Source organism: Tiliqua scincoides, chromosome 1 (genome assembly GCF_035046505.1).
Source record: "Tiliqua scincoides isolate rTilSci1 chromosome 1, rTilSci1.hap2, whole genome shotgun sequence".
Taxonomy (NCBI): Eukaryota; Metazoa; Chordata; class Lepidosauria; order Squamata; family Scincidae; genus Tiliqua; species Tiliqua scincoides.
This window is the reverse complement of record NC_089821.1, coordinates 233,354,423-233,498,601: the sequence shown is the minus strand read 5'-3', so window position 1 is coordinate 233,498,601 and position 144,179 is coordinate 233,354,423. Positions and strand designations below refer to the sequence as shown.

The 144,179-nt window shown below is 43.9% G+C and overlaps 2 protein-coding genes across 7 annotated transcripts; one reads left to right on the top strand and one right to left on the bottom strand.

Annotated features, from left to right (window-relative positions):
* Window positions 1-53,861: 53,861 nt before the first annotated feature.
* ADSS2 (adenylosuccinate synthase 2) lies at window positions 53,862-117,758 on the top strand. Of its 6 annotated transcripts, XM_066617603.1 has the most exons (15): window positions 70,197-70,288; window positions 70,389-70,583; window positions 73,499-73,675; window positions 85,245-85,347; window positions 88,259-88,327; window positions 89,846-89,896; window positions 93,212-93,278; window positions 98,203-98,310; window positions 98,528-98,609; window positions 99,931-100,057; window positions 104,740-104,894; window positions 105,571-105,695; window positions 108,399-108,496; window positions 109,549-109,698; window positions 111,006-117,758. In XM_066617603.1, the coding sequence occupies exons 3-15, from the start codon at window positions 73,622-73,624 to the stop codon at window positions 111,056-111,058; spliced, it is 1,242 nt and encodes a 413-aa protein (XP_066473700.1). In that variant the 5' UTR covers window positions 70,197-70,288; window positions 70,389-70,583; window positions 73,499-73,621; the 3' UTR covers window positions 111,059-117,758. The 6 variants fall into 6 exon arrangements, with proteins under 6 accessions (XP_066473725.1, XP_066473708.1, XP_066473700.1 ...); XM_066617611.1 differs by lacking the exons at window positions 70,197-70,288; window positions 70,389-70,583 and adding an exon at window positions 54,110-54,147; XM_066617595.1 differs by lacking the exon at window positions 70,389-70,583.
* On the bottom strand, window positions 115,056-121,645 carry SPMIP3 (sperm microtubule inner protein 3). Its single transcript, XM_066617646.1, has 4 exons — window positions 121,578-121,645; window positions 119,904-119,996; window positions 117,253-117,428; window positions 115,056-115,168 (listed from the first exon to the last, which is right to left on the bottom strand). Exons 1-4 carry the CDS (start codon window positions 121,643-121,645, stop codon window positions 115,056-115,058), a joined length of 450 nt encoding a protein of 149 aa, XP_066473743.1.
* Window positions 121,646-144,179: the final 22,534 nt, after the last annotated feature.

The following is a 144,179-nucleotide window of genomic DNA, read 5'->3' as shown; positions in this document are numbered from 1 at the left end:
GAAAAGAAAGATGGACAGGACCGAAAGCCAGTAGAGTGGATGCTGGTGTGCTACCTTCTGCTAACTGGTGGCAGATTGCTAACTACTAGCATTATGCTTATCCAAGAAGGCCAGATTGGTAGAGTACTGAAGAGGCAAGAATCTGGCAGTAGAAAGTGGCAGGGGGCAAGTGAGGCAGCACAAACAGTGAGATCAGCAAAGCCCAGGTGGCCCAGCCAGTGGAGATACTATACTCAGGAAAATAATCCACAAAGAGATCCCTGCTAAGATTATTTTTGAAAATGAGAAGGTGGACAGGCAGAGGGGGGGCTGGGCTGTGCAGAAGGGCAATGAACACACCTTATATGACCTTGGAACAAGTCCTGCTGGGTCAGACAAAAGGTCTATGCAGGCAACCTTTGGGCCTCATCAGCAGTCAGCCATTACATTGGCATCCTTCAGTCTCGAAAGACTATGGTATCATGTTCTGAAAAGGGGTTCTGGAACAGCGTCAAGTGTGGCTGAAAAGGTCAATTTGGGCATGACAATCCCTTCCACACTGCGAGCAAATGTAGTCTGTCCCTGGTGTGTCTCCCTGGCTATGGGCCTTCGTTCTTTGCCTCTTTGCCTCAGCCTGTTGGGCAAGTGTCTCTTCAAACTGGGAGAGGCCATGCTGCACAGCCTGCCTCCAAGCAGGATGCTCAGAGGCCAAGGTTTCCCACTTGTTGAGGTCCATTCCTAAGGCCTTCAGATCCCTCTTGCAGATGTCCTTGTATCACAGCTGTGGTCTACCTGTAGGGCGCTTTCCCTGCACGAGTTCTCCATAAAGGAGATCCTTTAGGATCCGGCCTTTGTCCATTCTCATGACATGACCAAGCCAACGCAGGCGTCTCTGTTTCAGCAGTGCATACATGCTAGGGATTCCAGCTAGTTCCAGGACTGTGTTGTTTGGAACTTTGTCCTGCCAGGTGATACCGAGGATGCATTGGAGGCAGCTCATGTGGAAAATGTTCAGTTTCCTCTCCTGTTGTGAGCGAAGAGTCCATGACTCGCTGCAGTACAGAAGCGTAGTCAAGATGCAAGCTCTGTAGTCCTGGATCTTGATATGTTTTGTCAGCTTCTTGTTGGACCAGACTCTCTTCGTGAGTCTGGAAAATGTGGTAGCTGCTTTACTGATGCGTTTGTTTAGCTTGGTATTGAGAGAAAGGTGAGCCAAGGTACACAAAGTCATGGACAACCTCCAGTTCATGCGCAGAGATTGTAATGCAGGGAGGTGAGTCCACATCCTGAACCATGACCTATGTTTTCTTCAGGCTGATTGTCAGTCCAAAGTCTTGGCAGGCCTTGCTAAAATGATTCATGAGCTGCTGAAGATCTTTGGCAGAGTGGGCGGTGACAGTTGCATTGTCAGCAAAGAGGAAATCATGCAGACATTTTAGCTGGACTTTGGACTTTGCTCTCAGTCTGGAGAGGTTGAAGGGCTTTCTGTCTGATCTGGTCCGGAGATAAACGCCTTCTGTTGCAGTTCCAAAGGCATGCTTCAGCAGGGCAGCGAAGAAAATTCCAAACAAGGTTGGCGTAAGAACACAGCCCTGCTTAACTCCGCTTTGGATTTTGCCTTACTGCCTTGTGCTGGCAGCTAGGGCTTCAGATATGGTGCTGTCGAGCTGGTGCAGACCTTCCCACTGGTACCCATTCCTCCCAAGTCAGAATAAAAGCACTTTACGGAGTTTTTATGATGGCTTATGCTGGTTGTAGCAACTGCTGTGCCAGCACAATGCTTGCTTTAGATTGCCCTGTGAGATGTATAAAGTTATGAATGGGATTGATAGAGTGGATTGACGGGTGTTCTTTTCCCTTTCATACAACACCATAACTAGGGGACACACACTAGATTTGCATGTCAGGACAGTTAGAACAGACAAAACGGGGAGATTTGAGATTATCTGTGAATTCTCCTTCTTGGTGGTCTCCACAACAGGGTCAGTCCTTGACATCTGGGAAGCTCCTCCCTCTCAGGCAGGCAGGTCAGGTTACAAAGTCTTCCTGAGGGGCGGGGCTCCCTTGATTCTCCAGACTACAAAAGCCTTGATGGCCCCTCCCCAGATCAGTTCTGTCTTGGACTTGCTCAGGTAGATATCCATCCTTGAAGTCCAATGAGTCCAAAGGCCATCCAGATGAACTCCGATGATGTTGTAGTGTCGGCTGCACCGCAGCTTCAGAGACTCAAGTTCGGGCAGATACTCCTGGTAAATAATGAGGCGCAGACATGGCAGTGCTCCACCACCAGATGTCCTTTACTTGAAGATACATATATACAATATGTACAGTGGAAAGGCAGCTCAGCAAGCAAACAGCAAAGATAGCCCTTTTTGCAACTCTCAGATCACCGACTCCACCGATGTAGCTTCCTGCAGACACTCCACATCTGAGAGTGGAGAGACACATCTGAGAGACATAACATCTCTCACGCAGCAGCTTGCACAAGCTGCAATATATATTGGCACTGGCCAATGAGAGGTGGGCTACGATCTGGTGACTGCATGACTCATTGTCTGGTGACAGGGTATTGCAGGGTGTTGCATCATCCCTGCTGTGCCCTGTTGCATCAGCCAATCCCATGATGCACTTGAGCTACACTACATGTATGTAGGCCAAGACATCAGGGCCTAGCCTTGCTCTATCCAGCCTGTAAATTGACTATAGGCCAGGGACAAACATCATAACAGATGACCTAAATCTAACCATTCTGAACCAAGAAAGACTAGGACCATACTGTACCAACAGTTTAGGGATGTTTTGTCCTTATCTTCTACCACCCCATTGCTTTGTGTTCGCTGTCTTTTTTTTTTCTTCATATGCTTCAGGCTGTGAGGGTTGGCGAACTGACCCTGCCATGGAGACCACTGAGAAGGGGAATTCACAGGTAAGCTCAAATATCCCCATTCTCCAGTGGAGTCTCCATGGCAGGGTCATTCCTTGACATCTGGGAAATGCCCAAGCCATGCCTCCTCAAGGGTGGGAGCTGCCTAAAGCATCTGAAACTATGCTCTGCTGCATGCGCCTGGCAAAGGCTGTGTCGCCTGAAGCATAGGCATAAGAACATAAGAACAGCCCCACTGGATCAGGCCATAGGCCCATCTAGTCCAGCTTCCTGTATCTCACAGCGGCCCACCAAATGCCCCAGGGAGCACACCAGATAACAAGAGACCTCATCCTGGTGCCCTCCCTTGCATCTGGCATTCTGACATAACCCATTTCTAAAATCGGGAGGTTGCGCATACACATCATGGCTTGTACCCCATAATGGATTTTTCCTCCAGAAACTTGTCCAATCCCCTTTTAAAGGCATCTAGGCTAGAAGCCAGCACCACATCCTGTGGCAAGGAGTTCCACAGACCGACCACACGCTGAGTAAAGAAATATTTTCTTTTGTCTGTCCTAACCCGCCCAACACTCAATTTTAGTGGATATCCCCTGGTTCTGGTATTATGTGAGAGTGTAAAGAGCATCTCCCTATCCACTCTGTCCATCCCCTGCATAATTATGTATGTCTCAATCATATCCCCCCTTAGGCGTCTCTTTTCTAGGCTGAAGAGGCCCAAACACCGTAGCCTTCCCTCATAAGGAAAGTGCCCCAGCCCCGTAATCATATTAGTCGCTCTCTTTTGCACCTTTTCCATTCCCACTATGTCTTTTTTGAGATGCAGCGACCAGAACTGGACACAATACTCCAGGTGTGGCCTTACCATAGATTTGTACAACGACATTATAATATTAGCCGTTTTGTTCTCAATACCCTTCCTAATGATCCCAAGCATAGAATTGGCCTTCTTCACTGCCGCCGCACATTGGGTCGACACTTTCATCGACCTGTCCACCACCACCCCAAGATCTCTCTCCTGATCTGTCACAGACAGCTCAGAACCCATCAGCCTATATCTAAAGTTTTGATTTTTTGCCCCAATGTGCATGACTTTACACTTACTGACATTGAAGCGCATCTGCCATTTTGCTGCCCATTCTGCCAGTCTGGAGAGATCCTTCTGGAGCTCCTCACAATCACTTCTGGTCTTCACCACGCGGAAAAGTTTCTGCCTGGTAGTGGTTTCTGCCAAGCATCTGCCTGGTAGTGGTTTATGAACATATAGGGGGTGCTGCAGGTGGCTGCTCTACAAACCATCTCCAAGGACAAAAACAGCCTGAATGCTAGAGGTATCAGCACCCCTTAGTGAATGAGTAACTATGCCTTGAGTCAGCTCCATTCCATGAGCCCTGTAGGCCTCCACTATCACATCCCTTACCCATTTGGAGATGGTGGATGGTGAAACCTTAAGTCCCTGTCTATTTGCCTTGCGCAGCACAAACAGCTTTCATGTGTCTGAAGGAAGAGTTTCTGGAGATATACTCTCTGCCCAGCACACATCCAAAAGGAACCACCCTGTTCTTCTGAAACAGACACAATTCCTAGCTACAGAAAAATCTGTCAATTCAGACACCTGTCCAGGTGATGTTATTCCCATAAAAAGGCAGTTTTCTAGGAAAAGAAAATATGTAAAGGACAAGTAGCCATAGGCCTGAAAGGAGGCTGTATTAATGCCTTGAGAACTAGACCTCACAAAGGAGCCCTGGTTACTGGAGGGGGACTGACCAAGGCCACTCCGCTAATTTTCCAACATGACGGTAGGAAGACAGGAGCCAAACCTCAGGATACCCCAAAATAGATGAAATTGCGAATACTTTTCAGGGTGGCCGCACTCAGACCTTTATCCAGACCTGACTAAAGGAACTCTAAGAGCTTGCTCACTTAAATTTTCTCTAGTTGGATCTGATTTTGGAAATACCAGCCCACCAACCCTCTCTGGGTAGAATGATAAACCCTGTAGATTGCCCACCTATCAGCAAGCAGGGTCTTGAGAACTAGCTCTCAATATCTTAATTTAGGACAGTGTTTGTCGCTGCAGCATCGCTGTCTTAGGATGGATGCTGGGCCCTGAGATAGCAGGTTCAGCCTCACTGGAAGGTGAAAAGGCTGGTATACTCAGGGAACCTTGAGGTTGGAAACCCCTTCCAACGTTATTTTTAGTAACACCCTTAGAACACCTCTGATAGGAAGGAAAGCATACAGAACACCTCAGGGCCAAGGGAGATGAAGGGCATTCATCCCCATCAAGTCTTGGCATCTCCCCCTGGAAAAGAATCTCATCAGCTGGCTTACAAAACAGATCTAGCGCCAGTGGCCTGAACCTCCTGTTCAGCAATGAGAACTCCTGGTTGTGAATTTATGATTCAGCCTGGTCTATCTTCTGGCAACTCAGCCAGTCTGCTTTGCTTTTATAGGGAGTAACACATTCCCTTTCTGTCACCAGCCCAAACAGCTGAGGGACAGGAAAGACTTGAAGTGCCTCCTGATGTGCTGGAAAAAACTGCGAAAACACCCCATTTATAAGACGACTCACCCCATAAGACGACTCATAAGACTCATAAGACACCCCATAAGACGACTCACATATTCTCCCATCTGTATAAGAAGACCTGTGATAGGGTCCTACTAACCTACTCAGGATGATTCAGGCAAGCCTGGCATCAGGTGTTGCATTATTTGTTAGACTTGATGCTCTGGCTGGAGGATGCAGAGTTCGGAGACCTGCCCAAGAGATGATGGGTCTTAAATTTGGACCACTGAAATCTAAACTTGGATTGACCGTTGGAACGAAAGGATAGCTTGTGACCATGAAAAGACTGATGTTATTTATATTTGGAATAGTCTTTTCGAAGAGTGGGCAAAACCTCTCTCTGACCACTTTTCTCAACTAGATTGGGATATTGTGCTCCCCGAAAACTTTATTCCCCTCATTTGAAAAAGATATAGAAAAATAGAGGTTATTGGGGTACGAAGCGGGGAATTGGCATACTCAAATCCTAACAGTTTACAATAAGTATCCAAAAGGAAAGGTTAGATTGGGGTAAGGTGCTTGTTGAGGTTAAAAAAATACTACATGCACTATATTGACTTTTTCCGGGAGGAAAAAGCACTACAGGTGCAACCTATTTATCCACCAATTTTTTATCTGCAGATTTGTCTCAGTGGGGTGGGGGGAACTGAAAGTCACACACACCTTTGCCTCCTTTGCCCTTCACTGGCCTCTGCTCTGTTTCCAGGCAGCCCAAAACACTGCAAAAAGCTCTGCTTCGCCCAGGCAGGGAAATAGCCTTGGAGCCATGGAAGAGGTTCCCCTTTCGAAGGAACAGTAACACTCTTAGAGCCCCTGAGCCAGCAAAGAGGCTGAAGAAGGGAAGGGGGGAGGGCAGAAAACCTCTGTAGCCAGAGCATGTGCAGCAAGGTGGAGCTCTCTCTCTCTCTCTCTCTCTCTCTCTCTCTCACACACACACACACACACACACACACACACAGGGGCAGGTGCAGTAGCAACAGAGGGATTGCTTTAAAAAACCCAGGGAGTGTTTGCCAATTCCCCCCCCCCCTTGAGATGGTGCAGGCTCTCCTGCTCCAGCCTACACAAACAAAACAGCCCAGCAAGCAAGCCTTCCCAGCAAGCAAAGCATGAGATTTAGGCTACAATCCAATCCACACTTTCCTGGGAGTAAGCCCCATTGACTACAATGGGGCTTACTTCTGAGTAGAAATGCATAGGACTGGCCTCTTAAAAGCTCAGCATCCCAATGAGGAGTTGGAGCCAACAGTGGATGAACAGACATGTCTCCAGGGGCTCCTGAGAGACAGGCTGTTTCCCCCAAAAAACTGCAGGTCTGAAGAGGATCTGAAAATCTTCATCAGAAGAGAAAAGAAAGCCCGCCCTGGGGGGGGGGCTTTCTTCTGGGAAACCTAATTGTCAGGGACAGTACTGGGGGAGGTACTGTGTCTGCAATCAAGTTGCTGGCTCCATGCTAAGATACCATATGGAAGAAAAGAAAAAGCATGAAGTGTAAAGTTTAAGTTGGAAATTTAAGATAAGTATGTGTTAATATTGTCCCCAGCTTTGACTGTCTGATTTGTCTAAAAGCCCTGGATACACTGAAGGCGTTAATGAGAAACTTTTTAAGGATGTTGATAGTGCTCTTTATCATTGTAGTGGAATAAATCAGTCGTGGATTATAACTATAAATATAATTTGGTGTGTGGACTAAAATTCAGAGTTGCTTGTGGACATAATTTTCATTAGACTTGAAAGAGTTTTGTCTTCTTGAGACAGTTTCTTTCATTTTGTTTTCTCCATCAACCACAGTTATCTGTAAGAAAAATTTGAAGAATGCCTGACTGAAAAAACGTGGTGGAAGTAAGGAGAATAATACGCTGTGGGCATCTTGTGGATTAGAGAGAAATTGCAAGATGGAGCCTGTTCCAGATATTTGCTCCTCAAATGATCCTTAAAAATTTGGAAAAATTGCTCACAATGAGAAGACAGCAGTTGAGTTGGTCCTTGCAGATTCAGGCCAGTTTAAAGACTCTCTCTCAACAGATAGATATGTGCAAGGAGCAATTGGAAGATGTGAAGAAACAAGTAGAAGATACACAGAAGGAGAAATGGGAAAAGATGATGGTGAGGGATGAAATCATCATCAGTAGAGTGGATACAGAAATTAGAAGAGTGGAAAATCAACAGGATCTAGAGAAAACGCTGATGGAGATTGAAATAGAGAAGAGTAACATGGGTGCACAAAATACAAAATTTGTTGAAACAAGAAGAAGAAAACATATCCCAGTTAATTGGAAGAATGAACATACCTTATACAAGAAAGTGAGTTTATTGGATTCTGTTATGGAGATAAATTATGAAAGATATTACAGGAGAAAAAATGGGAAGAAAGAAAAAGAAACCTGAGGGTTAACCTGAGGGTTAAAAAAAATTGGAGGATTTTATTTACTTAATAACTGGTTTAAATTTACTTAAAAAACAAATACATATGAAATTGATATATATATATATATATATGAATTAGAATGAATTAGAAAAAAAATAGCTGGAAATGTTAGCGTGTAGATGAATTGTTTTATAGGTGGTTATGTTAAATGATAAAAAGTGAATATTTAGAAAATATAGGGAATTAGGAAGTCTATTATATTTGATATAAGAAATATATAAATGAGTAGAAGAGCTAGAAGTAGATGGAAGAATTGTTTTATATGTTGTTATATTTTGGTAATTAGATTATTTTGTTTTAATATCAATGAGTAATTGAAGTAAGTTTATGTTTGATAGAAAGTGAAAATTTAGAAAATATAGTACAGGGCATTAGAGAAAATTTAGTATATATTATATAAATAAATGGAAAAACTAATGAGAGGCAGAAGTAGATGAGTAGTAGATTAGGAGATATAGTATGATTAATGAGTAATGGTATATGGTATTTAGCACACCTAAATGTATGTTATATGTTTGTGTGTGTCAATTAAAAATAAATACATAAATAAATAAAAAAGCTCAGCAACCCACCTGTGAAAGAAGTAGGGACAGCTTGCAACAGGGAGGGTTGAGCACAGAGCTGAGGAGAAGGAGCTGAGGGGAGGGGATTGATAACAGCTGCCTTAGTTTCCTTCCATCCAGAAGTGTTAGGCTGCAGCGTATTTGCTTAACTCTATGGAATTTAGCACAACATGTTTTTTTTAAATCGAACTGGGTCATGAAACGAAACTCACGCATATAAATAGGCTCCACCTGTAAAAGATCATCTGGCAAAGCCTCTTTAAGAGGTCTTACTATATTAAGAAAAATCCCCTAGGACAAAGATGATGGAGTCTTAAGCAGTACCAGATAAGTTGTAAAAGCAACTAAGTAGAGATAATTCACTAGACCTACAGTGCAATCCTATCTTGTGCGGGAACAGGCAGGCCAGGAGGCAGTAAACAGCGTAAGATAAGGGCCCAAAGTGGCTAGGTTAGAGGTAAGGGGAAACTCTTTCCCTTACCCCCAGGTAAGCCACTGCAGCCCCAATGGGTTTCCTTGGACTTGAACCACCTCAGGAGGTGGCATAAGTCCGAGGAGAGTGGAATGGCTTGCAGCCACTCCATACTGCTCGGGAATGGGAGCTAGGATCCAGCATATCTGCCAGGCCCCAGCCCTGCCTCCCGCTTCCAACCTGTCCACCCCTGGGATCACCCTCCCCTGCCCTGAGCTCGGCCAACGCAAGCCTCCCTGATCATGTTGGCATGGAGGTTTCATTCAACTTTCATGGGCCAGCACACATCCCTGCTGATTCTCAAGGAGGCGCAAATGTGCTTTACGGCATGTTTGCAACTCTCCTGGGTCGGTTCGGATTGCGCCCCTAATCACAGTATATAAAATAAAATTCTGCTCTGTTAGGAACTCTGGCATCTGTTCGAATTGGTGAATAAAGGAGTAACACGTTTTATCAGGGGTGGGTCCTTGTCAGAAAGAAGTAGATGCCAGTCTTAGGAGGAAACCCTAACTGATGAATAATACTGGAAAACCTAAGACTTCCAACAAAACATTCAAGCAAAGTAGTTGAGAACTATAAAACGTTCAAGTAAACCTTCATCCTCCATCTGATTGCTGGTGGAAATACAAAAAGTTATTTTACGCTATACAAGTCAGACCTTGTCATCCGCAGATTTGACTCAACATGGGCATTGAGGCCCAATCTGCACCGTCCAAACACAAGGCCTGCCCGAAGCCTCTAAGACGCACTTCCAGTTTTTTTGAAAAACGGAAATTGCTTCTAAGAGGCCTTGGGCAGACACTTGGAGATGCAAGGAAACTCCTTGTGTCCCTGAGGGTCTACTGGAGGCTTCTAGGATACACTTCTGATTTTTCAAAAACTGGACCTCTCTGCATGCGACCTCCCTGCACATCAGGACACCCTAAGGACATGAATGGAGCATAGCAAACAAACAGGTACAGAATCTTAACTGAGGGCCAAATGAGATGCATACTGTTGAAACACACTTCCAACATAAAGTGCCTCTTTTTTATAGTCAAACAACATGAGGGCAGTTCACTTTTTGCTCACACACTGTTTTATTAAATGAGATGCAGACAGTCCCAAAGTCACAAGTCAAGATGAACTCCTACAATATGTTATCAAAGCAACCTCAGTGGAAAGATCAAGTCACCACATAACAAGCCCTTACTATTAGTTTTAGGGAGGAATTCTCAGTGCTGATGGCACCTTGTTCAAAAGGACAAGGTTAATTGAACACTATAGGAAAACATATTATAAGAAAAACACATTATGGAGAATATATAAAGAGACTTGGGGATAGAAAAACACAAAATAGAAGGCAAGGAATAGTCTGCACTGGCCAACATGAACATTGTCATAGAGAGGACTATAAAAAGACTATTACACACAGGCAATGCTTTCACTGAGCTATCCATCATGATCGCAAGATCTCTTGCCTAGTTTGTCACCAGCAGCTCAGACTCCATCACTGTATGTGTGCAATTTGGAAATTTGATCTTATTAATATCAAACAACATTTGCTATTTGGTTGCCCATTTACTTTTTGTCAGGAAAGATCCTTTGGGGGCCCTTCAGCCACAAGTGAAGAAAGATGCAACAACACTGTACATGCATTCTGCACCTGAAGGGGACAATATACCCCTGCTAACTGGGTAAGAGGCACTTTTTAAGTGGGTGCTCTTCTTTTATTTAGAGGGGGGGAGTAACTAGCCCTCCTCACCCCAGTACTGTCTTTTCTAATGGCTGTCTGCTGGTGTTCTTTTGCATCCTTTTAGATTGTGAGCCCTTTTGGGACAGGGAGCCATTAGTTGTTTGTTTGACTTTCTCTGTAAACCGCTTTGTGAACTTTCCATTAAAAAGCGGTATATAAATACTGTTAATAATAATAATAAAAATAATATAGCAAGTGAGCTAGTCAGATGGGATGTGAGAGTTATTTTTCCAGGAAAGCTCTCTATGGGATGCAAATTGCTTATCTCAGGTGAACCTTCCTCCTCCAAGTTCCCTTCAGCTAGAAGGCATGTAGAACCTCCCTCTCTCCACCTATACCTGCAAGATCTCAAAAATAAAATACTCATTTTTAATGACCACATGCCTTGAAGTAATCTTTGCAAAGTCTCCCAAACAGTGGCATCACTAGGGGGGTGCTGACTGTACCAGATGACACCCTTGGGGGTGCGTGACACCACTAGTGGCCAACACTTCACAAATTTGTTTCACACGTTTATTGCACATTATGTGAAAAAAATTTTCTCTTTATCCTAGGGACCATGAATGCTTCCCTTGGAAAAAAAAATTTAAATACTTACATCAATTGGGTATGAAGATGCACACCAGGTTCTTGCCTGGATTCCAACTACTTCGTTTTCTGGAATTCCCATATCTCCAAGAATGTACACTTCTTGAACAGATATCCTATACACCAAACTCTCTATTAAGATTAAAATGTCCCTATTAACTATAGCCAAATCTTTTATCTTGTCAGACATTGTCATATTTAGTATATCTGCTGGAATTGTGATTTCAGATGAAGTTAGGAATCCATCTGTTGTGAAGAAAACACCAAGATCAGTTGCTAAAACTGCAGCTGTTGGAACACAGGCAGACCATGTCACCTTGGAATCACTACCAGCTGGAAGAGAAACCGAAATGCCTCTTTTGTCAGCAAAAGTTTTTGTTCCAAGTTGGGCAACTACAATAGGAGTATCAAGAACAAAACAATCCTGAAAAGTAATTGCACTTCCAAAGATGTGTGCAATGACATCATTCGATATAGTAGGCACAACAATTGTCCAGGACCTGGAAAAGAAGAGAAAATTCAATGACGACATTTTAAATGATGTGTAAAATTAAAAAGTGTTTTGACTGATTTCCACAGCCAACTTACTAAGCTATTCTATCCTATTTATTTTTTATCTATGTATGTTTATGAGGTTTTAAGCACTCTTCCCCACTGAATTAAATCTGGAATGTGTTTTGACAAAATTAGGGCCTAATTCTAACCAACTAATCAGTGCTGGTGCAGCCATAATGCAGTCCTGAGTTAAGGGAACAAATGTTTCCTTTCCTTGAAGAGGTCTCTGTGACTGCCCCCCCCCCCAATTGTAGGATGCACACCTCATTGGCATGGCTATATCATCTCTGGAAATGAGATTAGGTTTAGGTTTAGGCCCTAAGTCTATGAAAGGATTCTATGAAGGGAAAAAAAAATACCCAAAGCAAATGTTTTAAGTAAATATTTCTTTTTTTAGTTATTTATATATTCAATTTTTTTTAAAAAAATTATCTCTAGTCATATATAAATGCACAGGATATTCCAGTGTATAATGATTGAATCCAATCAGTTGTTACTATAACTGCTCATGGTACAGGGTGTGTGTTTTTACCCACACACATACACTCTAAAACAAGTATACTAAGGGAGTGCACAGCTTCTAACCTGGTAGTGGAGAAAAAGACTCTAAAACTAAATTGAACAAGTACAAGGTTATTGAGGGAATTAATTCCAATTATCACAGAGTAGGTGAGAAAAGCATGTAAAGTAACACAGTCACAACTGAAATCAACCAGTATACTAGTGCCACTTGGTGAATAAAGGGGGAGTCACATCATCAGGAGGGGAATTAGCGAGAGATGCTGCCAAGGTAATAAAGTACCTATGCCAATTGCTGGTTTTCCTGAGAAGCAGAATTTCTTACCGGATAATTCCAGTTCTTGGGAAAAGAAGGTGGCATTCCTAGATACTTCAGGATTAGCTCCTCTCACAACCAGGAGGCAGGGCCAATGAAATTGTAGTCTCACAGGGAGAGCTTCTCACTTGCCCCAGACAGGAACTGGAGAGCTGAAAATGCTTAATACCCACTGGAACTTCCACATCACTAACACTGTTTCCATGAGCGGTACTTGAATCTGACAAGTGAACTGCAACAAATGTAGATTTGAACAACAGAGACAAAGAGACTGCTGCAGCCCAAGACTGCATGTCTCCTAAAGGACCAGGAAAAATATAAGGGCCTACCTACCTCCTCACATGTAGCCTATCAATCAAGAGAGTGAAACACTGTGGCTGGTGAAGAGGTGTGCAGAATGCCACTTTCCTCTTCCAAGAACTGGAATTATCAAGTAAGAAATTCTGTCTTCTCTAGTAGATGAAGGTGGTATTCTGAGACCCTCTGGGATAAAACAGAGCTGTGAATACCCAGGAAGGGCCAGCCAAGGTGAAGACGCACAGGTTTTAGTACCTTCTGTAGCACCTGCCTGCCAAAAGAGGCATCAGCTGAAGCTCCCAGGTCTATTTTATAAAGCTTGGCAAAGGTAGTGACTGATGCCTACATGGCTGCTCTGCAAATGTCACCTGTAGACTTGTAACCCTTGAAGGTCACCAAAATGGCTGCTCCCCTCAGGGAATGGGCTGTGATTTCTGATGGAAGTTCTTTCCCCATGGACTGATAAGCTAGGGCAGTGGTTCCCCATGTTTTTTCACTTGTGTACCCCTTGGCAGCCCATTTCCATAAATTGTACCTCTTATATCAGCAAAATATTTGTGATTAATATAGTTGATGATGTTTCAAATTTATGTTTTCAACTACTATCATATCTGATAATACATGAATTGATTACCAAAAACTAGCAGTTGGTGGGGCTTTTGCAGCCAGCTAGTTGCCATCCTTCCTGCCTTGCCAGTCTCTGCAAGACATCCTAATACAGACCTGCGTTTTTCCACAAATATTCAATACCCCTAAAGGTTCCTGCAAATACCCCTGGGAGTACACATACCCCAGGTGGGGAACCACTGAGCTAGGGCAATGAGGATCTAAGTCACTGAGGGCACAATCCTAACCAGGTTGACTCAGAAGTAAGTAATATTTGTTCAATGGGGCTTACTCTCAGGAAAGTGTGGTTAGGATTGCAGTCTGAGCCAATGAGCTGGCTGAGGCTTTAAGATTACAAAAAGAATGTCAGTCTTACTAAGATCTTTTGTTCTGTCCTTGTAAAAACTACATGCCCATCTGACATCTAATGTATGCTAAGCCCTCCCGTTGGGATGAGAGAGATTTGGGAAAAAGAAGGAAGGCCCAATGGAAAGGGTATTCACCCTTGGCATGAAGGTGAGGTCTAGCCTAATCACCATCTGTCCCTGATGGAAAAGGCAGAACTCAGGATTAAAGGAAAGCACCCCCAGCTGTGAGACTCTGCAAGTTGAAGTTATAGCCACCAGAAAAAGCCCCTTGAATGTAAAGCTCCCTCAGAGGGACTGTTGCTAATGGCTCAAAGGGAGACCGCATGAGTGCAGACAGTACTAGATTGGAATCCCATGTAGGAAATCTATGATCTGTGGTAGATTTAGTAAGGCTACCCCCTTTAAAAACCACCTAATGGGGGTGTGCTAACAAGAACTCTCTGGATTCCGTTAAGGGTAGGTTGCTGTCTATACAACATGCTGGTGCTTAAACCCTTGTCCAGACCATCCTGAAGGAATTTCAGGATGTGCCTGACCTTGGATCTATCAGCTTTAACTCCTTTGAGATTACATCAAGCCCAAAATGTTTTCCATGTCCGAGCTTAAGTGTGCTTGGTGGACTGGCACCTGGATGCTAGTAAGATGTCTAGAACTTTACTGGAAAAGTTGCAGGCCCTCAGTGAGCTCCACTCAACCTCCAGGCAGTCAGGTGGAATAGCCAAGATTGACAGTAAAGTAGAAGGCCCCGCAACAGCAGATCCTCCCTGTCTGGCAGATTGCCAGTGGTCCCAAACAGATAGATGGAGCAGTTCCAGGAACCAAGGCCTCCTAGGCTATTTGGGTGCAATCAAGATGACCTGAGCCCAAAGCCACCTTATCCCCTCGAGCACAAGTGGAAGTAATCCCACCAGTGGAAAGGCATAAAGCAGGCTCCTTGGCCGAGTGGTCTACAGAGCAGTGACTCCTTTTGCTCCTGGTACCTGAGAAAAAACTACAGCAAGAGAACATTCCCCATGGATGAGAACAGATCTAGGACAGGAAGGTCAAACCTTCTGGTCACTTGGTGAAAATCTTTGAGAATGTAGGCACCACTTCGACTCCCTGAGCTGGCTGCAGCTCAATCAGTTAGCAGAGATATTGTTCACCCTTTTGTCCCTTCTCTTGGCAGGTAAACAGGGCTTGACTTAGATGAAGCCTTGACTCTGCATTTTGCACTTAGACTAAATACTAGAAATGAAACAGTTTGTGAAGACTGGGATTCTGAGGTAGGTGTCTGGCCTGCAATGCTTAGTATTCACCCTATGGGATTGTCACCCCTCTAAGGGAGCAGGGAGACCTAAGGCAGAGAAGTTTGCCTTTACCTTTTCTGCCACAAATTTCCAAATCTATTTTGACACTTGAGGCGAACCTGTATTTCAGCTGATTCAGCAGGGGATTTCTCCTCATTACCTGAGTGGCTTGTGAGCACCCTTCTTGATCTCCTGAGAACATGTCTGCCCAGCAACTATAGTAACTGACTACTAGAGACAGATGCCCAACTCAGTGCCCATTGCCCCCCACAAAATAATGTGCTCTAACGAGCATTCAATCACTCCTAGAAGACTTTCACTGGTAAAACGAGCAGTGGGCTCTGGAACTTACTGAGGCGATAGGAGGCAGCGGAGCATCCCAAAGTGGCCTGCTTACCTGCTCCACGGAGGTCACCTGACTGCTCTTCTTCTAGGCATCCACTGCCCGGAGCAAGCCCAAGGGTCCTCCTCAGGTTGAAACTTGTGTCTTACTGGGCAACAGTGCTCCAAGGAGGCCTGCTCGTCCCAGTGCCACTGTTGATGATGCCACACAAAATGGCGGCCGAGTGCCTGTGTTCTCAGAAGCACTCTTGCATAAAAACTTGTTGGTGGAGCACAGTGGCTGTAACGGGAGATGGCATGCTGAGGAAACCTTTGACGGACCCTTGGATGAAAACTCATGTGGGTTACCTTACTCATGTGCAGAAGTAGGAGAAAATGGTGAAAGCAAAATAAAAGCACTTAACACTGTTTTCTGCACTTCTCATTTTTATAAAAAACAAACAAAACCCAAATATGTGAAAAAATAAAAGCGTTTTGTTTTTACTTATTACTTAATAGGAGTGTGTGCATGGGTAATGACTATGGCTGCATCTGCTGACATTATACCACCTATATCACGTACCTTGTACAGTTTTAAAGCAATTATAATTTATATATGATCCCACAAAATACAATTATAATTTATAATTATAATGTAAAATTTTGGGGAAAACACATACAAATAACACTGCTTTATGCACTTCTAACTGGAAAACACTGAAATCCATGAAAAAATAAAACTGTTTTCTCCCACCTCTACCCATGTGTTATTCAGGAGTTTTTCCCCCATGGAATAATCAAGTCCATTTTTCACTTTTTAATAGTATATGAGTTAGGAATCTCCCATATGAGTTTTGAACATCTGGTTTGAAAACTTAAGTGGTTGTCTGATATCCATATGTTTTGAGTCCTCAGAGGATATGGGATGGTACCCTAGACTGACTCCAGGAGAGGGTTTCCAGGACCAAGAAATTTATTGCTTCAGAAGGGCAAACCCTCAGGGGGAAACTCCTGCCTCTTTCAGCAAGCTACTGTTGGGATATACACAGACACACAGAAAGGCAGGTGAAGCATGACTGACAGTCCTAGAGGAGGGACTAGCAAGTTTTTCCCCACAAATAAACTGTTGGATTGGAGTGACTGTGTGGTTGCAGATCCCATGTGGGTTGAAATCCCATTTGTGTGGTTGCAAATCCCATGTGGGTGCATTCCCACAGATGTAATTTCCCCACAAAATAACTGCATTTCTGGGGCCAGGCTTAGAGTGAGATCACACCCAGACAGAGCTGGTGGGGTGGAAAATCTAAAGAGAGACTACAGGACCACCTGCACATGGACTGCATGCTATAATGGGAGATAGAAGAGAGGTGAAAGTAGATCTGTTTTACATCTACTTTCAGGAACACCATGCTAAGGCTTCCAGGCAAAGAATGTTGGCAAGCTCTAGGCACTGAGGCCAAGTACTTGTGAAGGCTCAGCAAGCAAGCCAAAAGAGAAATCAAAGGGTGACCTGGGCTCCAGTGCAGGTGAGCATTAAAAGAAGGAGGCAAAGAGAGATATACACCACATGAGCACAGAGAGGCTTTACTGTAAGTTAGTAGTGCAGGTGAACATCAGGGAGTGCAGGGAGGTTCAAAGAAAGCTTCAGTATGGCTGTGCATAAGGTTAACAATATCGGTCCAAATCCTAACCACTTTCCAGCACTGCCATAGCTGTGCCAATGGGACATGTGCTGTATCCTGCAGTTGGGGGGCACTCACGGAGGCCTCCTCAAAGTAAGGGAATGTTTGTTTCCTTACCTAGGAGCTGTGTTGCCCTTATGTCAGTGCTGGAAAGTGGGTTAGGATTGTGCCCGTCTTCTATCATCATAATCAGTAATAATAATAATATTTATACACCGCTGATAATAATAACACATATTGTTAATAATAATACTAACATACTGCTTTTCAACAAGTGTAGTTCACAAAGCAGTTTACGCAGTAAAATAAATCAGTAAATGGTTTCCTGTCTCCAAAGCATTCACAATCTAATATTGTGAGGCAGCCCAGAGCAACTGAGCAGGGGTACCTTAACACTGCACTTTGGCTGGGAAAGCTGGGTATAACTAGAGGGCTCCTGAGGCCTGAAAAAGTGAATTGTGATAGGTCAGGCTAGATAAAAGGTGGGAAGACAACGAAAGGTTTTTGAACATTGCTAAGAACAGCCAGAAACAGCTGCTGTAGCACCAATGGGTTGCCTTGAAACCCATTTTACCTGTTAGCAAAAGAGTCAATCAAAACACAGGACAGGATTGAATGTGAAGGTTGGCATATAAACATAAGCAAAAAAGAGGTCTAGAAAGATACTGCATAGAGATGATTCTGCAAGATTGATTGGATTATCTAAAGTAGTAATATGCCAGACTGCATCTGGGCAAGAATGCTCTGGCAGATTCTCCCATTTATGGGGGTGATGCAAGGGTGATACATAAGGTTCCCAGAGGCTTGCACTATGTGGCTAATGTTCCTAAGGCAGGGATTTTTGAGTGCAAATGAGGACCTTTTGTCATTTAGTTTACACATCTTTGAAACTGAGCCAGTCTGGCCTTGGGTAATGCAATGGCATTACTATAATTTTTTGAGAATTCTGTCAGTTATTTTGTTGAACATGTCTTGTTTTCTAATTCATTTGTGTGGCCTTGCTTTCTTAATTCAGAATGTGACTAATATGCAAATATTATGCCATATTGGCATTAATTAATACATTTTATCACCAAACAGCGCAATCCTATCTTGCCTTGGAACAGGCAGGCCAGGGTACCCAGAAGGCTGAACTGGAGGGCCTTCTTGTTTGCCTTAACCACAGCAATTCAGGCAGCCATTGGTATCTGTGGGTTCGGTAACTGCAGATTTGAATATCCATGGGTTGGGCCATCTGTTGCCCTCCAGACCAGGCCAAAAACCAGAAGTTGTGCTTTTTGTGCAGCCACACACAGCCTTCTAAAGCCTTGGGAAGGCTGAAAAACACAACTCTGGTTGAGTTTGGAGGCCTGAAATCTGCTGATTTAATCATATGTGAATTTCTGTATCCATGGGGGTTCTGGGATTGGAACCCCACGGATATTGAGGGCTGCCCTGTACTGGCATCCATAGACACACTGTTGTCTTCCATTTTAGAGATCTGCTGTTCTGCCTTTCCCACCTTAGTAATAACTTGTGCAATGAAGGCTTTAATGGACTTCACTTCTGCAGCTACTGTTTTAAACAGTCATATCTCCATTTGCAGCTGAAACAGGGGATGGGGGATGAAGCATGAGGAGCCTGTCCTCAAGAGAGAGCTAGTGGTAGTTCCTGACATTACCATTCTGATTTTCTCCCCCTTGCTTTACCGAAAACAAGTCAGTAGATCAGTGTTTATCAATAGATCAGTGTTTCTCAAACTGTGGGTTGGGACCCACTAGGTGGGTCACAAGCCAATTTCAGGTGGGTCCCCATTCATTCCAATATTTTATTTTTAATATATTAGACGATGCTGCCATGGTATGTGACTGCATTTGGGGAAATGTTACAGATCTGTACTTTTAACAAGCTACTATGTATATTCTTTTAACAATTATTGTCAATGGAACTTACTCCTGGGTAAGTGTGGATAGAATTGTAGACTAGGATTGTTAAAAATGTTCCTGTTTAATGATGTCACTTCTGGTCACGACATCACTTCCGGTGGGTCCTGACAGATTTTCATTCTAAAAAGTGGGTCCCGGTGCTAAACGTATGAGAACTACTGCAATAGATTAAGGGGGAGAAGGGATGCTTTCCCATTTTAATTAAACTTCAAAAAGCCACCACTTCAAAAGCCACTGTAATGGAGTTTAGAATTTTCACTGCTACCAGACACTCCTCAACAAGCCTTCTGACATGTCATCTTAACAGGAAGTCTTCCCTAGCTTCTGTCCTTGAGAGGGGAGAACCCATGCAACCTTTTTGAGGTTGCAAAGGTTTGAGAACCTTTTTTTTGAGGAAAAAAAGAATGCCTCAGTTCCTTGAAACATCATATGTACATGTAAGTATCTGTTAAAGGCCTGCAGTGCAGGAGGACGATAGGTCGTGTATCTGCACAAATTATGATTTGAAGAATATTGAGTTACAAGTAAGCAACCTTACTGTTAAGGAAGATACTTATTATTGCATACACAGATGCGCGCCCCTTAGCGACATTCTGACTAATGCCAGGGTCACATATCCGACAACCACGTGTGGTCATGCGGTCATTGGGGTCGCACAGCCCCACCCTCCAGACGGTTGTGTGAGCCTCCCAGAGACAGCACACATCCGCGCACTTCCTCTGCAAGGCTCAGACTGAGGAAAATTCTCCATGAAACCGGAAGTCACACAAAAGAGGTGATTTCTCTCAGACTGAGCCTTGCAGAGGCAGCGCTCAGACATGCGATGCCTCTGGGAGGTTCAGACGACCCTCCAGAGGGGAGGGGAGGGGAGGGGAGCATCCCCTTCCCTGCGGAGAGTCCGAATTGCATAAAGTGCTGCTTAACAACCCAATCCTCATCATTAAGTCACACACAACTGTATTATTGCATATATTACTGCATCTTTTGTAAGTAAAATATTTACTTTATAAATACATCTATTTACTCACAAATCATCTAACCAACCACTCTCTGGTACGTATACAGTCATCTTAGAAAAGAGAAAATTATGTTAAAAAATGCAAATGAACAAAAACAGTACCCCTCTTGACGTGCTTTCCCTCGGTATGTCTTTTTTTGGAGAACTGTCACAATAGAAGGTCTCTGCCCCAAAAGCCAGAACCGCTTGCTAAGTGACTTTGAATACTGTTTGTGGGAAATAAACTTAATTAGTTCAATATTGTCCTTTAAAATATATGTTCCAAATGTTTTTCTTATATTTAACTTCTGAAAATAACTTTCAGTCTTTTAAAACACTTCTTAGTAGACACAGAACACAGTATTAACTTTGTAAACAAAGCTGTCAGATAGAGACATCAAATGCCCTGCTACCTTTGAACCTTTATTGTATGTTTCTACAACATTCTTAAAGCCAAACTTGGCAACATGTAAACAATTTGTGATAGTATTTCTGCTCTCTGAACATTTTTGTAAGCAGCAGCTGGGGTGGTTGGCAGGATTGGATCAGGACTGTAGTGCTATAGGCCAGCGATCTCCAAACTGCAGGACCACTGCTTCAAGAAAATGCATTCCCCATTTGGCTCTGCAGATGCTAATCTTTCTAGCTGATCACCCCAGAAACTCGCACCAGGTGACTGCTTCCACTGCCAGTTGCCCCTGCAGGCTATGCCCCTGTCAGGATTTCCAGACAGAAGCAGCTGCCCGGCATGAGTTTCTGGAGTGAACGGCTGGAAAGATAAGCAGCTGTGGTGCAGAACAGTAAGCACCACGATTCCTTGGATGCTGGATCCAGCCCGCAGGTCCGTGTTTGGTGCCTGCTGCTTTAGGGAGTAAGACCTTACTTTTCCCCCATTTTTTTCCTACTGAACATCTCCCCAACTTCAGTTTGTCCCACTAAAGAAAACGTTGTTTGGGAGAGGGAGTGATTTTCAGCAGGAAAGAAGTTGAAACCTTGTTTCCAAAGAGCTGCAGTTCATTTATCCCCATACCTAAGGTTGCTTTTTCTGAAGAAAAGAAATTAGAGAGCTCTGAACAGATTTCTAATGTCTAGTTTGGTCTTTAGTGCAGGTAGCGCTGGCTTTAGTTTTCCAGCACAATAAAGTTCCTGGCATTTAACCGAAGAATGATGACCCAGTCCTATTTGTACACCATGTCAACAGTGCATGAATGCCAGCACAATACCTGTCATATCCTAAGCCCACCTCAGTATCTCCACAATGTTGGCACACCAGTAGCCAAATGCCAAGCCTGTCCTGGCAAAGCAATGCTGGCACAGCCTGTCCCACTTAACACCACCTGCATCCATGGAAAACTGCCACAGTCTGTTATCCATGGCGCGTTGTCCTGAGGTCAAGGCATCAGTGAATGTAACATCAGTGTGTCATCATCATGACATCAGTGTATCTAGGATTGGGCTTCTAGTCAGTCATACAGTAGTACTTTTCTGATTCATCCACATACTTGTTCTCAAATTAGATGCTCCGGTAGCAAAAGAGAGGTGGGAGATTATGCTGCCTTCATCTTTTACAGCAAATTCTTCATTCAAATCCTACCCAGCTTTCTAAGTAACAGATTCCCTGGCTGATTCATCCTATGGAAATGAGTCTGGAGCCAGGTCAAAAGTGGAGTAGGACTGCATTAGACAACAGAAGAGTTACAAAGTGCCAAATGAATGAAGGACCAGGGCCTGGAACGTCTCATCCCTATAGTAGGAGTTCAGAGTTCCTCATCCATACACTAGAACTATCATTTTTAAATACTAATAATATCCTTTACTTGGAAACCACAAAAACTTCCTGCCATCTCCAGAAGTAATCTAGAATGTGTTTTAAATATTGTTGTTATTTTATAACCATACAAATTAGATACTGGCTGCCCAATCCTATTTGGATGCTGTAGTGAGGATGCACTGACGCTGGTGCAATGACTGTCATATCCTAAGCCTGTTCAGCAAGGGGGAAGGCAGAGAAACATCAGAGGCCAGGCAATGCTACACTGGTGCAGGCTCTCTTAGTAATGCTGCCTGTGTCTTTAGCAACCATGTTGCAGCCTGTTGTCCATAGAGCGGTGGGCTGATACCTGTCTGATGTCAATGTCTGTCTCACTACCAAAGAGCCAATCACCGCAGCCATCTAGCCCCCCCCCCCCCCCCCGTGCCAGAGGCCACAAAAGTACTCCCAGGGCAAACCAAGCAGGGGACAGGGTTAGGCACAGAACCAATGAGAAGTCTGCCCTCCCCACTAGAACCTAGAAACAAACAGAACAGCAATGGTCACTCCACCATTCATGGGGAAATGCCCCAAGGAACAATACTGACACACACATGCCATAGAAACTCTTGCACCTACAGGAGGTATTGTGGTATCAGTCATTGTACTGGCATACATGTTGATATGGTGGGTTACCTGGGGTTAAGGATTGGGCTATCAGTCTCATTGAATACAGTAGACTTTCTTCTGAGTAAACATGTATATGATTGCACTGTAAATACGTTAAGTTATTTATATGCTATCAAATGTTGGAACTGCAAGACAACAGTCCAATCCACCATAACTCCCCATATGGAGATGCAGTTGTGTCAACATGGTGCCTTCTGCATCTCACGGGGAAGTTTTGGCCTCTAGAAGTCTCCCCAGGGCAAAGATACATTTGTCCTTTTACCTGGGGTAAGCCCCTGCCAGCTCATCAGGTCTACTCAGACTTGCACCAGTGATATGGCTGGTGGACGTAGATCTGGGAAGGTGGATTGAGGCCAGGGTTAGGTTTCGGTGTGCACAACTGCTGCTAAAGCTGCCCCCTTTCTGGTCCCAATGGGCCTTCCTCCCAACCTCCATTGCCAGCCCATTCTGCCCACCCCCTATGCAGATTTTCCTGGGCCACTGAGTGTCTGAAGTCCACTGCTGTGTGGAGCCAATCACTTGCAGCAGAGCCATGCCTCACACTCTGGTGTATTACCTTTTACAGCAGCTGGAGAGTGCCTATTGCTGCCAGAACAATTGTTCCAGAGGCAATAGGTGCCTTTAAGATTGCTCCCAAATGTGGGTACCTTTTTCATTTAAGTTGAGTATGTGATAAAAATCAGAGAGGTCATAAAAAAACAATATAAAGTATGTTGGATCCTCTTTTGATTCTGTTACCCTATAGAAATAATTTTCTGAAAATTTATTTGCAGTTAACATCTTATATATTAGCGGTGGTACACCAAATATTGGAAATTGAGAGAGACTCCAGCTGAGAATGAATGGGAGATGTTGCCAATATTGTTCACATGCACACGAACACATATCCATCACACATGTGTACAAACATAATCTTTGGCTTGGGTATTCCTGGCCCAGAATTAATCCAAACTGGAGGAATTTATATTAAAGAAGTCAAAATGCAGTGAATGATTGTTTTGGGACTGCAGAGTGAACAACCTCAAAGTGCCTCCAGATAAGCTAACAGTAACCACAGAACAGAATTTTTCAAAAGTGTATAACATATACAATCAAAAGAATATGGAGAGATACAAGGAGAAGGCAAGGCTTACTTGTAAGATCAGTTGCACAGGGATTTAAGTGGTTGTGGATGAAAGAATATTTGTAAGCAGCTGGGCAGGTACAGGTTAAGTGAAGGAGGGAAAGAAAGAGCTGGACCACCAACTGGGCTGAGTTTCCTCCTCCAGAGATGACCCAATGGGAAAAAAGGAAAAAATTAGGAGGAGGTGTAAAACAAGCACTGGGGTATGGAGGATTTTAGGAGAGGAGGAATTGTTACAAGGATTAAAAGGAAAGAGAAGACAAATTTCCTATTCTTAATCTGCTGGGTAGATTGGTGTAAAGTGAGGTTAGGCTGCACAGCTCAGGATCCCAAATTTACTTGTCATTTTATTTACATCTCTTTTGTAATAAAAACTCTATCAATAAAGTAAAAATTTTATTAATAGGAGCTTCAGCACTTAAATTGGGGCAAACCATAATTGGCCTTCAGTGCATGATCAAATATGGTTCAGGATCCTTGTTTGAGGGCGGATTATGGTTTGCACAAACCATAGTTTGCTACAATTGGGTAAAATGGTAATGTGTTGTTTGCTACCAATTAGAAATGAAAGCTTCTAATGTCCATCCCTTACATATGGAGAAAGGGGAGGAGTGAGAGCACAAACCTAAGGTAACAATGGCTTGTTCTTAAGGTAACAAACTGTTCTAGCAGTTTCATTAGCTAGATTTTAAGATTGTTCCCCCACTTGCCAACAGAGCTGTGCATCATGAATTGCATTTTCTTAAATACTGGTCCAACCTCAAAGAAGCAAATATGAATAGGAAATATGAATAGGAAATAGTGAACAACAATACCGCAATGCTGAGTGATAAACCAAAGGTAAGGAACCTTATCAAAAGCATGTTGCAGCAGGTGTGTTCATGCTGCCAGATGTTTGCCAGTACAGGATGCAATCCTAACCCCTTATGTCAGTGCTTTCCAGCACTGACATAAGGGCACTGCAGCTCTGAGGTAAGGGAACAAACATTCCCTTACTTTGAGGAGGCCCAAACTGCAGGATGCAGCACATGTCCCATTGGCACTACTATGCCAGTGCTGGAAAGCACTGACATAAGGGGTTAGGATTGTGCCCACAGTGTGTTTACTATCTGTGGTATAAAGGTATTTTATGACAAGAAACAAAAATTCCATACCAGTGGTGGTGAAACTGCAGTGTGGTTCAGTTCAGACTCATGTGCATTTTCTGGATCAAATATCCATGCTGTTATAGCCTGACCAAAAAGCAAAACCAAAAATATTAGTATGGCTCTAGAAGAGGTGTTCAGTTGAAAATACTTTCTAAAGAACCTGTGCAGACTTTTTAAAAATAATTGCTGAATGTTTATCAGCTGATAAACACTCAGCAGTGTTCGGCCTAATCCTTGATGTGGGCAGGGTTTTTATGTGGTTTTTTCCATGCTTTTTCCTAGTGAAGAGCAGTACAATTGTCTGGAAAGCCCAAGTCATTTTGTGACATGGAAGATCTAGGAGATTGTTTCCACACTGTCCAATGAACACTCGAGACAACAGATATGGAAGAAAGGGCCACTTTATTGTACATTAAACAAGAGGAGCAGAGGCTGAGACCTGCAGTATCTGAGGCAGCGAAAGCCCCTGTGGTGCGGGGAGGGACCTCTGGGCGGTACCAGAAACCTCTGCCCCCAGGCGGGCATGCACCCGACTCCGAGTCGCGCCTCGCTGCTGGGTCGGCGCGTCTCATCCATGTCTATCCCTTAAGGGGAAGGCAGCTGGACCGCAGCCTGCGCCACCTTGAGCCGCTGAGCCTCTGAGGTGGGCCCTGTGATCCCGGCCAGGGCCCCGTCTAAGTCCTCGTGCCGCCAAGCCCCTGAGGACTGAAATAGGGTTCTGCCCTGCCTATGCCGCCTGAAGGTGCATGCCAGAGTCCCATTCACGCCTCCTAACCCGCACCACCTGCCACAAGGAGGGGTCAGCCTAGCGCTTGACCCCCCCGCTCCCAAACAGGGGCAGAAGCGACTTAAGGCCGTCCTGCAGGTCCTTAAGAAAGATGTCTGCGCCTCCCTCCGACAAATGAACACCATTGCCCCTATACATGCCAGGTAGCGAGAACACAATCGCAGGATGCATGACCACCCTGCCACCAGCGCGAGACACCAAGTTGCCAATGCTCCTGGTAACTTTCTTGCGCATCCTCTCAACCTTAGCGCAGCAGAAAGCCCCCCGCCACACACGACGCTGCAAGAAATCCGACCAAACCAAAGTGGTCTCCGGTAGCCAACCCATAAGGGTGGTGATGTCCTCATGAGCTCTGTTCATCAGAGCCAGACTGGACATCCTGCTAAGGTCATTTTCGCCCAGGTGGAGCACCAAAATGTTCACATTCAGGAACTCCATCAACGCGGGCAGCAGCTGGCCCCATCTCATGGCCCTCTTGGCTAACCAAGCCACCTGCACTGCCGGGCTGAGGCCCAGATTTGCTCCGAGGGGAGTAGCAGCCGCCCTCTTGCGGGCCCAAAAGATAATGGAGTGGCCGCAGATTAACACACGTATGGGGCTATCATTGCGTCCTGCAAGATGAAAACACAGATGTTATTGCAAGGTATCCACATTTACGCTGCTCCCCCCACAGATGGGGTATGCCCGGACGCTATACGCGTCATTTGCGCACGTAGCGCCTGTAGGTTGACGAACGCCAACGACCGATCCTTTGTATGTCTTCCCCTGACAGCCCTAATGCAGCCGCTGCAGAGGCTGCGCCAACGCGGAGGGAGTGTAGGCCAAACTCTCTAGGCTGCAACCCTAAAGCCCCCAGTGCTCGTGAGAAAATTGCCCGAAACTGGAACAGCGTGAGGGGAGAACCATCCCCATGCTGGAACAGAGCCCCTGAGCGCTCCCCTGAGAGTGCAAAATACTCCCTTAACGCCGCAACTGGGCACAATGGCATTCCTACCACCTCCTTAAGGGTCACCGAGCAACCGATGCCCCTTTGGTCTGTCTTAGACCATCTGAGGTTAATTGAGACTCCTATGGGCACCCAGGTTAGGTCCGCCCTCCGGAGGGCCCGCGCAGATTGATCAGTCTTGTTTTTTGCCAGGAACTCGCTGGGACGAAAAGTGCCAAAGAAGGCTGTAAGCAATGCGGCCCTGAAAAGTTGAACCTCACATGGCGACGAACAAAGGGTCGAGAAGGTCCCTGCGATACCCCCGAGCAATTCTGGCATGATGGGGCGCCTGTGGTCCTGGACAGGGAGTGTTTGCCTAGCGAAGCACTCTAACATCCTCCATACTCTGAAGTCCTGAGTGAAATCGGGGTAGCCCCCTGCTTTTGAAACAAAAGCTATGGCAGACATGAAGCCCGGGAGGGAGCTAACTGCCCTTCCAGACCGCTGCAGGTGGAGAAGGAAAAGCAGCAAGTGCTCAACCGGCGCTGGCCACTGGCTGGGCAAGCCGGCTGCCCGTCTAAAATCAGCAAACTCCGTTACCTTCCGTGAATAGCCCCTCTGCGTGCTGGGCGCCAGTGAGGCGCATATGACCTCATTTACTTCTGTAAGCCAAGGTCCCAGAGCCAAGGAGGCATGTGGTCCGGGGATGGTGCCGCCCCAGGGGCGAGTTCCCGAAATCGGTCCTCCTGAAATCGAGACAAAGCATCCGCGATGCAATTCTCAACCCCTGGAACGTGCTGAGCTACAAAAAGAGCATTGATGCAAAGGCATTGCAGAACGAACTGCCGCACAAGCCTCATGACCCTGGGGGATTTAGAAGACATCGAGTTCACTACGGCCACCACTGCCTGGTTGTCGCACCAGAAACGCACCGAGGCGTTCTGGAACTCACCAGCCCAGATGTGCACTGCCACCACTATCGGGAAAAGCTCCAGGAAAGTAAGGTCGGCCGTGATGCCGCCCTGCGCCCAGCTCTGCGGCCACGGTGCAGCGCACCATCGGCCACGGAAAAAGATGCCAAAACCAAAACCTCCCGCTGCGTTTGAGTGCACCTGCAAGTCAGCCTTGAGCAGCTGCTCAGAACGCCAGAATGAAACCCCGTTGAATTCCTCCAAGAAACGAAGCCAGACCACCATGTCTTCCCGCATGGCCACTGTGACCCGCACCCTGTGGTGCGGCGAGCGCAACCCTGCCATGGCCTCGCACAATCTCCGCAGGAAGGCCCTCCCTGGCGCGACCACCCTGCAAGCAAAATTCAGGTGCCCTACCAGCGCCTGTAACTCCCGCAGCGTAACCTTCTTTGCTTGTATAACCGCCTGCAATCTGGACACCAGCGCTGTCAACTTGTCACTCGGGAGCCTGCTTGCCGCCACCACCTAGTCAAGCTCGATGCCCAGAAAGGTCATGCGGGAAGAGTGGCACTCCGTCTTGCCCTGAGCCAGTGGGACCCCTAAATCGCGTGTCAGGGCCTCAAAATTGGTGAGCAGTCTCTGGCACTGACCTGTGCCCGCTGGTCCCATAAATATAAAGTCATCGAGATAATGCGCGGTAGTTCGCGCTCCGCACCGCTTCCGTAGGGCCCACTCCAGCATTGTACTAAAGCGTTCGAAAGTGGCACAACTCAGCGAACACCCCATTGGGAGTGACCGATCCAGATAAAACTGGCCCTGGAAGGCAAAGCCCAGCAGGCAGAAATCTGCAGGATGCACCGGAAGCAGGCGGAAAGCGGACTCGATATCGCATTTAGCCATAAGCACGCCTGGGCCGCAGCGCCTCAAAATGCGCACTGCTTGGTCAATAGATGTGTAGTAGACCGTGCAGTACTGGTCGGGGATTCCGTCATTCACCGATGTCCCTTTGGGGTAGGACAAATGGTGAATGAGGCGGTATTCCCCTGGGGCCTTCTTAGGCACCACTCCCAGTGGAGAAACCTTAAGGTCAGGCAAAGGGGGAGTAGGAAAAGGGCCCAAAACTCGCCCTAAACCCACTTCCTTGGCAATCTTCCTCTGGACTATGTCCTCCATGCCCATGACTGACTTCAGGTTTCGAGCTAAGCTCACACCCTTGGGATGTGGTGAGTGTATACGGAAACCCTGATTGAAACCCTCCCACAGGAATTTTGCTGTAGCGCGATCAGGGTATTCGCGCAGCAGCTCGGCCAACACCGGCAGCCTAATCGGACTTGGCCCCTTTGGCAGTGGAAGCGTCACCTGCCCCGCCTCCCTTCTTCTGCCCTGAGCCCCGGCGCCTAGATCTCCTGTCACGGTAACCCCTCGGGCATGAAGTGATCGGGTGGCCTGCCCCGCACAGTCCACAGTTGTGCAGGTAGGTACAACTTGCTCTGGAACAGTAACCTAACGATGCATATTCATAACAAGCACGCGGGGGTTGAACCCGTCGGCCCGGCGTTCCCGCCTGCGGCGGCCCCGCCAGGCGTGAATTGCTGCTCCTGGCAATCAGGTGGCCGCTGTCCGAACGCTCTCCCACAGCAGCACCTCCCGCCATCACAAGTTGCATCCACAACTCAGAGTTCTTCCTTTCCCACGACAGCGGTGGATTATTACCCATGCGCATGCAGAATTGCTCGTCATACGCCAACCAACCAGAGCCCGAGTATCCCCGAAAGGCCCTGTGAATCAAGTCCAGCTCCTTTGCCAGTGTCGGGCCTTTGGATAGGTCTCTCTGCAATACCACCCCCATGTAGATGGTAAACCCTGCTAGCCAATTAGTCCAATTCCGATCGATTTTTGGCTTACGCACTATCTGATGTTCCCTATTGCACTCCCCTGGCCTGATCTTGGGCTCTGGCTCCCTGTGGAGAAGGCTGAAGAGGTCCACATGCTCACCCTTCCATATCCTGTCTTTAACTGCCGGAGTTAAATGATCCCCAAGTGGAAGAGCCTCTTCCCCATATGGCATAGGGGGAAGGGGGGGAGCCCCTTGAACCACTGCCTTGGAAGCCGGTGATGACAGCGGCCATGCACCTGCTGCCGGCCCAGCCCCGCTCTGCACAGGCAGCCCAGCATGCCAGGCTTGGGCTGTATTGGCAAGCTGTGGCATTGAGTAAGCCTCGCCTTGCACTTGAGGGAGCTCGCCTGGCACTGCAATCCCCACAGCCAGCTGCGCCCTCACCCCTAGGGCGCCGTCCTGCGCCTGAGAGGGGCCCGAATGCAACACTGCCCCTGCCTGTCGGGGAAGAACAACCGGCGCCGCACCACCATGCTGATATGCAGCCTGCTGGGTGGTCCCTCCCTGTGGGGAGGCCGGCTGTCCGCCCTCCAACAGCTGCGTAGATGCTGACAAGCAGCAGGGCTGCGCAGTCTCCGCCATGGCCAGGACGGGTGAAGGCTGAGGCAATCCTGGTTGCCCTTCTGGGCCATCCACTACAGACCCTGGACGCCCAAACTGGTTGTGCGGGACAGCGCAACCTCCCCAGACTTCCGCAATTCCCGTCAAGCCTCTCCCCTCATACTCACCCACGTTGGCCCGGGCCCCTGTATTGGGGCTGGGCACTGCCACAGACACGGATGGAGCCACTGCTGCATCGCTGCCTGCAGAGGCCGCTGAAGCTTCCATCGACGGAGTCAAAGCTGGGCCTATGGCAGGCCTCTCACCCTCCGCTGGCGTCGCCACTGCCACCGGCCTGCAGCCTTCCAAAGCTGTAAGCCTGTCCAAAATCCCTTGCAGGATATCGGACAGGGAGTAGCACGCCAGCTTCTCAGGCGGGGCATTGCCCCCCACTCGGGGAGTACCTGATGAAGTCACCATATCCCCTTGTAATGCCATGACCTGTGCAGCTATGCTATCCAGGCCTGGCGTGGGGACCACCTGTCCCGCTGTAGAAGCCCCCGCGCTCCCAGCAGACAATGCGGCAGTGGGCGCCTTGCGGTTTGCTCTACGCTGGGACCTGCGCATGCTGAAGAGAGATTTGAGCAAAGAAACAAGGCTAACCTCTCAAGCCAAAAGTCTGCTGGAAAGCCCCAACTGTTGCTATTCACAGGTATGCCGAGAAACACCACTGATGCTATTCCCACGGTGCCCATGTGCACAAGGAGGAAGAGGGCTGGGTCTCATCCCCTTTTTAAAGGACCACCGTAGCTGCCCGACCCAGCCCCCTACACCTCTCCCTTGGGGAGGGACTCTCGTGTCCTGGTCAGGCAAAACAAACTTCGACCACCTCCTTAAAGGGGGGCGATCGGGAGAACCAGAACAGCACTGAGAGGAAAAAAAAAGTTTTACTATCCATATGAAAAGGCCCTAAATCTACATTTTTGTTTGGTATTAGGTACTGCAAGGCAGGAGGAGTCACACTCCACACTTCTGTGATCAGTTGTTGTTTTTTTTTTTTAAATACAGATCTTGGAGATTCACCAGCTGGAGCAAGACCCAAAGTTGTGACCCAGGGAGTAGAACCAATTACAGTCAATTCTCACTATCTGCTAAGGTTAGGTTCCTGGAAACTACAGTGGATAGTGAATTTGCACATAATGAGCTGTTGATCCTATTGGATCAATGTGATTTGGTGCATGAGGTGCATGCAGTTCCCAAACTCTCTGCTTCTCAAACTCTGGGAGAGTTTGGGAAGCCATGGGGGGGGGGGGATAGGTGGATGGTGGTGACATGATGGCCATGATTTTTTTTTCCATTTACCTAAGCCAGTGTTAGCATTGGGAGGGGGTGCAGAAAGCTTGGTGGACCATCTGTAGAGCTCCCTGCACCTCAGGGAAGCTAAAAATAGTGATTGTGACCCACTGCCAGTTTGCAATTGTAAAACTGGAAGTGGGTCATGATCGCTATATTTAGCTTTCCTGAGGCATGGGGAGCCCTGCAGGGGGGTTTGCAGGGCTTCTCATACCCCCAGAGGTTGACACTGGCTTAGATAAGTGGGGGAAAAAAATCTTCTGTACCCACCAGTATTCTCTGCCCCACTCCTTAAGGGGGCAAAGACAGGGCTTCCCAGGCTGGGGCATTGCTATTTGGTGCCCTTATATGCTCCATGATTATATTTCCTTGAGATCCAGGATGGTGTAGTGTTTCAGGAAGATCAAGGTTCAAATTTCCACTTAGCCATAAAGCATCCTTGGTGACCTTCAGTCAGTCACTCTCTCTCAATCGAACCTACCTCACAGGGTTGTTGTGAGGACAAAAGGATGGAGGAACTATGTACACCACCCTGAGCTCCTCAGAGGAAGGGTGGAATAAAAATGTGAAAAATAAATTGATTTGTTCTCTCTTCCATAAATCAATAAACCTTTTGATGAGTTTCAGTTACAATTCTGTGTCTGTGATCTATTCTACTGGTTCAGCCCACTCAGTTGTAAAAAGAACCCAGCTTTTCAAAGGGTTCCTGAATTAAGCATTGGGAGCATTTGACTGAGTGTTGGCCTCATGACATTAGATGGCAATCCCATTCTGAAAGCAATGGAGACACCACTCTACATGCAGATGACACTGAAATTTCTCAGTGAGACTGGCCTCTTCTTGAAAGAGGCCTGGAACCACTCTCAAGTATATGCATATACACAGTGCAGTCCAGTGAAGATGGAGGCCTCACATTACACAGGCTTACTAAATTGAGGGTCAGAAAAGTTTTCCCCAAATTTTATGGTGGTTTGATATGAATTTGGGGTGCTGATTCAAAAAATGGCATCCGTTTTGCCCTATCACGTCTAGTTTTGGAGATATAGTATAGCCTCATTAGTGAATGGTTCAAACAGCTTCCTCATGAGGAAGCCATGATGTAGGCTTCCTCATGAGGAAGCTGCTTGAACCATTCACTAAAAAGGCTATACCGTGTCTCCAAAACTAGACATGATAGGGCAAAACAGATGCCATTTTTGGAATCAGCACCCCAAATATACCCAGGAATTGGTGTAACGTTTAAGGAAGCAAAATGTGTGTTGGCCTGTGTTATCAGGACACTTTTCCAAGGATGAAAATATTGATCACGCAGGCTGTTCATCCATTTCTGAAATACTGAGTGATCATGACACCGTTCAAATACTTTTCCACAGGGAGCCCCCAGTCTCCAATGAGCCTCTATTCTAGCCTGTTGGAGATTGCTGGAGCCCATGCTGGCCGGTGACTACCAATCGTGACCACCAGATGCAAGCTATGGGACAAATTGGAACAAGACCTATTATATTCTCAACATGTTTTCTGCTTTTCCCTGGGCATTATTTTAACCCCCACCCCCCATAACAACTTATGTCTCCATAAGTTTGCTTGGTCTGTATGTTTTCACTGTTCTAGAGGTGTGTGGCAAACAGTTCATAGTTCTCATGCTGTTCTACATGCCTGTATTATAGTTCTCGTGTGTATTATAAATAAGCTCAGTAAAATTCATTCATTCATTTAAGTTCCATCTCTAATGTATTCATTTATGTAAAGTTATGTAAATTTATTCAAATTTGAAATGTAAATTAATTTTTCCCCAGCTCCAGAGCCCTGACACAGTGTCAGAGAGATGATATGGCCCTCCTGCCAAAATGTTTGCCCACCTCTATATCAAAATCACCTGAAAAGTGTACCATTGTTATCTAGCATCAGAGTTATCATGCCAAAAGGCTATTTGTCATTCTCAAATCCAGTTCCTTCTCCCATTTGGGAAGCTCAATGTTTCCGCACAAGTGAAAAGTAAAGAGATTGGTTTGCCATCCCTAATTACTCCCTCTGGTCATCTCAGCACCCTGGCTCACTACCGTCTTCCCTGTCACTTCCTACCAACATCTGCCTTCTGTTTTCTCAGATGTTCCTCTCTCTGGCCAGTTCTCCTTCTTACTTCCAATCTTCCTTTAGGTCTTCTCCCCCTCCTTTCTGCTTTCCTTTCCAGTTCTCTCTCCTTTCTTCCTGATTTCTCTACAGTTCCTCTCTTTCCATCACTTGTCCTTAGCAGCCCTAACAGCCCCACCTGTACTCAGACTGCTGACTGCTATCAACCACTTCATTCCTCAGATTGGTGTTGTCAATCGCCACTTGTGTTGTTGACCCGCATTCCAGTGGATCAGCAGTGCTTTACCTTCCTGCCAGCTGGGCAAGGTAGGCAGCCAACTGATACTGTCATGCCTATAGCGCATGGTAATTTACCACCAAAGTTCAAGGCAAAGTACAATTTGCTTTGTCATGAAACATAAAATAAAGACATATAATGAAACAGAGCTGGCATTAAATCTGGTGTTAATTAACTCCAAGTTAATGGGCTGAATGTCATACACTAATTTCACATGCAAATATGTCAACAATGTGTGTTGGATTTCTACCGTGCACTTGACATTGCATCACAAAATGAGCAATACAGCATACTGCTATGAATACATTTCTCAGTATTTTATGATTACCTATGGCCCAATCATATAGGCTTGCTGCACTGCCAGAACTCGCATTATGGAGGTGCAGCATGTACAGCTGGGTGGCTGCCACAAGCAGCTCTTCCAATATCCTGTCCCCTTTCCCAGATTCAATACACCTTCCTGGGTCCATTCAGACTTGCACCAGCTAAGTTGCTGGTGCAGGTCTGAGTAGAGTAGACCCATTGTGACAGTGGACACTTAACCTTGGGCAAGGGAACAGATGTTCCTTTGGCTGAAGGAGACCTCTAGGACTACCCCACCATAGGATACAGCACTCTGGTGGCACAGCTACATTGGCAGGGGGATTTAGACAGGGTTGGGCTGTCAGTCTATTCTTCTTCTGGGATAATGGGTTTTTTACATGGTTGGAGTTATTTTAAATTGATCAAACACGTTTGATTCCTATGATGGAAGCGTTGATGCAGTTATAATTTTGCAGCATCAGATAGGTTAGTTCTTTAGAGAAGTGAAGACACTGCAAGTGACTTATGAAAGTGAAGTTACTTTGGAACCACAGCAACAGAACCAGAAATTAATGGTACACATTAAACTGATGTCTCTCTGCAGAATACTAAGCCTAGCTGAAGTGACATAATGCATGAAATGGGATGCATTTTGGATAGTGACAGATGGTGGAAAATATTTGGACATTTTTGATAAAATTAGGTACATGAGGGCACTACTCAAAGAAAGAAATTCTTTACAATCACATTGTGATTTGGTTCTTTTCCTAATCAGTGAACTGAAACATGATTTCCAAAGGTTGTTAAAGATTTATTTTTTAAAAACCCACAAATCAGTTGTGGAATCAGTTTCTTGAACTTGTTAAATGTTTGAAGGACCTTACTGCTTCAGAGAGGTAAGCTCACTTTCAGGCAGTATAAAGTAATCTCCCAGTCTTCTGCTAATGAGACATCTAGTTATCTATTATACATATCATGTTATGCTAAAATGAGGTAACTTGAAACTCATCAGATAGTTATGAAGTTTAAGAACATAAGAACATGAGAAGAGCCAAGCTGGTTCAGGCTAAGGCTCCATCTAGTCTAGTTTCCTGTATCTCTCAGTGGCTCACCAGATGCCTCTGCAAGCACTCAAGGCAACAAGAAACCAGTATCCTGTTGCAATTCCCTTGCATCTTGCATTCAGAGATCAATGCAATTGATCTGCAATGATCTGCAATGATCTGCAATTGAATGCAATGCATCTTGCATTCAGAGATCAATGGCAGGCAATGCCATGAAGGATTTCATCTGGAAGTGAAGCATTTTACGAGTGTTCATAGAACAATTATTGTAAAAACTCATTTGAAATAAAGATGAGTTTAGTATAGCCCACTCTGAGGAGTTGACACCAGTCATTGAGGAAAAGAGGAGAGCTCAAGCAGCATACAAGGCCTGTCCCAGTGAGCGCAACCTGCAGGTCCTCCGAACTGCTTGCAGCAAAGTCCAACAGACTGCCAGGAGATGTGCTAACGACTACTGGCTCCAGCTCTGTTCCGAGATACAGATAGCAGCTGACACGGGCAACATCAAGGGGATGTATGATGGTATCAAGCAGGCCCTAGGTCCAACACAGAGGAAAATTGCCCCTCTGAAGTCTGCCACAGGCGAGGTCATCCAGGATCGGGCGCAGCAGATGGAACGCTGGGTGCAGCACTACTCTGAGCTATATTCCAGAGAAAATGTAGTCACCGAAGAAGCACTGAACAACATTGAGTGCCTGCCTGTGCTGGAAGAGCTTGACAGTGAACCAACCCTAGAAGAACTTCACGTGGCCCTGGACTCCCTTGCCTTTGGCAAGGCACCTGGAAAAGACAGCATCCCTGCTGAAGTCCTAAAATGCTGCAAAGAGATCATCGTCACTGAGCTGCATGAAATCCTCTGTCTCTGCTGGAGAGAAGGTGGAGTACCTCAAGACATGAGGGATGCAAACATCATCACGCTGTACAAGAACAAAGGTGACAGGGGTAACTGCAACAACTACTGCGGCATCTCTCTCCTTAGCGTTGTAGGAAAGCTGTTTGCCCGAGTTGTACTAAAGAGGCTCCAGGTACTTGCAGAGAGCGTCTATCCAGAATCGCAGTGTGGATTCCGAGCCAACAGGTCCACCACTGATATGGTATTCTCCCTTAGACAACTGCAGGAGAAATGCAGGGAACAACGACAGCCACTCTTTATAGCCTTCATAGATCTCACAAAGGCTTTCGACCTGGTCAGCAGAGACGGCCTCTTCAAGATTCTCCCCAAGATTGGATGTCCACCCAGGCTCCTCAGCATCATCAGATCTTTCCACAAGGACATGAAGGGCACTGTTGTCTTCGATGGCTCCACATCAGGCCCTTTTGACATCCGAAGCGGAGTGAAGCAGGGCTGTGTTCTTGCACCAACCTTGTTTGGGATTTTCTTCGCTGTCCTGCTGAAGCAGGCCTTTGGAACTGCAACAGAAGGCATCTATCTCCGGACCAGATCAGACGGAAAGCTCTTCAACCTCTCCAGACTGAGAGCAAAATCCAAAGTCCAGCTGAAATGTCTGCGTGACTTCCTCTTTGCCGGCGATGCAGCTGTCACTACCCACTCTGCCAAAGATCTCCAGCAGCTCATGGATCGTTTTAGCAAGGCCTGCCAAGATTTTGGACTGACAATCAGCCTGAAGAAAACACAGGTCATGGTTCAGGATGTGGACTCACCTCCCTGCATTACAATCTCTGAGCATGAACTGGAGGTTGTCCATGACTTTGTGTACCTTGGCTCAACGATCTCCGACACTCATTCTCTCGATACCGAGCTAAACAAGCGCATCGGTAAAGCAGCTACCACGTTTTCCAGACTCACAAAGAGAGTCTGGTCCAACAAGAAGCTGACGGAACATACCAAGATCCAGGTCTACAGAGCTTGCGTCCTGAGTACACTTCTGTACTGCAGCGAGTCATGGACTCTTCGCTCACAACAGGAGAGGAAACTGAGCGCTTTCCACATGCGCTGCCTCCGACGCATCCTCGGCATCACCTGGCAGGACAAAGTTCCAAACAACACAGTCCTGGAACGTGCTGGAATCCCTAGCATGTATTCACTGCTGAAACAGAGACGCCTGCGTTGGCTTGGTCATGTCGTGAGAATGGATGATGGCCGGATCCCAAAGGATCTCCTCTATGGAGAACTCGTGCAAGGAAAGCGCCCTACAGGTAGACCACAGCTGCGATACAAGGACATCTGCAAGAGGGATCTGAAGGCCTTAGGGATGGACCTCAACAAGTGGGAAACCCTGGCCTCTGAGCGGCCCGCTTGGAGGCAGGCTGTGCAGCATGGCCTTTCCCAGTTTGAAGAGACACTTTGCCAACAGTCTGAGGCTAAGAGGCAAAGAAGGAAGGCCCATAGCCAGGGAGACAGACCAGGGACAGACTGCACTTGCTCCCGGTGTGGAAGGGATTGTCACTCCTGGATTGGCCTTTTCAGCCACACTAGACGCTGTGCCAGAACCACCTTTCAGAGCGCGATACCATAGTCTTTCGAGACTGAAGGTTGCCAATACATATAGCCTGCCTATGTGAACCGCCTTGAGTCTGTAAGACTCTCACAATGTGCTGTGACAGTGAGAAAGGCAGTATACAAATGCTGTAATTTTAAATTGATTATTAATTAAAAGGCATCTAGGTTGGGTGCCTTCACAACACCAGTGGCAAAATGTTCCACAGATTGATTATATATAATCAATTGAGATTATACATTGATTATACATTATACATTACACATTACATTACACATCACACATTATACATTACATTACACATTATACATTATTCATTACATTAATTGATTATACATTATACATTGCACATTGAGAGAAGAAATATTTCCTTCTGTCCATTCTAACTCCCCTGCCAATCAATTTTAGTGGATGCCCCCTGGTTCTGGGCCTGTGCAAGAGGGAGAAGAATTTTCCTCTATCCACCCCATGCATAATTTTATATATCCCAATAATGTCTTCCTATATGAGATCTGGGGAAAATGACTGTTATTGATTAGAGATGATGGCCATTTCATAGATTTTATACTTTTCCATTATAGCAAGTAGAGAAAAAATTATCTATTTAAGTAGCAATCATAGGACATAGACCAATCTCATTTCTCCCAGGACACTTAAAAATAAGATCCTCTTTCTTCTCCTTCCTCACATCTGCCATTTATATACCCAAAGTATCTTAGTAATTTCTATTTACTACCTCCTCATTGGAAGAGAAGGGGCCAGGGTCTGGTCCGACAATTGCCACTTCTCCTCAGTTTCCCCCTCGGAAACTGTTGTTCAGTCCACTTCATACCCACTCACCCATGCTGGTCTCACCCCCACTGCCAGGCAGTTCATTATATTTCACTTCACAATTTAATCCCACCACCCCAAACTTGGGCTCTCCAAAGTGTGCAGCCAGTTTACAGTAGCAACCCCAGCAACAGGATGTATGTTCAAAGCCACTGCCTCCAGTGATGGCTTTGCAGCCAATTTACAGCCCATTCCTACCCAGCTTTCCAGTACCAATGCAGCCACAATGCAACCACAAGGCAAGGGAACAAAAATTCCCTTACTTTGAGGAGGCCTCCATTACTGACCCCCAATGCAGGATGGAGCCTGTGAATTAAGAATTCTCTGAAAAATTAATAAATATTTTATCACATTATTTTTATGCACCTTTAATCTAAACAGACTTACAGAGAAAGGCATCACACTGATGGCTATAGGATTTATATACAAGAAGTTTGGTTAGGCTCTTTGCTTCAGGACCCAAACTGCTGTGCTGCCACTCAGTGAGACTTGACTGCTACCGCATGCAACAAGCAGCTGCACACCAGTGGGCTACCAAAGAGCCCCAGCTCCAGGGGCAGGAAGGAGGTGGGGGTAGGTGGACGGAACAGAGCAGGGAAGAGGAGGAAAGGAGCAGAAACCTGAGCGGAAAGAAAGACATATCAAGGCTGAGAAGTGGGCAGTATCAGCAGCAACAGTACCACCAAAATCCTATCCCCTTTCCCGGGTCCACTTGGAAAGCAATTGGACCTCTTTCCCGGGTCCAATTGCTGATGCAGGTCTGAGTAGACACATTTGGGCTGTGGAAGCTTACCCCCAGGCAAAGGTACAAAGACCTCTAGGGCTGTCTCCCCCCTAGGATGCAGTGTGCACTCTAGTGGCAGGGCTGCATCGGTGGAAGGGATTAGTTAGGATTGGGCTAACTAGTTAAAATTAGTTTGTAAAGAAATATGCATTTTATAAGTAAAATGCTTACCTGTGTGTCAAGGAAGGCCCCTTCAATCAAGCTTAAAAGTAAACATAAAATATTCATTTTAGTAAAAGTTTAAAAATTGCCAAAAATTCCACTATTTTTAAAGCATAGTTATCAGTTTGAATTAAGGTAAATGGATAGTATGGCTCTATTGTCAAAACAGTGCATTTAGTACATATGTGCTTAGGTTCTTAAGCAAAAAATGCCACCATATTTAAATTTACAGTGCATCAGCTGAATGCATTCAGGGCTGATAAAGGTGTGTGCTTCGATGTCCACATTTTATAGACATAATCTAGCGGTACTAACCTCTGCTCTTGTAATTGTTAAATCTGTTTAAGAAAGCACTTAGAAACCACTGGGGGAGGTCATTTGGGATTTAGATGCTGTTAGTAGATATGCAACTTGCTCTGGAACAGGGTAGCACGTCTTCTGACAAAATAGGTACTTAGCCTGGGAGTCCTCCTGGATCCACAGCTGTCCCTGGATTGTCAGGTGGCAGCTCTGGCCAGAGGGGGGTGGCCCTTTGCCCAGCTTCAGCTGGTGCATCAGCTCTGACTGTACTTGAATTACTATAGCCTAAAAAAAAGTTGTGGTTCAATGCACTGTATACTTCAGGATATATAACCAGGGATGATCAGATTAGATCGCTTACCTTATTTCTTGGTGAACATACCACATGAAACAATTCACATCAGAAATTACCGATAAGAAGCGTTCATAATCTCCAAATGTCTAGATGGGATGAAACATGCTCATTATTTAAATTTGTCTGCATCAACTGAAACATATAGTTATTATTAATTTTTAATACTTTTCACAAACTTTTACTTTACACGAACTTTTATGACATGGAAAATGACCCATAGCTGCTAGGACAAGGAAATACTCTTTCAACACATGGGCAGCCCAATCCTATTCAGCACTGGTGCAACAGAGCCACTGGGCCACAATGTATCTGCTGCTGAAATTGAGCAGTCCAGAGGGGTTCTCAGGGTAAGGGTTCTCAGGGTAAGGGAACCCTTACCCTTTGTAGAGGGCCAGCCTGCTCAATGGGGCTATTCAGTGCTGGCCCAGCCAAAACACTGAGTAGCCCCATGTGAGGTTTTCAGCAGAACCAAACAGCCCAATGCAGAACTGAGTAGCCCCATGTGGGGCTTTCAGACCCAGGACGGGAGTTAGGAGACAGTGGAGGCCTACTCCACCATCCCCACCCTCCTCCCTCGCCCGAATCCCCCCCTCCCTGCCTTCTCCTGCCCCCAAACACCCCCCACCTACGTTCAATCCTCCCCCAACCCTCCACTGCCCAGCACTGTACTTACCTGCCTGGGCGGCCATTGGGTTGAATGTGGCTTCTATAGGATGCAAGCCTTTTCACCAACAGGACACTAGCCTCCCCCCTAGTGTTGCTTCCTCTCCAAGTGTCAAAAGCACTTTACGGCTCTTTTATGACACACAGTGCTGGTGTAGTGGCTACTGTGCCACCACTCATCATCAATAGGACTGAGTTGTCATATAATGTTACGACTCTTGTAGACACAAAATTATCATTAAATCAGTAATTTTAACTCATTTTTCTCTGCAAATTCTTACAAATCCTTTTGTAATTGGTTAGTCAATAACTCTGAATCAACCTAATCATGGCATAATTGACCCCAATTCTACTTCACTGCTTATGTATTTGTATTCTATTTGGTTTAAACATGGACCATCTTTGAGAAATAACTTATCTCTTTAACAGCCCAATCCTAAACTGTGCTGGAACACGGAGGCTGGCTGGCCTGCCCCATATCCAGAGCAGGATTGGGGCCAGTTGTGGCTCAGCTTGGGGCAAGGGGAATGCCATCCACTAAACTTGGGTAAAGCTGCAGAAGCCAGCCAGGGAACCCTTTGTACATAAGACCTCAATTTATACAGGTTTCTACATTACCCGGACGGTGATAAATTCAAATCACAAATCTTTCTTAGACTGGTAATCAACATTTTCTATCTTTGGGCGCAATCCAAACCTGAGCTGGAGCAGGCAAGCCAGGAGGCTTGCGCTACATCCAACACAGGTTCGTTGGCTTCAGCGGCTCAGCCAGAGGCAAGGGGAAACTCTTACTTTTACTCCTGGGTAAGGACTGCGCGCCCCAATGGGTCTCCTCGGACCTGTGCCACCTCTGGAACGCCTGAAGCTGCTCCGTTCTCCCTGGGGATGGGGGTTGGGATCCGACATAACTGCTGGGTCCCAGCCCCGCCCCCGGCTCCCCACGCACCCACCCCCAGGGCCGCCATTGCCTGCCCTCCCCCCTACCAGAAACGCCTCCTCCACGCCTACCTTCACTTCTTGTGTTGGCACGGGTGCACTGGCACAAGTGGCGGGGAGGAAGCCGCTGCAGAGGCTTCTGCTGCTTTATGCTTTATGGCACGTTTATGCTACTTTATGGCATGTTTGCGACCCTCCCGGGGCTCCTATGCCAGCATAAGTGCCGGTTAGGATTGCGCCCTTAGTTATTCATAACTATGAAAGTGTTTGCCTGACATGTAAAATCTGAGTCTGGTAGAAATCTAGTATTTAAAATCAAAGCCTGGTTTCTAGAGTATAATAATATACAGGGTGACCCAAAAAAAACAGAACCCACAAATCTTTGAATAAAACTGTTAATTTTAATTTTTCTTTGGAAAGAATATGACTTTTATGCAAAGCGACCAAGATAACTGAAACTTTGGGGAATAACTGTACACAGATTGAAGTCTGAGTTCAGTAAGTTTCTTGAAATTTACTGGACCTTCGTAGCATTTAATAAAAAAATTTTGGGTTCTGTTTTTTTGGGGTCACCCTGTATTTTTCTGATATTTTAATATTGAAATCAACGGTTGACAACTTACCGGATTCGTAACAACTGGAAAAATCTTGTGAGTTCCAGGAATTGTACAATGCATTGTTGTTTTTGTTAAGCTACAACAATTAAAATGTCTACATTCAGATAATGGCAATAATTAATTATAAAAATAAATATTTCTTATGTGTTTATTGAGAGAATTAAAATGTCTACATTCAGATAATGGCAATAATTAATTATAAAAATAAATATTTCTTATGTGTTTATTGAACCTTATGTGTTTATTAACCTTGATCAGTACATCTTCTTACCAACCTTCATTCGTACAATCTCTAAGGGCACAATCCTACCCTGCGCTGCAACAGGCAAGCCAGGAGGCTTGCACTGTATCCAGTGCAAGATAGGGGCCAAAAGTGGCTCAGCCAGAGGCAAGGGGAAACTTTTCCCCTTACCTCTGGGAAAGGTGCCTTTCCCCTATGGGTCTCCTTGGGCTTGCGCCACCTCAAGAGGTGGTGCAAGTCCAAGGAGAGCAGAGTGGCTTCAAGTTGCTCCATTCTCCCTGGGAAGAGGGATGGGATCTGGGATAACTGTCGGATGCCAGCCCGGCCCCCTGCTCCCTGCATGCCCGCCCCCAGGGCTGCCCACCCTCCCCCACCAAGGAATGCCTCCCTCCCCGCCTGCTCTTTGCCGCCTCCCTGCCTACCTCAAAGGCTTGCGTTGGGCCATTGGCATGGAGGCTTCTTCCAGCCTCTGCAGGCCGGCGTGCCTTTGAGCACCAGCCTAGCTGACTCCTGAGGAGGCGCAAACGTGCCTTACGGCATGTTTGCAATCCTCCTGGGCCGGCACAAGTCCCTTGCGCAGGCCCAAGTCAAGGGCTGGGCTGCTGTCAGGACTCACACAAAAAACTCTTTGTCTCAAGCAACCAAGAACTTGTGCAGGTTATAGTGCAGCTTCTCCATAAGCTTTCCTCACAATTTCCAAAGTTTCGGATGCACTTTTACCTAATTTCACACAAAATTTTATTGCATACCACTGTTCCAAACCTCTTAATATGAGGTACTTGAACAGGGTGTCACAAAAAAGAATGTCTTGATTCTGACAGGGTTGGAATGCAACTGATTAGTGTTCTAACGTATATCTGGCACCCCACCCCAAGTGATGTTGGCCAGCTTCTCCCTTCACAGAGCCCTTCTGAAGTGCAGGAACTTCTTTCTCATTACTTTCTGGACACACCTTGTATATTATTACTTTCTATATAATAATAATAATAATAATAATAATAATAATAATAATAATAATAATAATATTTATATACCGCCTTTCTGGTCATCTGATTACTCCTCTGACTTTATTCAAGGCGGTTCACAAAAGCAGGCTATCGCTAAATCCCTGAGGAGATTTTTACAATAACAGAAAGGTTCTATCTTTCAAGAACCGCACAGCATTTCAGATGGATCTTTCACGGTCTGGTATCACTTCTGGCCCCCAGTTGCCTCCCACACTTATCAGCTCCTTCATCTCTCACTTGAAAGAGAGCAAAGAAGCTTCTTTGCTCACACCAAAGAGCAGGTGGAATAATTCAGCTCAGCTTGTCAGCTGCTTCAAGGTCTCACCATTCACGGAGCTACTGGTGGCCTTGAACTGGCAACCTTCAGATGTTATCTTTGGGCTAATGGAGACTCTACCCTCTAGATCAGACCTCCTGCCTTTAAGAAGGTAACACTACTTTATATATATGTACTAGGCCTCCCTCCAAACCCTGCACTGGCTTACCTGCAGTGTTGGGTGTCTTTGCGCAGACTAGGCCACTCGCCACTTGAGGCAGTGACCAGGCCCTGTGCACTGGCCTAATTGAGTTTGCAACGGCCATAAAGTTGTTTACACCTGAGAAACGCACGTTCAGCCAGTGTAAACAATGGAAAGGATTTGACCGTAAATCCAAAAAGGTGTGAAGCTACCTACTACTTTTATAAACCCTTTCCTTTGCAACTTGGTGCTGGTGTAACAATTCCATCTCGGAGCTGTCACTTGTCCCTGTTTCTAAACTTCAGCCTCCTACTTCCTGACTTGCTACAGGCTATAGTCCTTGGTCTCAGGTTCTAAGCTCTATCTCATTTTGTCACCCTGCCCTGCAAGCTATCTCAAACATAGCATGCCAGTAATACAAAAACAAACAGGTAACAAACCCTCCTTTGTTCTGAGCAGGCACAGATGACTCTCACACTGCTGTGCCACCCACAATCAATAAAGCATTACTGAGTTGCTCCTTTCCCTGTCCAAAATGAATAGTAACACATAAGTTATAACACTGTACTTATTTTCAGTGGGTAGCATCTTGACTACTGCTTTCATCAAGAGTTCTCTTCATAAACATAAGCTATCACTATGAAGGAGCATTCTGCTCACACAAGCTCACATAAGTTCCTCCTTAGGCAAGAGGAACACTCCTTCAGTTTCCAGAGGTAGCTCCTAACAGCAGAAACACTAGTCAAGGTGCTACCCACTGGGAACAGTCAGTTCTAAAGTATCAAACACTAACTGATGTTCTTCCCTTGCCATCCTTGTTTCTCTTATGCATGTGATTTTGCATATGCATCCTGACCTTTTATCTCTAGCTATACAGAATGAACCAGTATCCCATTCTTGAAATGAAGTTCCTTCATATTCTAAATGTATCTAGATAAAGAAAATGTAGAATACAAAATTTAATGCACAATTGTAAACATCTAAATCCGTATTAGACGTAAATTATAATTTTGCACCTACAGCAACCAGCAGTAAAGTCATTATGTAATAAATTATAAAATAGTATTTTATTTATATAATGTTTTTGTTCCTGGATAACTCTTTAAAGTTGAACACCAGTAATTTCAACTTTGCCCAGAAGCTAACTGGCAGGAATAACAGCTGACAAGAAAATAATAGAAAGAATATGCTGTCACAAGGAGGCAGGTTCCTTCATTCTGTACCAGTTGCAGCTTCCAATCAATTTTCAAAGGCAGTTCCATATAGAGTTAATTACAGTAATGATTTTTGAGACTGCCACATTTCTGTTACTTGATAATGCTGCAGTTGGCAGAGCAAGTATCATGAGACTTCAGAAGTAGAAACATGTTCAGAAGTACAGTCCCAAGATTGCATTTCTTATCTTTTAACATTTCTTCACACTACCCAGCTAGATGGCAGGAAACCCAGCTATTATTTTTATTTTGTCTAGATAGTTTCACTGTTAGTTTTCATCTATTTGACAATGTCATTCAACCACAGGTTCAAAGTAAAACTATATCCAGACAAGAAGGAAATGGAGGTAGTTGGGGTCCCAGTGATCTGGGGTGGGGAGCTAATAACACAGGCCTACGCACATTTTGTTGATGAAAAAGTTAGACCTATTCTTGAGTATATTTGGGATGCTGAATCCAAAAATGGCATCAGTTTTGCCTGACTGGCTCTAGTTTGGGGGATACGGCATAGCCACCTTATATGTTGATTCAAGTGGCTTCCTTATGAAGAGTCACGGTGTCAGCTTCCTCATGAGGAAACTTCTTGAATCAGTATATGGTGGCTATACCATACCCCAAATTAGAGCCAATTGGGCAAAACCGATACCATTTTTTGATTCAGCACTCAAAAATATCCTAAATTCGTTCAAATATCATTGGCAACTTAAAAAAGGGTTTTTTGGTTGTTGCTGTTGTTGTTTTTGCGCAAGCCTGTGTAATAGATTAGATTTGGTTCTCTTAAAAGATAATAAATGTTTCTGGATGGGTGCAAAAAGGAGACAGAGCAAGTTGCCGCCAGCATAACAATGGCCACAATCCTAACCAATTTTCCAGCACTGACATAAGGGCAATGTAACTCCTAATTAAGGGAACAAACATTGCCTTACCTTGAGGAGTCCTCCATGACTTCCCCCCCAACTGCAGGATGCAGCACATGCCCCACCTGGCACAGCTATGCCAATGCTGGAAAGTTGGTTAGGATTGTACTCAGTGCCACCTACAGTCCAATCAAATAGCAGATCTTGGTATCTGTTGCTGCCTTAAATCCACTTATGACAGTGTAAAAAGGTGTGCTGACACAGAGGACACCCGGGGCCCATAAATTTTTGTCACTCCATATGTCTTAATTAACTAATTAATAATTAATAATTATTGTTTAATTAATTAATTCACTTTTTATACCATTCTTCCTCTAAGCAGCTCAGGGTGGTGTACATGGTTCCTCCCCTTATTTTATCCTCACAACAACCCTGTGAGGTAAGTGAGACAGAGATAGTAATAGTCATGACATGGAATGAATAATAATAATGGCCAGAAATATAAATGCAGTGAATATTTCCCCACAAACAAAAGATTAAATTCTGAAACAAATAGTATATAACATGATGGTATTATTCCTAAAAGCCACAATTTCCAGAATTTTGCTCACTAGTTTGCCCCCCCCCCCCGATGTCTCATTGGCCTGTTTTGAGTTAAGGCAGTGGTTCTCAAACTTTTAACACTGGGACCTACTTTTCAGAATGACAATCTGTCCAGGAACCACCAGAAGTGATATCATGGCTGGAAGTGACATCATCAAGCAAAATAAAATAATTATAAATAATTAAAGAAAAACAGATAAATATGGGGAAGCCAGCCCTGTTTCACCAAGTGAATTTTCTCTGTAGCCTGCCTGCAATAACACCTCCCCCCCACATACAGATAAAGCAGTGAGATTTTCAGCCCTCCTCAGTGCCCAATTTACCATCTCAAGCCTCCATTTTATTCTTTGGGGGGGGGTTGCTGCCTGCAATAACACCCCCCCCCCCACAAATAAAGCAATGAGATTTCAGCCCTCCCCAGTGCCCACCTTACCAGCTCAAGCCTCTGGTTTATTCTTTGGGGGAGGCTGCCTTCTGGTGCATTTGTTGAGCTCCACTTTCATTAGATGGAGACCATGCAGCTAGCCTTGCATTCCTCTTTGCCTGACTTGACCAGGAGCCGAGGCACATTTGCTTACTCGCGAGTAAACTGTGTGGCTTACTTTCGCTTTCCATAGGGCTCAATACATTCATCTGCTTGGAGGGAGGGACTTCCTTCTTGGGTGTTTTTTGAGGGCTGCTTTCATTGAATAGGAACCATTCTGGTATAATTGGATTCCTCTCAGCCTGCCCTTTCTGACGAACTATGACAAGTTCACCTACTCACAAGTAAATGCGTGATATGGCTCAGTTTCATTTTCCATAGGGTTCAATGCATTTTTTTGTTTCCGGTTTTTTGGCCATAACTTTTGATGGAAAGGAGATATTTCAATCCAGTTTTCTGCATTGCATTCCGCTGGAAATTCCACATCCAATGGTATCTAGCATGATGGGGTTACTCTGAACCTTCGTGATGTTAGCGATGTTGGGGAATTTGTTGTGTTACACGCCCCCCAAGGGTGGTACCCTGAGCGGATCGCCCCCACCCTCCGCTAGCTATGCCACTGTGCTGACTCAGGCATTCTGGAGCTGTTGGCATGAATGGCCAGAGACTCCATAGATCTGACACTATGGAACCCAACCCATTGCTGACCCAGGTTAAGTCAGTGGGGGGGGGGGGGTTGTGGGCATGGAGGTTTGAGTTGGGGGAGGAGCAGGTAGTGGACTGGAGAGATGGATCTCAGTTGCAAAAGCACATTCCAAATCCTATCCCATTTTCCATCCTGCCCCACCCCTTTCCTCTCCTTGGACATACATAAGCTAGATAGCTAGTGTGGGTCCAAGGAGACCTACAGACAGCCATAAGGCCTACTGAGGTGTAAGTAGAAAATTTTTTTACTTGCCTCGACTTTCTGGTTCCCACCTCCCACCACAGCATGCAGTGCATGCTCCATTGGTGTGACTGTGTGCTATAGTTTGGTGAAGGATAGCATTGTGCTCCTAGTCAACATCTCTCTCTCAGGATCTTTCATGCAGAAGTTGTGGAATATTGTAAGGGAGACGTATAGTTTTCAACACCACTAGAATAGGCAATAAAGAAGGATATTGACTGTTCTGTTGGTATTACCAAAACCTTTCTGTTTGGTTTAGATCTCATTGAAATGAATGGGATAAAATATTTAACTCAGAGGAACCCAAACTGTGCGACATAGTGCCTAAGGGTGCCACAACAAACTCACAGGGATGCTGCAGAATGTCCCTAGCAGCCTATTCTTCCTGGTTCTCCAGGGCACAGCATCTTGGATCGCACAAGATCTCACGCTATCCAAAATGGTGATGCCAAAGTTCCTGGCTCTCCCTGGTAGCACCATCTTGGATTGTGCAAGATCACGCACAATTCTTGTGATATCTTCAAGAATCATGTGAGATCTCTTGTGATTCAAGATGGTGGCACAAGGGAGAGCTGAGAAGAAGAGGCTGCTGTGAAAGTAGGATCACAGTAAGTTTGAGAACCATTGGTTTAACAGGTGAATTTTCTATGTCAATGAGGGCAAGAAATGTACCATATGCAGTGGACATCTTGGTTTCACTATAGCAGTGATTTCCAAACTCACCAGGGCTGTGGCTACCTTTACACTCACAGGGGTGCTGCGTAGCCTTCCAGGCATGCTGGGCTGACATTTTGCAAGATCTTGTGCTAGTTGTGTGGGATTTCACACAATGCTGGCGTGGTGAGCTGGGAAAAAGAGGCCATGTGGTGCATTTTGGGAACTTCTGCACTACACTCAAACTACCAACTGACTTTCACATGCTAAATGACAACTAGTTAAATTGTAAGCTAAATTGTATATATAACCTTGTTAGAGAATGTTAATTTATTCCACCTGTGACAGAAATTCTGTGTACTCATTGTCCAAATTATTGGTAACAGAGGGCACTTATCAAAAAGACAGCTCTTGACCAATTAAGAGCCTGATCCTATCCAATTTTCCAGGGCCGGTGCAACTATATCAATGGGGTGTGCGCTGCATCTTGTGGTGGGGGGACAGTCACATAGGCCTCCTCAAGGTATGGGTGCATTTGTTCCCTTACCTCAGGGCTGCATTGTGGCTGCACCAGAGTTGGAAAGTTGGATAGGATTGGGCCCCAAGGGTTTTTCATTTGAAATTCTTTAAAGTTCAAGTGCAGCTTGCTATAGTAATTGATTCTACAGATTATACTGGAGTAATTGCTCATGTATTCTGAACATATTTATTACAGCACAACTTCAGAACAGCTTCATTCAAGTCAGCATAATTTTCATTTATTTTGCTATGTAACTACTTTTGTGGAAAAGTAGTAAATAAGTATGTTTAATAATCATAATTAGTGGGAACCCATGACCATTGCCTCAGTGAAGGTAACTTGAAAGAATGCTGCTTGTGAAAAAGCCAAGAGTTTAACTGTAGATTTTAATGGAATTTAATTGTGCCTTATTATGGATTGCACCAAGGTCTTTAAAACAATTTCTAGTTTTTCATCAATACAGAACACCAAATTACAGCAGGAATTGCCAGAGTGGTAACATGAAAATGATCAATTAGACCTGCACAAGTATTAACAGTGTACAAATGTTGACTTTGATCATAAGCACTTACAGTAGATCTTGTTGAAAAGATATAATAATCTCCTGTGTTAGTTCTATATCTGAAAATAAAATAAAGAGAAAAGTTTTAGTTTCCTCTGCTAATAGGTGCTGTGATCACAGCTAGCATTTCAGCACACACAAAATACACTGTTCAGATGATCCAACAAACCATACAGCCTTATTCTAGGCATGTCTACTCAGAAATAAGTCCTGAGTAGACCCTGCTCTTGAACAAGGGTGGTAGGGGTTGCAACAGCCAAAGTCCCCTTCTTCCCATTGTGGTTCCATAAAACAGCTGCTTCAGGTTAGCTTCCTCACTCTAAGCAACTCATTTAGGGTGCAATCCTAACCCAAGAGTGTAAGTCCCTTGCACCGGCCCAGGAGGGTTGCAAATGTGCCGTTAAGCACATTTGAGCCTCCTTGTGAGTTGGCTGGGTCAGCACAGGGACATGGGCCAGCCCATGGAGGCCCCATCAAGCCTCCATGCCTACCTGGAAAGGAAAGGTTGTGTTGGTTGAGGTGGGAGGAAGGTGTTTGGGGGGGGTGTTCCAGGGAAGGAATGGGTGGGTGAGGAGCGGGAGGTGTGGCTGGGACCCAGCAATTATGAAGTGGCACAGATCTGAGGAGACTCACTGGGGATGTGGTGGCTTACCCGGGAGTAAGGGGAAGAATTTCCCCTTGTCTCAGGTTGAGCCACTCCTGGCCGCAATCTTGCTCTGGACACAGTGCAAGCCTCCTGGCCTGCCTGTTCCAGTGCAAGATAGGATTGCACTGTTAAAGAACCAAGAAAGTTTGCCTTTCTTTACCCTTCCATTCGGTATTCGATCACTAGCCTGTATCTGATCACCTAGCTGGAGCACTATGGTGTCTCATAAGAGATAGTCTCCTGGTTTCACATTGGGATGTCATTGGGATGAGCCTGATCTCAACAGAGGGTACATATCCCCAGTTTCTAAGTTGTACCACCTAGTGTCATGTGTTAAAATGCGTTGGTCCAACCTATATTTTGTATCAAAGAGAATACTTGTGCATGTTGAAAGGGACCATCCCCCAGTCATGGCAGTGTATGTTATGGAATAGCCCAAAGCTTATTTTGGGGTGCAAAGGCATGTAAACTCATATTTCTTATTCGGGTGCTCCTGCAATTAAAATGCAAGCTGAATAAAGAAAGGGGAATTAAGGGCCCAATCCTATCCAACTTTTCAGTGCTGATGCAGCCGTGTCAACAGGATGTGCACTGCATCCTGTAGGAGAGACACAGTCACAGAGACCTCCTTAAAATAAGGGAATATTTGTTTCTTTGCATAAGGGCTGCATTGTAGCTGCATTGGCACTGGCAAGTTGGATAGGATAGGATCCTAAATCAGTTTCAGCTTGGTTGTAATCTGCAGCAGAACAATGAAGGGAGAACATTCTTGTTTCTCCAAAAATCTTCCCTTTGCTCTTTGCCTTTTATCCCTTGGTGGAAAAAATACAAAGTGCTTGTGATTTTTTTCCCCACTGTAGCAAAATTTTCCACCACTGTAGCTTGCAGTGAGGCAATTTTTTATTAAGAAAAACACTCAAAAGGGAAAAGAGCAAAGCACCTGCTGGTTCCTCTTCTTTTTGCTACCACTGTGTTGTTCCCCTTCTTCCAGGTCAATTGGAAGAGGGTGAAAGTGTGGCACAGTGGCAAAGGAAGTGAAGAGATTATGCAGAAGGCAGTGACTGTCAACTAACAGTAGTGCGCATGCACATGGGGGGCTGGCCAGGAACTCACTCAGGCTATGATGATGCCACTGACTGAAGCTGATGGTGGTGAAGGCAGGTGTGGTTCTACCCTTCTACATGGCTCTATGTGGCTTGCATGCCACTGTTCAGGCCACTAAGGGTCCTGACGTGACCAGTGATGACATCATGGCCAACTGCCACAAGGGCTACAAAAACTGAAGAGGGCTGGGTGGGCCAGAAAGCTGGGAAAGGGTGGAGGTCAGAGAGGCTGGAGGAAAAAAAAGAGGCAGGAAAACAGGACGGGGGAGAGAGAGAAAGCAGAAAGCTAGACAGGGACGAGGGTCATGGAGAAGGCCTGTGACAACAAGGAGCAGAAGAGGGAGAATGATCCAAGGGAAGGAGGAAGAGAGAAGGTGTCTTCCCCCCCCCCACTTGAACCCAGGCTTCAGAGCCTATTGCACCTGCCCCATAGGGCAGCGCAATCCTGAGTTCCCATGGCATGCAGCTTTGGCGGCACTGAAAACAGCTGCGGCCGCATCCTGAGTACCTTGGGCTACTGCAGGCGGTACCTCAGGGGAAGGAGACTTTTATCCCCTTCTCCCAGGTAAGGGAAGTAGCCCGGCAATGGGGCTACTCAATTCACTGCTGACCAAAAGTTCGACAGTGAGGTAAAAGTGTTGTGTAGGGCGTCGAACCCCACACGAACGCTCTAGATCTGGTGGAGTGGAGCTCCATCAGACCCGCCTCCCTCCCCACTGACTCCCCCTGCATGTCTCCCACCCGCCCTCTCCCCACCTCCCGCCTCCCTGCCATGCCTCCTCCCCGACCTCCCCCCACCTTCCACCACGCGACCTCTGAGCGGCAGAGGCTGGGCACCCGCCCGGTACTAGCCCAGCACCAGCCAGTGCTGGGCTAGCACGGTTGCTCACCAGGCGGTAAGCCTTGTGAACATGCCTGATGGCATGTTTGCAACAGTGCCCGCTGGCGGTAAGCCGGCACGCCAAGCTCAGGATTGGGCTCTGAGTCCAGCAAAGGTTGCCATTTGCTCCAGTCTGGTTGGTGTCCTTCACTGCATGTAGACTTTCCTACCAGACAACTCCTTTGCCTACCAGACAACTTCTTTGCCTTAGTTATAAGAAATTTGTGGTGAGCATAGAGATTCACCAATGAACAGAACTAGAGGAGTGAGAAAGCGGACAAAGGACCAAACTTAATGAAGGTTTTGTTTCATTTGGTCACAATATACCACCCATCCCTGCAGAACTCCTGCCTAGATCAGGTTTCTTACCTGTTTCCTAGGCTAAAGAGCAGAACTACAGAAAATGTGGGAAAAACTCCCATGTGAAAGTTGAGACTGGGACTCACAATACAGTATATGCTCAAACCAGGGAATTTCCTGAACTGAAAAAGGGCACTACCTTGGGGGTAACTCCCACCCCTTTCAGAGGCCAAGTGCACCTAAGATTTCTGTAAACCCAGGTAGTCGGCCAAAGAATGATTGGCTGCACAAGTGAAGGGACTCAGGCCCCAGTCTTAAACAGTAGCAGTGCCAGCACTGAGCTTCAGCACCAGGTGTTGCAAATGTGCCATAAGGCAGGTCTGTGGCACCCAGAGAGGAGGGGCTGCCAGTGCCAGTCAGCGCTGAGCCTCAGTGCCATTCGGAAGGCTGGCCAGCCAGCACTCCAGCTAGTAGTAAGTGATTGGGGGGGGGGGGAGGTGGGGAGTGGGTTGAATGGGGCGGAGGGAAGGCAGGGTGGGCTTGGTGGAGCTCTGCTCTGCTGGATCCTGAACTCTGTGACCGGCTATAGGACCCGACATGGAGTGTGCAGGCAAAATAGCTGGCGCAGACTTGAGCAGCCCCACTGTGGGGCTTGGGGTTCTACCCAGGGGAAGGGGAGCCCTGCTGAGGAGGCCTCTAGCAGCCTTGGCAGTGCCCCTGGATGCAACAATAGCTGTTTTGGCGCTGCTGCAGCTGGTGGAGACCAAGGCTCCAGGACTGGGCTGTCACACAGCCTGTGCATGCCTCCCACAAGCAAGTCCCAGTACAGGCAGCAAGGCTGACCCCCAGGGAAGTGTGGATAGGACTGCTGTCACAGGCTGCACACCTGCCCACACTTTCCTGGGAGTAAGCCCCATTGACTAGAATGGGACTTACTTCTGAGTAGACATGCATGGGGTTGGGCTCACACTGCCCAGCGCCCTTTCCCTGACTTCTCCCAGCCTTCGTTCCCGCACCTCCACAGCGCGCAGCATCCAACCAAGCAGAAGCAGAGACTGCCAAGCGAGGCCGAAAGGCGCGCCATCTACACGGCCCAATGAACGTTGGTCCCAACCGCTACTAGCAACAGACGCCGCCTCGCGCTCGCTTCCTATTGGCTAACGGCTGACTGGCGCGAGGCCCCTAAGCAAACTACGCTTCCCAGGACGGCCCGCGGTCATTCAATGGGGTAGCATTGCAGTTAGCCGGAAGGCACGCTGGGAGGTGTAGTTTTTCCTCCCTCTCGTGCCTCGGAGCGCCGGCCTTTTATGCTATGCAGATGAAGGGGCGGAGCCTGAGGCGAGCGCGAGCCGGTAGGCGGCAGCAGTTGGATGCGGCAGCGGCGTCTCCCGCATGAGGTGAAGCGGGAGCCGCCAGTGGCGGAGTCGGAGGCGCCGCTTCCTCCTGCGTCCCTCGCATGTGCCTCCAGAGCGGTCGGGGAAGCGTCGCCTGCGGGAGCCATGTCTGAAAGCGGCTCCTCGTCCGCCGCCCCCATCCCCAACGGTGGGAGCGCCTCCCGGCAGCCCGGCAACAGAGTGACGGTGGTGCTGGGCGCGCAGTGGGGGGACGAGGGCAAGGGGAAGGTGGTGGACCTGCTGGCGCAGGACGCGGACATCGTCTGCAGGTGCCAGGTGAGGCGGGCCGCGCCGCGCGGAGTCACCTTGAGGCCCCCGGGGAAGGGGTAGCGAAGCTGCCCTGTGTGGCCTCGCCCGCCCTGGTTTCTATAGTAACTGCCGCGCTCCAGGCACGCAGCATTCGCCCGCCGCCCCGGCGGATGCTGCCATCGCTGGGAGGCTCTTTGTCTCCTCTCGGGCGCGCTTCTTGCTCTCCCTCCCCGACCGCCCCATTGTGGAGGCGCGGCGCGAAGCCCCGACTTGTTCCTTCCCGCTACGGCCGGGGAGGGACTGTGGCTGCCGTCTTGCCCACGCTTACCGGAGAGTAAGCCCTGTTCGCTATAATGGGGCTTACTTCTGAGGAGGCAGGTATAGGGTTGGGCTCGTGTCGCCAGCCGGCCCCAGTGTTTCCCTTCGGGCAGCTGCAGTGCAGCATCCGCTTCCTTCGGACAAACCTGTCGGGCGAGAATGCGGGCGAGAGACCGGTGAGGCCTTCGCAGCCCCTCCACCTCTGGAGGCTGCTGCTTTCCTTGGCGTTCGCTGACCGAAGGCAGGCAGCGCAGTCGTTCTGTGCAGGTTTACTCGAGAGTAAGCCCCCCACTACCCCCAAAATGTGCGCACTTCTGTGGCAGTGACTTTCGACCTTTTCCATTTCACGGCACACTGAAGGTAGTAAAATGGTCAAGGCACAATTGGCAGGGCGCACCGTGCTGTTGGTGGGGGGCACTACTAGTAAATGATCCTCCCCAAAACTCCCACAGCCCATCTGTGGGCCATTCGCAGCACACCAGTGTGCCATAGTACAGTGGTTGAAAATGGCTGTGCTATAGCCTTCATTTCAAGAAAGCAGTTCGTGTGGTTCATGGTCAACAAGGAAGAACAATGTCCTTCCTTTTTTTGTTCTCAGGCATTTCACATACTCTTATTTTGTGAGTTTACTCGCTTTGCGGACATAAGTCACATGTATAGAATCATGCCTTTTATTTATTGTGGGCTTAAGACCTACCTTGCATTGCCATGTATGTGAACGATGCACTAGAAGTTACAGTAATGAGACAATAGTATGGGTGATAATATTTGCAATTGTGATGAGAGTAAAAAGATTGTTGTTGTTCTTCCATTGCTACAAATTGTCTGAAGATCATACAGTGGCCCTATGGCCTGCAAATGAATGGCTCCTAAGGGTAGCTGGGATCATACAAGCACCATGTGTACGCCAAAGCATTTCTATACACACAAGAAATTTGATGTGCCCCCATACTACATCAGATACTATACCCAAGATTCTTGAAACTGAGAAACAAAACGCATGCACCACCTTCACTGAGTAACACTCAGTGCTCTCTTGTATAAGGCATGTATTTTGAAGTTGTTGATAACACGTAAACATCTCTTTTTCTGTACAACCTGACAGGATCATTGGTTGATGTGTGGTTATTAGCATTAGGAACAAATATAATAAACCCCAAGGATATGTTCAAATTATGTTTTGCTTTTTTTATTGGCTGCAAATAGTAGCCATTATGTTTATGTGGAAAAGACAAACTGCAATGAAAGGTCCAGTGTATTGTGAATTAGGTACTTGTTCAATGAGTTGAAGCCCTGTGTGTGGAAGTCTTGTCAGAAGAACTTAAAATTTTATACCTTCGTAAGGATGTGAAGGCTACTGTCAGCTAAATTACTGTCAGCTCGTAGATAAAGAATATGCCTTATCATTTCATTATCTGTCTTCATTGGTAATAGGACTGAGTGTTCCACCATTTTGATTTGTGATTTGAAAGTCTAGTATCTGTTTAGGGTGGGTCAGAAATATTTCTCAAAATCACCTTTTGAGAACAACCACTTCTTTCCAAGTGTCTGTTGACTGGCTATTACTTCCCTTTCAGCTGCTACTTTTTGTCGTGTCCTCTTTTTATTACAATATAGCTTCTTCGTGGACTAGTTGCATCTGCAGTCTCCATTTATTGAGAATCCCATAATGAATGAGGTCACAACATAATGCTATTTAGCCAGTTAGATTAAACTACATGCTGACATCATTAAATGAATGCACAGTGAAGGAGAATACTTCCTTAAAAATGGATCACTTGGAAAGGAATCATGGGAAAGCGTAGGGTGTGCACAGTATTTGCTTTTTGATGCTAAAGATATCTATAAAAAACCCTGAGAACTTCTTAGTCAACCCTATGTGCTTGTGATTCTCCAGAACTGTGGGCAGAGGTATTTTCCAAGTTCATTCCTGTCTTTTAAAAGGAGATATCCTCTGTATTGTGTTTCTTGTGACTTCTGTTACTGATTTCTGCTCCCTCAGGGTCATTGCATCTTTAAAGTTCTGAAAGCTTACTGGCAACCATTTGATGGATTCATCCTGATAGAACCCTGCAAGTTCTTTGGAAGACCAAAACTTTCTGAAGATTCACCTATTGCTTTCTCTGAGAAATAGGATACTAGCTTAGACTGCATATTGGTCCTGTATAAGTGGACAGTTGTGATGTTCTTTTGGCAGGTTGCACAGACATGGCCAATATACTGTATTGTCATTCAATCATAATGTCAGGATTCATGAAAACTGCAGTACTTCTCTGAACTCAGAAGGGCTTTAAACTTGTTTTGCAAATAGCAGCTTTCCTATGACGTGGAAAAATTGCTTTGAGGGAAGTAGTTCAAAGGAGGAAAAATAACCACTTGTGTGAATGTAAGCCCATTGTGTAAGCTAAAGTAGCAGCTTGGATTCCAGCCTATATTCTGCTTCCCCTGCTCTATTTCCACCCTTATAGCAGGGTGGCCAGCCTTTCACCTTCAGGGTTCCTAGAATTTTAACAATTGTGTAGAAGCAGGTACAACTTATTTGTGAGTTATATGATCTCTGATATTAGATTGGATTAAGGGTTTTTTTTAATGGCTGTTTGGTTTTAGGTAAGGGGCTTAAATGGATGGTATGCTTCCCCCCCCCCCCGTTTTTCATTTGTTGCCCACAGTATCAAGAGAATGGATAGTTAGTGTGTTTGTCATATGTTGACTATAGTTTTTGATGGGAGAAAAATGTTACTGTTTGCCTGTGACTACATGTTTCATCTGAACTGATGTTAATGGAGTTTGAAGGAGTAGTTTTATACGATTACTTCCACGAAACTGAAGGCCACCTCTTGGATGGTTTGTTGCTATTGGATAAGTCTTGACTTGATAAAGTAACAGTTATTAACAATAACTGATCAAGTGATTGCTTAAGAAGAATGTACAAGTTGTGGCTGTGTTAGAATAAGCTTGGTATTAAGTTATCACTAACAGAAATACCTTTCTGATTAGAACAATGCCTTGAGAAAATCATGCGTAACTGGCTAGTTGCCTAAACATTGGATTCTGCTGGTGCTTGAAATATTCATTCATGTGCAAAAGTAATGAATAATTTGGCATTGAGGGTGAACTGAGCCAGTTTACTTAATGTTCACAATTCAGTTTTAAGAAAGATGTATTTTTTAATGTTAGTAGTTCACATTTCCATGAAATCAGGATGTTTTTAGTGTGAGACACTAGTATACAAATTGAAATTTTTAAAAAGCAGGCTTAAATTTTAAAGATTTTTTTAAACAAATCTTTTTTATTCACCTTGTCACAATCATAGTAGTAGTTTGTAACCATAGATTGACCTTGCCAAGGAGGCGGCATTTCTGGCAGCAGGTTCTAGAGAGGATGTCATTTTCTTGCCTGAGTTTGCTTTAGGTATGAAAATGTTGTTGAAGGCTGTAGTCCTGTACACAGTTACTAGGGGAAAGACCCAACTTAACTGATTCTGGTTTCTGAGTAAACATGGTTATCCTGACAGAAGGTTGGCTTATGTAACCAGTTATGTATAGAAGTGTACAGGCAATGGCAGGAACTTGGGTTAAAGTTGGGATAGAAATACAGTAAATAAACCTGAGTTTGTGTTCATGATTTTTGAATGTAGAGTCTATACCAGGGGTCGGCAACCTTAAACACTCAAAGAGCCATTTGGGCCTGTTTTCTGGAGGAAAAAAAACCTCAGGAGCCACAAAACCCTTTTGACATCTAAAATGATTACACTGCATATATAGTTGTTTTTTTTACCTTTATGCTCTTATAGGTCCCATTTTTATACTGTAGCCCCCTCTTATAGCTTTTAGTTAGTTTTGTCATACATTCTTGTCCTGTGTTTTCAGACGCCTGGTCCTCTATGGTGTTTTGCCTGATTCCAAGGCCATTCTCTGCCTGGAGAATTATGCCCACTTTAAGCAAATTAGCTCCCCTTCTTTCCCCCAACAAATGACCCTGGTTCTGCCCTGCAGTCCTGCTGGACCCCACCTCCAGGTTAGCTCGCCTGTTCAACCTGCAGAGGTGCTCTCTCCTGCCAGCAGTCTCCCGCCACTACAGCAGACCCTTGGTCCTCAGCAGGTCTTGGGCACAGCAGCCACACTTCAAACTCCAGTGTCTCTAGCAGTCCATTAGTCACAAAGTCAGTCAGAGTATCCAGGGCAGAGTCCAATGTCAATAAGCCAAGTCACAGTCCAAGGTCAGATTCCAAAGTAAGTCAGTCAAATCAGTCAGAGTATTCAAGTCAAAGTCAATGAGCCCAGTCAGTCTCCTCTCCAACCTGCACTCCTTCTCCAACTCACACCCCCCTTCCTGCCTCAGGTGCTCCTTATATCCCTGAGGGCCCTATTGCCTTCAAGTGGCTGCAGCTGTGCAGCACACTCTGCTGGATGCCCAGGCCTTACCCTTAAAGGGGCCACTGCTGACACCACATCTACCTCCTCACCAGATCTTCCAGGATTCCAATACATATGGCAGTTATGACATCTGCTTATCTTACATGGATACTAAAGAACTCCCCCTACCTTCCAGAGGCACCCTGCTGGAAGGAAAAAAGGACACAGTCTCCAGAGGTGGGGAAGAGAAGAAGCCAGAGCAGGAGGTGGGGGGCAGCCACAGGCCAGCTTCTGCCCTGCCTGCCTGCCCTCCCTCACTCAGGCTGCAACCCTCTCCACACTATCCTGGGAGTAAGCCCCATTGACTACAGTGGGACTTCTGAGCAGACAAGTTGGTTGGAGCTCTCAGGTTGCAGTCCTCTCCACACTTTCCTGGGAGGAAGCCTCACTGACTACTTGTGAGTAGACCTGCACAGGAGGGGGCTGAGGCTACAGCCCTCCACACCTTCCTGGGAGTAGCCCAGGGACTACAGCGGGGCTTACTCTCGAACAGACCTGCGCGGGCTCCCACTCACCTGTCCTTGCGCTTGGCCTTGAGCAGGCTCCAAGGCTGCCATCCCAGGCACCCTTTCCTGGGAGTAAGCTTCATCCGATGTAATGGCTGAGGAGGGGGGCGGCGGTGTCCTGCTGGAGAGTTGGGGAAGGGAAAAACAGGGAGCTTAAGCCTGCAGAGCGGGCAAAATTGAAAAGGGAAACCAATGCAGGGCAGGTGGGGGTGAAGGGAGAAGAGGGCAGTCAGCTCAGGGGGCGGAGGGAAGCAGTCTGCCCTCCCAACACAGGTGCTTCCTGTTACCCCCCCTTTGCCACTTTCACTGGGAGGAGCCACAGCAGACAGCTGAAAGAGCCACATGCGGCTCTAGAGCCGCAGGTTGCCGACCCCTGGTCTATACTATTCGCAAAGAACACTCTTATACTAGCAGATCATTTTCGGTAAAAATAAGTGCTGTTATTACTCCTAAGGGAGCATTGGATTTGAAGGTAGAACTGCTAATCGGGTTTGTTTTACAGTACATGAATTGAGTTCTGTTAAATTCCAACAGATTTCATTAAGATGAGAAGTTCTCATCTTAATCATAACAGCCCAATCATAATGCTATTTATTGGGAAGCAAATCGCATGTGGTTTCAGTTGTTAATTCTGTACTTTAAAGTTAGTGTAGCGTGTCTCTTACTTAGAAAAAGCTCACACTCAGGAACTAATTTCTGAATAACTTTTGTTTTTCTAAATTTATATTAATCATGATTTTCAAAATGGCTATTAAAGCATGATAATTGAATAGCTGCACCTGCCTCTTGGTTTGAATGTCTATCAAACTTTCTAAAATTAGAAAGATTAAATTTCTTTTCCAAAAATAAATGAACATATGATTCAGATCTTTGCTATACAGATGACTGAAGCCATTATATATATATATATATACACACACACCATATTAACGGGCAATAATTTTTTTCATGATTAATTATAAGCACTCTATAGTGTTTGAAGTATAATCAAATGTTAAAAATATTAACAGTATTTATATACTGCTTTTCAACAAAAAAGTTCACAAAGCTGTTTATAGGCAAAGTAAAATAATTAAAGCCTCCCTGTCTCAAAGGATTCACAATCTAAAAAGATGCAGAACACCAGCAGATAGCCACTAGAAAAGACACTGTGCTGGGGTGAATAGGGATGGTTACTCTCCTCCTGCTAAGTATAAGAGGAACACCACTTGAAAACTTGCCTCTTACCCAGTTATCAGTTTGGAAACAAAATTGAAAAAAATCAGTTGTCACCCTAATTTGGTTTTAGCTCTTTGTGAAATAGCGTTCATATCCTATTTTTCCAGTGACATGCCATTACTGTGTTGTAGCATTCTTTCTAGAGTTCTTTAGGAACAAAACAATACCCAACTTTCCTTGAATGCATTTGCTAACTACGTAACTTTCCAATATACGAACCCTGTGTTTTAGAGTTTTTTCATGTCTTGGTAGTCTTTGTGTCTTAGAAAATGTCAGCGCTTCCAGTGTTCAGTAGGATAAGGCAAAAGTTCCCAAATGGAATGTCGCCATACCCTGGGGCATTGCAACAAGTCCCCAGGGGCATTGCAGGAGACACACCGGCTGATCTCATCAAGATCATGATGCATCCTGGCAGACTACAGAGCAGAGGCTGTGTTCCTTGTGCTATGCATTGTTTTGCTGGGGTTTGTAGGTTGTCCTGCCCTCCCTCCCATCAACAATACCCATTTTAGGGTCCTTCGTAGTCATTAGATCCGGAAGTGCTGATGACATCATCACATTGCAGCACCAGCAGTACTTCTGGGTTCAGCGACCAGCAGCACAAGGCATGTCAGGAAAGTTTGGGAAGCACTATATAAGGCATCATTATCCTTTATCTTGCTTTGTCATTCTGAACACACTATGTAAACAATCAGAAACTTGTTGTTGCCTGAGATGCATGTTGATGGTGGCATACTTGAGGCTATGCTTGCTTCTAAGTAATCTAAAGAAAGTAGCCTTTCTGTCCTGCCCTGTGCAGGCGAATCCTTTTCAAAACTCCACTGATGACATCCACAGCCTTAAAATAAGCCTCTCTTGGAAGCTATTTCATCAGATAAAGTTGCAAGCAACAATTTACAGTACTGCTAAATTAATCTTTATAGTATGTCATACCAGAAATGAGCACATAGTGATAATTTGTTAAAATATTATCTCATTTTTCCTTTGACATTTATTGACTGCTGTACGTGTTGATTAGTTAGGATATTTTAGGATTATCAACTTGTGGTCAGGATTGTACTCGCCTTTCAGAAAAACTGTCTCAGCAATTGCAGGGTTGTAATATTTTAGTGGTGGTTTTTCTGCAACTGCAGTCTTTACACATAAAGAAAAACACATGTTCTTTATATATAATATATGTATTATATATAAATATATATATATAATCATGTTAATTTTTTATATTGCATAAGAAGAACCTTGCTGGATCAGGCCAAAGGCCCATCTAGTCCAGCTTCCTGTATCTCACAGTGGCCCACCAAATACCCCAGGGAGCACACAAGACAACAGACACAATCTGCGTCTCTGTGCCCTCCCCTGCATCTGGCAATCAAAGGCAGCCTGCCTCTAAAACCAAGAGCTTGCACATACCTACTATGACTTGTAATCCGTAATGAACTAGGATCTAGTACCATCCTAGATTTGACACACGGGGTGCAAGTCTCCTAAACTGCCTGTCATTTCTATTCTTGTTCTCACTTTTTGCTACATTACACTTTTTGTTTATAGGGATGTGAAAACTGGTGACTGTAAGGATTTTGCAGTGTTGTCCAAATGTTTACCAGTCTCAGTGATGTGTGATAGTTTTGCATGCTGTTACCATGGCACATCTGGGTATGGTAACTGTAGTAGCATCAGTCCATGTGCTGATCCTCTTTTGGGCAAGGGGCTAGTGTTACATCACATCAGAATTCTTGTCCTATACTGAGAGTGATGTACATGTTGCTGTCAAATGTTCTGCAGAGGAAAAGTTTGAGTTTTAGAAAAGTGGTACAGAAATATTTTAAATAAATCTTGAAAAAGATTTCTTGCAATTTATACATGGTTAGGAAACTTGCAGAATATCTGATCTGAGGAACAGTTCTGGTTATCTTTCTGTTAACTGGTATAACACACTGACCATTTTGGGGGGATTGATCAGGCTCTTTCGTCCCTGAGACAATGTTCTAGGAGAGAAATTTGGGGTTTAGACTTGGGGCCCAATCTTATGGAATGTGCGTTGGTTCACCACTGGCGCACTCATGCTGTAAGGCACGTTTGCAGATCCTAGCGCCAGTGCTAGCCCAGCGCTGGTGGAGCATCGGAGCTCTGTCCCTTGGCAGTTGCACAGACCGCCGAGCCGTGGAGAGGTAGGTGCGGGGTGGGAGCAGGCAGAGGAAGGATGGGGAGGGGGCAGGGAGGAGGCATGCTGGGGAAAAGAGTGAGGCAGGAGGGAGGCGCTCCACCGGATCCAGAACCTCCATGTTGGACTGGATGCCCGAAATGGAAGCTCTTCATTCTATGCCGACTTTCAGCTCGATATAGAATTGAGTAGCCGCATTGAAAGGCTACTTGCTTTACCCAGGGAAAGGGGACAAGAGTCCCCTTCTCCCGAGGAGGCGGTGGCCCCCTGCAGTGCCCTGGATGCAGTGGCAGCCATTTTTGAAGCCACTGCAGCCTCGTGTGCTAGGCAGCTCAGGATGGGGAAATATAGATTTTTATTTAAAAAGTTTCATACTACAATAAATAATACAAAGGAAAGAAATCACATTTTACATTTTCAACTAGTCACATTACATCAACTGTTTAACTAGAACACAGATACATCACGTTATAGGTGGATTCACCCCATCTAACCACTCCCACCATTTTTTTCCAGCTGTCTCTACCGGTTCTCACCCTTTCGTAAGCTGCGACACCGTATACTCTGGAGACCACAAAGCGGACCTATCCCTTCGTGTTGGTGGACTTTTTCTCCTTTATTTCTTTGCCCCTTTGGTTGCCCAGCGTAAAAAGGACATACAGATTTATCAATCTTACCGTAGACCACAGCATCACCCACCTATCCGTCTTCTTCCCTTTGTTGCTCCGCATTACTCGTCCTCTTGGGTCCCCTCATACCTCCCGCTGGCTCCTTTCCAGAGACGATAGTCTCCCAGTTCAGGCCACTTAAAGGCCTTCGCTAAGCCCCTCCACAACTCCTTCGCCGGCATACACTCATACAAATGGGCTACCATTTCTATCAGCGGCGGGGTGCCTACCGATCTAGGGGGTCCTGACCCCGAACAGGTCAGCCTCTTGCACCTCTTCTGATCTTGCAACCATGGGTTTGCCGCTCCCACCCTGAGGGCCTGATGGAAAGCCCTCCACCTTAATTCCCATAAATTAAAGGGGATTCTCTTCTCACTAAAGGCACTGTGCGCCACCTTCTCCTGCAAGAGGTACGCGGAAAGGTGCGTCTTACTTTGCTGTTTCTCTTGGTGAGGCCTCATGATAAACTCCTGTACCGTCGTTTCATACACGTAACGCTTGAGTTGTTTCCCTTCCAGCCCGCTGATTTTATGCAGCTTGGCCGAGAGCTCCATCTCCTTCATCAGAGTCACTGCCTCCCTCATGTACTCCGGCAAAGATTGTTTTATCGCCTGAGTTAGTACGTATCCCGTCTCTTCTTTCGCCCACTATTTCTGTCCCCAGATTGTCTTTTCCCAAGTGTCTCTGAATTGGGCCCATACAGATGCAAAGGCTCCCCCTTCCTGCGGCCTCTGCCTCCATTTCGCCCAGTTGCCAAAGTTATAGGAGACAAAGGTCACCAAGAACAAAGGTCCCAGGGCCCAAACCCCTAGTCCGCCTTCTTTCACTTTCTTATATGCCATCGCTCGGGCAAGAGGGAAGAAGGCAGTGCCCCACAAGAAAACAAAAACCTGATGGGTAACCTTGTCCACCACCTGTTTCGGCGGGGGATAGATCACCGCCAAATTGGACGCCATCGGAACGCAATACACGTTGATGTAACGCGTCCTCTGGTACAGGTTCAAGTTCCATTTTTTCCACCTCTTCAGTTTTTCCTCCACCTTAGAGGCCCACAGTTTTCAGTTCTCTTCCCACCCTCTTTGTTTCAGTCCAAAAATTATAGCTAAAATTTTTACAGATTCCACCTTTTGAACCTCTTGTTTCCTTTCATCTGTTTCATAAACAGCCCCCATGGCCCTCACCTCTATGTTTTCCTCCCTCAACCCAAGAGAATAACATTTGGTTTTATCCTCATTTATCACCGCTCCCGAGGCCCTGCTGTATTCATCTATTATTCCTTTCAATGTCTCCATCTCACCCACGTCTCTAACCATAACGTACACATCATCTGCATGGGCTACCGTTTTTATGGCATTCCCAGCCTCTGCGCTATTCCCTTCCCCACCCATGGCAATTCCCTTTATTCTGGGCTCTGCCTGTAGTATGGCCAGCAACGGATCTAACACCAAAACATAGAGGAGCGGGCTCAATGGACATCCTTGGCGTATCCCTGATTCTATGGGTATGATTTTTCCCTTCCATCTGTTTACCTGCGGCATAACCGATGCCTGCTCATACAGAGTTTTTATATAGTTTATGAAAACCTCTGGGACACCTTTTGCCATCAGCGTTTGCCAGAGATACTTTGTTAATTCTGTCAGAGGCCTTAGATTGGTCCATATGTAGAAGTATCCCTTTCCACTCTCCCTTCTCCACCATCTGAAAGATCTCTCTAACCAGAACTAAGGAATCTGTCATCTTCCTCCCTGGGACAGCACTAGTCTGGATCCTCATAATCAACTTAGGGGCTATTTTGTAAAGTCTGTCATTCAAAATCTTTCCTAAAATCCTATAGTCGATGTTCATCAGAGTAATGGGCCTCCAGTTTTTAGGCAGAGTAGGGTCCCCCTATTTATAAATGAAGGTTAAGATAAAAACTGTCTCTAAATTTGTCCTCCTCCCGTAAGGCTCTATTAAAAACCACGGCTAGGGGTTCGGCCAGTTCTTTCTGAAACAACTTATAAAAGGTGTAATTTAGTCCATCCGGACCCAGAGCGGCACCGTCTCTTCCCTTTCTTATCACCTCCAGCACTTCATCTTCTGTTACGGGTTTAGTCATCGCCTCGGCTTCTTCCTTACTGGGTGAGTCACAGGCATCCCTAGGCATTTTCATCAAAAAGTCAGTCATGGTTTGCTCTTCTATCTTTTTCTCAGCGTACATTTCCTGGTAGTGATTATTCATGATGCTCAACACCTCATCAGTTGAGTATTTTATCTTCTCTCCTCCCGACTTTCGAAGCCCTTCAAAGTTCCTGATCGTCCTTCCCCCCCCTTTGTTTCTTCTCCCAGTCTTCCTGCTCCACAATTGACCCCTTTCACCAGTATTTCTGCTTTTGTATTCTGGCCTGTCTCCTCCTCCGGTGATATTCTTGGATAATCTTCCCATCCTTCTCTAATTTCTTCTTATTCCATGCCAGTCCTTTGTTGATCCTCTGATGGGCCTTCAGAAAGCCAAAAAGGCCTCTATGGTATTGGGCCAGTTCTTTCCTGTACGCGTGCGATGACATCGCAATGCACGTCTGCTTAATTTCCCTCTTTAGCTCCTCCCACCATCTGATCAGGTCGTTCTTTCTGACCTCAGTTAATTCTCTCCAAGTGATAATACACTTCTCTATTAATTCTTTATATTCCTGCTCACGCAGCATAGAGGGGTGCAGTCTCCACTTTGGTTTGCCACGAAGGGTCAGGAGATTGCCGTACAACTCTGTGGAAAGGTACCCGTGATCTGACCAAGGGGTCAGTCCTATCTTGCAAGATTGCACGATCCAGTCCTTTTCTGCCCACACCCTGTATATTCTGCTGCCCACCATTGGGTGGTAGTAAGTAAAATGCTGGCCTGCCATCTGTGGAAAACTGCAACTTAAAGGAAAAAATCTAACCCGTTATCAATTAAAAGTGCTTTATCTTCTAAATCTAAATTAAGCAAAAAGGTGTCTAGGTTCCTTTCTTCTGGGGTCAGAGGACAGTCTTTAGCTGGGCATCCCGTCGTCATGGTTGGCAACCTTCAGTCTCGAAAGACTATGGTATAAGCCTACAGCACCCGGTATTCCCAGGCGGTCTCCCATCCAAGTACTAACCAGGCCTGACCCTGCTTAGCTTCCAAAATCAGACAAGATCAGGGATGTGCAGGGTAACAGTTGCTGCCTATCTCTCAGATTACGCCTGTCTTCTGTTCTCGACCTGTTATTGAAGTCTCCGGCGACTATGAGGGACCTGTTGGTGATGGCATAATCTTTGAGTTTGACACATAGGTCTTTCCTAGGTCCGGCCTGGATTGGGGCATAGATCACACCAAGTCTATAGCACTTCTGATATTCCTTCCCATCCCTCTGTATCCTGATGATGTCAAAATTGAGGACGACCAGGTGGCCTGGGACCACTTCCACCGACCTCTGAATTTACAGGTCATTTCGTTTTTGCGCTAGAATAGCCACTCCTCCTATCCCCTTGGTCTTATAGGACCAAATGGATGGACCCCACATCCAGAACATTTGAGAAAGAAATGAGAATTGCTCAGAGAAATGTCTGAGCATTGCTCCTGCCCTCTTCACCCTTAAAATTTAGTTCCTGCAGGATCACGAGGTTGTGGTTCAGACGATTCACGGCATCAAGAATTTCCTCTCTCCTCCTCTATTGTCTCAGACCCTTCATGTTCCATGTTAATATTTTTAATTTTAACTGAGCCATTGATATAAAATATAATAAAATAACAATTCCAATGAAAAATTACTACTAAAAATCCTACTCAAATCAAATACTTGACTGTTATGGCTTTGGCGACGTCTGATGTGTCCAGTTTGCTTATTTCTGTGCCGTTTCCATCTGTCGCACCGTGTGGTGTGCGTCAGATGGGTCGGATCTTTGAACCTCCATTAATTTTACCTCCTCAGGGTTCAGGTCCTGTGGCGTAGCCCTACATTCAGCTGAAGCAGGGCCTTCTGCTTCCTGATCTGGAAAGTCAATTCGGTCCGCCTCCTTTGTCTGTGGATCAGGAGGACGGAGCGGGGAGCTCTTCTCCTTCTGCACCGTCAAATTGGTTTCCTTTCCTGGTGCCGCTTCTCCTCCCTGCGATTTCCTCCGGGCTACCTGTCTTTTGGACGCCATTCTCCTCTCTGTCTCCTCCTCCAGCCTTGTGGTCTCCTCTTCCAGCCGTGCCAGCTGCGCGCTGGTGATCGTTATCCACTTCCAGCCTCTTGATCTCAAATATATTTTTGGTGGAGTGTTTCTTTCTCAGTTCCTCCTGCCACACTTTTAGGAATTTATTGGTTTCAACCAGATGCTTATATTTACTTTCCTGCTCCTTCCACAGGTCCACGAGAATCTTCTGTTTCGTGTCCTCCGGAGGCGGGGAGCCCCTTCTCACCTTCTTTCTTTCCTGATTTCTTGGTCTTTGACGCTTAGGGTCTTCCTCCCGGGTCCCCGTCTCCCTGGGGGATTGGCAATAGTCTTTCTCATTTTGCCTTTTCCTGGTCTTCTTTTGTTCACCTGCGCGTTCTTTCCTCCGTTCCTCGGATCCTTCGTGTCCACCCTCTTCTCCCTCCATCGCCTCTGTCTTTTCCTCCTCTTGCGTCTGGAGTACCTGGAACCTGTTGATCCCCACGGGAGCCTAGGACGGGGTTTCTTGCCGCTGCGTTCTAGATCTCATACCGCCTCTCTTCTTCCTACTTGCGGTTCCCACCATTCTCGTCTCTGGGCATCCGACTCTTTCGCCCGCTCCTCCCAAGCCCTCGGCCACCGAATCCCTCCTTTCCTCCCTTCCCGAGGGCTCTCTGTCTTCCTCCTTTTCCTCCCGTCACTGTCGCATCAGGTCATCCTTGATCCTCACCACCACCACTCTCTCCATGTCCCTTCGGAAAACCTCCGGGTATCTTTTGTTGAACTCTTATTCTGGGCAGCATCTGTAAGCGTGTCCAGACTCGAGACATAGACTGCAGGTCACCTCTTTACAACACATGCTGGTCCTATGTCCCCTGACCCCACATTTAGAGCACTGCTGCGAAATTGCTTAATTTTTCCTAATGTGGTCAAAGGGCCCGCATTGAAAGCATGCCAGGGGCTGGCCGCTATACCTGGTGGTGCCTCTGACTGCTCCCATGAAGAAATATTTTGGGAGGTGCCTGATTTGGCCCGTATACGGATCCCTCTCCAGCGAAATAATCGCCCTAAACTCCCCCGTCCAATACCCTCGGTTGTCTCCTTTTCTGGTGACATTAACACTCTGCACCTCTGTTCCAGCCAGCAGTTGAGATCCTCCACCGGGATAACAGTGGTTCTAAAGAACACCATTAAGACCTTTGTTTCTCCTCTGAAGAGTGGGATGACGTTGTACTCTTGCAGAAAGCTCACATCACACTTCGAAGCGGCTCTACAGTGCTCCCAGAAGTGCTGATAGGCCCTTTCGGATGAAGGTCTATCTCCTTCATTCCTGGTGGGATAACAATTGCCAGGATTTCTTCTTTTGGGAAATTCATATATCTTTCCAAGAAATCTATTTCTACATAATCCCTAGACAGTTTCTGCTCCACCTCCTGCCCTTTATATTGCATTCGGACTACAAAACGCTGCCATGGGTCTTTTTCCTTGGGCATGGATTCGTAAAAAATTTCCAAAAAAGTATCATCCTCAAACAATTCCATCTCAGGGACCCAGTGGGCCCCTCTGTTTGAGGTGTACCCACATCCAGTACCCATGCCCGCCCCTCCGGATGTGGCCTTCACATAGGAGGTACCTCCCGAGCCTTCGAGTATCTTGTGCTGGTCTGTTTTTCTTTTCGAGAGGTTCTCTTCCCTCCCCATCACTGAAGCCGGGAAGAGAATGATTCCCGATGTGTGGTGTGTCAGAGTTAACTCACAGCATCTCTCAGTCTGTTAGCAGAGCCTTCAGGGCAAGGTTACTTTCTCCTGGCTCCTGGGTCTGTAGTCCGAGCTGACTTCTCTGCGGTCTCAGCTCCGACATTGTGCTTGTCCATAGCAGTTTGTCCGCTCTCAGACACGTGTTGGTCTCACCAACGGATCTCTGTCCTTCAGTGTCTCTGAAACATCTTTCTGTGTCTCTGGAATGTGACTAAATTCTTCAGGTTTGCGTCTTGCTTCCTCGGATGTTAAAGGTAAAACAGAGATGACCAAAGTATGCTGCCCTTTGGATGCTTGGTTCAGCCGCTTTTTCACCTCCTCCACCCTCTCTCTCTCCTCCACCCTTTCCACTATCTTCTTCCCTTCCTCCACCCTTTCCACCACCTTCTTTCCTTCCTCCACCCTTTCCAGTTCCATCTCTTCCCCTTCTCCTCCTTTCTCCTTTCCCAATTCCAATTCCTTTCCCAGTTCCATCTCGTCTCCTTCCCTCATCTCAGCCTCTGACGCCCAGTTGAGGGACAGAGGGGGCAGGGACTCTGGATCTGAAGTTGCGCTGACACTACTCATTCTAGGTTCTCTGTCCGCTCCTCCCTTCTTCCACTGCAATGTCGTGTGAGTGCCACTTTTGCCCCCCTTTCCCTTTGCCAGGGTGAATTGCTTTCCCTTACGACCTTCCTCGCCCATTTGCAGGGACACCTCTGCGGAGGCTGTCCCCTGGATGCCAAAGGGCTCCTCCGCTCATCTCCGTTGCCCTCATCTCCATCGCCGTCGCCCGCGTTCTTGTTGCCGGCCTTGCATCTGGTCGCGCCTCGAGGTCTCCTCTTACTGCCTGTCGATCTGGACCTGGTCTCCTGCTCCTGTCGTTCCTCCTCTTGTCTCGGTTTCCTCCTCTGTTTCAGGTACATGATGAGCTTAGCCAGCCAGTCCACGAAGTCATGGATCGGCATGAGAGAGCTCTCATCTGTGGTGTCCTTTCAGAAGGGCGGTGCTGGTAAGTTAGCAGCATACCCCAATGAGGCTTGTGCCTTTTGTCTGTCCTCCCAGTGTCTCAAAACACCTTGGAAGAGTTTGATGAGTCCATTTCTTCATAGGGTCGTTCCCCAGACTGTTGGGCATCTGCAGGTAACCGCTGGGGGATCTCCCTCCCTCCCAGAATCTGGTTGCTGTTGGATTTCAGGGTCCCCCCAGCACAGGGCTTGCTTGCAGCTCACCTAAGATGTCATCTTCCTCAGCAGAGAAGAAGGAATCCATATCTTCCTGAAAGTTTTTTGACTCCATCCAAAGAGGTACAGGTGTGGTTTCCATGTCCTCCAGAGCCCCAGAGACTCCCCTACATGGTACTGCTCCTTGATCCAAGGTACCCTCCGTTTTTGGGGGTAGAAAGGTGTTCTTTCCTGCCTCACCCCAGGAGCTCCACAGAAACACAACCTCTCTCCTTTAAATGTAAATGTTTGGGTTGAGTGTGGAATGAGGCTGGGGGGGGGGGCTGCCTTGCATTGCAAATGGACAGGCAAAGGTATTCTACTTGGCAAAGGCAGCTGTCCATTTGCCACCTCCTGCTGGAGCTGGGTTTTGGAATGGGGGGAAGTGCATTCCTTCTCTCATGTAGGGTTTTCCTGTATGGCACTAAAGATTCTACTGCTTATATGCAAACACTGGTGCTCCTTCACTTACCATTTGAGTGCCTAGTGTATCCACATGCTGGGCGCCTTTTCTGTTATTAGGGAGAGTGGTAGGAAAAAGTGAAAACTCTTAGAAGTAGAAAATATGAAATGTGAGCTAGTGAAAGCTGTGTAGACAAGTCTTTAGCAGATTACAGTATTAGGTTTCTGCTGCTGAAGCAGTTCAAGCAAGGACATGAGTCTTTCATCTCTCTTTAGAGACTTCACAAATATTTTTTCTAATTTACAAGAAATGTTTCATTTACTGGTCTTATGTTTAAAATAAAGTATTTTTCTATTTTTAATCACAGATAAGAATACTACCTTCAAATCAATATGATACTTATTTTAGAATCCAAAGCTGACACTTTCGAGGCTCTTCACAATAATGTTGGCATTTGATTTAGACATGTTAGTGCAGAAGTCTCTAGAGTGAATGGATGACTTCTAGTTGCCCGAATAGAGGAGTGTCTGCTGGCTTGAGAGCAGAGGGCATATTGCTTTTGGCAATCTCTGTGAGCAAAGGATAAATGTAAACATATTCCAAAGCAGTGTTCAGCAAACTGGGCTGGGACCCACCACTGGGTTATGAGAAGTTTTTGAAACATTTAAAAAGAAACTTTGCAAGCACCCTTGCCCGGTTTGCAGAAGAAAATTGTTAACTGGAATGCTAACCTGTGATAGGAGGTAATCTTCATACCCTCAAACTAAAATGTCCCATTTTCTGATTTTTTCTAGTAATTGGCATGCCGTAGATCACATTTGAACCCAGTTTCAGCCTTTTGTCTGGAAGTCCCTAAGTGCACATCTTGTTCTCCAGTTCAGCATTCTGGGTACCCTGAAATGACTGTAAAGGTTTGAGGGAAACAGTCCTTGAACTCAGTTTCTAGGGAGAGTCTAGCAAAAGTCAGTGTACACATACTATATGTAAGGTCTCTAGCAGCCTCGGGAGCACAGAACCCAGATTATTATTATTAATTAGTAATTAATAAATAAAATATTTCTTGTATAATCAATCTCTTTTTCTTGTCTAATGGGTCATGTTAGATTATCATTTTAAAAAGTTTGGGAAGCACTGCTCTAAAGTGTGGCTGCCCTTTTTTCATAAACAGGTGAAGATTATCACATGCTTTTTAGAACTTGTAGATTGGGATTCTAACCCATCACTGGTCTTGCAAGAGAAGTGAATGAGGGACTTGGGAGTCTGTGCTCAACCCCTGACATGAGTGCTCCTAGTCTGGGGCACTGTGTTGTGATGGTTCTGGCCTACCTTGAGGACTATTTCTAAGAGGTGGTGCTGTGGGGGATTCCTGTTTGAAACTTTGATTGTTGCCAATGGAACTGATTTTAGGGAAATTAGTGAATTACACAACTCCATTGGTGCAGGGATCTAAGACTAGATAACAACTAGCATAGTGCAGGAAATCCCCCATCCTTAGGAAAGAGACTGAAAGATGACTTTGTTCAGAAATCAGTTTTATTATAAAAGAATAGAAATATTGCCTTATAAAGTTATGGTTGTTGTTTGTAATGCAGAGTGTATATAGTGCTTCTGAGGTCACTTTAAGGGAAAGGGTTTTCAGGAGATCCTGCTCTTCTACCCCAGCTGCTAGCCACTAGAGACAAAGAGAGAAGGTGAAAAATGAGGGTGGCACAAAGGGCAAGTGAAAGGATTCCAAATACAGTAGAGCTGCCTGCTTTTATGAAGGGGAAAATAGAGTTGCCTTGTAAGGATTCAGAGGTTCTGAGCAGTGTGGAGATTCTGCTCAGATTCTGCCCAAATGAATCTTGCACATGGGGTGCTTGCAGGTAGGAGGACTTCAAAATCTTTCTATATGTAAGGAATTTTAGAGTTACTAATGTCTGTGATGCTATCAGGAAAGAAGAATGGATCTGAAGTACCCTGTTTTAGTGTGCAGATGTGTGACTTGATGACTAAATAGGTTTGGGAGGACGGCTGATGTACCTGTTTCTAGCCCACAATTATGGGAAATCCTTTTAATCAGAATGTGGAAGGACAGGGGATATTTCCCAAGACTGGATACTGGGAACAACTAAAATGTTCACATACAAGGGAGATGTATGGGATTAGGGTCTCATCATAGCTAGAGGTGCTTGTTTTTGTTGATAATGACATAGAAACACAAAACACTGCATTTTGGTGTTGAAGATATTTTTCAGAAATTAAAACATTCCTTTTCCAGTTAGAAAGAATACTGTGGCTGCATCTGCTTTCACTATCTAGTACTCTTTTAAAGTGTTTAAAATTAATAAAAATGATAACTTCAAGTAAAAATACGATCCTGCCTTCTTATTTTTTTCAAATTACAAAATATGGGAAAAAATTTCAGACACTTCTAATCGTAGCAAAAGCAGGTGCATGCGGGAGGTCACATTGTAACATTTAAAGAGATACAATACAAGACTCAAATACAAGCTGGAGGTGATTCAGGGAAACAAAGGTTACAAAAGAAGATACATTCAAGTGTGAACAATACAGAGAGGAGGTCATAAAATTGAATTATCTTCTTTCTTTCAAGGTGTGACTGGAAGGAACAGCACAGTCAGAGGGCCTTGAGGCTTGACAGGAGTTCTTCAATTATCCTTATATCGACTGGGTCAATTCGTGTTCTGGTCACGAAAGAGAGACCGGATTTCTTGACATGCTAAATGGCTGTGCTTTAGAGCAGCTAGTCATGGAGCCCACCAGAGAACAGGTGACTCTGGATTTAATATTGTGTGGTACTCTGAACCTGGTTAGAGATGTCAATGTTACTGAGCCATTGGGGAACAGTGACTATAGTGCGATCTGTTTCGACATATATGTCGCGGGAAGAGTACCAGGCAAATCTGTCACAAAAACTCTTGACTTCCGATGGGTGGACTTCCCTTAAGTGAGGAGGCTAATTAGAAGAAGGTTGAAAGGGGAAGGCAAAAAGAGTCCTATCTCTCCCAAGTGCAAGGAGGCTGCTTAAAACAACAGGAATACCCAGTAGAAGAGTATACTGCAAAGGAAGAAGTACTTGACTTCCAGGAGGAAGTCCAGGAGGGTGCCAACATGGCTAATGAGCAAGTCCTTGTTTCTATGACTAAAATATGCAACTTGTCCATTAAAATGGCCATGGTACCAGAGGATTGGATATTATATATCTGGACTTTCAGAAGGCGTTTGACACAGTACCTCACCAAAGGCTACTGAGAACTCCACAGTCAGGGAATTAGAGGACAGGTCCTCTCATGGATTGGGAACTGGTTGAAGACCAGTAAACAGAGAGTGGGTGTCAATGGGCAATTTTCACAATGGAGAGAGGTGAAGAGTGGTGTGCCCCAAGGATCAGTCCTCGGACCAGTGCTTTTCAACCTGTTCATAAATGACCTGGAGACAGGGTTGAGCAGCGAGGTGGCCAAGTTTGCAGACGACACCAAACTTTTCTGAGTGGTGAAGACCTGAAGTCATTGTGAGGAGCTCCAGAAGGATCTCTCCAAACTGGAATGGGCAGCAAAATGGCAGATGCGTTTCAATGTAAGTAAGCGTAAAGTAATGCACATTGGGGCAAAAATATCAAAAATTTGCATATAATGGGTTCTGATCTGTCTGTGACAGATCAGGAGAGAGATCTTGGGTTGGTGGTGGACAGCTCGATGAAAGTGTTGACCCAATGTGCAGTAGCAGTGAAGAAGACCAATTCTATGCTTGGGGTCATTAGAAAAGGTATTGAGAATAAAACGGCTAATATTACAATGCTGTTATACCAATCGATGGTAAGGTCACACCTGGAGTATTGCATCCAGTTCTAGTCGCCACATCTCAAAAAGGACATAGTGGAAATGGTGCAAAAGAGAGTGACTAAAATGTTAATATTGTAGTGTATTCTACATGGATCTGCCCTTGAAAAGTCTTTGGAAACTACTGGATGCTCATCCAGCATGTGTTTTTGATTAGTGGGTGTGACCCTGTTGCCCTAACAATGTTAGTTGATCACCTCTTTGTAAGCCCTCAAAGTGCTGTTTTTCATCTTTCAAGCCTTGTATTAAAATATATATTGGCGCATCATCCCTTCCTAGTCCTGCACAGGAATGGGAATATTTACTTGGTAGAGGCTTGTTAGGTATTTAACTATCCTTTTTGGCTTGAATAGCGAAGCCAACACAAAATTCTGGAGTCTTGCTGATAGTTGTTAACCACTGTTTTTATTTTATTTGTTTTGTTGTATTTTCCTTCAAAGCTACCTTGAGGGCAACCTTGAATATTTCTGTAATGGAAAGGCAGTGTCTAAATAGTGATGTATATGCATAAATATTTGCATTGGCCAAATGACTTCCAAAGAAGCTTAGAACTTAATTATTGCATATTTTTGTTGTACTTGAGAAATTATTTGACAATGTGTACTACTATGCTAACAGAAGTTAATATCTAATGAAAGGCTGGTATATTCTTGCAACCTTTCCCACCCACTTTCTTTTTTTACTCCAAGTTGATTTTTGTGTGTCAAATTGCTCATGGACTATCTCATGAATCATGAGATAACTAAAAGTGTTAATCTAGCTTGGGAGCCAGGGAAAGTATACAAATGAGCCATGTGAACATAAGAACAGCCCCACTGGATCAGGCCATAGGCCCATCTAGTCTAGCTTCCTGTATCTCACAGCGGCCCACCAAATGCCCCAGGGAGCACACCAGATAACAAGAGACCTCATTCTGGTGCCCTCCCTTGCATCTGGCATTCTGACATAACCCATTTCTAAAATCAGGAGGTTGCGCATACACATCATGGCTTGTACCCCATAATGGATTTTTCCTCCAGAAACTTGTCCAGTCCCCTTTTAAAGGCGTCTAGGCTAGACGCCAGCACCACATCCTGTGGCAAGGAGTTCCACAGACCGACCACACGCTGAGTAAAGAAATATTTTCTTTTGTCTGTCCTAACCCGCCCAACACTCAATTTGAGTGGATGTCCCCTGGTTCTGGTATTATGTGAGAGTGTAAAGAGAGTGTAAAGAGAGAGTGTGAAGATACTTTTATTTTTGTTTCATATCCTGGAATTACATGATCAGTTACAATCCTTGCTTGTCAGTACACAAATGGCACTTGACGATCATAAGGCTTTTTTAAAAAGTTGTTTTATGATGTCTATTAGAAGTTGGAACAGCACTGGTAGTAGAGCTGCATGATAAATTCTGAATACTTTCTTATCGCTTAGTCCTTCTGGTTGCAGAGATAACATACCAAAACACATAGGCCAACAAGCTTCTTTATCATTTAAAAGCTTAGGTCAGGGGTGTCAAACTTGTTTATTACTGAGGGCCAAATAGCATTCATGATGCCTGCTGAGGGCCAGAAGTGATGTCATTAAACAGGTCATAACAAAAAATAAGCACTTTTTCTCACTTAGGAACTCATTAGCTACAAATGACAGAAAAGAAAATATGCAAATCTTAATTATATTTCAAGGTATAGGACAGCCCAATTTTCATGTGGGCTGCCCTTTTAGCAGTAACACCACAGCACTGCTCAGAAAATGAGAGCCTGAGGGTCAGGTAAAAAGCTTCTGCAGGCCGCATCTAGCCCCCGGGCCTTATTTTTGACACCCCTGGCTTAGGTTTTGCAGAAGAAGGTTCTCGTTTGTAAACATTTTCTATTCACCCTTGAGCTTAAAACATTCTTCCAGATGAAATAAAACCTAATTTTTATAAAAGGTCACAGTATTTAAAATAAGGCTGGTTTCCCTACATGTGGAAAAGGAGCTGAATGCTTGCTGGAGCTTCACAAGGATCTTTACCACCTTGGCTGTGCAGAATATGTGTCATTGTAGAATAATAATAATAATAAATAATAATAATAATAAACTTTATTTATATCCTGCCCTTCTCCCCGAAGGGACCCAGGGCGGCTTACAACATATTAAAAACAGATTAAAAACATAATTTAACCTCAAATAAAAACATATTAAAACACATTAACAGATACGCGTAAAAACAGTAGTCAGATAAAAAGAGCAAAATGCAGCAAATCATAGGCCTGTAAAAAATACTAAAAGATATAGAAAAGATGTTTAAAAAGGTCATGAACTCAGAAGGCTTGTTTAAACAAAAAGGTCTTCAGGCCTCGCCGAAAAGTCTCAAGAGAGGGAGCCATTCTCAAATCAAGGGGAAGGGAGTTCCATAACGTTGGTGCCACTACTGAGAAGGCCCTATTTCTTGCCACCGCCCCACGTACCTCCTTAGGCGGCAGCACTTGTAAAAAGGCCTTCTCTGATGACCTAAGAGGACAAGCTGGATTGTATGGAAGTAGGCGATCTCTAAGATACCCTGGCCCAGAGCAGTATAGGGCTTTAAAGGTCAAAACCAGCACCTTGAATTGGGCCCGGAAACAAATGCAGCCCCCGGAGAAGTGGGCTGACAGAGTCCAACCGCCTAGCTCCAGTGACCACATGGGCCGCGGCATTCTGCACTAATTGCAGTTTCCGAACCGTCTTCAGGGGCAGCTTCACATAAAGCGCGTTACAATAATCTAACCTCAGTGTCACTGTAGCATAGATCACCGTGGCCAGGTCTGCACGATCCAAGTATGGCCGCAGCTGGCGCACCAGCCGAAGCTGAGCGAAGGCCCCCTAGCCACAACCGCCACCTGGGAATCCAGGAGTTGCTGCGAATCCAGGTGCACCCCCAAGCTGTGGACCTGCTCCTTCAGAGGGAGTGCAACCCCATTCAGAGCAAGCCGATAGTCCAGTACCTGCATCGAGGATTTCCGAACCAGGAGAGCCTCTGTCTTATCCGGATTTAATTTCAGCTTATTAGCCCCCATCCAGATCCTCACTGCTTCCAAACAGCGCTCCAGGCCCTCAGCTGCCACCCTGGAGTCTGGAGGAAAGGAGAAAGAGAGCTGGGTGTCATCAGCATATTGATGACACCCCACTCCAAACCCCCGGATGACCTCTCCCAGCGGTTTCATGTAAATATTAAATAGCATGGGGGACAGAATTGAACCCTGTGGCACCCCGCATCTCAAGGGCCAGGGTGTCGAACAGGCATCCCCCAGCACCACCATCTGGGACTGACCCTCCAAGTAGGAGCGGAACCACCGCAAAACAGTGCCTCCAACTCCCAACTCGGCCAATTGGCCCAGAAGGATACCATGGTTGATGGTATCGAAAGCTGCTGAGAGGTCCAGCAGGACCAACAGGGACACACTCCCCCTGTCCAGTCCCCGGCGTAGGTCATCCACCAAGGCGACCAAGGCAGTTTCCATCCCAAAGCCCGGCCTGAAACTAGATTGAAAAGGATCCAGATAATCCGCTTCATCCAAGACCCTCTGGAGTTGGGCCGCCACCACCCGCTCAATTACCTTGCCCAGAAATGGGATGTTGGAGACTGGCCGGTAGTTATCCAACACAATGTAATCCAGGGAGGGCTTCTTCAGGAGGGGACGAACCACCACCCGTTTCAAAGCGAGTGGCAACGTCCCCTCCATCAAGGAAGAGTTAACCACCGTCCCCGTCCGCTCAGCCAGCCCACCCCGGGCAGCTCTTATCAGCCAAGCTGGGCAAGGGTCAAACAGGCAGGCAGATGGCCTCACACTCCAAAGGAGTCTGTCCACATCCTCAGGCTGTACAAGCTGAAAAGAATCCCACAACACAGGACAAGCAGTTGCCAAGGGGACATTGTCAGACATTGTCAATGTGGCATCCAAGTCGCGACGAATACGATCGATTTTATCTGCTAAGTGTTGTGCAAACATGTCACAGCGGCTGACCATGTATTCCTCCTGGTCCACTAGAGGGGCCTGATGAAGGAGGCCCCGCACCACACGGAACAGCTCTGCCGGACGGTTGTCAGCAGACGCAATGGTAGCAGAGAAGAACGATCTCTTCGCTGCTACCACAGCCACGGTGTAGGCTCTATAATGAGCTCTACTCCGTGTCTGATTGGATTCATTGCGAGTTTTCTGCCACCGTCGCTCTAGACGTCTGTCCTGCCGCTTCATCGTTCGCAGCTCCTCAGTAAACCAAGGACCCGCTCCGAGTCTGCGACGTGGCAGAGGTCGCTCCAGAGCAATCTCATCCACTGCCCTGGTCATTTCCCCATTCCAGATGTCAACCAGGGCCTCAGATGAGGTGCCAGTCTTGGCAGTGGGAAAATCCCCCAGAGCCCTCAGGAAACCTACAGGATTCATTAGCCTCCGGGGGCGGACCATAGAAAATGGTCCCCCGCCTCTGCGGAGGTAGGAAGTCGCAACAAACCTAAACCTTACCAGGAAGTGATCTGTCCATGACAACGGAGTGATCTTAATCTCCTCCACATCCAGATCACTGCCTCCGTGTCCAGCTGTGAACACCAGGTCCAACACGTGTCCTGCAGTATGTGTCGGGGCCCCAGATCTTCTGGGACAGGCCCATGGTTGTCATGGCGGCCATGAAATCCTGAGCTGCACCTGCTGCAGGGGCCTCGGCATGAATATTGAAGTCCCCCAGCATTAACAGGCGGGGGGCCTTCAATGCCACCCCCGAGATCACCCCAGTCAGCTCAGGCAGGGAGACTGTTGGGCAGCAGGGCGGGTGGTACACCAACAGAATCCCAATCCTGTCGGGTCCTCTCAACACAACATGCAGGCACTCGAACCCAGCAGACGGCTGGACAGGGCACCTAGTAAGGGACTCACGATAGACCATTGCAACTCCCCCTCCCCGTCCCTGCAATCTTGGCTGCTGCAACACCTGGAAGCCTAGTGGACAAAGTTCAGAGAGACTAACGCCTCCCTCCATGTCCAACCAGGTCTCTGTAATGCATACCAGGTTGGCTTTCTCATCCAGGATTAAATCCCGGATGATACAGGTCTTGTTCTTCACTGACCTGGCATTCAAAAGCAGCAGCTTCAGATCCAGGGACTCACCGCCAAGACCACCAGGCATCCGAGAATTGGGGGAAGGACCAGAAGGGGAGATGATCTGCCTGTGATAAACTCTCCTTCTCCTGTAACGGCCTGTCCGACTCCTACCGCCATATCTCCCCTGGCCCGTCACTCTCTTGATAGTGGCACCCTATCAAGAGAACCTCTACTGGTGAGACAAGTATGCTTTTCTTTCTCTGTTTTTTCACCATAGTTTGCTGGGGGTCTCCACTCTTAGTATGTAGTTTTAACATATGCTTATTTGTGAGTAAACCCTGTTGAACATAGTGAAACCGACTTCCAAGTGAAACAGACTTCCAAGTAAACAGAAATAGGATTTTACTTAAAGTACTTCTTGCTAAGGCCTAAACTAGATGTGCACACAAGTGCTTGCAAGAGAAGTGTGCTTCAGACTGGAAGCACCTCTTCTTTTTTATCAAAATTGCTGTCCTGTTTGTGAGAGAGACAGTATGACTGACTCTCCTATCTGGTCTGGAATGCACAGGGAGGGGAAGGTTCACTCTTTCCTTGTACAGACATGTGTGTCATGTCTCCCCACCCCCCAGTTTTCAATAATCTGCTCTTTTGACCCTTGTGTGTAGTGTGTATGAGGAATGAACGGGCTTTGGGGAGACGGAAGGAGCTCTCCCTCCTGCCAGTGTTTTCGTGGAGGAAATGTAGAGTAACAGAAGTCGCATGCCAGAACTTGCTTTTTCTTTTGGTCTATGTCGTGGGCTGGGAACATCTCGTCAAATGGGGCCATGGTGCTCTTTGCCTTGGAGGTGTCTCAGACTAGCACTACTCTTTGTGTTCACTATGGGAACGTGCCGCCTGATGCATTGCTTGAGGAAATATTGGCTTGCAGAGGAAAAGCTGGATCCTGAGCATATGTGAGAGCCAGAGACCCCCTTTGATGAACCTCTGGTGGGGGCAGCGTGAGGAGTAAAGGAGCACCTAGTAAGGTGCAGTGGAGATGTCCTATTTAGCGGTAATGATATGGGTGGAACCAGGAAAGGACTGGCAGGGTTATTGGCCTAAGAGAAGAGTGACCAGCACTCGCCTATCAGTGAAAAGATAGCAGAACACTTGTTTTAAAAAAAGGGGGAGGGGTTCCACTTTTCAACGTTTTCCTGTTTTTGACAGTGTTCTAGTTTTAACCTATCAGATAAGTGGGGAACACCTATATATGGTGTTCTTATGAAAGCATCCCAGCTTCCTCTGCAGTCCACTTCCTGTTAGTGTTCTCACTGTTGCCTCTTGCATCATTTCTCTAGCAGCTACAAGTCTAGTTCTTGTTGTCTTGCTTCCTGTTCCAGAGTAAAAGAAAAAAAACACACCTTCCTGTAGCAAAGAGAGGTGAGTCATGAGTATGATGGGGGAATTTGAGTAGGGTTTGCTGTTATCCGCAATTTCAGATGTCCGCAGTAAGAGCAGGAACCTCTCCCCCATGGATACTGCTAGATACTTCCCTCCTGTCAAAAATCCCTTACAGGTCTCCAGTGAAATAGTGAAATCTATTGAAACAAAACTATTTGTATTGGCAACCTTCAGTCTCGAAAGACTATGGTATCGCTCTCTGAAGCGTTAGAAAAACATTCTTCTGGCCTATTTTGTCCATTAGACCAGAGTGGCTTACTTCAGTGGTTTTCAGACATTTAGCACTGGGACCCACTTTTTAGAATGAGAATTTGTCAAGACCCACCAGAAGTGATATCATGACCAGAAGTGACATCATCAAGCAGGAAAATTTTAAAAAATTCTAGGCTACAATCCTGCCCACACTTACCCAGGAGTAAGTCCCATTTGTTAAAAGAATATACATAGTAGCTTATTAAAAGTATAGGTCTGTAACATTTCCCCAGATGTAGTCACATCCCATGGTAGCATCAAGTCATATATTAAAAATAAAATATTTAAATGAATGGGGACCCACCTGAAATTGGCTCGTGACCCACAGTTTGAGAAATACTGGCTTATTTTATATCTGTAATTATTTTATATGCCTCTCGTTGGTGAAATCCTTGTATATAATCCATTGAAATACAGGTGGGAACTCTGTATCCACGGGGTTCCATTCAGAAACCCCCCACAGATACTGAAATCTGCAGATACTGGGGGCCAGTTTTAAGGGCTTTTAAAAAAAAGTGTGCCAAAACAAGTTTTCCTATCTTCATGTGGCCAAACCTTGTTATTTCCTAGCAAATCAATTTAAAAAAACAAAGTTTCTTTGCTCTGGTGATTGGAAAACAGCCTTACTGACCTTTTGACTCTTACCTTAGAGTCATTAAGAAGACAATCCATCAATCAGTCCTCTTCCAAGTGCTTCACTCAGTCCCTCCCTTCACCAATGCAAACATGCTCATGGGGAAGGGAGGGGCCTCTGGAGAGAGAAGGATTGATGGATTGTCAGCCAGCTGCCCCCCCCCTCATATTAAGGAGGCTATTGTTAAAGGACTGTTCAGTTTTTTAAACTGATTTTAAAGGGGTGCATTTTTCCCCTTCTCCAGGGATCAGCACATTCCTTCTCACTTGCAGTGGCCATTCGTGTTGAGTCAAATCTGTGTATAAAAAATCAGTGTATAAATAGGCTGGACCTGTAATTCAAAAATAATATACTAATTACAAAATCACTAATATACAAAAATAATATACTAATTCCAGTTGTAACGACGGGGATACATTCTCCAATCCCTGTTGTTGTGCGATTAGGTTGTTAAGTGAATATTTGGCCCAATCTGGTGTCTTTGTTGTGTAAACAGGCACTCCCTGCCAGAAACTAGCTAACTGTATAGGCTACTGGAGATAGATTGCCTCTTCTTTGCATTAAGGGCCTCTTTGTTGTGTAAATGGACTCTCTGCTGCAGGCTATGGGAGTCCTGACTGCCTCATTAAGAGACTCTTTGTTGTGCTTTGAGCATGGTCATATATGCGGTTCGTTGTTAAGTGGAAGGTTGTTAAGCGGCGGACACCTGTATGTTACATAAATCAGATCTGCTGTACTACATGTGGAAGACAAATGAATTTGTGAGATAGTTGGATAAACTGCTCCCAAATACATAGGAAGCTTTCTGAATCTCTTGTCGTTTTAAGGCATGCCAGAGATGGTGTGCTATATTTCTATAAATATTGGCACCAAGGACTAGTGCAGGGTAAATCCTGTCAGACAAAATATTCCAAGTATGCTCATGTAACTGGAACAGTCTGGGTTTGTGTATTTTACTTGCTGTTGAACTAACCCTAATCACTGAAAATTTTGTTTGCTTGTTGCCCAGAACAATTAAATTGACGTCATTAAAAGCAAAGCAGTAAGTCTGTATTGTTAATTACATTTATTCTTTACAAATTGTCTTTTTTTCCTTTCAGTATCTTAGAATAAGTCTTTTTCTCACTCTTCCTGGTCATTAAAATAGCTTATAAAATATTTCATTGTTTCTCTGAATAGAATGTACTCAGAGAAGGGCAGTCAAACTGAGGAAACAATTCATACCCCCCCCATAAATTTGGAAGATGGCTAAGCAGACTCAAACCCAGAATTGTGTTAAGTTCATTCACTGCCTACTTAAAAGCTATGTAGTTTTTATATTTATAACTTAGCATTATGTATGTGGAGTTATAATTATCCCATTTTAACCTACCAAGCAACCTGGTGATTGTTCTGGTGTTGCTCATTTACTACTCCATGTCAACTATCCTGTGAGTTTCACAGTTGATGTAATGTCCTTATTCATCCCAGCGTAATAACTTTTCCAGTGGCTGTTTGCTGGTGTCTCCTGCCTTTTTAATTTTTTAATAGAAGGGCCTTTGGGATAGGGAACCACCACTTTTTGTTGTGCATACTGTCTTGAGAACTGTTTTTGTTGAAGGTGACTCTTAAATATTCTTTAATACTAATGGCTGAATAGAGTTTCATGCACCTTATTATCTTGATAACTGCATAGATTCTTACCAGGTTTCTAGACGGCAGAAAAATACTTACTTGCTCAGTATCCGCAAATGAAATATTGCTTTAGGCCATGGGAAATAAAGAATATTTGGCTTTCCTACATGAATGCCAGAAAAGTTGGGTACACCAGGTGAAAATGTTGTAAGAGTATAACTATTGTGGAAATAAGAATCAGAAGTAAAAAAAAAGTACTATATACTGTATATTTTTTCCTGAGCATTTCTAAACAGTTGCTTTTCATTCTTTCTGCTGTCATTTTTCTGCTGTTTGATCCAGCAGTTTTTAAAATCATAAAATGTATGTTTTACCGTTAGCCAGTTTGCCAATACTCAACATATGGAGTGTGTTTTTAAAAAGTGAGCTTCTCTAAGATTCCAGTAGTCAGCAAATAGGTATGTTTGAGGATTTGCACTTTTTCACTAACCAAGAAACCAATGCTGCATCCTTTAGGTAAGCCTCAGGGCTGGACTGTAAGTGTTTTGGGTGTTCAAAATAACTGAATGCAGCTATGCATGTTGGAGCTAGTTGTTTCCATGCAAGAAATAGGTTTTTGCCTTGTGAATTTGATTGAACAAACTTGGAGTCACTGAAATGATAAACTAGAAGCAAATAGAACAAGTCTAGTAGATTCAGTGATATTATCAATATATTTGTTGTTTGTTCTCTGAAATGTTAATTTTGCTTCTTTCGTCATAAAGAAATGTGAGGGAACTATGTAGCTTAAAGTGTCAACGTCTGTACATTGAGTGTTTTTTACATATCTATAATTATTGCTGACAGGGATTGCCTTAGAATCTGGGGGACCCAATTCAAGACTTTTTTATGGGGGACCCACCCCTCTGGCAGGTCCCCCTTATTCGCCAGAACAAGTGGCAGTGGCAAGCGTAGGGTTGAGGGTGCCCTGCACAAAGTACAACACATGGAAGAAGGTGGCAGTGATGTGATGACATCACTTCCAACTGCTTCAGTTTCCCTGCCCCTCCTCCCCTGATTTCAAGACAATTGGATCCAGGGGTGAGTGGGAGGGCTGTCCAGCAGCAGCACTTTGCTTGCTGTGCTCTCCTTGTGATGCCTCAGCATGGATGATTGCATGCCAAAGCGTAAGCTACTGAGCAAGGTGCTGGTTGTGGACTTTCCGTTTGCTGCCCCATTGTAGGGCCCCACCAAGCATGGGGTCCAGTTTGGCTAAATTGGTCCAATTGCCCTAAGGCTGCCCCTGGCTCTGGTACTGTGCAGGACACCTATGCTTAGTAAGCACTCGCTTGGTCCAGGCAGTGTCTTTTCCGTTAGCTTGGTGCGGTGTTGCCTGAAAGTGATCTGTTAGACAAGTGCCACAATCCACTGGCCTAACAAGAGGCTTCCTTAGGAGCAGGGTGCAATTTGGCGAAATTGGTCAAATTTGCCTAAAGCCGGCCCTGGTGACAGTACAAAGCAATAAATTCAATCTCGTTTGCAGGGAGGCAACAATGCTGGACATACAGTTGTTGTGGATTCGGTGGAATATGACTTTCATCTTCTGCCCAGTGGTATCATCAATCCAAAGGTCACTGCATTCATTGGTAAGTGATAACAGTATTTTTCAAAATTCACTGTACATCCAAAGTCTAGAACTTCTTGGGTATGAGTGAAAAATGAGCATTAGTAGATTTTTTCACTAGTGTTGAGAGCAGAGCATATAGCTGCCCTATTCCTTAGCAGAGCTAGTATCAGGTTGGTTGTAGATTCTAATGTCATAGGAAGAAAAGTGCAAGAGAAATGGATTAATATACACCTCTCCCCTGCAGCACTATCTCTCCAATCAATTAATAGCACTGCTCTGGACCTACTTTGAAATAAAGTAATGTGCTCTCTCTATAGATACTCAGATAGGAGACATAGGGCCCAATCCTATCCAATTTCCCAGTGCCAGTGCATCCATGCCAGTGGGGAGTATGCTGCATCCTGTGGTGGGCAGCCACACACAGAGACCTCCTCAGGGTAAGGGGAACATTTGTTCCCTTACCTCAGGGTTGCATTGTGTGCTGGAAAGTTGGATAGGATTGGGCCCACAGTCAGTCTCTGTTCCTGGTGAATTTACCAGTATAATGTGTGTACTTGCAAACATGTTTATTTGTATTTACACTTACTAGGTATGAACTTAGAAATCTTAAATGGACATCTAAAAATGAAATGTGTGGAATGACGTTTAGGTTCATTTCTTTTCTTTCTTTCTCTTTGCTTCCCCCATCCCCCACAAGTCTATTTGCTTGCCTAAAATGTGCTTGCCTAAAAGTTTCGTCTGGTTCATGTTTCTGAGGTGCATGTTGATTTTTCTTAAGAATTCTCTTTGAACATGGAAATGACAACTGGAGAATATGAATTAAAATGATTGTCTTGAAATGCAATCTGTTTTCAAAGAAACTGATTTATCAGTAGTCTGAAGGCAAATGAAATTATTTCTTTTTTCCATACAGCATATCCCAAAATTCATTACTTTAGTCCAGTAGCAACTAGACATTGTTGCTAACTGTGTATTTGGGTAACAGTAAGATAACAGTCCTTCTTTGGTTGTAACTAATGGGGCTAATTCTAGCAAACTTGCTGGAAATATGTGGTCAGGGAGCAGGACTGTACCTCTTTCCCCCTTGGAACAAAGGATATCCATGTATGGACATCTCATATGCATAGTCTGTATGAAAAATCCAAGTCTTGTAGGTTTTATTATACTGTTACTCTATGCCAGTGCTTCTCAAACTGGTGGGTTGTGACCTACCAGTCTGAGAAGCATTGTCTCTGTCCCCTTAAAGGAGCGGTGTAAGGGAATGGTGGCGACGTGATAGCCAGATCACCAGTGATCGTCAGAGTTCATCTGGATGAACACACCGAACTTCAAGGATAGACATCTGCTTGAGCAAGATCAGGACAGAATTTATCTGGGAAGGGGCCATCAAGGTTTTTGTAGTCTGGGGAATCAGAGGAGCCCCTCCCCTCAGGAAGACTTTGTGGCCTGCCTGCCTGAGAGGGAGGAGCTTCCCAGAGGACAGGGACTAACCTTGCCATGGAGATCACCGGGAAGGGGAATTCACCAGTAAGCTCAAATCTCCCCTCCCCCTTTTTTACTTACCCCAGTCTGTGCTGGCTCCAGGGTGGGAGGTGCTGGATGTCCCACGGAGCCCTCTGAAGGGCTCTCCACACCTCAGAACACTGAACAAATACGATCGCAACCCACTTCCAGGTTGTAGTCGTGAAACTGGAAGTGGGTCATATTTGCATTTTTTCAGTGTTCTGAGAAACCCTGCAGAGGGCTCTATGGGACTCCCTGCACCCCCCCTCCTCAGGAGCTGGCACAGACCAAGGTAAGTAAGAAAAGCCCCTATGTCCCTGGCTGCAGAGTGATCCTGGCAATTGCATCGTTGCCATTTCCCCCCCCCCCCCGGCAGAGATTTATCACTGTTCTCAAACTCCCTAAGAGTTTGAGAACCACCGCCCTATATATAATCTGGAAATTGACTGTGCAATTCATGACTGTGCATTTTTTTAAATGCTTATAGAGGCCAAGGATGAGATGCTCATACATGGATGTTCAAAAAAACATGGAGGTAGTGGTGCTTGCAGCAGATTGAGCAACTGGGCAGAATTCCCCCACCCCCAATAATAGGTGATAAAGTTGTCAGAGGTAGCCATATACACCACCCATGGTGAAGTTTAATTGTTTTGTTTTCTGTGGTATGTGACATATGCTTACAACTGTATGTGGTTTTGTAGAAATGTAGAAACATATGTAGAAATGTTTACATAAATACCTACTTTAGAACAGCATATTCCAAAGCAACAAACGGATGCAGTCTTGTTAAAATATACAAGTATGAAAATGTATTCTGATCCAGCTAGATGGACAGATGAGCAAATACTATTGAGTTACTTTTTGAAACCTTATAGTACAATCCTATACATGTTTACTCAGAAGTAAGTGTTCCTATGCAAGTCCTGAGGCATTTGCCTAGGAAAGGAGGCATTGGATTGCAGCCACAGGGCCCTAGCCTATCCAACTTCCCAGCACAGATGCAGCCCTGAGGTAAGGGAACAAATATTTCCTTACCTCGAGGAGGCCTCTGTGACTGCCCTTCCACCACAGGATGGACTGCATGCCCCAATTGGCATGGCTGCACCAGCAATGGAAAGTTGGTTAGGATTGGACCCTTAGTTGATGAGTTAGGATAACTGAAAGCCTGACAAGATTTTTAGAAATCTCATTGAAATAAGTGACTGCTCGCTAAACCTGCATCTGAAGTGATGAGGCCAAAGAACTGTATAGACCATTCCACATTAGCTTGTGTTTTGGATCACTTGAAATCTATTAATTGGGAGATTTAAAATAAATCATAATGTGCTAATAGTATTTGTATTCTTTTCACTAAAGTGAAAACTGTAGACTTGAGAGACCTTGACATGTATTGCTTACTGAACTATCTCTTTCATGGCTTTCTTCAGGGAATGGTGTGGTAATTCACTTGCCAGGGTTGTTTGAAGAAGCAGAGAAAAATGTTAAAAAAGGAAAAGGTGAGAACAACTTTCTAAAGATACTATTGAAAAGAAGTGGCAGGAATGCTCTTTGTTTAGCAGAACTTCATACTTTTTACTAATGTGCTTCTGCTCAGTTGTCTTACAGTATCCAATTAGTAGCTGATTTTTTTAAAGTCAGTTGGTTCTCGTGGACTTTTAAAATTGGAAATAATACTTAGCTGCTCTTTTGCTTTAATTCCTATAACTATAGATACAATGCTCTAAAAAGCAAAAGCATGCTATGTTTTGTCTTGATTAAAGTCCTTTTGTCGGTAGTCCATAATGCCAGATAAATGTTCAGCTTTTCTAAGGCTGCAATCCTATGCATACTTTCCTAGGAGCAAGCTCCATTGAATGGGACTTCCTTCTGAGTTAAACATGCATAGGAGTGCACTGTGTCATCTCTTGAAAAAGAAAAAAAAACAATTTTCTGATTTATATATGGGAGAAATAATATTAAGCACCTAGAAATTTAAATTTTGTAGAGGAGGGAATTTCAGCAGATGCAGCTTGTTATCTGTGAGATTCCCTCACCTGGTGAAAATCCCTCTTCCTCACAATTACTAAAAGTCCAGGAGTCCTAAAGTTGAAAGGTTGGCCACCCCTGAAGTAGAAGATTTAATTTCAATTTCAAAAACCTTTATTAGGCATAAACAAACAAACCAGATGAAAAGACAAAAACACAAGCATACATGGAAAAGGCAATGTAAGCAGCCTCTAAGAATTTGAACTGTTAGGGTAAATGGCAGAATTAATTCTGTGTCTTGTTAGAATATCGAGCAGAAAAGTTGCCATTTGGCTTATGACTAAAGCCCCAGTAGAGGCAAGAAGCGAGCATAGGACATCAACATCCCGCATCCAGGACAGGCCATCCCGAAGTGGGTTTAATAACATGCTTCTAATATATGTATAGCAAGGGCATTGCAATACAATATGAGTTAAGGATTCAATTTCTTCAAGATTACAGATGCAGTTGGTCGACATCTGAGGGTATTGACAATATCTGGCATCTAGTTCATAAGATGGAAACACATTGCAGCAGGCAAGTGTAAAAGCTTGCCGGGCCTGTGAATCAATTAACAAATGCAGATACCTGGGATGACAACCAAGAAGTCCTAATATTTGATACATTTGAAATTTCCGGGAATTGATGGTCTGAAACAGACTGCAGAGATTAAAACTTATTTATCCTTTCAAGTCATGTGAAGTCAATTTAGTGGTGTCCTCTCAACTGTCTTTCAAAAAGATCACAGCTGGGGTAACACTTGCATGAACTGGTTCCCCCCCCCCCCCCCGAGAATGGAAAGAACATTTCATTTGTGCAAAGGATCCTTATGGAAGGATCTTTTTGCATGAATAGAACTCAACTTCTGTTCTTAGGAGAGATGGTATTCACATAGTACTCTTCGGGTCACAGAACTGTTACTCTGGATGCGATTCAATGTTAAGTTACTAATAATACTCTGATTTCCAAATGTCATGTTAAAAGTAATGTCCCTCCATTTCTTCTTAAAGGATTAGAAGGCTGGGAAAAAAGGCTAATTATATCTGACAGGGCACATATTGGTAAGTAAAAACATAAATAGTATCATCTTTAATCATTCTGATAGCTCTTTGAATCTTACTCTGTGTAGGGATGTTCCATGTTGGGTTTTTGTGGTGCTGCCTTCTCCTACACTGCAGTGTAGTCACTGCATTGCTCAAGTAGCAGCTCTTGATGCATATGGAACTTGAGTGTAGCCTCCAATAAAGTACAGATTGCTATGTTTGAAGAGCAAACACATTTGTTCGTTTTCAAAGTTAGTGCCAGGCCAGAACGTTTCACTATCTGAAGCAAAACACCGAATGGTAATCTCCCTTTCTTATTTAGAGTGATATGTGAACACTACCTTTCCCCAAGCCCATTATGCACATCTATGGGTAAAATAAATGTTTTCTATTGAAATACTTGGTTCCTGTAACGAAAAAGAGTAAGCAAGTCTTCTACTTCATGGTTTTGGGGTACAGTGGGGCACATGGAGGTCATGATGGGAATCCTTGATATTTCATGTATGGTTTAGTGAATAGAATGTTTGATTTGATTTTGGGAGGCTTTGGCTCAAAGTCCTCCTCAACAATTTAGCTCTCTGGTGACATTGGGTTGCTAACTTTCTTAGCCTGGTCTGCCTCTCAGGTTTATTGTGAGGATATAATGGGATATCTATGTCTATGCTGCCCTATGTTTTGTGCAGTTGGAGGCTATAGGAAAAAGGGCAAGTAATCAGCAGGTTGGATCATCTTTTCTGATGAGAGTTTGTATCTTATTTCAGAAAAGAAATGCATATAAGGGTACATGGTAGAGAATTATGAATTGTAAAGAGGGAGCAACAAACTAGTCTGTTCCACTTGGAGTCATACAATATATATACTGATTAGCCATAGGTTCAAAATGGAGAAAAGGAAGCATCTTTCCTCATAGTGTATTGCTATAAGACATTGTGGGGGGAGGCCTTCTAAGAAGACTTTTTAATAGTGTGATCCTTTACAAATGCACCTGCATAATGATTGGGATTTCCTGGCACCTCTTTTCAGCAGCACCTCTTCTGCCAAGGGGGCACACTGCAATTCAGCAACTGAGAGCAGCTAATGGCTGTGCTGGGAAGCACTGCTCAAAAGAGCACTGAGACAACCTGATTTTTCTGCCAAGGGGACACATTGCAGGTCAGCAGCTGAAAGGTGCTCCCCAGCCAATGCAGGGACTGAGACAGCGTAATTCACACAAGGGCGCTCATTAGCAATGCCTCTTACCTGGGTTACTTCAGCACAGCTGAGTTGCAGCACAGTTGAGCTGCAAAGTGACAATTTGGCAGAAGAGGTTCTGATGAAAAAGTGTGAGTGTGTCCATGAACTGGGTGAAGAAGCAGCTGTGCCTTAGGCTCTTACAGCTGCACAGACCTGTTCGTTTTCAGTCCTGCATGCTTCCCATTTCTGAAAGTGAAGATGAGGAAGACAAAGAAGCTGCTCCACCCCCTATTTTCTTCACTATCATGGCCCTTCTCTTTTCTTTCCCTCATGTTACCCATTGCTGACAGTGAAGTACCTTGGCTGATTCTTGTGCAGGCCAGTACTTACTTTTAATGGGGAGCAAGTTTCCCTATTCTGTTTACTGGGAAGCTTACTATTATGCTACAAGCATTTCTTCAAATTTTGACTATGCAATGCACAACTTTAATTCACAGATATCAATTTTTGTTCTGCTTCCCACTGTTCATTAAGAATATTTTCTGTCTTATGTGTTATGAAGATGAAGGTAAATAGCCTGAATAAATCGATTACCATGTTAACGGGTTGCAGGTTCTCCCAGGTTCAGTGAGATTGGTTCACAAGTGAGCATCACTACAACTAGAGGCACATGGCCTCTTGTACCTATACATTCAGGATTAGGTCAACTGGGTCAGTTTATGAATAATGTTCAATTTAGCAGCTTCACAATGCATCTTGAATGAATGATTTGAAACCTTTCCTATTGAAGAATGGCACTTTTATGCAGAATGTCCAGTTTGAGGAAATGGAAATGCTCCCTAGGTGCTGCTTTCAATGGAACAAAACTCTCAACAAAGCATTTATGGGGCTGCAGCACTATTTTGAGAGGGCGTTTCTCCCCTATGTTCACTTGTATCTATTGAACAAATGCATCTTCCAGGATGCAGGAAAATGAGGGGTTAATGGAATCACTATAAAAACAATGTGCACATTCCGCTGGCTAGATATGCATATTTTTTTTTTTTAAGAATAGGAATACAACTTAAAAAAAAAATAAAAACAAGTATTGTGGCCACACAGTCATTTAATAGTCCAGATTAAGAGGCTGGATTTACAAAACTTCAAGGACCATCTTCAGACACATGCACTGCTGAGAACATAACACAGTACCTACATCCAGTATAATGTCCCTAACCATATTGAACATAGAGAATAGCATTTGCCTTCTTTGAGGCATTATCAAATTGCTGACTTGAGGTTATGACTGATCAAGATCAAGATTTGCACGTTTTTTCCTCTGTCATTTGCAGCTGATGAGTTCTAGATGAGAACTAAGAGCATATTTCTGGTCACTTTCTACTTAATGGCATCACGTCTAGCCCTCAGCAGATGCCATTAATACTGTTCTGGCCTGCTGTATTGTACAAGTTTGGTATAGAGGGCAGGCGAACCAATGAACAAGCTGATTAGCTGATCGACTGCCAGAACTGTTGCTACAAAGCTTGCGTAGTCTAATCTCACCACCTCATTCTTCTCCTTGCTTTTAAAATTGAATATGCTGTTAGAGTTCCATTTTGTTGTCTGCCCCCTCTCCTTTCATATCGGTTTCACACTAAGTTTTAAATTGGAGAGATGGTAAGTGAAGAGGGGAATGGAGGAGAGACCCTATCAACACACTTACCTAACTATAGTACATTGAGTGACACTGGGGCGCAATCCTATCCAACTTTGCAGCACTGATGCAGTTGCAATACAGCCCCAAGGTAAGGGGAGAAGTGTTCCCTGTCCTTAAGGAGGCCTCTGTGACTGTCCCCCCCACTGCAGGATGTAGCACACCTCCATTGGCATGGCTGCATCAGTGTCAGGAAGTTGGATAGGATTGTTTTCTCCAGTTGATTTGCACCAAATTGTATGATACCTTGTGCTTACCTTTGACTTTCCTCCCCTCAAAAATGTGAAGCACTTGTTAAAAACTCTTTTCTCAATGCCTTCTTCATTTGGTGTTTATGTAACTAATGACAATGGTGATATCTAAAAGGTATATCAGTGTGACATAAATTGCTTTGAAATATTATTTTAGTTTGGTGCTCTATGCAAAATATACAACAGAGTTCATTTTGTACCCTTCAAATTCTCTAGTATTTGACTTCCATCAAGCTGCTGATGGCATCCAGGAACAACAAAGACAAGAGCAAGCAGGAAAGAAGTATGTTATGCTTTATCACATATAGGAAATTTGTTTACAAACTAAAGCTCAAGCAGTAAAATTATAGGAGAAATGGAGCAACACTATGGAGCATACATTTCCACAATATTTTTGCAGTGTCTTGTAAAAAGTGCTTTGTAATACAGTTGTTTCTGAATGTCTCATGAGGAGAACTGAAGCATAGGTAAATGCCCACTTATATGATATGTAGTTGTTATACCCACTTATATGATAGACAAGTTGTTCAAAGAATTCAGAGGTGCTTAACTTGTTTTGTTACTTATTTGAAGCATTTCTATTTGCCTTTTCATTATATAGGTTTTGAAAGTGTTTCACAATTCCTAAAACAGTTCCTAAAACAGTAATATCAATTAGTCTTCCTTGTAGATCATGGTCTCCCAGTACCACTACCAGATCTCATTTGTTTACCTCCAACAGTGCCTTTTTTTGAAATGGCCACATCAACACAGCAGTTGATGACAGTGATAGAGAGATTTCTTCTCTGCTGGGCGATAGATCTAAAAGCAGCCCCCAACTCCTGTCTCCTCTCCACAGCAGTTCCAGGTAGCAGCAATGGTTATGTGGAGTTGATGACAGCTGTCCTCGCCTAAAAGCTGCATCAAATGTCTGTCTAACTTTGGAATGCACAGAAAACATGTATATTATATAAGTTTTGCTCTCAAATGGTGATCTTTATTACTTTTTCAACTAATGCTATTTGTGCTGCCCGCTTAATTATACAAGTAACTCAAATAAGCATATCTGAAGAAGTGAATAAATCTGTTACTCTTGTTTCTAAAGCACAATACAAATCTAAAAATGTTTACCAGTGATGCAGTTCTTGTTCCTTGCATCACCTCAGTAATAATTAGTAGTTATCATTAAAGCCTTTTGCTCTAGAAAAAGCATGGGAGGCTAGATTTTATCAGTAAGATTTTAGACCCATTCCTATCCAACTTTCCAACACTGATTCAGCTGTGTCAACGGGGTGTGTGCTGCGTTCTGTGGTGGTGAGGGCAGTCATGGAGGCCTCCTCAAGGTAAAGGAATGTTTGTTCACTTGGAATGGCATTGTGGCTACACTGGTGCTGGAAAGTTGGATAAGATTGGGCCCTAAGTGTTCTGCTTTGACAGAGTCACCTTAGACCTTCTGCACTGATAAAACTGGTTCTATTGAAAGAGATTTCTGTCCTTGTGAGAGAGAACTGGTTGTGCTGTGAATGTTTTCCACCTGACAAAAGTTTGGCCTCTGTTTACAGTAAATCAAGTTTTTTACTTGTGCTGCTGTCACAGGATGTGACATGAAATAGACAAAATGAAATCCAGTTGAGTCAGTAAAAATGTATTTCTCCAGTTCATTTTTGTTTTACTTTTTGAAACTAGCTACGAGCTCATCTATACAGCAGGCTATGTTTTAGAAATCCTGTACACTCTCATTTTTCTTCTGTGGTTTCATCTATGCCAGGGGTCGGCAACCTGCAGCTCTAGAGTCGCATGTGGCTCTTTCAGCTGTCTGCTGTGGCTCCTCCCGGTGAAAGGGGCAAAGGGCGTAACAGGAGGCACCTGTGTTGGGAGGGCAGACTGCTTCCCTCCTCTTCCTTCACTCCCACTTGCCCTGCATTGGTTTCCCTTTTCAATTTTGCCCGCTCTGCAGGCTTAAGCTCCCTGTTTTTCCCTTCTCCAACTCTCCAGCAGGACACCCTCCTCCTCAGCCATTGCTAGCCCTAGCCCGTCTTTCCCTGAGCAGGTCCCCACTCAGTGCAAGGAGAGGCTTTTCCTCCACAGCAGAGGAGACATCCTGTGTGTCTACTCAGTAGTAAGTCCCATTACAGCGGATGAAGCTTACTCCCAGGAAAGGGTGCCTGGGATGGCAGCCTTGGAGCCTGCTCCTATGCGTGTCTACTCAGTTGTAAGCCCCATTACAGCGGATGAAGCTTACTCCCAGGAAAGGGTGCCTGGGATGGCAGCCTTGGAGCCTGCTCAAGGCCAAGCGCAAGGATAGGTGAGTGGGAGCCTGTGCAGGTCTGTTCGAGAGTAAGCCCCGCTGTAGTCCCTGGGCTACTCCCAGGAAGGTGTGGAGGGCTGTAGCCTCAGCCCCCTCCTGTGCAGGTCTACTCACAAGTAAGCCCCGCTGTAGTCAGTGGGGCTTCCTCCCAGGAAGGTGTGGAGAGCTGCAGCCTCAGCCCCCTCCTGTGCAGGTCTACTCACAAGTAGTCAGTGAGGCTTCCTCCCAGGAAAGTGTGGAGAGGACTGCAACCTGAGAGCTCCAACCAACTTGTCTGCTCAGAAGTCCCACTGTAGTCAATGGGGCTTACTCCCAGGATAGTGTGGAGAGGGTTGCAGCCTGAGTGAGGGAGGGCAGGCAGGCAGGGCAGAAGCTGGCCTGTGGCTGCCCCCCACCTCCTGCTCTGGCTTCTTCTCTTCCCCACCTCTGGAGTCTGTGTCCTTTTTTCTTTCCAGCAGGGTGCCTCTGGAAGGTGGGGGGAGTTCTTTAGTATCCATGTAAGATAAGCAGATGTCATAACTGCCATACGTATTGGAATCCTGGAAGATCTGGTGAGGAGGTAGATGTGGTGTCAGCAGTGACCCCTTTAAGGGTAAGGCCTGGGCATCCAGCAGAGTGTGCTGCACAGCTGCAGCCACTTGAAGGCAATAGGGCCCTCAGGGATATAAGGAGCACCTGAGGCAGGAAGGGGGGTGTGAGTTGGAGAAGGAGTGCAGGTTGGAGAGGAGACTGACTGGGCTCATTGACTTTGACTTGGATACTCTGACTGATTTGACTGACTTACTTTGGAATCTGACCTTGGACTGTGACTTGGCTTATTGACGTTGGACTCTGCCCTGGATACTCTGACTGACTTTGTGACTAATGGACTGCTAGAGACACTGGAGTTTGAAGTGTGGCTGCTGTGCCCAAGACCTGCTGAGAACCAAGGGTCTGCTGTAGTGGCGGGAGGCTGCTGGCAGGAGAGAGCACCTCTGCAGGTTGAACAGGCGAGCTACCCTGGAGGTGGGGTCCAGCAGGACTGCAGGGCAGAACCAGGGTCATTTGTTGGGGGAAAGAAGGGGAGCTAATTTGCTTAAAGTGGGCATAATTCTCCAGGCGGAGAATAGCCTTGGAATCAGGCAAAACACCATAGAGGACCAGGTGTCTGAAAACACAGGACAAGAATGTATGACAAAACGAACTAAAAGCTATAAGAGGGGGCTACAGTATAAAAATGGGACCTATAAGAGCATAAAGGTAAAAAAAAAACTGTATATGCAGTGTAATCTTCATTTTAGATGTCAAAAGGGTTTTGTGGCTCCTGAGGTTTTTTTTCCTCTGGAAAACAGGCCCAAATGGCTCTTTGAGTGTTTAAGGTTGCTGACCCCTGATCTATGCTAACATTTCTGTTTTCCCAACCTCTCTTTATACCAGTGACTGATTCATTTTGGTGTCACGTTTAGGGCTGCAAGTTATAAACTTCACAGTCAAATTGCTACAGTTGCCTTGGCTAGTCTATTATGACAGAATAATTGGTTCACCTTCAGGCAGTTGAGAGATTTTACAGCTAGAAATCCAAGGCCTGTTAGGTTTTGCTCATGTAGGAGTTGCATTGATCTCATAGATATTTTAATCAAAATTTGGTGCTGATCAGCTGAGGATTCTTGGAAACTTTTGGGGAAGATGGACAAGCAGCACTTGCTGCTAATGATTCATGATGGCTTATTTGAGAGAGAAAAGTATACTGCAGGCTATAGAACAGCCCGTTTTGGACTTATTATTCCAAATAACCTGAAAGCATAACTCAGCGGACTACATTCAGTAATGTTTACTTTTAATCATCTAATAATTCTCCAACATATTTGAGACATTTCCTGATATATTGGGTTGTATCTTAGCAGTTACTGCAGAGACATTCCAAGGCTACAAGTTCCTTCCATTCATAGAAAGAGAGGTTTACCCAGGGATCTCCTCCACTTGCAGAAGGATCTCTTGCATGAGAAGGATCTCCTCTTTCCATTCACAAAAGGAACATGCTGCTGTGGAGTACCCTGGTGGCAGCTGTTGGGATGCATTCTGTTGTTTTACTGTTAAGATCAAAGTAATTTATAGTACTGTGTTTAAGCATCCCAGAGAGCATACACTCTTAATATGCTAAGGTTAAGGACTATTTAAATTCTTTGCATTAAAGAAACTTTGAAAACTCCTGGATATTTGCACAGAAGAAATGACTACGTAATATTTGTAAGATATGCTATTATTAAAAAGTTCAGCTTTTTCTCTACGTGCTCTAAAAAATGTTTAGTTTATTGCCTTTTCTGCATTTAGGTGCAGTAAAAGTTTTGTGATCCAGCATGCATCCGGAATGAGTTGCCAGGTACCTGAATATGCCAGTTAAAGCATTCACAAGACTGACAGGCCCTTGACAGAGGACTTGCTCTATTCCCTCACTTACCTGACAGTGTCTTTCTTTCTGTCTGTCTTTCTTGAAGTGATACCATAGAAGGAGCCCTGGCAATAAGTGAGGGAAGAAGCTGGGGGCTTGCTTAACGGACATTTTCTTAAGCAGCATAACTGTTTAACTGGCATCTCTCCCCGCCTGAGGCAGTGGTCAAAGGTTCCAGTTATCTTGAAGTGCTAGATAACGCAACTTTATTGTACTTGTATATGTGTTCAAAATCAGTCTTGCTAGGGCTTTCCATTAGGGCCTGTTCACTTTTTGTGCTACTTGCCTTATTTCTGCCCCTTTCCCACTTACCAGAAGAGGTTCACCAGCCTGTAGGCCCCAGCTTGTAGCAATTTGAAACTATCAGGTTTATTCATCAACCTTCCTAAGTGATTATATATATATTTTTTTAAAGTATCAACTGTTTAGTCTTGTTTTAAGAGTCACCAGATTGTGTAGTTTGTGTGTGTTTTTTATTTTTGTGTTTTTAAGCTTGGGAACTACAAAAAAGGGAATTGGTCCAGTGTATTCTTCTAAAGCAGCTCGAAGTGGGCTCAGAATGTGTGATCTAGTTTCTGACTTCAGTGAGTTTTCAGAAAGGTAACAACTTCTCTAAAGTAATGTTACATTTTAAATATATTTATTAGTAAGGCTATCAATTTACTTATTTGTAGATTCTAATTTTCACATTCTAAAAACAGTTACTGAATCTGTCATTTGTAAACTTCCTTTTTTCTAAACAATAAAATCAAAATCTTGTGTCCAAGATTTGTATGAAGTAGAATTCAATACAAATATTAACTTCTTTACTTTTTAGATTCAAAGTGTTGGCCAACCAGTACAAGTCTATTTATCCTACCTTAGAAATAGACATTGAAGGGGAATTGAAAAGACTGAAGGTAAAACTTTATCTAAAAAGTTACTATTTAGCTGGCATTATGTGTTAAATGCAGATTGATTTTTCTATGGATGTTCTTTCTAATAAGTTGGGGTGAAAAGAAAAAATTGCTTGCCCAATCCCCTTTTAAAGGCAGCCAGGCCAGATGCCATCACCACATCCTGTGGCAAGGAGTTCCACAGACCAAGCACACGCTGACCAACCACATGCTATCCAGTTAGCAGCTGGATCAGAACCCATGGCATGGGTGAAGGGTGCTCTGATCACCTACACACATCATAGTTGCTGCTTGCCCTGTTTGGGAAAGTAAGCTCCCCATTGGAGCCATATAAAATTGAAGTGGTTGGTGACCAGCAATGGGACCTTTTCGGTTGTGTCACCTGATGTCTGGAACGGTTTCCTCAGAAGTTTACCTACCACGCTCTGTCTGTATTTTTGGACCTGGGTGAATATCTTTTTATTTTGTATTGGCAACCTTCAGTCTCGAAAGACTATGGTATCGCGCTCTGAAAGGTGGTTCTGGAACAGCGTCTAGTGTGGCTGAAAAGGCCAATCCGGGAGTGACAATCCCTTCCACACCGGGAGCAAGTGCAGTCTGTCCCTGGTCTGTCTCCCTGGCTATGGGCCTTCCTTCTTTGCCTCTTTGCCTCAGTCTGTTGGCCAAGTGTCTCTTCAAACTGGGAAGGGCCATGCACAGCCTGCCTCCAAGCGGGCCGCTCAGAGGCCAGGGTTTCCCACTTGTTGAGGTTCATCCCTAAGGCCTTCAGATCCCTCTTGCAGATGTCCTTGTATCGCAGCTGTGGTCTACCTGTAGGGCGCTTTCCTTGCACGAGTTCTCCATAGAGGAGATCCTTTAGGATCCGGCCATCATCCATTCTCACGACATGACCGAGTCAACGCAGGCGTCTCTGTTTCAGCAGTGCATACTGCTTTTTATTTGCCCAGATCTTATTTGATTGTAATGCTAGAATTCCTTTTTTCTGCTATTCTGCTCTATTATTTTGTTGTTGCTGGAACTTTATTGAACTGCTCTGAAAGCTTTGTCTAAGGAGCATGTAATGCATATCAAAAATAAAACATTTTGCCTAAAAAAAACTTACTGCTGAATGATATGTATGCTTTTTTATATTTGCCCATGCATTTTTCATGCAAAGATAGTTGATGGTAATAAGCTGCAAACCGAAGCCACTTTAGTCATTACAAGACCAGAAGAATTTTGATGAATTATCTGGCTGTCTTGGCACTGTTTCTAACTACAGTTTATTGTAGATTTTAATTTGCGAATTTAATCCCAACTTTTAAAACACATTTGTTTGTCCTAGGGTTACATTGAAAGGATCAAGCCCATGGTGAGGGATGGTGTATATTTTATGTATGAAGCTTTGCATGGCCCGCCAAAGAAAATTTTAGTAGAAGGTGCAAATGCAGCACTGTTGGACATTGATTTTGGTAGGTATAAAGATTAAGGTTTTTGGGGGGAGATTAGAGTGTTTTTATTATAACTGCAGTGTGTGAGGTATTTGTCATGTTTGTGTTTGAATTCCTGGACTGTTGTTTAGGTTGTATTATGGACCATGTACCAGAAATAGTAAAATAAATAAAATATAAGGGATACGTAAAGATGCTGATTGCTGCACAATTTTGTGAAGAGATTATTTCCATTCTAGTTGTGATAGAGTTTAAAGTATACTTTTAATAGGATTATCTAAGATTCAGAATCTGGAATGTTGACAGATAACCCTTAGATTAGCGGTTTTCAACCGCTGTGATGTGGCACACTAGTGTGCTGCAAGGCTGTGTCAGGTGTGCCTCAGGATCAGAGGAGGCAGGCAGCAGCTGGGTGCCTGCATATGGGAGAAGCGGCTGCTTTGAGCCTCCCGTGGCAGGCAGCCAGGGAAAGGGGCTGGCCGCGGCTGCTTTGCATCCCACACAGCAGCTGAAGAGTCCTCTTGGAACTTGCTCCTGAGCATGACTCAGGCTGCAACCTGATCCTCACTTTCCTGGGAGTAAGCCCCTTTGGCTACTATGGGGCTTACTTCTGAGCAGGCATGCATAGGATTGGGCTTTTGGTTGCAGTCTTTTTTCTCAAATACACAAGCAGGCAATTGGCACTTCTCTCTCCTCTTCTCCCCCACCCCACCCCCTTCCCCAGGGATATTCCACCCCCCAAAGCTCACAATCACAGTTAGCAACTCTCTTACTATCCCTCCCCTCACTTGTCAGTACCTTCCAAAGATACAAATCACTGCCTCACATTCTCTCTTTCCCCCACCCCAGTTTAATCCTGCACTTGTTTCAATCATGTCTCCTCCCTGCCCCTCACCCACATTCTCCACTATGTGATCAACCTGCCCTGTCTTTGCCAATACTTTCTGGCACTTTTGATAAGAATTTGAACATAGAATTTTTCCTCCTTTTCAGAAACCACATATACTTCCCTCTCCATGCTTCTTGTCAATTTTTTGGTCATGTAATGATTTAATTGTATTAATTCAAGATTAACTGTAATGTAGTAATTTAATGTAAGTAAAAAAACTGGTAGTGTGCCTTGACAATTTTAGTACCTTGTCAGTGTGCCGCAAGCTGAAAAAGGTTGAAAATAGCTGCCTTAGAGGATTAAGGCTATTTAATTCTGTCCATTTAGTTACAGAACCCGTTTAAAAAATTGTTAGGACAGCTTTTATCAGGTAGAACTCAAATAACTTCACACTTCAGTTTGTACTAAGGAAATACATGGAACCTAGAATTCTTTTTTATTTTTATTTATTTATTTTTATTATTTCAAAATCAGCTATAAACAAATACATATAACACAAAAAAACACACTTCACTACACAAAAAACACAAAGGGTGCAGGAAATCATATATCATTATCATATATCACTAAAACTAATAAATCATTGCATATCTTAATCAATTCCTCTTCTAAATTTACCTCTTAATATCATTTTTCATTCATCATACATGTATCATATCAAAGATAATACAATCATCTAAATGCCCTATCATATAGTTCTAGAACTTCCATTTTCAACCAAGCATAAAAGGGTTTTTTCCTTGCTCAATTTGTGTCGGTTTTCATTGTTAATCCAAAACTTCTAAAAGTCTGTCCATTTCCGTCACATTCATTATTTTCACTATTCATTTTTCATTAGTTTTTTAGAATCCTTCCAATATCTAGCATATAAGATCCTCGCTACAGTTAAAATCATAACTAGGTATACATCATTTTCTTTATCTATAATATCTAAAATAATATAAAATTCGTTGCTCTAATATGTTTTTTACTTATGCTTCCAGATCTGTCCCCATTGATCTATTGTGATATTATGGCCTATATTTTATGCCCATTTTATCATGCATTGTTTTACTGTTTCTTCTTACATCTCAAAGTCCAATAGTCCATCTTATAATGCATATATTAATTTTGATCTCAATCTTCCTTTAACATAAATGGCAACACCTTTTTTTATCTAAAGCCACAAAAACTTCTTCTAATTTTTTATTCACCAACAATGCCGTATTCATTGGTCATCACATTTCTTTTTACTAGTCTTCCTCTCTTTTTGTCTTTTTCTTGTTGCTATTGGTGAGCGGCTCTTACTCGCTCCTCTAGGCTCTTCCCTCTCTGATTCATCTGTTGTTTCTAAATCATCTGATTTCTTTTCATCCAATTCCATTTCTGGTCTATATTCTTTTCTTCTCAATTTCTCTTCCTCCTTTTCTTCCTGTCTTGTCTTGTCTTTCATCACTGTACTCAAGAAGTTTTCTGCTTTCATTGTAGAATTTATATTATATCTCTGTGTCTGATATTGAAAAAATATACCTTCTGGAGAAAGCCATCTGTATGGTATTTGCTTTTCTCTTAAAAATTTAGTCAGGTTTTCATATTCTTTTCTCTTCCTCACTCTCCATGGAACATGTCTCAAAATGTTGACTTTGTTATCATCCACTGTCCATTCCTTTTCCTGTGAGGCCTTCAGTAATTTATCTCTGTAAAAGATTCTGATGGATTTCACATGAATTTCTCTTGGTAATTCATATTTCTCAGATAAGAAGTGCTCACTCTTCTCACTGAGTCCAATTCTTTAGATATCTCCTCCATCAGTCCATTCTGATATTAATCTGACAATCCGTTGCGATGTATCTTCTCCTTTCTCGTCTGGTATATTTTGTATCCTCATCACTTGAGCTGCACTATCCATCTGAATTTCCATTAACGTTGTCTCTGCGTCATGTTGATTTTCTTCTGTCTCCGATATTTTATCTTGATCTTTTCTTAGCTTTTGTCCCAATCTCTCAATCCTTTGTTTATTTTCTTCTGATGTAATTTTCACCTACATCAGTTGTCCAGTAAGATCATCAAACACTAGCTTGAGTTTGTACAGATTGGTTTGTTAGTTGCTGTACCCTTACCAACAGTTTTTCTATGTTTTGCAGTCTGTTTCCTGTCTTTCCCTTTCGGTTCCTCTTGACTAATTTTCCAAGTCCTGTCTCTGATGCTGGCGAGCCTCGGACTTTCACTGTTTTGCCCGCCATCTTCCTTCCTTCTGCTCGCAATGTTCTTTAAGGCCACTAGATAATATTATCCTAAAACCTGAGCCACTAGATCCTCAGTGTATTATCTTCCTTGCCTCAATTATAAACACAAATCCAGCTCTTGCAATGTTTTTTAAAATCCACTAGATTTCACTGGTGCACTGTTTTATTTATATTTCTCTTACCTTGTTTATACTTGTAACCTTGGCAATGCCATTCCTCTGTCTGCAGAGGAAACATCATTCCTCTGTCTGCAGAGGAAACAAATGTCAAAACATCCAGCCACTCCTTCAGGCTCTCCCAAATGATAGTAACAAACCAAGGCAATAAATGCTCCAATACACAAACTTTTCAAGGACAGTTAATTTGTAATCCACCAAAATTCAAAGTTGTAAAGTTGTAATTATATTTTCATATATCCATAGCAAGCTTGGCAAATCTCCTCTACGATTTCTTCTCACACCAAGAAACAGCTGGGGGGGGGAACCTTCCCCCCCTTCTCATGGCAAGAAAACAAATCAGGCAGTCAAATTATTCAGTCCACGCCAGGCATATTCAAATGGAATAACACTTACTTAAGTCTTTCAACGTCTTTCCCTGCTGGAGCCTTCAGCTTGATTTCAAAATGAATTCTTCACCATTGCTGCCAAGATGGTGGAATCTCCTGGGAAAGCCGCCCTGGTTGGGCCTTATCTCCTCAGGAATCATGCTATCACATGGAGGAGTTTGTCTCTCCTGACAAACAATCCTCAGATCTGCAGATTTTGGGGAAAAACAGAGTGCCTTTCAAGAGCTCAAGAAAGGCACGTCTGCTCAGCTGCTGTCCGGTCCCTCCCCCGGAATCTAGAATTCTTAATCAAGCCTTACAAATGGCACAGAAGTCCATGCTTCTGAACTGTAACGGAAATATTTTGGGGGGGGAGGATAGATTCATTTTAGCAAATAGAACATGATTTTAAAAGGTTAACAGCCCAATCCTATCCACACTTTTCTGGGAGTAAGCACCATTGACTCTAATGGGACTTACTTTTGAGTAGACATGCATAGGATTGGATTGCCAATCAGCAATTTTCAATCTTTTTCATCTCATGGTACACTGATAAGTGATTAAAATTGTCAAGGCACACCATCAGGTTTTTGACAATTGATAAGGCACACCATGCTGCCAGTGGGGGGCTCACATCCCCCATTGGCCTGATTAATAAATGACCTTCCCCTAAATTTCAGTGGACCACTTGCGACACACTAATGGGCCATGGCACGGTGGTTAAAGATGGCTGGGTTAAGTGAATATTTTTAGATTACTAAGTATATAATGAACATATATCTGTGGCACAAGTAATTGATAATCATTTACTTTTAATGTTTTAGAGTAAACATCCCTAAATAAGCAACAGTGTGGTGAAATTATCAATTGGGAATTGGGGGTTTTTCTGGACTATTATAAATATAATGCTTGAACAAGCCCCTGCTTCTGTATTTTTATACAAAAAGAGTAGTGGCCAAAGGTCTGTATTTGCTATTGCATCACATTTCAGTACAAAGACATAGTACTCACTGTCCCACATTTCTTTTCTGCCTCCCCAAACTAGGAACTTACCCTTTTGTGACCTCATCAAATTGTACTGTGGGAGGTGTTTGCACTGGCTTGGGTATGCCACCACAGAATGTTGGTGAAGTATATGGAGTTGTGAAAGCATACACAACTAGAGTTGGAATTGGTGCCTTTCCTACAGAACAAAACAATGTGAGTATGAGTAACAGTGAGTTGCTGAGGAGAAGCAAATGTGTAATTCCTAGCAATATTATTTAAGCATGGCTGTACTGTCCCAGGTATCAAATTCTGTATAAAACTACATTTCTTAAACTATTTCAGACACCAGATCTGTTGCCTGAGTGTTTTGAAATGTGCCTATGAGTTTTTAACTGCCAACACTGTTTATTTGTTTTGCTATGTAAATGGTTTTGTGATCTTTTTTTAAAAGGTATTTAAATATTCCCAATATTGCTTATTCCTCAGTCCTGCAAAATCTACATTTCTGTCAGAAAGGAATTCTGCTCTTGCTCATTGAATCAATAGCAGAATTATTAACTAACGTCCAGTTGCAATCTATCTGCAACAGCTTGCCTTCTTGATCCCAAACTAAATTAACTGGACTTAAATTAAGTTAACTATAAAACACTCCTGTGTGAGGTAGCAGGTACGTATTATACAGCAGAATTAATAACTAGTATTTTTCACACTGATATAGTAAAGGTGACTCATGTATTTGTACTTTTATCTTGATTTATTTTTTAAAATATTTTTCTGTGATGGAGCTATAAAATATGTTCCATTGTCTTCTATTGCCGATTTTCTATTTGTAAATAGAAGTTGGTGATACTGCTCCAAGATATTAACACAATAATATTCTATTTCTTAGGAAGCTGGAGAATTGCTACAGACAAGGGGAAAAGAGTTTGGTGTGACTACAGGTCGCAAAAGAAGATGTGGTTGGTTGGATTTGATGTTGCTTAGATATGCCCACATGATCAATGGATTTACTGCGTGAGTAATCTGCAGTGGTGACAAGATAAGTTGCACAAATGAAACTAACAGTAGTTCCACATGGCTCTATAATCTTTTAAATTATAAATGAAAACTACCACTTAATGTGGAAAACCACAAGTTTTCCAAGTTCCATTTTTAGATGGCAACTTTAGAAGTTCCCAGTCCTGAGCTCCTGGGGTGTGCAGCTGCAGCAGCACCGAAAACTGCTGCCGCTGCATCCTGCATGCCCACAGCAGCTGCTGTGGCACCTTTGGAGAAGAGGACTTCCCCAGGTAAAGTGAATAGCCCCGCAGTGGGGCTTTTCGATTCACCCCCGACCAAAAGGTCAGCGGTGAGGTAAGAGCCTTCGTGTCAGGCGCCAAGCCTGATGCGAAGGCTCAGGATCTGGTGGAGTGTTGCTCCACCGGTTCCGCCTCCATCCCTCCCCCTGGCATGCCTATCTGCCTCCCTGTCACACCTTCTCCCTGCCCTCTCCCTGCTCTCTGCCTGCCTCCCCAGGACACCTCCCCCCACCCCTGCTTTCCTTTTTGCTGCTCGGCGGTCCATACAACCGTTGAAAGGCGGAGGCTGGGCACCCACATGGCACTACCCCAGCGCCAGTCAACACTGGGCTAGCACAGGCACTCACCCAGTGTTAGAGCTCACAAAGTGCCTTATAGCATGTTTGTGACAGTGCGCGCTGGAGGTAAGCTGACGCGTCAAGCTCAGGATTGGGCTCTGAAATACCTTCATAAGACTTTCCAGTGTCTGCACTAAAATTGAGCAGCAGATGGGGAGGTAAGAGACTTGGGGTGCTTTTCACCTCAAGTCTTCCACCATCTTCCTCTAGCCTACTGCAGACATAGTCACATCGATGTACTTCAGAAGCAGTTATCCATTTCCTTCCCTGAAACCCTGCTCCTTTTTCGTGTGGTCCTGTTAAACTTAAAAGGCAAAGGAGCAAGATGCGGTTTTCTCAAGCTGAGTCATTAGTGATCTGCTTTGCTAATCTTGCTCCTTCCTTGCACAGTTCCTTTAAAATAAAACAAAGTGCAGAGCATGCTGGGAGTTCCCAGGATGACCTGCATATCCTGGAAAGGTTCTTGTGGCAATGAGCGAGGACAGTGGCTGCTTTTTGTCTTTCTGAATTTTTCAGGAACAGCAGTGACGTCGGACAGCAGAGCCAGTTGGGTTACCCTGGTTGTGTCTCTGGCTTATAGAAAGTGGAAGATTTTTTTTAATTGAAAAATATTTTACAATATTACTACCTTCAAGGATTACTTAATTGTTACAAGGGTTTTCAGGCACACCAGACTTTCTATTCCAACTGCTGTTTTCCTAAGCTTTCTTACTTTAGGGAAAAATATTATCAGAAGCAGACTAATGTTGGTCAGACTGTGGGTGAGGTGATTGCTGTTGTTGAAACTGGCTTAACCTTTGTCTTTTTAGATTGAACTTTAGCTGAAATGGTTGTCTGCTGTGATGGTGTACTTATGTCTCTGGGAATAGCAACCAGGCTGTTTAACTTATGCAAATTGCATGGAGTTGCAACTTCAATACGTTTTTCATCTCCAGTAATTTCCTGTCTATTTCCAGGCCTAATTCAAAACACTGATCTTAAACTTTAAAGCCTAAAACATCCTGGGGATACATGAAGGACTACAACCTTACTATATCAAATTGTCTTTGCGTTAAGGTCAATGTCAGAAATCCTGCTCTGCGTCTCCCTGTATTTCAGGTGCAAGCAGATGGACACAAAAGAGATAGGCACTCTTCTGTTTTGCCATCTGAACTCTGGAATATTCTCCCAAGAGAGGCCTTTTCTAGCTTGCTTGCTGCTTGCTTTTCAGTAAACCGCAAACGTATGGCTGTTTCAGCAGATGTGTGACTTACGTTACGCTGATTGTGTACTTGCTTCTTTGTAGCTCTGTGTTTTGTTGTTTCATAGTTTTGCTCTGGGTGTATTATGAGTCACTTTGATTGTCTTCAGATTCAAATACTAGTTAGAAAGATGAATAATTTTGAACATGTGTGCACATGTCATAATTACAGTTTATTAATGATCTGATTCCAGGGTAACCTTGAATAGTGGATGAACATGTGTAATAGCTACATGATGCTTGAAAAGTGTGAGCCTTTTCCAAATAATTCTCAACTTTCCCAACTGGGTTATCAGCTGCATAAAGTAGAGTTTAGGAATCCGTAGACACCATCACTTTGCTACCCTTCAGGGGCAATGTGCAAAGCTGTTGTAGGAACTGAATAAAGGGAAAACTGAGGGGGGGGGTTATAAATGAGTGGGGGATAGACAAAGATCTGGTAAGTTCTTTGGGATCCGACAGTGCTAGGGTCTGGATCCTGTGTTGCAATTACAGTGTAGAGATTGTGGTGCTGGAGCACTGATCTCAGTATAACATGTTGGTTTTCATAACCCATCTGTAAGGTACATAAGCATTCTACATGTGTATCATTTTACAAACGTCTCTTGTTCAGAAATGTATGGGAATTGAACTAAACAATTTTAGCTGAAAATATAGTAACTTAAATGGTTTGTTAATGTTGGATATTTGGAGTATGAGTTACTCTATTTTTAAATATCTTCATAGTTATGTGCATCTGCACATTTGCTCTTGAATTAAGATTAAAAGGTTAAAGTTAATTCAGAAGCTTGTGACCATTATCTATATGTAACTAATACATCAATATTTTATTTTAAAACAGATTGGCTCTTACCAAATTGGATATTTTGGATGTATTTGCAGAAATTAAAATTGGCATTGCTTATAAAATAGATGATAAAATCATACCTCATTTTCCAGGTGAGTCTGTGTATTCATACTATATTTGTACCACTATTAAAGTTGCTACTGAACTTTTCAGTCACTGTAGTATCTATAGTTCTCCTACAGCAATAACACTCTAATATTGTCAGCCAGACTTAGAATATATACTGTTAATTATTTCAGCTTCTGATTCACCTATAACTGGTCTAGTTGCTATTTCCCTCCATCTCATCTATACATAGAATTTGGGGGTGACCTCGTTTTTTTTTTTAAACCACAGAAAATCTGTTAGTGAACTGTTTGGGACACCCAAATTTTTGTTCTGTTAATTGTTCTTTTTTGAAAAAAGATGTATTGAAATTAACCAAATGAGGGAATTTTTATCTGAGCTCTTCATAGCAAATTCTGAAAGAACTCTCATTAAAGTATTTACCTCTTTGAATTCTGTGAATTACTGGACTTGCAAAGTTCCCCTAGTTCAGCAGTTTTCAAACTCTCAGGGAATTCAATCTCGGGGCTTTTGAAAACCACTCTTAAGTTCATGCAGGGGAAGGCAGCGCGGGGAAGGCACCGATGCGATTCCCAGGATCACATTGCTCAGGGGGCTGCAGGGGCTTGACTGTACTTACCAGAGCCTCCTGGGAGTGAGGGAGCCCTGTGCGACTGTCTGCAGGGCTCCTGGAAGCTTTGAAAGCGAAAGTGGAGAAATCACACCACACATTTGAAAAACCGGAAGTGGAGCGCAATCATTCCACTTTCACTTCTGAAGCTTCAGGGAGCCCTGTAGATAATTGTGCAGGGCTCCCTGCACCCCTGGGAGGCTGCAGGAGGCTCTGGTAAGTGCAGCCAGGCCCCTGCAGCCCCCAGAGCGACGTGATCCTGGGGATCGCATCGCTGCATCCTCACTGCCCCCACCCCTTAAGGGGAAAGAGGCTAGGACCCTCAGGCTGGGGCGTCACAATACCCCAGTTTGAAAAACCCTGCCCTAGCTGATTTATTAAACAAGTCTCTTGTTCTGATGTTGCTGGCAACAGGACAGATGGAATGAAATTATATTTGTGTTGTTACGCTCTTGCTTATCTTCTCAGCAAACCAGGAAGTCTTAAATAAAATAGAGGTTCAGTATGAGACACTCCCAGGATGGAACTCAGACATATCAAATGCAAGGACATTTGATGAACTTCCTGTAAATGCACAGAACTACGTCCGATTCATAGAAATGGAGCTAGGTGTTCCTGGTAAGTAAAACACATGGTATTTTTCCCAGCTGTATTTCTAACCAACTTTTTGCAGGCGTAGCTAATTTGTGTAGATCACAATTTCTAGAAGCAGTCACTCTGTACAGGTTACACTTAGTTAAAGCGATGCATCAGTGAAACTGAGGACTACCCAAATAGGTGTAACATTTCTGTTTGTCCACTGGTTTGCTTGTTTTCAGATCATTTCACTGCCATGACTCCGAAAGAGGAAATTTGCTTTGTCTTGAAACAATAATGTAAACAGATCAAGAAGATAGTTTCCAATCACCTGTTGGAAACCTGAGGAATGATATTCTGAAATTACTGTTCACTAATAAAAATAGTCATTACTTGGATTGTGCTCCCAGCTTCTGTTGGATTGTAAAACTTCTGCAGCTTTAGCAAGTGCCAGTTTTATCACTTGATAAACCTGACATTTCCCACTTTTCAGTTTTGAGAAGGGGATTAATTTAATAGCAAATACAGGGGGTCCTTTTTATCCATGGATTTAGGACCTGTGGATTTGACCCAAATGTTGTTCCAGTTGCATTCAGGAGCCATAGAGGCTGCAGACAGCCTCTGCAGACCTCAGAAAGCTCCCTGAAAGTGTTTGAAGGGCGATTTTGGTTTTTGCCAAAATCTGAGACCCAGGGAGGTCACATGGCCTCCCCAGGCCTCAGAACAGCATCTGGATTTGATTGGAGCTGTACTCTGGTTGCGTTTGGAGGTCTGGGTGCCGTGACCCACAGATTTCATTATCTGCGGGTTTCAGCATCCAGAGGGATTCCAGGAAACAGATATTGCAAAGAATTGGCAAAATTAGCTACTTTCCTGTAGACCCAACACTTCTCTGGCGAGGCCTGAAGACATTTTTATTCCTAAAAGCCTTTGGCACCCTGCAAGATCTTAGGGTATGATGGCTGCAGATTGGCTCATGCTTTTTAGTAGTTTATTTAATGTTTTGTTATTGTTTTTTATGCTACTTCTTGCTACTGGCTGGCTTTTAGTATGTATTTTATAGTTTACGTATTTTAATTGGTTGTTAGCTGCCTTGGGTGCACTTCTGGGAGAAAAGCAGGGTGAAAATAGAATGAATGATATTGACAGAACTGCTTGTGGAAGTGGGTGACTGGCCTTGGGAAACAGCCATACAGTATTCAAGAGCAGGGGCACTCAATTGGTCTTGCGTTGTTCCAAGATTATTGGAAAAACCTATTAATTAGGGAAGTCTTTGGAGAAATAGTTGCTTTATCATTTTAAGGATACTTTGAAATATCAAAGCATAATGCAAACTTTTTCTTGTGCAGTTAAGTGGATCGGTGTAGGAAAATCCAGGGAGTCGATGATCCAGCTCTTCTGAAGATATCTTGGAAGAAAGCACACTCCTCAAAGAGACTACTCATTCTTATATATCTATTATTCATAGCCCACAAAGCAATGATTTTTGGAAAGATGGACCTTGTATGTAAAAGCTAAAGAGGGTTTGGACAAACAGTTAACTGCTATGAAGACATTTATCAGTATCCTGTATCCTTCCACTTTACGAATTCCAGAACATTTGTCATTGTTGCCACCATTTGTCACGGTGCCACCAGATTTTTCTTCTAGAAATCCTGATACTTTTTTCCCAAATTGTTCTTGTTTCTATGTTTTTGGTAGTGTTCCTGAAATTTTAGATGCTGAAAATATAATGCAGTTTTGCACAGAGTTTTACATCCTCATTTGTACTCCAGAAGCTGTTGCTACATGTATGGCTGCTGTTGTGTGATTAAAGCGAGGGGTGATTTTATAATGAAGAAAACTCTAATTTTTTGTTACACTTTTTATTAAAACTGCTATGATAATGAGCTGGTGGTTCAGAAGGGTGCTAATATGCATACAGGTGCAGCAACATAATTTATAAATGACGTTACTCAAGACATTGCAGGTGTGTTATGCTTGCTATTTTAAGGAGTTCTTTGTTTTGTTGTTGTTATACTTCTGTGTTTGTGCTTTTCTTCAGTCCAATGATCCATCAGCTTATTAATCTATTGTCAAATACATTCATTGCCAGGTATTTAAAGAATGCCAGGAAATAGGATGAATAAATGTTGCATAGTTTGTTTTTTATGAAGACATTTGCTTCTGGCAGTCAGGCTAGGAACATGCTGGACCACAGTAACTTTTTTTTTTCAACCTGAATGTGTCATTGACAAATAACTCAAAGCAGTAAGTTATACAGCTCATGTTTGCATTTTGGAAAACCCTCCCTTTTGATTACGATGTGTGCCTGCTAGGTTGATTACTATCTTGCAACTCTTGGTACTGTAGAAGCATAAGTAACTTTATTCCCCACTACATTATAGTAACTTTCTCAACATCATTTGTGACCTTTTCATATGCCTTAATTATAACCTGCAATTTTTTTTCTCAGTCATTATAAACTGAAGAAATGGTGATTTTCACCCTCATACAGAAGTTCTTCCATAGTTTTGTTCATTTCTGTCCTTTTTTCACTTCAGTGATGTTTTTAGAAGGATGAACCTAAATAGTGCGTATTGCTCAAATGCAGGCCTACATTTCTTTGACATTTTTAAAAAGAGGTTGGAGTAGCTGTTGCTTAGTGTTCTAGTAGAACCATTCCGAGACTATTTTTCATGTCTGGAAAAATCTGATTTCTCCTTTTTCAAGTGTTTAATAATGGGGTGTTAAGCATCTAAGAATTTCATATAGTTTTTCAGTCCTTCTGATGAATTTAATACATTAAATCGTGATCCTGAAAATACATTTAGCTGTAGTTGTGGACCTGAGTTCTGATAAATTTATTCTGGGAGACTGAATTCTTTAACAAGAGAACATTAACAAGTTTCTTTTGGTGGGAAGCATATGTTGGGGGGTCTTAAACAATTTTTCTGTGAAAACACCACACTCACTTTCTATGAAAGTTGGCAGTATTTTGTAGAGATTTTGTCAGTGGTGCATGAATGAACAGATGTTGGCTAGTCCATCCTGTACTGCATTCTTGCTGCAACTGTGCTCCAGGCACGTTCGAGTGCAAATCCTGCAAAGACACCCTCATTTCAACATTATGGTAGCTAGTATTTATTGTTAAGAAGAGATTATATATTCCATAATGTGGCCTTATATTCTGAATGCTATTAACAGAGGGCAAAATGTAATGCAAAATTACTAGTATTGTGGAAAAGAGGCTCTTGTACCATTCTTTTTCCAAATATGAAACTGGTCTATGAATATGTGACCCTTACCTTTTCCTCAAGTGCCTCAGAATTCCACGCTTGGCCCTTATTGTAAATACCAAAACTTGTGGAATACCAAAATGTCTTCAGTTTCATTTGTTTTTGGATGATAGTTCTGTGCTCTGAATATCTTTTTCTCAACCATTCTTATTCTGATGGTCTTACACCAAACATGATATAAATTTTTATCTCATTTTTGTGTGTGTGTTCAACTTTATCAGTACACAATGCTGACCTGATGGTTTTTCAGCCACCTGTCCACTGTGTTGCCAAAATTCTTTTCTGGATAATGTAACCTCTTTTAAACAACAAGAAAAAGCAAAGACCAAACAACAAATTAACGCACTGAGAGGTAGAATAGTAGTGTTTTCTTCAGAACAAAGCTTTTAGGGATGCTTCCTAATTCCTTCCTTGAATTTGGGTTCTGACTTAACTTGATCTTCTTCATGGATTGATATTGAGGCATTCCGTCAGCTGGATTTGTATAGGATGCGCAGAGCAAATGCTGTTCTGTATTCCTGTAACTTCTGTTCCCCTTTTTCCTCCACTCTTTCTACCTATTGAATTTCTTTGTAAATATTCATGATTGAAGTTGGCCTATTTGGTAGCAGGCATAGCTTGGAGAGAATGCACTAATGTGCTCCTGTGCATTAAGTTAAAAAATCAATAATTTGGGGTTGCATCTATAGTTTGCACTTGCAATGATAATTTTTGCTCATGAGAAGAACCAACCTTTAGAAAAGTGCCAACCCTATTAAGTATCTTGAGTTTGTTTTGTTTGGCCCGGTGATGTCACAAATATTCCCTGGTGAAGATGGGGGCATTCTAGCTTGGCCACCCTTGCCTTCTCTTGCTATGGGAGCAGTTTGCCAATAGGCAACACAACTTGGGCAGGGGACTTTGATAAGGGTTTGTTAATTTGGGGGAAGGAACGAGAAGCAGGAAGAAATTGTATTTCTCACCCATTAGTGACATTTAACCATAGTCAGTGACTCTCTTCCAATTTATAGTGTGATGGTTCAGACCTTTGCTTCCCAAGTATTGCTTGCTAAATTAGCAGTGCACTTTTTCTAGTTTTATTACTTTATTGATGCAAATTCCAACCCAGCCTTTTGGATGCATATATAGGTACACATACGTAATCTGGGTTTTAGACATAATGCAAAACTATGACTTCTTTAGGTAAAATATTATTTTATAGTAATTCTGAATCTAAGCTTGCCTACAGACTGATTTACTTGTAACCACCAAACCATGACTTGAAGCTCCAATAGTTTTGTATTATGTCTGAATTCACAATTCCTTAATAAACTGGGGTTCGGGCCATTGCTCATTTTCAAGAGGTTGCTACGCCTTAGACAGAGAAGCTGAGTCCTAGCAAATGCAAAAGAAAAGCAGGCAAGCAGCTCTACAGCACAGATTGGCTGTTGTATGTCTGGAAGTTGCAATTGCTCTGTAGGTTAACTATGGTTATGGAATCTCATTGTATCGAAACCCAACCACATATATATATTATGCAGGATGAATTTTTAAAAATCAGATGTGAAATTGCCAGTCTGGGCTTGTTCATGCCAGTAACTGTCCTGGAGCACTTGTGTGAATGGGAGAAATAAAAAGGTAGAAGATGAGAACAGAGAACTGCAGTAATAACAAAGTGCGTGCCTGTGAATGTGTGTCTATTTGGGAATACATTCTTCTGTTTGTGCAAAACTATTCAGTACACTGAACTTGCAAATTGCCTTCCTCTATGTCTCTGATCTGGAGTGTTTGTCATAATTCTACCAACATATTTTATTTGCATTTTTGCACAAAGTTATATGGCAGATCTACCAATCCCCACATGGGTAGCAGTAACCTAGTGGCTGTTGCTGGTTGCATATAAATTATGTACTTAATTATGCTTGTTCTGCTGTAGTCAGTTTCCCATTTTGATTATCTGTCATTGAAAGATTTTTCCATGACTTAAATGGAATTTCTAAAGGGTTCAAAGCTATGCAAACTGTATTTAAAATTGCCATTGCAACTGTACACTGTTAGCAGTAGTCTTTAGTACTTGTCAGAAGCAGCCTTGAGAACTTCTTTCATACTGATGGTTAAAAAAATCTCAGATGACAGAATTAGTCAAACTCCCATATATGAAGGTTTAACTGCTGTCTTCTTCATGGCAGGAGTACTCTTCCAGATAGCTAATGTTTCTGAAACAGTTCTTGGACGATAATTATCCTCTGCATTGCCTGTAATTTAAAAACATGTGCACACATTATTGGTTCTTTTGCCCAAATTCAAGAAAAGGATGAATTAAAAACTTCATACTGAGTAGCAGTTTGTAACTTTTCTACATATGCATGCATGCACATATATCACAATGCTTTTAATAGTGATGTATTTTCTCCTGATTTTTTAAGAGTCAGGATGAATTGCAGCATTTTAAAAATCACGTCCTGCAATGGAGGGTGAGGTTATGCTTGTTTTTTGTTTTTAGTTCATCTTTTGCTTCATGCTATTCCTATCCCTATTCTGAATTGGTTTGTTTCATATCTCTATTGGTTAATCTGAACTGATGTCATTATTGTATCTTAGCAAAACGTTAGAAGATGAGGATGCACAGCTTTGGCTGCTAAGATCCTTTCATCTTCATCTGGAGGTGGTGAAACGTTTGAGCATTTTCACAGGTAAATGAATTTAGTGGAGCAGTCCACCACTTTAGTTATAGCCATGAGATTACTAGGGGCATATAATGGGCAGAGAGATTGTGCCAATTTTGGAAAAAGTATTATTTGTACCTGTATCCTGTTCGGTGTCTTATTCTTTAGCCTGAATTTTTGCAAACATTCCACCTGTTTTTCAGGGAAAATCTTGCTTTGAAAAAGGCCAGATTACTAAAGCTATTTTAGGCAAGCTTAATATTTGACTTCTCCACTGGTGATAGACACACACATCTCACCCAGTGTCATAACATATGACAAATGATTTTCCTCCTTCCCTCAGTTTGAAAAGTGGTGTAATATATGGTTTTGGCCATTGTGGTTGAAGAAGTACAAATCCAAAGCTTCCTTAAGCACACACAACTTCTCATAGGCTTCTTTAGATCCAGGCATATATATTTTTAAGGATCAGAACATACTATTAGAAAAGATGAGGGTTGGTTTGGATTTTTTTAAGTCAGTGGCTGATGGTTTTCTGGCAAAAGGGCTTTCTTCCAGGCGCCTAAGGTGCAAAAGAGAGCGACTAAGATGATTACTGGGCTGGGGCATCTTCCTTATGAGGAAGGGCTACGGTGTTTGGGCCTCTTCAGCCTAGAAAAGAGGCACCTGAGGGGGGACATGATTGAGACATACAAAATTATGCAGGGGAAGGACAGAGTGGATAGAGAGATGCTCTTTACACTCTCACATAACACCAGAACCAGGGGACATCCACTAAAATTGAGTGTTGGGAGGGTTCGGTCAGACAAAAGAAAATATTTATTTACTCAGCGTGTGGTTGGTCTGTGGAACTCCTTGCCACAGGATGTGGTCATGGCATCTGGCCTGGACACCTTTAAAAGGGGATTGGACAAGTTTCTGGAAGAAAAATCCATTATGGGTTACAAGCCATGATGTGTATGTGCAACCTCCTAATTTTAGAAATGGGCTATGTCAGAATGCCAGATGCAAGGAAGGGCAGCAGGATGAGGTCTCTTGTTATCTGGTATGCTCCCTGGGGCATTTGGTGGGCCACTGTGAGATATAGGAAGCTGGACTAGATGGGCTTATGGCCTGATCCAGTGGGGCTGTTCTTATGTTCCAGAATACCAGAGCAAGGATTATCTGTTGGTAGAATTCATCAGCTAATGGCTGTAATTTATTTATCAAGCTTGCAGGCTTCAAGAAAATTTTGCATATTAAGTTCAGTTGCCTGTATACTCTTGAAAATGTAAAAACTGGTTTTAAGAAATAACCCTTTAAGTGACTAGTTAAAACTAGAATTTAGTTTAATATAAATAGTATTGAATTTCTGGGTATATTCTTGTGTTTTATTTGGCTCTTGGTGGAAGTTTACCGTGTGTCGAATGCAGGGAAATGCAAAACCTCTTCAAAAAATGCCAACCTCCTGGTCACCTCCTGCCTTATTTTTTTTAAACAAAGATACCACAATGTTTTGTGTCAGCTATATTCTACAAAACTTCTGTTGGCCATTCTTCATTGCAAAATGTAGATAAAACAGAACATGTAAATTAACACACAAGGTTTTTTCTCTAAGACTAGGATTTACTTTACTTACAAAACATACAGATTGCAGTGAGATATATGTTGGCCAGCTACTGGAGTTTACCCACCTGACTTATAGAATGGTAATGTGAATGCTTCTCTGTACGTGGTTTGAGTGTACCAATCAAGGGCTCTCTTCTTGGTCTGTTGGTATTGGATATATCTCTTCAGAACTAAATGGTCAAATTCATGCTGAGGTACAACTTCATGCTTTACTGGAACTGGCTGCAGTTTTGTAAAAGGTCTGGAATGGTAAGCATAGTTTTAGTAATCTCATGCTGACATCCAGCTTGGAAAAAACATGAGCTACCCATAAGAATAGTCAAGTATCTAAATGCTTATCCTAATATCCTATTGAAATGGAGCATTCGGTTATAATCCAGCTATAATCTAATAGGTATTAGCAGCATGACAGTGTATGGTGTGACTCTCAGAATAAAACTATTGGCCCTATCAGATTTTCAAAACAGTACAAATGAGGCTGTGCACCTTGCAGTTAAATCAGCGTAAACTGCATTGATTTATTCTACTGTGGAAGTTTACTGTACAATATAATAAATAACTTTCAATATTAGCCACTGAGTTTCTTTTTGTTTGTATTAGGGATCATTATTGGAAACATCAAGTATATTATGGTCTTCGTTATTATACAGTGTTTTCTAATAGGTGAATAAATAATATACTAATAAGTTAAGGGCTTGCAGTAGTGGTGTGTGTTCAAGCCAAGAGACCTTTTCTTTCTGAAAATCGTATGTCAACCATTAATCCATATCTCCTCAAGGTGAGGATTTATTTTTCTTTTATGATAGTGTGACAGAAATTGGCTTGATTTTTCTAAAGTTTGGTCAACTTAATTTGGCTGACATCCTATCTTCTAAGGACCCAAATCTCTCCCCACCCATGGTTAGCAGTTAGCTAGCTTGTATATGTGCAAGTCTACTTTCCTTTGTGGGTCAGCATCTGTCACTCAATAGCAGAAGCCTCTATCTCCCTCGCCCCCACATTTTAGTGATGCTAACTCCTTTGAGTGCTTAAAAGAATTGAGTACTTCATGTTCATCTACTTTGTTGTACTTCATTAATGCTTTGTATGAGAATTGGAGACTTCAGAGTGACATCTTCTCTGACTCTAGTTTTCAGTCCTTTCCTTCATTGACTAAAGAGCCCTTTTCTGCCTGTCCTGATTGGATAAGATTTCAGCGTGAGGGAAGAGTTTAGACAGTTCCTTCCTTTTGGAAATGCTTCTTAGCATGGATAATCTTATCTCTTTGTTTTGTTCTGGAGCTGAAATGTGTTTGGTCAAAAGAAGGGTCTCTTTGTGATGCCTATTTACAAACAACCCAGTTAAAGTGTGAAAAATACTTCTTTGAACTGGCTTGAAAGAGTGGACCTCAGGAAACCATGTAAACTTTTTGAGAACCCTCATGCCTTTGACATTTTAGATCATGCAGTGAAGGTCTTTACATAAAAGTTTGTGTCTTTAATTACTATTGTGCCATTTTTAATTCTAAGGTAAAATGCCACATAAAGTCAGATTTCCTTTATAATAGTTACACTTTTTAATTACAGTTCTGTGCCTTGGGTTTTTCAAGTGTACCTACATTGACATTCTAATGTGTACACATGAGACCTCCTCAGATAATCCTGGAGTCCTTTTATGAGGTTTTTAACAACACAGCCTAGCCATCTGATAAATAAGTAATAGTGACAGTCTAGCAAGGCTTTGTATAAACGTTGACTCTGGAGTCAAACACATGGGTGTTTAAGCAAATGGGGGGGAAAGCTTTGTTTACCCTACCTGTCATAGGTTTGCCCAGGTATCCCCCTACAAACATGTGTGACACAAAAGACTTGGTTGAAACAGGGCCATGATTTATTCAATTACAAAGCTGCGCAGCGATTGGTGTAATGCAACGGGTCATGGCTATACTTCACCCCCTCTTTAGTGTGGGCACCTAACTAGGAGGAGACGGTTCCTGTCAGAGCCCTCCCTTCGGCGAACCACCTTGGCTCAGAACCTGAGCTCGCCAGGTTCTTCATCACCAACCCCTGGAAATGGGGGTCAAGGCAGCTGAATTGTTCTGCCCACCTTGAGCCGGGGAACCATGAAGGTGAGCATTCCAATTCCATTCCGGAGTCAAGCCAGGCTGACCCCGATCCGGGTAGCCTCGGGGCTCAGCACTGGCCTTAACCCGGCCTGTTGCTTGTCTAAAGGTAGACACTGGTTCCCTATTTCTCCTCCCATTCCCACACTATCCTGCCAGATATGGCCAACCTGGCTAAAATACCCACAAGAAACCCAAGGGGACAGTCAGGGGTAGGCGAAAAAAACTTCACCCCATGGCCAGTCAGGGGAAAAGCAAAAAAATTCCTATCTGGCCCCAAAAGGCAACCAGCTAGACTTCTGACTGTGCTTGAAGAGTGGGTGGATGGATGGGTTCCATTGCTGCTGAGTAACAGAGGCCTGGGGAAGCCTGGATAGTAACCTTTAAACACTGCGCCCAAGGTTTGCCCCCTCCCACCACCAATAGCTGTGCAGAACGTCACGCAGGTAGGGAACCGGGCAATTCTCTCTCCACCTGCATCCGAAGCTAGAGGGCTTTCCTAGATTAAGACTCAAGAGGACCATATGCAGAACACTCTAGGTATGTGCTTATTGCTAACCATTTGTCTTAATCACAACTTCCATGGGGTGAGGAGGTTTAGAAATAGTCTCTTACCTTGGCTTGGCTTCAGGAGGATATTTAATATGAACCCGAGCAAGTTGCCCTGGAAAGTAACCAAGGACATCCTTTCCCTGATGATGAATAATTCTGATAAAGAAATGGTCAGAAATAAATTTGTGTATTCATCTTTGATTAATTGATTAAATTGATTAAATTTAATAGCAAACATACCAAATATTTCGTTCCAAGTGTACTATTTAAAATGCATGCAGTTAAAACACCCAGGACATGATATAAACCAAATACAGTATATCAACCTCTTCTTGAATTAACACAGTTGGTTTTAAAATACCTGAAAGGACTATTGCTAAAGTTCTGTGGAAAAAGAAAGTGGGAATAAGAAGATGTCTTTTGGATCAGGTCAAAGGCCCATCTAGTCCAGCTTCCTGTAGCTCACAGTGGCCTACCAGATGCCTCAGAGCACACTAAGCAAGATACTGTATCCTGTACTCTCATCTGGTACTCTGAGAGATCCTACTTCTAGAATCAGGAGGTAACATATAACCATCATGGCTTGTATCCTGTGATGGACTTTTCCTCTATAAATCTGTCCAATCCCCTTTTAAAGGGATCTAGACCAGATGTCATCACATATCCTGTGGCAAGAAGTTCCACAAATAAATGACAAGCTGGTTTTTTGTCTGTTCTAACTCGCCTGACACTCAATTTTAGTGGCTGTCTCCTGGTTCTGGTGTTATGTGAGAGGGAAAAGAACATTCCACTAGCCCAGGGGTGTCCAAAGCTTTTGGCAGGAGGGCCACATCATCTCTCTGACACTGTGTCAGGGGCCAGGGAAAGAAAGAATTAATTTACATTTAAAATTTGAATAAATTTACATAAGTTTACACAAATGAATATATTAAAGATTAATTTATATGAATGAATGAAGGTCTTGCAATAGCTTAATTAGGAATGGTTTTAGTATTCATGAACATTTATAGATATGACTACTTACTGGATATATAACTAATTAGAATTTAAGGGTCAGGTCTGGATTATGTGAATTGTGATTCTTGTACACAAATGTCTCCTTATTCCACCTCTAATCTGGTTTAGTTCAAAGCAATTAGGAGTGTATCTGGATTCATTGTAAACCATTGTGATGACAATCAAAATGCCAAACCTCAGTAAGAAGGATTGAGAGTAGATGCATAAACTATAAATACTAGTTGTACATTGTATGGACAAGTACAATAACCAACTGTTGTCGTACTATGAATGCATCTGCTCTTCCTGTATCATAAATGTACAAAATATACATTTTCACATTTGCAGTGATAGCATTAAATCCAAACAACCAGAATGCAACAGAAAAGGCATTTTCAAAAACATTTTCTAACAGTCAGACCCTAAACATGTTTGTTCAGGAGTGAGTATCATTGTTCTCAGCAAAATTGCATTCTAAAATTCCTTCAGATTTACACTGACAATTAGTATCTCTAGACACAACTTATTTATTATTCTCTGGCTTTGCATTCATTAGAATGTTAACAGCACTTTGAATTGTATAAGACAGTTGCAGCTTCCTCAAAAGTGTCATGAAAATGCACTCTCATGAACAACATGAGCAAAGTAGTACTTTTTACCTTGATCAATTGACTACCAGAAAATCATTCTGATGTCTTGAACCATTTCTTAAAGTGTGTTTGTTTTACTTAAATACTTTACCCTGGAGGGATGTTGGGTTCTCTATCTATAAACTGCCGTAATCTTATTGCTACAGCGTCTCCTGCCATTAGTACTCCTGGAAAAGAAAGTTGTACTTCCTGTTACTAATTCAATATTTGCTCATAGAATCACATTTACAAGGGGACATTTACTACCCTTCTGTTTGAGGGTATATTTGGGTTGAGCAAACTATTCAAGATGAAAATATAGGAAATGAACTCTTAAAAGAAGAACAAGGTGAAACGGAATTCTTATTGGAAGTCCTTTTTTGTGCAGATACTGTGTTTTGTACAGGGGCCTAGAAGAATCCTAGATGACAGAAAATGCGATTTGTTAAGTGGTCTCAAAGGGAACTTTATTTGTCTCATGTACTAGCTCCTGCCACATAAGGCTCTTTTCAAAATGAGAATTTCAGAATTACTGTCTTGGTTTGGTTGTCTGCTGCTTGTGGGGGGGGGGGGAGAGAAATTATAGGTCTGCCTCAAATGTTTTGTGTGAGTTTCAGCAGCTCTTTGGATCACATCACTTAGGTTTTCCAGATATGCCTGGCTGCTTTGTTAAATGTTTCTTATAGCCGAACTACTGTTACTTATATTTTAATATTGCCAGTAATAAGCTTGCACTTGAAAGAATGAGTCATGGCTGGCTTGTTTGTGCAAATGTTGACTCACTAGCATTTGGAAAATATTATAGATTATGCCTGTCTGGTAACCATATTTAGTGAATTATGTTTTGGCCACTCCATGGCAACCTCTGTGCGGGCAAACATTTAAACCTTGCTGTGTGATGAGTCAGAGGCTGAGCTGTTGAAAATATTAGCTCTTTGCCCTTCCTGTGCTGTCTCTAAACAAGAATTGACGCTGGATTGCTCTTCCATACTGGATGCTGTCTTTTTGTCCCAAACTTACTTTAGTTGTAGAAAGAACATACCAATATGCCATCTGAACTGTTGTGTGGAGTGCCATATTCTAAAAAATATTTTCGAGTTCGGTTAATTTTAGTCAACCTTGGAAAGCATGGCAAGGTGGCATTTCAGCGTGACAACTCCAGTCAAATGTATACACACAGTATGAGCTGTTGAGACCTGCTGTTATATTTTACCAACATTTTCTTATTCTTGTCAGCCAGTTATACTCAACTGTTTTCATAATTGTCAGTAATGCCATCAGAGTTTTCACCCCCCCTCCTCTTCCCCTTCGTGACACAAGTTAACATTTCATATTTTGGTTTTACCATTTTGCTGTTAATTTTACAAGATTTCTCATTGATTCACATCTAGATTATCTTTTAGTGTGATCACTTCTATACATTGGCTTTCAGTGTTGTACAAGTACATGTTATGCTATGCAAATTACACTTGATAATAACTATATAGAAAGATTTGTGCCCAAAGATGACATGCATTAGATTTTGCAGATTTTATCCCAAAGCTTCTAGTGCATGTTATAAAAACTCGAGGGCATGGTTGCTTGCTTTTGTCAAGGCTAACTTTGCAACTAGTGTATCCATAACATTGTGGTGGGTGTACCTGGATGTTCAGAGCATTAACGAACATGAGTGTCTTTTTTACTTTCCCACCTGTAAGTGTACAAATCATAGTACTGAGGTTTTGTTATAAGAGCTTGAGAATCATCAGTGCCTTGCCATATACTGGGCATCTCAAGAAAATGTACAGGCACTTTATAGTGTCAAATTTCTTAGGCTATGATCCACATGTATATTATAATTCACATGTACTGCATATGTTGTACACAGTAACAGTTGCTTGACCTAGTTAGTGAATTAGAACAAGTGCTCGAAATGTCCCCCACTGGCATTTGTGCACTGCCGACAATCCTAACTAAATTCCCAATTCTACCTAAATTCCCATACATCTATGCAGCAGTGCTAGCATGGGGTCTGCTGCATCCTATGGGTGAATTTTAGCTGCTGGAGGTCTTCTCTGGGTAAGGGGACATTTGTCCCCTTGCCCCAGGGTAAGCCCGAGCAGCTGCAATGGGTCATCTTGGACCTGCGCGAACAATATTGCTGGCAAAAATCTGAGTCGATCCATGCAGGTGGATTGGGCCCGGGAAGGATAGGATACAGTGTGTGCCAGCACCACCAATCCCACCCCCTCCCATGTCTAATCTGCCCTTCTGCCCCTGTGCCAGGTTTACCTAGTCCAGCAAGCACCCCTGGGAGCGCTGGCAGGCTTTGGCTTTCCCTCTGGTGGGCCAGCTAGAAGTGCTGTTGCAGAGCACTTTCTGGTGCTATTACAACAGTGTGCGCTGGTGGAACATGTGTTCTGTCAGCACAGGGATACCTTAAGATTGGGCTATAAGGGACCTGCAGTTGTTCACCAATGTGTGTGCTGGGATGGTTCCATAAATCCCTTTAATTGCTTCCCTGTAGATGTGCAAGTGTTGTAGGGCTTCTGCAGTGAAGTGTGAATGAATTAGAACTCATGTATGTATGTATATTTTTGAGACACGTATATGAAACAGAGACACCTGCGTTGGCTTGGTCATGTCATGAGAATGGGCGATGGTCGGATCCCAAAGGATCTCCTCTGTGGAGAACTTGTGCAGGGAAAGTGCCCTACGGGTTGACCACAGCTGCACTACAAGGATATCTACGTACAAGAGGGATCTGAAAGCCTTAGGAATGAACCTCAACAGATGGGAAACCTTGGCCTCTGAGCGTTCTGCTGGGAGGCAGGCTGTGCAACATGGCCTTTCCCAGTTTGAAGAGACACTTTGCCAACAGACTGAGGCAAAGAGGCAAAGAAGGAAGGCCCATAGACAGACCAGGGACAGACTGCAATTGCTCCCAGTGTGGAAGGGATTGTCACTCCCAAATTGGCCTTTTCAGCCACAATAGATGCTGTTCCAGAACCACCATTCAGAGCATGATACCATAGTCTTTCGAGACTGAAGGTTGCCAACAATATTTGTTATAGGCAATGTATTGCTACAGAACTGTTCCATTGAATAGTTGCTATCTTTTCTTATCGGTCCCTACCTTTCATTTATTAAGAAATTTTTATGTTCCTATTAAGTTCTGTTCAGCAGCATATCCATAATATTCTGGTTCTTTGAATGCATTGGGATATCTGGATTAGTTCCATACATCGAAGTTATTTTTACTACATTTATTTCCAGGCTCAGTTGTGACTCATATTATTGGAGTGATAGCTATTTTATACAAGGGCACAGGCAAAACTACTTGGTGTGCTTGCAATTCACATATTGTAAGTTGAAAGTGCTTGCTTGAATTCAAAACCAGGGTATGGATATTACAACTTACCTTAGATACTCATATATAGTACATGAAATGGTTGCCAAGTAATCGAGCTCCAATTCTCACTTCACCTTATCTCCGGGTCAACCAGAGGGCAGAGCCTTTCAACTCTGAACAGTTTCTCCCCTAAGCTTAGGCAGGCAGCTGGTTAGTTGCTATAGTTACTTTCCTGGGATGTTCCAGCCAAAGTTAACCTTTTATTCCCCTCTGTTCCCTTTTGCAAAGGTTTTGCATTTGGTTGAGGTCTTTTTTTTTCAACACCAGGATGGGATCCCCTTTCCATTTGAAGCAACAATTCCCAGGCTACAATTCAATGCACGCTTACTTAAGAAAAACACCCATGGAAAGCAGTGGGTCTACTTCTGAGTAAAAAGGGTTGCATAATATATTAATAAATTATATGTTAATAAATACTGTTAATAATAATAATAATAAGGGTTGCAAATATATGCAGCTGCATCTCTCTGCTGTGAATTGAACTGCACACTCCCAGTTATGTGTCGTGGGTTGTATGTTGTATGTAGAGCTTCTGGTTTAACACACCAGACACCTTAAAGGTGGATTTGATTCATGGTTCTCCTGCAGTGATTCCCAGCCTTTTTCATTTGCATATCCCTTGGCAGCCCTTTTCCATAAATTGTACCCTTCATATTAGCAAAATGTTTGTAATTAATAATACAAGCCCTCATCTCCTCTCTATGGAAGCTAAGACTTCATGTATTTATCACTGTTTTCTCTTTTCATCTGTTTGAAGAACAGAAGACTCTGCCTTTGCACTGTTTTGCACCAGAAGTGTGCTGAGAAATTCTGGGTGATTGATCACTTTCCATATTAGTTTCAGCTTTTTTACTGAGCTGGTTTTCAATCACTGGTTCATACATGAATTGATGACCAAAAACTAGCTATTGGTGGGGCTTTCACAGCCGACTAGCTACCTCCCTTCCAGGCCGTGCATTCTGGAGCAGGACCTGCCTTTTTCTGCCATTATGCCATTCTTTTTCAAGTACCCCTAAAGGTCCTGTTGAGTGTCCCTGGGAGTACATGAATCCCAGGTTGGGAACCACTGTTTTACTGGTATGTTGTTTACAGTGCACTTACTATGATAGTGCTTACAAAAAGGTGGTGAAGACCAGAATTTAAAAAGAATCAAAATGTATCTTATGATCTTTTGCTATGTTTTTAATAAATTAGAGGCTACAGTTCTTAGGTAACAATTAGTGGTAGGTTATTTTTCAGAATCTGGCCTGTGGTAAAATCAGACAAAACTATAGTCAGACACCCCCCCTAAGTTTAACCCCTGACTTATCTGAGAGTCATAGAAAATTCCATGATTGTTGGCTCAAAACCTACCCTCAACTTATCTGTGGGGTCGACTTATAGGGTGCTATCTGCGGTACATCAGCAGAATCTGAGACTAATGCTCCATTCTTCAAATGATAATCTAATAATTGGTTATGTTACATGCTAGCATGTTACAATCATTAAAGCAGTATCAAGAAAGTTCCTATATTAAGCTAGTGCAGTAAAAAAAAGAAGATGACAACTAAAGTTTTGTTATGAGATCTTGAGCTGGCTTCCGGTCTCCTTTCTTCCTTTTACCTTTTTAGCTACTGTTTGAGGTCCCCTCCTCTATTTCCAGTGTTATGTGTAGTTGCAGAATTCACTACTGAATCCCAATAGTTTCAATAAGAACAAATAGAAAATAGGGGAAAATGCTTAGTTTCAGATACATGACATTATGCAGTTGTTCCCAGAGAGGTCAATCCACATCCATTTTAAAGGTATTTAGGCCTGGTGACATCACCACATCCTGTGGCAAGCAGTTCCACAGCTTAATTGCTCACTGAGTAAAGAAATATTTTCTTTTGTTTGTCAATCCATTGAGTGCATTTTTCACCACTTAGGAAGTAGAGAGTGCACAAGGAAGAATAAGGAAAAATTTCCAGCTTGGAAGGACTTGTTTGTAGATTTGAACTCTAGTATTTGTTCCATCCCCTTACATTAAGTACCAAAGTTCTTTAATTTATTTAAGAGTATGTCTAGACAAAGGAGATCAGTAATTTTCTTAAGGAATATTTTCTTCATTCCACGAGGTGTATAAATGAACATCTTACCGGCTCCGCAGTATCACAGCTCCAAAAACAAACTTTGCTCTTTACTGTGAGTCACTTAAAATAACATGTTAGAAGTGGAAATATGTAGACCTAAACCAAAATTCCCTTGGTCAGCTGCCCACCTCTGCTGGATAACTGAACAAAATGTAGCTTTGCCTACTGTTCTGAAATCAAGCTTGCATATGGGGCATTGTGATGCATAGGGTATTATGATGCAGTGTCTGTATTTAGATAAAATTGGTTGCAAATGGGGAGAATTCAGAGTAATCCCACAGCTGCAGTTAATCCATTCAGACATGTTTATACTATTAAATGCTAGTTCAAAGAGCTCTTTCCCCTCCTCTTGGCAGTGGTCATAGTAGATCTAGGACCAATTAGTTAATAAGACAACTAGGCAAAAATAATGCAATGAATACTGTGTTTCTCAAAGCCTTTGGTCCAAAACCCTGCCTGGTGCTCACTGGCTGGTCTTTTCTCTTTGATTTTGGCCTTTGCTGGACGTTCCAGAAGACTTACAGGACTACACCATTGAATGAGAAGAATTCTGAAGCACTGTCTACGTTATGACCTAGGAAATTTTTTCCAAATATTTTTGAAGCAGGTATAAATTATGGGATAGATAATGATTAGTAATGAAGGTACCCTTCAGGCTGTTTACTGGAACTGGTTCTAATACAGCAAGGGTTTTCTAACTTATCCCCCACTGGTTTTATGTTTGGGTTTTCTTTTGCAAGTACTAATTTTCCACATTCCATTGCCAACAGAGATTCTTGATGCACACAGGAGTGAGTGGCTTGCCCCACAGTTGGGAGTTTGAACCCTCTTTCTCCAAACTTTTGAAGAGCCCGGTGCTTGCAGAACTACATTTTACCTACTTGAACCAACTCAAATTACATCTGTCATGTACTCCTACCTGAATATACAAGGGAAGACACCAAATGCAGGAATAAAAGAGAAAGCCTCAAAGAACAGAAAAGACAATTTGTGAACCAAATACAGCTTTGCCGAGAGTCGCTAACAGCCCAATCCTATCAGGTCTCCTCTCCACTGATACAGCCACGCCAAGAAGGTTTACGCTGCATCCAGGGAGGGAGAACAGGAGGCTTGGGGGAGGCAAGGGAAAATATTTTTCCTTATCTCCTCATGAGACTCCAACTCACCAATGGGTCTCCTCCCTGTAAGAGCTGCTTAGCTGGTGCAAGTCCAAGGAGAGAAAGGGGACATGCCAAGTGTTGTGAGAGGGGATAGCATTCATTGTAAGATACCTGTGCCAAATGTCACTCCCACCTGCCTCTGTCATGCCCCCAGCCCTCCCCTTGTACTGTCCTCCCAGCCAACCTACTTTTTTTGGTGGGTGCTGTTTCCCACATAGGGCTGTTGTGGCCTCTGCACTGGCATTCTGGAAGTGCACTCCTCCACAGTGCCCACCAAATCCTAACCATCTTCCCATGCCCCCTCTGCCTTGATAGGTTCATACAGAATTGTGCCAGTGACATTGCTGGCACAGGTCCAATTTGACCAGCAGGGTCTTACTCTGGAGGAGGGGGACAAATGTTCCCTTCCCTTGAGAAGGCCTCTGGAGGCCAAAACTCCCCTGCAGGATACAGCGTATGCTGTGTTGATGCTGCTGCATCACCATGTGGGGCATTAGGTAGAATTGGGCTCTTAATTTCATTTCCATGTCCTCCTCCCAGTTTACCATGTAGGAATCATTGACACTTCTTTACTGAGAATAAGTGAGTGCATTACAAATTAAGACACCAGTCTTATCGTTGGCAACCTTCAGTCTCGAAAGACTATGGTATCGTGCTCTGAAAGGTGGTTCTGGAACAGCATCTAGTGTGGTTGAAAAGGCCAATCCGGGAGTGATAATCCCTTCCACACTGGGAGCAAGTGTAGTCTGTCCCTGGTCTGTCTCCCTGGCTATGGGCCTTCCTTCTTTGCCTGAGACTGTTGGCCAAGTGTCTCTTCAAACTGGGAAAGGCCATGCTGCACAGCCTGCCTCCAAGCGGGCCGCTCAGAGGCCAAGGTTTCCCATTTGTTGAGGTCCACTCCTAAGGCCTTCAGATGCCTCTTGCAGATGTCCTTGTATCGCAGCTGTGGTCTACCTGTAGGGCGCTTTCCTTGCACGAGTTCTCCATAGAGGAGATCCTTTAGGATCCGGCCATCATCCATTCTCACAACATGACCGAGCCAACGCAGGCGTCTCTGTTTCAGCAGTGCATACATGCTAGGGATTCCAGCACGTTCCAGGACTGTGTTGTTTGGAACTTTGTCCAGCCAGGTGATGCCAAGGATGCGTCGGAGGCAGAGCATGTGGAAAGCGTTCAGTTTCCTCTCCTGTTGTGAGCGAAGAGTCCATGACTCGCTGCAGTACAGAAGTGTACTCGGCACGCAAGCTCTGTAGACTTGGATCTTGGTATGTTCTGTCAGCTTCTTGTTGGACCAGACTCTCTTTGTGAGTCTGGAAAACGTGGTAGCTGCTTTACCGATGCATTTGTTTAGCTCGGTATCGAGAGAAAGAGTGTCGGATATCGTTGAGCCAAGGTACGCAAAGTCATGGACAACCTCCATGTGCAGAAATTGTAATGCAGGGAGGTGAGTCCACATCCTGAACTATGACCTGTGTTTTCTTCAGGCTGATTGTTTTAGCAAAGGCCTGCCAAGATTTTGGACTGACAATCGATGAGCTGCTGGAGATCTATTCTAGATACTGTACCAACATTGATTTCCACCACTCCCATACTTAAATTCATCGCCAGTAGATAATAAGTGGCTTAGGTGGCAATCCTCTACACACTTTTCAAAGTGTAAATCCTTTTCAACACGTGTTTAAAGTCTGAGTAGACATGTATAGGAGTGCACTGTTAGATTTCATTTGAGAGTGAGTCTCTTGAATTTACTAAAGGATGTCAGCAAGCAACTCAAAGATACTCTGAGTGATCAGAAGGGAGGATTCTCTTGCATTGACAAAAATGCAGCTCACTTAGGAAGAAGACTGGGAAGGGGGAAAAGAGGAGGGCCTAAGAATTTCATGGGATATGAAAATCTATAAAGCAAAGCCTAACCTTTTGACCATGCCCATTTAAAAGTCCCATGGGAGGGGAGAATTGACATCTCTTATGTGCCCTACAGCAGCGGATATATCTAATCATATCACTTAAAGATCAACTAGAACAAAATGCTTACGTTTTGAAATGAGTCAAATTTGACCCAACATTGTATTCACTTAATCAATACCAACCTCAGGAAGAGATGGTTTGGTTATCAGACATAGGCAAAATGCATCTTAAAATCTTCTTTTTCCTTTTCATAGAGTTTAACTGCAAAGCCAGTACTGAAATAACCTCTGGATTCAGTAATTACTGACTTCTTAGTTGTGTAAACCAGGGACACAGAGAGGGCAACTATGATGTATTAGATTGTGTGCTCCCTATTTCACAAACATAAGTTTTTCTTTGCATGAATTAAAAAAAAAAATGTTTGTGTTTGATGATGCCACAATCCAGGGTTGCTTAGAAGCTCCAACCAGCAGCCCTTCCCACCAGTGCTCCAAACCTCCAAGCTATTTATCTACAGTGATAGTAATGCATGTTTTAAAAAGAAGTAGGGGGGACAATGACAAAAATGCATCTCCAGGTAGCACCAAATGTTGCATTTACAATAAGCTAGATTTGCATATATGATAAAGAGTTTGAAAAAACAATAGTGATAGTAATTAGTTCTCTTGAACTGTTTTATACTTTGATACTGGTTTTTTTGATTGGGAGCCGGATTACATAAGGGTTGCTTGCATCTATTTTTGTCCAATAAAATATTTTTAATTCAGAGGACAGTTAGCAGTTACGTTAGATGTTGACTGAGGAATTGTCAACATGTCTTTATTTAGAATGCTTCTGTCAAAATGATCTTGCTCACACAACATACATGATCCTGTCTACCCTCTTGTGTCTATAGTGGCTACTTGTTGCTTTCTTCAAAAGCTCCAGGTTTTTGGCTAAGACTTACTATGTGGGGTGTGAGTTGGGAAGTTGCCAATTCAGCCATGAATGTACCAGACAAACCCTTATCTCTTGACTTTGACTCCCCATCTGTAGTATGGGGATAATACTGAACTATAATCCAGTTGTTGCAAACATTAAGACAGTCTCTTTTTAGAGGATTCATAGTGCGATGTAAATGCTAAATGTATCTATGCTGCTTGACAAAATGTTAAGAATCATTTGTCCTTAGGCTTGTCACAGAAAGGGAAACACACAGTTGTGGATGAAGTATTCCATTTAAAACACGCAGGGGGTCGCTGTGTTGATCTGTAGCAGAAAAAACAATTTGGAGATGTGGCACCCTTAAGAACAACAAATATGTTGTGACATAACCTCTCTGTGAGCCAGAGCCCTCTGATCATATGAATGAAGCGGTCACCTAACCAAGTACACATCTTGAATTCAGAAAGAAGGAAGGGGGGGAATAACAAAGCCAAGGAATGAAACGGACAGCAGTAAAACTGGAATTTACTGTTTGTTTTATGACTTTACTTTTTGGCCTCATTGTTCTTCTCTCTGTATTCAGACTTTATATGCCAACCTATGGGCAATCCTGCATGCATCTAATAATGTTTGGCCCATAAAAAGATTGTCTCCACCCAGTCAGTGAGAAGTGGTGGTGGGAATATGATGACATCAGCAAACTTTAAGGAACCACTTTAAGGGGCATTTCAAACATCTCTCTCTCTCTCTCTCTCTTTCTTTTACTGGCCTGTTTTCTTTTAAGCAGATGGAGACAAGCGTCACTGAGATCAATAATCACGGCCTGCCGTCCTGATTTAGTGTGGAGCAGGTGACTTCACTGTCCCATGAGCTGCTGCATATGATGTCACATCTCTGGCTTGAATATGCTGATGGACAATTATTAAAATGTAGAAGATAAATGGTAAACTTGTACCCACTTCATGAGTGTGTGTTCTCTTGTCTCTTCCTCCTTGCCAGATTCAGAAAAATGGCTTAGTATCTCTTCTTGTAAATCTTGCCTTTTCCTGCTACTCATGCAGCTTTGCTCTGCCTTCTGCTGCTGCTTTACCTATTGAGAAATTGGACTGCTTGTAATGAAAGCCAGAGGCCTCCCCTCCTCCCTACCCATCCAGCAATCTCAAGGAGCCATCACAAAAAGGAAGGAGGCCAAACTCTCACTGTAATGTGATTACTGTATCACAGCAGACTCTTGCTTTTTCTGTCCTACATACCCACTTATACAAAAAGACATTTTTGGATAGCAAATCTAGGATTCTTCCCAGTGCTACATTCCATTTACCGGCCTCACAGAGGCTAGAAATCACCAGCTTTCTTTCAGGATGGTGAAGCACCAGCTCAGATACCCTTGCACAAATTTTTTCTTTGTCTCTCCCTCCCAGCAATTTTCCTAGAACATCCCCTAATACCATTGCAATACCAAGGCTCACAATGTGCTGATGCAACAACTGATATGCTTCATTCTTCTCAGCATTTATTTGCTGGCATGACAAATTTTAGTGTAAAGCTATTCACAGATGACTAACCATAACATAGTCCCTTAAGCACTAGTGGAATTTCACCAATTTCAGTGATGCACAACTCACCCTGTAAATTACATCCTGAAGCCCAGACAGTTAAATAAGGACAAAAATAATGATGGAACCAAAAGGCTTGATTTCAAGGGTGAAACATTTTGTGCCTATTTTTCCACAGTTGCTTTCACCCATACAGACCCATGGCCTGCAGCCAAATTGTTGTAGCAGCACTTTAAAAAGTGTACAGTATAAATTGGAACCCAGTAGCTATGCATCAGTGACGGTTTAATGTTAACTAAAGAAACAGATCATGTACACAGAATTTGAATCTGTATTTCATTGTATCTTAATGGATGTAGCTTTCTGAACAAGACAGACCAGATTTTTGCTGCTTCTGAGTGGTTGACCTGTTCAGATAACCAGAGTCCCACTTGATTCCCACAACTGTAGCCCCCCCCCTGAGAAGCACTTCCCTATGATATGAGCTTGTGCTGCCTGAGTGTGTGTGTGTGTGAGTGAATATTCTAAGCACAGAGTGGGGCCAATCACATGGGGTCTTTCTGGCCTCCTCTCAAGGTGCTGATTGAAGTGCATAGGACCCTACCACAGGGACATAATTACCATGCAGCTGGATAAGCATTTGAAGAGACATAGTTTCCTGCAAGTATTGACTACTGCGCATCTGAAACATCTGACAAGGATACAATAATGCAAACAAATTGATGTGTTGAATATGTAAACTGAAAGAATCTGAAATTACAGCATTGCAGATGCCAGGGACCCTGGAGAATGTAGTCCTTGTTCATAATAGCATTTTGGGTGCAAGGAGCCTTGGGAGACATAGTTTCCAGGGCATATGATGTCCACATAAGCTGGCAAGTGCTCTGGAGAATTATTTTTCTCAGAGTGGCAAGGAGGCCTAAAACAGAAACTGGGAAGTGGGCAACTGTGGTGGCGAGAATATGATTACATCAGCAAACTCATTACGAGATGGGCATTCAAGGCACACAAAGAGGCAGAAAGAGTCCTTGCAGTGTAGCCTTTCTGTCACTGCTGCCGCTACCATCTCCAGGTAGGTTTGGAAGGAAGGGGAGACCAGACAGGATTCAAGTATTCACATGAGACAGTGGGGGTTGTGGGAATGTTTGGACCTTCTTGCACCCACAGTGATGTCAGTGGGAGTTTAAATTTCAGGCTGGATTTGAAATGGATTTAGAGTTATATTTGTTGTTTGTTGACAGTAACTTGTTTTAGTCAAGCCTATTCCAAATGGAGGCAAAGAGAGTTTGCTTTTCAGTATCCCTTGTTATGAATATAGTCCAGACCCAGTTCTTGAGAAGAATAGTTATACCTTATAATGAGATTAAGAAATGAACAAAATAGATTTGACATCTGCTGACGAACAAAAGATAAAAGCAACAACTATAATAGATATTGTAATGCTACTATTACATAATGTTGAAAAAACATAGTGAGGAGGGAATGGGGAAGGTTTTTGTAGTAGACCCTCATCATTAAAGGTGATCTTGTTTACATGTGATTAGAGTGGATGGGATTTTAGAATCCCATCATGGTGCATGCACCATGAAGTGCATGAGGGAAGTTAAAAGGGAAGGAGAGGTGGTGGGATCCCTTTTCTGGTCTTTTCTCACATTCTTCCCAATGTTACAACATAGAAAACTAGATGTTAAGGAGAAAGATTCTCATCTAGCTTTCTAGGTAAGCAATGCAAGATTTTCCCTTTCCCCATGGGTGATCACATTCAGTTAGGTGAGCCTTCAACTACAATAGTATAGTCTAGACCAGCCATTTTCAACCTTTTTCAGGTCATGGCACACTGATAAGGCACTAAAGTTGTCAAGGCACACTACTATTTTTTAATTACATTATTATGTTACAATTAATTAATATAACTAAGGGCACAATCCTAACCAGGTCTACTCAGAAGCAAGTCCTATTTTGTTCAATGGAGCTTACTATCAGGAAAGTGTTAGGATTGCAGCCTAATACATTGAGGGCAGAATCCTAACCAGGTCTACTCAGACGTAAGTTCCATTTTGTTCAATGGGACTTGCTCTCAGGAAAGTGTGGTTAGGATTGCAGCTTTACATCATTACATGACAATTAAATTCCCAAGAAGCTTGGAGAGGAAAGTATACGTGGTTTCTGGAAAGGAGGAACAATGTTTTGAATCAAACTGTTCAAACTGTTATCAGTTGATATACTTTGATATGCCAGGAGGTGCTGGCGAAGAGGTGAGACTGAGCACATACTGGAGAAATGTGGGGTGATGAGAAGATGTGACTGAAGCAAGTGCAGTATTCAATGGGGTGTGGGTAAGAGAGAGAGCATGCAGGCACCTGATTCTGGACTTTGGAAGGTGGGGAAGAGGGAGGGGAGGGCAGAAAGAGAGGGGTTAACAGCAATTATGAGGGAATGTGTGTGCAGGAGGGGAGGAGGTGGGGTGGGGGGAAGAGAAAAGCATCACTTGCTTGCACATGTATTGAAGAAAGAGTGCGACCAAGCCTCTGTATGTCTACTCAGATGTAGGCCCCATTATAGTCAACGGGGCTTACTCCTAGGTAAGTGTGGACAGGATTGTGGCCCAGTGCCCTTACTGTCAAAGCCTTGCCAGTGGAGGCAAAGCAGGGAGGGTCACTTTGGGGCATTGCAGGCAAGGAAAAGGGTTTCTCAAGGATCCTTTTCCAGCCAGCTGCTTCTGGCTCCCTACCTGCTTCTACCTTCTGGCTCGCCCTCACTCCCTCCACACTCCCACAGCCAGCTTCTCTGGCTGCCTGGCTGGCTGTCCAATCAGCGCGTGTGCGGCAGGCACCAGTAACAGCAGGAGCTTCGCCGGTTGCCCCTTTTTCTCCTGCTGCTGCTCGAGGCTCCAAGTGGCCATTTCTCACTGTCTCTCATGCGCAGCTGCTGCTGCTGCTGCCACTGCCTGACTCCTTGGGCCCGCGGCACACCTGAGGCAGCCTCATGGCACACCAGTGTGCCGTGGCACAGTGGTTGAAAACCTCTGATCTAGACACAGATTGACTATCTCAATGAGAACTAGGCCACTGCCAAGTTAGCACATCCTGATACCCAAATTCAGGTCCCAAGGTAAAATATATCTCAAAGTAGAGTCCTGCAATGTGTTGGAACGAATATTGACCATTCAGTGGGTCAAACACATTACCATTTACCCAGTGGTAACTTGCCATGATGTGTATGAAACCAGGTGGGGAGCCCATCATCTGTACACAAGAAGTTGCCTTATATTTTCTTATGCAGGAAGGTAGGACCATCTACATTGGTCTACAGTGACTCCTCAAGTTTTGGGACAAGGCTCTTTCCCAACCCTACCTGGAGATGATGGGGATTGAACCTGGGCTTTTCTGCATGCAGACTAGGTTCTCTCCTACTAATCCTCAGCTGCTTTCATGGTGAAAATTTTGCCACATTCCTAATCAGTATCATATGTATGAAGCAGAGGTTTCCAAAGTGTGTTATGGTGTCCTGGGGTGCTGCAAGATATCCCTGGTGACACCTCTTATTGGCTCTCAAGGTCACTGCCATCTTGGATTATGCAAGAACTCAAGAGATTGGGGCACCATGATCTTGGATCACACTAGATACAAGATGGCAGCGCACAACTGAGCCAAGGCTGCAAGGGCACCATGACCCAGTAATAATAATAATAATAATAATAACAGGTATTTATATACCGCCTTTCTTGGTCTTTATTCAAGACTTTATTCAAGGCGGTTTACATAGGCAGACTTATCTAAATCCCTTATTAAATAGGGATTTTTACAATTGAAAGAAGGTTCTTTCTTTCAAGAAGCACTACATTCAGGTGTTTCATTCCGATCTGGCTTCACATTCTGGCCTCCATCCTCCCACACTCAGAGCAGATGGAATTGCTCGGCTTCAGCTTGTCAGCTGCTTCAAGGTCGCACGGTGCCGGTTGCCCTGAACTGGCGACCTTGTGGATGTTATCTTCAGGCAGACGGAGGCTCTACCCTCTAGACCAGACCTCCTGCCCTTACTTACTTAGGGAAGTTTGGGAACCACCAGTATAAAGGTTATAGTGGAACTGGAAAAGGTGCAGAATAGAGCAACCAAAATGGAGAATGGGCTGGGACACCTTTCCTATGAGTTCCAGAAAGCTGGATCATCTGGAGCTCTCCAGTCTAGAAAGAAGGTGCCTGAGGGGGGACATGACTGAGACACATAATATTATGCATGGGATGGAAAGAGCAAAATTCCTTTTTCTCTCACGCAGCGCTAGAACCAGGGGACATCTGCTAAAAATGACTGACTGCCTCAAGAGTCAAAGCAGACAAAAGGGAATTTGATCACTCATTGAGTGAAAAAAAATCTGTTGAACTCTTTATCACTGGATGCTGTGATTGCACCTGCCTTAGATGCCTCTAAAAGGAGATTGGATAGATTTATGAAGGAAAAGTCCATCACTGATTACAAGCCAGAATAATGGTATGCAACTGCTGGGTTTTTGACTTAGCCTATCTCTGAATGCTGGATGCAAAGAAGTGGCAATAGGATATGGGTATCTTGTCTTCTGTGCTTCCATGGGCATTTGGTGGGCCTCTGTGAGATACAGGAAACTGAAGAGGATGGGTCCTTGGCCTGCTCCTGCAGGGCTCTTCTTTTGTTCAGTATCAAGGGTGCAGTGAAACTCCCGTCAACACATGAATGAATGTTGCAGTTGACTGGCTTCTGATATGGTTGGTTGTCTACTGTGGTATGTTGCCATGATATTAGTTACCTGCATGTAAATATAGATGCATCGCTATCTATTGGCCTTTAGAGTGGGAAAGCTGTAGGTGAGGCCCCAAGGATGGGGTTTGTCCTGGGCTGTCCTGAACAGTGCAGGGACACTGACACAGCATTTGCTGCAAACTGTGAACTGGCTGGGGACTAGGCTGACCCGGGGAGATAAGTTTGGGGCATTTGGTGGGCCACTGTGAGATACAGGAAGCTGGACTAGATGGGCCTATGGCCGGATCTAGTGGAGCAGTTCTTGTGTTCTTAAATAAAGAAAAATTTGTTTACTTTTGTGGTTGCTCCATGGTCCCTTGTGGGGCTCCATAAAGCCATGCCAGCTCTTTTGCTGGTGTTGTGTTGAGGAGTCTTCCGGAGGCATGGCTCATTGGGGGATTCTGGATCTGGCACACACCACTGCTGCCATGATCCATCCCAGTCCCAGTCCAATCTTCCCTGATCCACCTCCACTGCCAGCAGAGAATCTCTGACAGGCAATTTGGGGGTGCTATCAGCCTCATGCAGCTTTTGGGGCCTTGTGGAGAGTACTGCCAATGCAAAATGACAGAGAAGCTTTTACAATGCCAGAACCTTGTGGTTCACCAGCATACCACAAGGATAGGATTGGCCATTAAGATCACTAAGGCTGCAATCAGTCTTACACACTTACTGGAGAGTAAGTTCAATTGAAAATTGTGGGAATTAATTCTGAGTAAATCTGTAGAGGATTGAACTGTAAATTACTCCAGGACAGTTTTTAAAATTAAGCACTGTTAAATATAAGAAACATCTACACAGAGCAGCTGTGCTGAGAAGAGAGACCTCTTATGGACAACTCTAGTTATACACCCAGAGCTGCATGTGTAGAACATATTTCCATGTCCTAGATCAGTGGTTCCCAAACTGTGGGTTGGGACACACTGGTAGGTTGTCAAAGAGTGATGGAAAAGTCCGATAACTAATTGCCTCAAGCCCTGAGGCTACTGAAAAAAAAATCAGATGTAAGAGCTGCTAATTACCCTACAAAGAGCTCAGGTCCTGCAGTTCTCAAGATAGCTGCTAACTGCACTGCAAGAAGCTGAGCTCCTGCAGTTTGCAAGCATGTGTCAATTTGATGGTGTGTTTTCTGGTTATTACTTATAAATAAATAAATTTTTTTTTCTTTCTAGAGCTCTTTTTAAAAAAATCTGCTAAACCTAGGTGGGTCCTGGTGCTAAAATGTTGGGGAACCACTGTCCTAGATTGTAATTTTCTGTGTCTTCTGCCTTTCTCTGTTGGTTAACTTACCTGTTACTGTTGAACCCATACATTCTGACCATTAATCTGTGTTAATGTGATGCAATGAGTACAGCATTTGATGCAGAGCCTGTTTCACAGTCTTACTCAGCCACAAATCTTGTGACCATGAGTCAGCCTAACCCAGTGGTTCTCGAACTTTTACAGCCCATGCCTCCCCTGATCCTTGTGGCCATTGGCAGCGGCTCCTCATTACAAGACCTCACCTCAGTTACCCCCAAAATGGGGATGAAGGTGTTATAATTATACACTAGAAACAAGGCTGCCAGCACTCTGGGGCTGCAATCCTAACCACACTTACCTGAGAGTAAGCCCCACTGAACAAAATAGGACTTACTTCTGAGTAGACCTGGTTAGGATTGTGCCCTGAGATTGTTAGCAGCACACCTGGAGGGTTTTGGAAAGGGGGGGAGTGATGAATTTGCTGGGGGAGGGGGAGACTTTGTTTTGTGTGTATCTGCTAATTGCAAACTGATTCAAACTGAGACCCAGAGACTGTTTGGCTGGAATCCTAACCCTACTTTCCTGGGAGCAAGTCCCATTGAACACAATAGGACTTACTTCTGAGTAGACCCAGCTAGGATTGTGCCTTTTGTCTTACAGTAGCAGCTAACGTGGGAAGTAACCCCCCCACCCCCAACAAAAAAAAGAAGGCAGGAGGAAAAAGGTGGATAGCTGAAAAGGAATGGGTGTTCTTATTTTTTAATCAATTTTTGGAGACAAAGCCATCAAGAGTGGCTTTTTTCTTTTTTAAAGGAGGAGGAAAAAGAGAAGGGTGAAGATCCTTGGTTAACCTGACACAGACTCCACGCCTATGTAGGTCTACTCAGAAGTAAGTCCCATTTGAGTCAATGGGGCTTACTCCCATGAAAGTGTGGATAGGATTGCAGCCACACCCAGCAAGATTACAACTCACCCCCAAAGCAGATTGGGACTGCTCACACACATACACCCCAACATGCAGATGCCACCCCTGTTCCCCCCAGGCAAGACAGAGGGATGCAGGCTGGGCTCCCTCCTTCCCAAGGGGAGGAAAGTGCTTTGCTGCTCTCTCTAGGTCAGGCTTCCCTCCCAGTTTGAAGCCTGCCAGGAGCGAGCCCTGAGCTGATGAGATGCAGCACCTCTGAGCTGCCCAGCCAGCCTTCTCTCCCACCTCATTTCACACGCCCCACCCACCTCGTTCTCAGCCACAGGAAAGCAGCAAGTCAGGAAGCAGCACATGCAGCAGAGCAGCTGCGGCCACCTCTCCCCCCCTACATGCCCCTGGAGGCTAGCCACGCCTCACTAGGGAGGTGGGACGAACAGGTTGAATACCTCAGGCCTAACCTACCATGCAGTGGAGTTGTAAGAATAAAAAGACTTTCCTGCAGCTGTGTCACTGGTAGTCAGGACCTAGGAGAGGGGGGTAAAGGGGGTAATTTGTACCCAGGCCCAGGGTCAAAAGGGGGGTCCAGGAGTCAAAGGAGGGGGCCCAGAAATTTCCTGGGATCTAACATTTTCCTATCTACTCCGACTTGTTGCCCGTACGGGATGCTGGGGACACTACTGATGCCACATAGGTAGGTAGATCTGGGCTCCAAAGACTTTTCTAGCTGTCTCTGCCCTCCCCTCATTCTGCCTTGCCCCCTGCCCCTATTCTGCTTGCCTGTCACCACCCTCCCCCCACTCTGTTTCACCATTCCCCCTTTGCAAAGGGGTACAAAAGAAACTTTGCACCCCCTGAAAAAATCTCAGAGGCCCTGCTGGTAGTGGTGTCACCCAATATGGATCTTGACAATCCAAAACTTTGGTGGTGTTATGATGTCATCGTGTCACATGTCACTTCCAGGTTGCTGAACTTTTGCTGCTGGAGGAAGGTGAAGCCGGCCATGGAATGCCAGGTGTGGTTGCTTGTCAGATCAGGCCAGGGTGAGTGCTGCTGGCTGTCCTGCCCTGTGCTTTTTGGTGACAACTGAGCCATCTGCTGGCCAGCCTGAGGCATGTATGAGGCTGGTGTGCCCATGGCAGGAATAACACTGACACCCTTTTTGTGCCTTCTTATGCCAGGGGCAGATCACAGCCCTGTTCCCTATTGCTATGCCAGTGACATCTATTCCTGACCCATTAAGTGGCTCAGCCCATCTTTGGTACTGGATGTAAGCAGAAGAGTCCTAATAGCAGATTGCAGGCAAGCAGCACCCTGCCTTAGCTCCCTGCCGCCTGACACCTATCCCTGCCAAAAACAACAAAACAATCCTAATTTTGTCTAAAATTTTGGCTGGTTCTTTTATTGTAACCATGTGATTTTAGCCATACTCAAATGGGAAGATTTAACACACAAAGAATGAGGACTGTAAAAAAATTTGCACAACAACATAAATGAAAAGAAGTTTCCCTGTCCTGGAGGGCTTGCAACTTTTTAAATGTGTCACAGAGGCACCAACAAACAGCTATGCTGCATTATGCAGGAACTGTTGCACTTCCCCTGATAAATAAATACCACCACTTTCAAGGTGCCTCTTAGCCTTGTTAGCAGGGAATTAGTCAGGCTTTTGTGAATCTATAGAAGAAAATTCCACAGATGAGAGGTAGCAATCCAGTCTATTTTGCTATATGTGCATGGGCTTAATAAACTGATCCCGGTGGACCTAAGAATTACCTTGCCTGGATTATTATTAGTTACATTCCTGCTTTCTCTAGAGAGCTCAAAGAGTATAAAGTTTCTTCCCACCCTCAAGAAAGGGGTAGCTTAGGCTTATGAGATAGCGACTGGTCCAAGGTCACTCACTGAGCTTCACGGCTAAGTGGGGATTTGCAGGCAGGTCTCCAGGTCCTTGTCTGACACTTTTAACCACTACACCATACTAGCTGTCTGCAGTCAATGATGGCAAACATCCAATATTTAGTAACATGCCTATTACTCCAAAGCAAGGTGGCCTAGTGATGGCCATCACCTGCTAGTTATCCCTATCATCTGGTGACCTGATAACTTGGTGTATACTTGGTGTATACTGCCCCTGAGTAGTTATTTACATGTTTTATTTAGCCCAGTTTTTAGCCTCCAGCATAAACTCTGAGGGTGGTGAAATACCATTAAAAGTATAAAATAGTATAATACACAACAAAGCAATACAAGCATGTGAGATAGCAACATTAATGAATAAATACTAGCCAAATAATTTTTTAAAAAGCCAGCTAAAATTGGTTGCATGCTGGAATAACTGGCCAAATAGAAATAAATTTTTGCATGGTACCAAAAAGGTATCAATGTTGACACCAAGTGAGTTTTTGGGAGGAATGCATTCCAAACACAGAGCCTTCTCTCTAAGCTCATCAACTTGTTTTTTGGTTCCTTTCATGTCCAATTCAGGTGGTTGTTTCATTTCAGTTTTGCTTTTTTATTTTTAATTGTTGCTCCAAAGCAGTTCAGAGTTTACAGATGGCTGTCTCCATTTCTTTAAAATGACTTGAACAAGGGACTTTTAAAATGCAGTGTCCCAGGAGGAAGGGCCAGTCAGCAGCTGAGCAGATGTGCCTTTCTTGAGCTCTTGAAAGGCACTCTGTTTTTCCCCAAAAACTGTGGATCTGAGGAGACCCGAGGATTGTTTGTTAGGAGAGACAAACTCCTCCATGTGATGGCATGATCCCTGAGGAGATAAGGCGCAGGAAGGGGGGCTTTCCCAGGAGATTCTGCTATCTTAGCAGCAATGGTGAAGAATTCATTTTGAATCAAGCTGAAGGCCCCTGCAGGGAAAGACATTGAAAGACTTAAGTAAGTGTTATTCCATTTGTGTATGCCTGGTGTGGACTGAGTGATTGATTGCCTGATTTGGTTTTTACTTGCCATGAGATGAAGAGGAGGAGGGAGATTCCCCCCACCCAGCTGTTTATGGGTGTGAAGGAGAAATTGTAGAAGAGATTTACCAAACTTGTTATGGTTATCTGAAAATATAATTACAACTTTGAATTTTGGTGGATTACAAATTAACTGTCCTTGGATAACATTTGGGTATTGGAGCATTTATTGCCTTGGTTTGCTACTATCGTTTGGGAGTTCAGCTGGATGTTTTGACATTCTTGCGAATTGAGAAATGCGGCTGCCAAGGCTACAAGTATAAACACAGTAGATAAGAGAAACAAAAATAAAACAAGAACAATGCACCAGTGACATCTAGTGACATTTAGTGGATTTAAAAAGACATTGCAAGAACTGGATTTGAGTTTATAAGTGGAGCAAGGAAGATAATACGTTGAGGACATCTAGTGGTCTTAAAGAACATTGTAAGCAAAAGGTTTTACTTGACTTTATAATTTTCTTTTGTTATTGTTGATGAGTGATTAAGGATTGATTGTTGATGTGATGTATAGATAATTGAAAGTGAAAGTGATTTGTCTGATAACAGATATTTGAGCTCTACAGGAAGGAAGAACAAAGATGGTGGCTAAAACAGCGAAAGTTCGAAGCTTGTTAGTGTCAGAGACAGGACTTGGAAAATTAACACAAGAGGAATTGGAAGGGAAAGACTGGAAACAGACTATGCAAGATAATATGGAAAAACTGTTGGCAATGGTACAGCAACAAATAAACTAATCTGTACAGACCCAAGCCAGCGTAGATGCTTTAACTAAACAATTAGATGAACTTATAAGAAAAGATCAAGACAAAATATCGGAGACAGAAGAAAATCAACATGACGCAGAGACAACGTTAATGGAAATTCAGATGGATAGTGCAGCTCAAGTGGTGAGGATACAAAATATACCAGAAGAGAAAGGAGAAGATACATTGTGACAGATTGCCAGATTAATATTAGAATGGATTGATATGGTGGAGATATCTAAAGAACTGGATCCAGTGAGAAGAGTGAGCACTTTTTATCTGAGAAAACATGAATTACCAAGAGAAACTTATGTGAAATTCATCAGAATCTTTTACAGAGATAAATTACTGAAGGCTTCACAGGAAAAGGAATGGATAGTGGATGACAATAAAGTCAAAATTTTGAGACATGTTCCATGGAGAGTGAGGAAGAAGAGAAAGAGAAAATAATGAATGTGGTGGAAATGGACAGACTTTCAGAAATTTTGGATCACCAACGAAAACTGACACAAACTGAGCAGTGGAAACCTTTTTATGCTTGGTTGAAAATGAAGTTTTAGAAATATATGATAGGGTATTTAGATGATTGTATTACATATATAATATGATATGATATGATAGATGAATGATGAATGAAAAATGATATTAAGAGGTAAATTTAGAAGAGGAAATTGATATGTAATGATTTATTAGTTTTAGTGATATATGATGATATATGATTTCCTGCACCCTTTTTTTGTGTGTTTGTGCGTAGTGAAGTGTTATGTTTTTTGCTTTTGTTTTTTGTGTTATATGTATTTGTTTATATTTGTTTTTGAAAAATATTTTAAAAAATAAAATGCAGTGTCCCTTGTCCTTCCTACAATAGTAAGATTCCATTTTGAAGAGCCAAATGATTGTGATGGAACTCAAATGAGGGCTTTGAACTTTTAACTTTCAAGGAATTCCAATGAGTTCATAGTATATTGACCTGCTTGCAGAGGGACTTCTATGTTTCTGCAATGGAACTTCTA

Bases quoted from the DNA above. Each gene is read 5' to 3' on its own strand.
- ADSS2 (XM_066617628.1), top strand. From the start codon at position 53,977: ATGTCTGAAAGCGGCTCCTCGTCCGCCGCCCCCATCCCCAACGGTGGG. The intron at 104,895-105,570 runs GTGAGTATGAGT...TCTATTTCTTAG, and splicing joins TTCCTACAGAACAAAACAAT to GAAGCTGGAGAATTGCTACA. The intron at 108,497-109,548 runs GTGAGTCTGTGT...TTATCTTCTCAG, and splicing joins AATCATACCTCATTTTCCAG to CAAACCAGGAAGTCTTAAAT.
- SPMIP3 (XM_066617646.1), bottom strand. From the start codon at position 121,645: ATGGCAGGAGACGCTGTAGCAATAAGATTACGGCAGTTTATAGATAGA. The intron at 119,997-121,577 runs GTAAAGTATTTA...TTTCTTTATCAG, and splicing joins GAACCCAACATCCCTCCAGG to AATTATTCATCATCAGGGAA. The intron at 117,429-119,903 runs GTAAGAGACTAT...TTACCATTCCAG, and splicing joins CCTCCTGAAGCCAAGCCAAG to ACCTTTTACAAAACTGCAGC.